The 132,805-nt window shown below is 57.9% G+C and overlaps 8 protein-coding genes across 16 annotated transcripts in view; 5 read left to right on the forward strand and 3 right to left on the reverse strand.

The window, feature by feature from the left end:
* The window catches only part of GCDH (glutaryl-CoA dehydrogenase), an 18,082-nt gene extending 3,493 nt beyond the window's left edge, over positions 1-14,589 (forward strand). Inside the window, exons 1-12 of one of the 3 annotated variants that reach the window (XM_065575586.1) lie at positions 3,889-4,188; positions 4,980-5,094; positions 5,462-5,497; positions 6,025-6,168; positions 6,774-6,836; positions 7,663-7,833; positions 8,905-9,034; positions 9,575-9,791; positions 10,539-10,642; positions 11,440-11,565; positions 12,762-12,922; positions 13,544-14,589. In XM_065575586.1, the coding sequence (XP_065431658.1) occupies positions 4,992-5,094; positions 5,462-5,497; positions 6,025-6,168; positions 6,774-6,836; positions 7,663-7,833; positions 8,905-9,034; positions 9,575-9,791; positions 10,539-10,642; positions 11,440-11,565; positions 12,762-12,922; positions 13,544-13,617 (1,329 nt within the window). In that variant the 5' untranslated portion in view covers positions 3,889-4,188; positions 4,980-4,991 and the 3' untranslated portion in view covers positions 13,618-14,589. Of the gene's footprint in view, positions 1-3,888; positions 4,851-4,979; positions 5,095-5,461; positions 5,498-6,024; positions 6,169-6,773; positions 6,837-7,662; positions 7,834-8,904; positions 9,035-9,574; positions 9,792-10,538; positions 10,643-11,439; positions 11,566-12,761; positions 12,923-13,543 lie in introns of those variants that run through there. The other 2 variants (XM_065575587.1, XM_065575585.1) reach the window with 2 other exon arrangements.
* Positions 14,590-14,729: 140 nt separating this feature from the next.
* On the forward strand, positions 14,730-29,797 carry LOC101935681 (tigger transposable element-derived protein 1-like). Of its 5 annotated transcripts, XR_010594338.1 has the most exons (4): positions 14,730-16,132; positions 16,361-18,507; positions 27,908-27,944; positions 29,300-29,797. XR_010594338.1 is itself a non-coding variant. In XM_065575583.1 (2 exons), the coding sequence occupies exon 2, from the start codon at positions 16,670-16,672 to the stop codon at positions 18,443-18,445; it is 1,776 nt and encodes a 591-aa protein (XP_065431655.1). In that variant the 5' UTR covers positions 14,730-16,132; positions 16,361-16,669; the 3' UTR covers positions 18,446-18,706. The 5 variants fall into 5 exon arrangements, 2 of the variants coding, with proteins under 2 accessions (XP_065431655.1, XP_042700375.2); XR_010594337.1 differs by lacking the exon at positions 27,908-27,944; XR_010594339.1 differs by lacking the exons at positions 27,908-27,944; positions 29,300-29,797 and adding an exon at positions 19,553-22,418.
* SYCE2 (synaptonemal complex central element protein 2) lies at positions 18,666-28,649 on the reverse strand. The gene is made up of 3 exons (XM_024101264.3): positions 26,014-28,649; positions 23,673-23,883; positions 18,666-19,321 (listed from the first exon to the last, which is right to left on the reverse strand). Exons 1-3 carry the CDS (start codon positions 26,166-26,168, stop codon positions 19,127-19,129), a joined length of 561 nt encoding a protein of 186 aa, XP_023957032.1. The 5' UTR covers positions 26,169-28,649; the 3' UTR covers positions 18,666-19,126.
* Positions 29,798-43,081: 13,284 nt separating the features above from the next.
* FARSA (phenylalanyl-tRNA synthetase subunit alpha) lies at positions 43,082-52,579 on the reverse strand. The gene is made up of 13 exons (XM_005281363.5): positions 52,351-52,579; positions 51,113-51,250; positions 50,652-50,750; positions 50,161-50,279; positions 49,407-49,499; positions 48,124-48,252; positions 47,448-47,563; positions 46,963-47,047; positions 45,998-46,097; positions 45,657-45,825; positions 45,099-45,176; positions 43,936-44,050; positions 43,082-43,380 (listed from the first exon to the last, which is right to left on the reverse strand). Exons 1-13 carry the CDS (start codon positions 52,516-52,518, stop codon positions 43,275-43,277), a joined length of 1,515 nt encoding a protein of 504 aa, XP_005281420.3. The 5' UTR covers positions 52,519-52,579; the 3' UTR covers positions 43,082-43,274.
* An 11,262-nt stretch (positions 52,580-63,841) lies between these two features.
* CALR (calreticulin) lies at positions 63,842-74,076 on the forward strand. The gene is given in 10 exon segments (XM_065575593.1): positions 63,842-64,022; positions 68,319-68,365; positions 68,367-68,421; positions 68,980-69,183; positions 69,513-69,607; positions 69,708-69,917; positions 70,144-70,257; positions 71,236-71,379; positions 71,831-71,923; positions 72,742-74,076. Coding segments are annotated over 10 exon segments (1,251 nt in total). The 5' UTR covers positions 63,842-63,934; the 3' UTR covers positions 72,943-74,076.
* Positions 74,077-75,026: 950 nt separating this feature from the next.
* On the forward strand, positions 75,027-92,387 carry RAD23A (RAD23 homolog A, nucleotide excision repair protein). The gene is made up of 9 exons (XM_065575594.1): positions 75,027-75,228; positions 80,117-80,278; positions 80,626-80,828; positions 82,372-82,427; positions 83,471-83,598; positions 84,013-84,088; positions 84,428-84,558; positions 85,026-85,190; positions 89,327-92,387. Exons 1-9 carry the CDS (start codon positions 75,157-75,159, stop codon positions 89,438-89,440), a joined length of 1,107 nt encoding a protein of 368 aa, XP_065431666.1. The 5' UTR covers positions 75,027-75,156; the 3' UTR covers positions 89,441-92,387.
* Positions 92,388-94,053: 1,666 nt separating this feature from the next.
* LOC101937775 (tetratricopeptide repeat protein 39A-like) lies at positions 94,054-113,319 on the forward strand. 3 transcript variants are annotated; one of them, XM_065575591.1, is made up of 18 exons: positions 94,054-94,176; positions 97,830-97,931; positions 98,213-98,344; positions 98,929-98,999; positions 99,427-99,494; positions 99,826-99,890; positions 101,939-102,038; positions 102,859-102,924; positions 103,441-103,549; positions 103,742-103,809; positions 104,179-104,238; positions 105,176-105,337; positions 105,694-105,785; positions 107,099-107,219; positions 107,687-107,798; positions 109,635-109,749; positions 110,261-110,377; positions 111,165-113,319. In XM_065575591.1, the coding sequence occupies exons 1-18, from the start codon at positions 94,151-94,153 to the stop codon at positions 111,280-111,282; spliced, it is 1,704 nt and encodes a 567-aa protein (XP_065431663.1). In that variant the 5' UTR covers positions 94,054-94,150; the 3' UTR covers positions 111,283-113,319. The 3 variants fall into 3 exon arrangements, with proteins under 3 accessions (XP_065431663.1, XP_065431662.1, XP_065431664.1); XM_065575590.1 differs by lacking the exon at positions 94,054-94,176 and adding an exon at positions 94,309-94,367; XM_065575592.1 differs by lacking the exon at positions 94,054-94,176 and adding an exon at positions 97,632-97,740.
* Positions 113,320-117,396: 4,077 nt separating this feature from the next.
* GADD45GIP1 (GADD45G interacting protein 1) lies at positions 117,397-119,224 on the reverse strand. The gene is given in 3 exon segments (XM_005281361.4): positions 117,397-118,359; positions 118,775-118,905; positions 118,907-119,224. Coding segments are annotated over 3 exon segments (669 nt in total). The 5' UTR covers positions 119,120-119,224; the 3' UTR covers positions 117,397-118,034.
* Between the last annotated feature and the right edge of the window lie 13,581 nt (positions 119,225-132,805).

A 132,805-nucleotide genomic window follows, 5' to 3' on the forward strand; every position in this document is an offset into this window, starting at 1 on the left:
GGGCTTTATCGGCCTGCCCCAGCGCGGCCCAGCCGCCTGCCCCAGCTCTGATACCGGGACAAAGCTGGAGATAAACCCCCCGGATCTGCTCCAGCAGCGGGGAACTTTCCAGCTGAGACATGGGGGATCAGTCCCCGGTGGGCAGGGGAGCGAAGGCAGGGCTAGAACGGGGCTGCAGGTCGGGACTGAGGGGCACCAAAGAGCTGGGATGGGGCCCAGGGCTGGAATAACCGAGCGGGGGAGGGATTGGGTCAGCTTCACGTCCCCAAATCCTGGGTCTGAGTCCGGGGGCGCCTTGGCCTCTGGGAGTTTGGCGATGGGTTTTGACCCGCCAGGCGCTGGGGGGGAACAACATACCCGATTCCCACCTCAGTGGGGAGCCCCCCCGGGGGTCCCCTCTGCCTACCCCCAGCCTCACTCTCACCCCTGATCCCAGAAGCCATTGCATCTCTCCCCCTGCCCCACTGGGCACAGAGAAGGGGGCAGATGAGTGTTTCCCTCTCTCCCTCCCAGCCCAGCAGCCATGACCTGACGCCTGCATGAGACGAGCTCGCTAGGCCTCAGCCCAGTCGGTTCTAACCCCCCGCCACGGCGCCTGCAGCCTCCCAAGGGGTCTGGGGGGGATCCCAGCCCCAGGGCAATGGCTGCACAGAGGTGGGGAGCTGGGATCAGGTTCCCCCCCTTAGCTGCTCTGACACCCCCCAGCAGCTCCCCCAGGTCCTGGGGCTGATGGCCGTTAGGGGCTGCTGGGCGCTAATCTGCAGCTCCAGTCGCACCAGGCCATGTGTGAGCCCTGATTAGCACGGGGGGGAGGGGAAGGGGGGCTGTGAGATCAGAGCCCTGCCAGGAGCTCTGAGCGCTCGAGGGGCCGCCAGGGACCTGCCTCACACCCACCCGACCCCGATCCCACGCTGGGGAAAGGGTCGGGATCCTTATCCCCATGATGCAGAGCGGGAAACCGAACCTGAGCTCTCCCAGCAAGTCAGGACAGAGCCAGGAATAGAACCCAGGAGTCCTGACTCCCAGTCCCCTGTTCTGGGCTAGCAGGGGGCTGCATATTGGGACTGAGGGACAGTGGCAGATCTGAGCGGGGGAGCCTGGGGGGGGATAACAGGGGGCTGCGAGTCCAGAGTGAGGGGCACCGGCAGAGCAGGGGGCTGCGGGTCGGGAGTGAGGGGCACCGGCAGAGCTGGGGGCTGCGGGTCGGGAGTGAGGGGCTCCGGCAGGGCTGGGGGCTGCGGGTCGGGAGTGAGGGGCACCGGCAGGGCTGGGGGCTGCGGGTCGGGAGTGAGGGGCACCAGCAGGGCTGTGCCCCCTGCACACACAGGCCCTGCCAGGGGCCAGGCGGGTAGAAAAGGGGAAGTGATTCTTTCCCCAAATCCGGCCGGTTGTGGCTCCTCTGGCCCATGTCCCTGCTGCCGCAACGAGCCATGTGACAGCCGCACCCCCGCCCAGGGCATGACCCCTGCCAAGCACAGACCACGCGGCAGGCGGGAGGTGCCAGGCCCTCGGGGCCGGCACTGCCTCTGGCCTTTTGCCTTTGGGATGCCCCCACCGTGAGGGGTGGTGTGACAGGGAGAGCTCCCCCCCATACAGCCCCCCAACAGATCTCCCCGTGCCTCATAGGGACCCAGCTCCCCTCCGACCTCACCCCCACTCCCAGAGAGATATTGGTGGCAGTAGTGGGGTCCCCCATACTTCCCTATGCAGCCAGGCTGTGTCTGCTTGGGAGACAATCCCTTGCCTCTCCCCTCCTATGCCAAGCAGGGGCCACCAGAGCTGTGGGGCTCAGAGTCAACACCTCACTGAGTTGCCACAGCGCAGTTCCCCCTGCTGAGGCTCAGGGCTTAGGCTCTCATCTGACTCAGGCAGCATCTCTGGGTTCAAGAGCCTTCTCCACTGCATGCAGCTCCCGCCTCCCTGTACCTCTCTGCATTAGAGCTCAGCTGGACCCCCCCTCTCAAAGCCCCCCCTCTCTGAGGGAAGGGGCAACCCTTCGCATGGGCCTCTGAGCAGGCAAACTGGATTCTGCTGGGTTTAGAAATTCTGTGCAAGAAAGAGTTAAAGGGTCTTTTAAAAAGTGGGTGGGAAGATTGGCAGGGTGGCGGCTTGGCCTAGCGGCCAGGCTTCAGCCTAGACTGGGACACCTGGGTTCTATTCCCAGCTCTGCCCCTGATGTGCTTCATGATGCTGAGCCAGTCCCTTCCCCCCAACGGTGCCTCAGTTTCCCCTCCCACCTTCTGTATATTTAGCCTGTGAGCTCTTTGGGGCAAGGACTGTCGCTCATTCTGTGTCTGTGCCCGGCACAAGGGGGCCCCGATCTCAGTCAGGGTCTGTGCAGAGCCTGGTACAATGGGGCTGGTTGCAGATGTGCCCATTTCACAGAGAGTAAATAAACAAGGAGAGAGTTGGGCTGGTTTAGGGCACGACCTGCCCGGGCCGTGACCTCCCAGGCTGGTGGCATCATGTCACGGGGACCTTTTCACCTCCCTTATCAGGCTGTTTGCGTCGTCTGCCCATCCTCCCCGCCCCCCCGCCCCCAGCAATTTGGGGAAGTGGGGCCTGTGCTCTTTCCACATTCCAACCGCAAGGGTTTTTCTGAGAAACGCCCCCTTGCCCCCGTGCTCAGGGGCAGAGACCCAGGGTCGCTCCCCTCCCACTGGGGGCTTCCACTGCCAAATGCCTTCCCTGCGCTCCCAGGAGAGAGATTGGTATCATCTCCCTGGGGAAACTGAGGCACAGAGTGGGCAAGTCACTTGCCCAAGGTCACCCAGTGAGTCAGTGACAAAGGTGGGAACCCAGGAGTCCAGGACACTCAGCCCCCCCCTCCCCGGTGTAATCACTAGACCCCGCTCCCCTCCTCTAACTCCCAGGTCCCTTCCTCAAGGTGCCTTCTCACAGATGTCCGGGGTGGGGGGAGCCCAGGGCTGGGCTGGCAGGGGCTGCGGGTCGGGAGTGAGGGGCACCAGTAGAGCTGGGGGAGAGGGGTTGTCCAGGCTCTCTGTGTGTGTGTGTGTGTGTGTGTGTGTGTGACCCCTGCTCTCCCTGTAGGATGGGGGGGGGCTTTCAGAGCCTGGGGAGGGGGCGAGGGTTAGAAGCATCAATGGGCCCCCACCCGTTGGACGCAGGGTCCCAGTGGTCCAGATGCCCCAGGCTAGACTCTGCAGCTGGTGGGGTGGGGGGGGGTGTCCGCCTCTCCAGCCAATCACAGCCCCCACCTGCTCTGGGGGGCGGAGCTTGGAGAGACATTTACTCTTGATCCCCCCAATACACTTTATCTGCCTGCGGTTCACGTCGGAAGCGGGGGCGGGGCTGTTTCTGCACCACGTGCTCCTCCCCCCCCGCCCCCCACACGTGGCTGTATCATTTTTCGTGTTGCTCAAGCTCCTTCGCACGCCTCCTCTCGGTGGCCAATCACGGAGGGGTAAATCAACCACGCCCCCCCCCGTGAAAGGCGGGGTGCCGCTCCCTCCCTCTTCCCCCCTCCCCTTTGATAATTTCTCCCACTGTTTTTTTAACCCCCAAATCTCCCCACCCCCGGCGCAGCCGCAGAAGGATCCAGTTGTTGCAGGAACAGTTGGCAGCCCGGAGATGCTGCATGCAGATGTTGCAAACAAATGTAGTGTGCATCTTAATGAGGCAAGCGGCCTGTGCAAGCAGGCAGTTACATGCACAACCCCTCTCCCCCGAGTCTGCGTGCAAACGCTGCATGCACCCAGGGGTGCTGCAGGCCGAGGTGGCCATCATGCACCTGTTGCATGCATGCTTTCTCCCCTGTTTGTGTAGGCCAATGCTGCACGTGGGCGTTGCGTGCACCCTGAGGTTGCATGCATGCAGTTTTTGCAGACCAATGTGGCCGGCATGCGCCTGTGGCGGGCGTGCAGATGATTCACCCACGTGTAGCTGCAGGCAGAAGTGGCGCCACACAGGGGTTGCCTGCAGCATGCACCGGAGTGTCCAGTGCGGCACGTGCGAGCTCGCATGATGCGGTCTGTTACAGGCAATATGTGCCCGGCCTGCCGCCCGCTGCGGCCTCGCTGCTGAGCCAGGGGGACACCAAGGGGTTAATCTCGCTCGCTTCCGCCACACTCAAGATGTCGCGTCGCCCCGCCCCCTTCCTGCTGACGTCACGCCAAAGGGTTCCCTGGTTGCCCTTTGGTCAGGTTCAGAACCGCCCCTTCCCCCCAGGTGAGTCGCTCTGTGCTGGGGGGGGGGTCGGTCTCTTTGATCAGCCCCGCCCCCCAGCCCGGGTGCAGGTGGCAGGGGCAGCCTGGGGGGGGGCGCTCTCCGGGGGGGGTTGCTTAGCTCAGCTCCCGGGTCCCATTTGCTGAGGCCTCCGTGGTACCTTGGGCTCGGTCTGGCCCCCCCCCGCCCCCGGCTCCCGCAGCTGGGCGATGCCTGGCCCTCTCCCCTCCCCCCCGGCAGCTAAAGCAAAGGGGCTGGGGGCTGGCAGCCAGGGGGTTAATGCACAGGTTCTGCACCCCCCCCCCCCCCGGGGCTTGTAACCTAACGAAGGCCCCGATCCTGGCGCTGGGTCCATTAGCAGAGCCCCACCCCGAATCCGTGGGGAGCTGTACTGGGAGGAGAGTCAGAGCCAAGAACAGAACCCAGGAGTCCTGGCTTCCAGCCCCCCCGCCCTAACCACTAGACCCCACTCCCCACCCAGAGGTGGGGCTTGGCTCAGAGATCCAGTGTGGATTGTGTGTCTGGGCCGTCCCTGCCCCTTAGCATAGCAACAAGCGGTGCTGTGGGTCCCGTCCACGCACCAGAACCCATGGGAGGGACCCGGCTGCAACACAGCTACCCCGTCCTGCCTTGTCGTGGAGACCGCACCATGTTACAGCGTTCAGGTGATACATCGGGGTACATGCTTACACGATCAGCGGGACCCGTCTACACCCTGCCTCGTGACCGTGATTTATCAGTGTGTCTGGCTGTCACCCCTAAGCAGCCCCTCTCCCGTTTCCCTTCCCGACTAGAAGCAAACCCAGATGGCTCTGAGACTCGTGGCGACCGGGCTGCTGAGATGCCGCAGATGCCGCGTGGCGGGGGTCGGCGCTATCCGGCCCCAGGGCACCATAGCGGCACAGAAGGGTGAGTAGGGGCGGGAGCAGCCTCTGGCAGCACCCCCGAGCCAGACCCCCTACATGCTGATATTTTTTAAAAGAGGTGTGGGGAGGCTGGAGCTATGGGGGAAGTATGTGCCCCCACCACCATGGACCCACTGGTGTCACAAGTCCCCCATCCATGGGGGATCTGAGTCTGTCACAGCCCCACCTCCCCATCCCTGGCTTTTTAGCTCGGCAGGGCTAAGAAGCTGGCACAGGTAATGGGGTGCCCAGAAGGGGCTGCCTCCAGCGTGGCACAGGGTAGAGATTTGATCCAGTGATTTCTGCTTTGCGTCCTCAGCGGAGCAGGGATAAAATAACACACCTGCCCGGCTTCTTGTCTGCTTTTCCAGAAAAAGAAACAAAGGCCCGAGAGAAGCCCGTGAAAGGTAACCGCCCGCCCCCCCAGCTCCTATTGGAAAGGACTTTTTTACCCTGGGACAGCCACCGAAACTGGAGAACAGGGTCCGAGCGCCTCTACGAATCCATCAGTAGCAGAAAGTGAAACAGCCAGAGGGCAGCGCTTGGGTTTTTTGACAGTGCCTGTAAATCAGGGGTTTAAAAGCATTGGTTTGAACTAGGAGTATTATTAATTTGATTCCAGTAAAGGCTGGGCAGGGATCGGCTTTAGTGAATGGCTTCCATCCCATGCCCAACTGCTGATGCCTCTCAATTCTGACCCGCCGCCCTGCTATTCCAGCCCTGGGCTCCCCCGCCCCATAGTCAATACCCGTCACGCTTTACTTTGGGGAATAATGTTCCCATTTGTGATCTGCCTCCAGAGGGAGGGAAGTTGGGTTGAGAAGATGAGGTACCTGGCTTGTCATTTCCCCTCTCCCTGCGTGGGTAGGGGTAGGGGTAGGGGTTGGGGCTGAAGCTGTTAGGTGTGCATCCAGCTCTGACTGTCTTCCTCCAGCCCCGGGAGCCCAGTTTGACTGGCGAGATCCCCTGCAGCTGGAGAGGCAGCTAACCCAGGAGGAGCTCATGATCCGGGATTCCTTCCGCACCTACTGCCAGGAGAAGTTGATGCCACGAATTGTCATGGCCAACCGGAATGAAGGTGCCTGAAGCCAGCGCCGGGGATAGAACCCGTGACCGTTCCAAAAACCCGTGCCTCTGCCCCCGGAAGCTCTTTAGGGTTTAGATGCTGACGGCAACCGCTAGCACCGGGAGCCGTCCGATTGCGTCCGGTCTGTGGCAGCGGTGCCCAGACCCGCCCGGCCCAGAGATCCACGTGCCATGGCACCGTGCCATGGCTGCATGCAAACCAGAGGTGCTTGGGGGTGATTTACAGATCCAGATGCCGCCCGTTGTTCTCCCAACTGTTCTGCTCTTTTAAATTCCGTGGCCCCAGGGGATCCGAGATCAGAATCCGGCCCTGACCCCGTTGTAGACAGGGAGTGACTCCAGATTTACCCAGAGCTCACAGAGATCGGAACATGCCTGTATTTCTGTAGCCTCCTTCAGGGGCCAGTGGATGCCTGAATTAAATGCATTTGAGGGAGGGAACTGCAGATTAACCCCCCTGGTGGGGTTGCAGGGATGGGGAGAGCCAGGTGGGCTGCACGGCTGGAGCTCCCAGTCCCGAGCTGCCGGCGGGAGGGCAGAGGACGGTGACTCTGCCTTTGGCACTCACAGACACACTTCTGTGTCTCCTCTTCCCAGTCTTTCACCGGGACATCGTGTCGGAGCTGGGGGAGCTGGGAGTCCTGGGCTCCACCATCAAAGGTGAGCTGGACCCAGGAGGAGGTCCCCTCCGGCCAGGGCTGGGCGGGTCACTGGCTGGGACCTGGAGTGGATCTCAGTTCGAGGACAGTGTGTGCCATGGAGGGAGAGGTTGGCACGCCACAGGGAGGGATCTCGCCAGCTGACACGGGGCAGAGGAATGGGGGACACACCCCTGCGAGCTCTCCTGAAGCAGGCTGGCTACCCCTAGGGACAGTCCCGAGAGCTGAGCTGACCTGTGCTCACCTGGGACTGTGCAGTGGCCACGTCCCCTCCTTGCCTTCATGTTCACCCCAGTCATGCCCCCTCCTGCCCAGGCCACACCCACCTCTGCCCCACCTGGGATGCCCCCTGTGGCTGAGGGGGGTACAATGCCTCCTGCCCTGTGAGGGGGAGGGGTTGCACCAGTCCCGAGGCCCTTTTGCACCAGCCTGCGTGGCAGGAAGGGACCACATGGCTGTGCTGAATTGGGCCCCCCAGTATCTGGGAGCCGATTCTCCAGCGGCGGCTGTGGCATCTCTAATCCTGTGGCTTTGTGCCCGGGCAATGCAGCCCCCATGGCTCCATTTGGGAGGCAGCAGGTGCCCATGGACTATCCCCAGCGCACACAGTGCCCCCTACTGGCGTGTCTCAGCCCGGAGAGTGGATGTCGGAGCTCAGCCTGCGTGGCCCCCGTCAGCCCTTGGCATACGGGGTAGCAGGTGCTGAGGGGAGCCGTTCCCCAGCTGACCCTCAGGCGGGGAGGGGGTTCCAGTCTTGACTGACCCAGGGCGGGGTTCGGACCAGTGCTGCTGCTGTGTGTCCTGTCCACGTTCTGCGCCCATCTCAGGTTACGGCTGTGCCGGAACCACCTACGTGGCCTACGGGCTGCTGGCTCGGGAGATCGAGCGAGTGGACAGCAGCTACCGTTCGGTCCTGAGCGTCCAGTCGTCCCTGGTGATGCACCCCATCAACGCCTACGGGACGGAGCAGCAGAAGCAGAAATACCTGCCCCGTCTGGGTGAGTGAAAGGCGCAGGTGGGGGCTCTCACTGGCTAGGAGAGGAAGCGTGGATCCACCTGGGAGGCTGTTGGCTCCAGTGCTGGTAGACATCCCCCGTAGCTGGTCCCCTACTGTCTGGCCAGCTGGCAGAGCAGAGAGGATGCTGGGATGGTTCTTTCCTACAATGCTCTCTGCTGGGGTAACGTGGAAGGAGCGGGGGTTGGCGGGAGGGGGAAGGACTTGCCCCCTTCCCCCCCATGGAGGCGGGCTGCTGGGACAGGGGTGGGCACCCAGGAGGCTGGGCCCTCAGCGCACAGGGTGGGGAAGGTCTGCTGGGGTGGGCACACAGGGAGTGGGGTGACAGGGGAGTGGGGGGCACTGGGGGTGAAGGAGCCATGAGGAGAATGTCGGGGGAGGGAGGATGCGGAAGTTGGGGGCAGGGTAGGTGTTGGGGACGGGGGATGTGAGAGCCATAGGGGGAGGGGTGGCAACTGCGGGATTGGGTATCGCCTCGGGGGTGGGAACCATGGGGATGGTGTTGGGGGCAGAATGTGGGAACTGGGGGAAGGAGAGAGGGCTTCAGTGGGGTGGTCAGTGCGAGACCCAGGGGGAGGGTGTTGGGGTGAGTAGGGGCTTGGGAACTGGGGGGAACCTAGGAGAAAAGTGGTTGGGGGCAGTGTCTGGTGGTTGAGGGGCAGTGCAGGAGCTGGGGCAGGTCGTTCGGGGCTGGGATGAGAGGCGGGGTGGGAATTGATGGGGTGGGGGAGGTGGTGCAGGAACCTGGTGGGAGGGAGGCAAGACAGGTGGGAATTGGTGGAGGGAGGGGTTGGTGCAGGGCCTGGGACGGGATGCAGATGGGAATTGGTGGAGGGTGCAGGACCTGGGGTGGGGGAGTGAGAATTGGAGGGGGGGTACAGGACCTGGGTGGGGAGTAGGAGTGGAGTGGTGGTGGGAATTGAGGGGGGGTGCAGGACCTGGGGTGGGAATTGAGGGGAGGGGTGCAGGACTGGGGGGGTGCAGGACCTGGGCTTAGGGTCGGGGCAGAGGGGCCGCGGCTCCAGCCCAAGCCCACTGGCTTCGCTGTCCTCAGCCACAGGGGAGCTGCTGGGCTGCTTCGGGCTGACGGAGCCCAACCACGGCAGCGACCCCGGGGGCATGGAGACCAGGGCTCGCTACCACCCGGCCAGCAAGACCTACACGCTCAACGGCTCCAAGACCTGGTGAGACAGAGCCAGGCCCCGGCAGCCCGGCTGTGAGCCCTGCCCATGGCTCTCAGCAGCCACCCACACTCCAGGCCCTTGGTCTCACTGCCACCCTGCCCTGAGCTGAGCAAGCCCCGCCCCAACTGCTGCACCCCGATAATCTCAGCCCTGCCCTCTTGCTCCCCTGGCTAAGCCAATCCTGGGCCTCTCCAGGGAGAGGGGCTGGGAGCTAGGACTCCTGGGTTCTATCCCCAGCTCTGGGGGAGAGGTGGAGTCCAGTGGTTGGAGCGGGGTGGGGTGGGGCTGGGAGCTAGGACTCCTGGGTTCTATCCCCAGCTCTGGGAGAGAGGTGGGGTCCAGTGGTTGGAGCGGGGTGGGGTGGGGCTGGGAGCTAGGACTCCTGGGTTCCATCCCTGGCTCTGCTACTGAGTTTCTGGGGTGTTTCACATCTCCCCTCCGTGGCTCGTTTTCCCTGTTTGGATGGTACCGTCCTGCTTCCTTTGTGGGGGGGAGCTCTGGGAGTCTCCGAGATGAGCTGGGTCTCACGTCTCCTCCCAGGATCACCAACTCCCCCCTGGCGGATCTCTGCGTGGTGTGGGCCGTGTGCGAGGATGGGAGGATCCGGGGCTTCCTCCTGGAGAGGGGGATGAAGGGCCTGTCGACGCCCAAGATCGAGGGCAAGTTCTCCCTGCGGGCCTCCACCACCGGCATGATCCTGATGGAGGACGTGGAGGTGCCGGAGGAGAACCTGCTGCCGCATGTCTCTGGGCTCGCGGTAAGTCTAACCTCCTCTCCCCCCAGCTGATTCTTCAGTTCCCCATGATCTCACGGCCTAAGCAGGGTTGGCTGGGGACACTGCTTGGAGGAGAGACTCCAGCTGCTGTGGGGAGGGGGGCCAGCAGGGGGTGCTTTCCCCATCGAGCCAATGCTGACTTCAGTGCGGTGCTAGGGGGCACTATGCTGCAAGGGAATGGCCTTTAAACGGGTGTTAATCCAGGTGTCATGGCCTGACCCTCACCTTGGCAGTTGCCTTCAGCTTCCCAAACCATAGGAAGCAATCGACTGCTGGATTCTTCTTCGCGTCCTGTCTTGGGCATGGTTGCTGTGTGGTTGATGAAAACAGCTGCTGTGCCCTGCCCCCACCCCAGAAGCAGCTGCATTTCAGCACAGGGCCAAGTGACCCTTGGATAAGTAGCTGCAGTTGTCTCTGGGGTAGAGAACAACATTTCAGCAGGGGGTGAGTGATCGCAGGTATAAAACAGCCCCCACTGTCAAGGGAGCTTCCGTTGGAGAGATCAGCCGTTCCTGTGGCTTTAACAGGTCAGTTTTGATGGATGTCAATGGGCTTGTGCTTAGAAATGTGGTCCCCAAATCCTTCTGGGCAGAGACAGACAATGCCGCGGAAGCTAGTATCCTATTGCCCTGTTAACGCAGGGGACTGGCAGGAGCAGAGGTCATGTGCTCCTCCTTGGCAGCGTTGCCTGGAGGTTAATGATCAAGGCTCTTTCTCGTGTCCTGCCAGGGTCCGTTTGGCTGTCTGAACAACGCCAGGTACGGCATTGCCTGGGGAGCACTCGGAGCTGCTGAATTCTGCTTTGAGACAGCCAGGCAGTATGCCTTGGACAGGTAATGGCTGTGTGGGGGAGGAGGAGAACTCTTTGTCCCTGGGGTGGGTGGAAGCTCCATGTAGGTTTGGGGGATCCTGCCTGCCTCTTTTAAAGGCACTGATTAATTTAGACCTCACTGCATTCATGGGAGAGTCCTTGCCAGGAGGGGAAACTGAGCGAGAGAGATTAAGTGACTTGACCAAGGTTGCACAGTGGATCAGTAGCAGAGCTGGGAATGGGACCCAGGAGTCCTGACTCCCAGCCCCCTTCCCGAACCCACTGGGGTGAATGCCAGCGGTCAGCTGTGGGAGAGCACAGTGGAGTCCAGCAGTGAAGGGCTTTCATGGGGCTCACTAGCTCTTTCCTGTCCAGTTGTGCCACCAGCCGATTACGTGCAGTATATATGAAGCGTTCTAGCTCTCGGAAGAACTTTCCGCCGTAGAGCGTCCGATGGAACTCTGCTTCGCTGGGCAGAGATCAAGGCAGATGAGAAGCAAGGACAGTGTAGTGCATAAGGCACTGAACTGTGACTTGGGCAGAATCAGGGACAGAACCCAGGTGTCCCACATCCCTTCCCCTCTCCGGGCCCTGGTTTCCCCTCCCACCATGGGAGCTTGTCAGGACAGAGCCCCTCTCTCGCTCTGTCTAGGCAGTGCCCAGCACAATGGGGATTTTGGATGGGGCTTTCAGGCACTACCTAATAGACCTAGTACAATGCTCCGTTCCAATTGAAGGCAGTCACCAGAGGTGGATCTGCCCCAGGAGTTTTAAGTGACTTTTGCTCCTTGGTTTCCTAACTAAGTTGTCCTCCCCTAGGATCCAGTTTGGGGTGCCGCTGGCTAGGAACCAGCTGATTCAGAAGAAGCTGGCTGATATGCTCACCGAGATCACCATTGGCTTACAAGCTTGCCTGCAGCTGGGGAGGCTAAAGGATGAAGACAAGTATGTACCTGCCTTTCTAAACCAAAAAGTTATTCTGGGGGTTAGACTGCAAAGCTAGAAGGGGGTTGGCTGACTCAGGGGTGGAGAATGGGATCCAGGGTCTTACCCTTCCAGGGTACACTGGCTTTGATCCAGCCCCAGGCTCGGGGGGACTGTGGCAGAAGGTGTTGTGGAATGACATAGAATCATAAAACTGGAAGGGACCTCGAGAGGTCATCTAGTCCAGTCCCCTGCACTCAAGGCAGGACTAAGTATTATCCAGACCATCCCTGACAGGTGTTTGTCCAACCTGCTCTTAAAAATCCCCAATGATGGAGATTCCACAACCTCCCTAGGCATTTTATTCCAGTGCTTAACCACCCTGACAGGAAGTTTTTCCTAATGTCCAACCTAAACCGCCCTTGCTGCAATTTAACCCATTGCTTCTTGTCCTATCCTCGGAGATTAAGAAGAACAATTTTTCTCCCTCCTGTTCGTAACAACCGTTTATGTACTTGAAAACTGTGATGTCCCCTCTGTCTTCTCTTCTCCAGACTAAACAAACCCAATTGTTTCAATCTTCCCTCATAGCTCATGTTTTCTAGAACTTTAACCATTTTTTGTTGCTCTTCTCTGGACTTTTTCTCCAATTTGTCCACATCTTTCCTGAAATGTGGTGCCCAGAACTGGATGCAATACTCCAGTTGAGGCCTAATCAGTGCGGAGTAGAGTGGAAGAATTACTTCTTGTGTCTTGCTTACAATACTCCTGCTAATACATCCCAGAACGATGTTTGCTTTTTTTTTTCCTGCAAGAGCATTACACTGTTGACTCATATTTAGCTTGTGATCCACTATGATCCCCAGCTCCCTTTCCGCAGTACTCCTTCCTAGGCATCATTTCCCATTTTGTAGGTGTGACATACAGGGCCTTTTCCTTCTAAGAGGCAATGGCTCCAATCCAGCCCCCAGTTCGGGGACTGCCTGGCTCATGCAGGTGGGGAAAGGGGCCCTATTCCCCTCTAGGAGCGTTGGTTCTGATCCAGCCCACATGGTTAGAGAAAAACAGGCCGTTCCCCTTTGGCCAAGCTGCTAGGTCTCCCCAGTGTGAACCGAGGCTGCTGGGTCTCAGCCTAGTGCCAACGTGACACAAACTCTGGTTCCGCCGGGGAGATTGTCCTTCCACCCCAGTGCCCTTGATCGCTCCTGTCGCTGTAGGGCCGCCCCCGAGATGATCTCCATGCTGAAGCGGAACTCTTGTGGCAAAGCACTGGATATTGCCCGCCAGGCCCGGGACATGCTGGGGGGCAACGGCATTGCCGACGAATACCATGTCATCCGGCATGTCATGAACCTGGAGGCCGTGAATACCTATGAAGGTAAATCTCCCCATACACCTTTGTATCAAATGCCATGAAAGTTCCTGGGATTTCCCAGCTCCTTCGGGACCATGGAGGTAAGGGATACAAAGCAGGATGCTAGGGGGTGCTGTGCTTCAGGGAGCAGGGCAGGCCTCAGTAGGAGGCATTCTCCCCTCCAATCCAATGTCCCTGTGTCACGTTGGGGCTTACAGCTCCAACTGGATATGATGTTCTTCACTTCCTGCCCTGCTTTCTTGTTTGCCATTGCTGTACGCTGCTGAAACAGCTGCCATGTTCCACCCTAGAGGTGGCTGCATTTTAGTGATTTGCTTTGCTCATCGCTAATGCAGCCTTTCTTCACCTTCCGGGGGAAGCAACCCCTGCCACTGTTGGATGGATAATCTTGGATCATGCCCATCCTCTAGCATCTGATGATTTACGCCTGGTCTATACACAGGTTTTACCCCCAGATAATGGTGTTTGTCGCGGGGGGAGGGGTGACTTTCATTTACCAGTATAGTTATATGAGTACAACCACTAGTGTGGACATGACAGAAGGGGAATAAAGGTGCCTTATACTGATATGGCATATTCCCCTTCCCAGTGAGATCTTTGTTCCCATTTCTCTTTGCTTCACAGGCACGCATGATATCCACGCTCTCATCCTTGGCAGAGCAATCACCGGACTTCAGTCTTTCACCGTCGGCAAATAAATCCAGTATGGAGGAGGCCTAAATCACCTTCGCAACAGCCTTAAATTCACTACGGCGGAAGAATGATCGTTTTGTATAAAAAGATTTTTCGTTCTCCAGATAAAAAAGTCACAAGCCAGAGGCTGCTGGTGTGATACAGAATCTGAATGTAGCTCTTCAGGCTGACTCCTTGATTCTTTCTTACTTTACAATACGATTCGCTCCCAAATCAGCTAGTTGGTTTTCAAGCTGCAGAATCTGGGAGAAGGTCTTCTTCCGCTCTGTTTGCAGTAAAGGGTCAAGGAGACAGGCCCGGTAATGGACCGTCTTTGCCAGCATTGCATTTGTATTTTGGGGATATGGGAGAGGGTGAAATTAGCGAAACTTCTGTGAAGTGGATTGTCATGTAACAAAAGTCAGTGGATTTGTGGTGATGGATTGGCTGCTCGATGCATGGAGCTGGCTTGCTTGCTTTCTCCTTGAGTGTAAATTCAGGACCAGTGTGGGAAAGGCTGCCTGTATCAACAGGGTGGAAATGCAGTCTCACTCATCAGTGGTTCATCTCTCCTTCCACTGGATGTCCAAGTTCAGCTAACTTGCTTCTCAGAATTATCTGAATGGCTGCACTATTGCATGCTGGGAGAACTCTCTTCTCTTTACAAAGCTGTGCTGAAGCCATAAAAACCTGAATCTTCATGCACAGCCAGGTCATGGGACATGTCCAACGGGCATCTGCACAATGTAGCTACTGAGCTAAACGTTATCCAAGTTGAAGCAATGCTGTCCACTGCACAGGGCTGGAGCTCAGAACACGGTTAAATTCCTGGCTCTGCCACGGACCCACTGCAGGCAACTCTCTGGGCCTCAGTTTCCCCAGCTGTAAGACACATTTAGCATTCCTGTTACCAAATTTCTCTTTCACAGTAGCCCACAGTTGAACCCAGCTGATCTCGTATCCCTTCTGTTACTTACATGAATAAATTTTAAAATCTACGGTATCTTGCTTTTTCTGTTTGTAGTGGTTAGTTGTTTATGTACCCTACAGCCCGCTGCTGAACTGTGTAAAGTGGGCCATAGACTGTTAACATTCGGTGGCTGGTTTCCCTGGCCATTGCAAAACAGAAGAAAATGATCAGCAAACGGCTGCGTTCAAATTTCACATCCCTTCACTCAAAGGTAACTGTCTTGACTCGGGAAGAGTGTTGTGACCTCTCAGATTGTAGGTCTTGGGAGTGAGCGGTGAAGTCTGAGCAGGTGCAGAGTGGCTGAGCACAGACCAAGATGTTCAGTAACTCACCATAATGCTCCCACAGTCATCAGAACAGAAGGATTGGAAATGTGTCCCTCAGGTTGTGTATATGAGATGTAGTCATGGGAGGTCTGGGTGCCCAACTTGACTCCCGTCGGGGAACATTTTTCCAGACACCAGGGCCAGATTGTTCAAGTGCTTGTACCCCACAATCGGAGCCAGATTTTTGAGAGATGTCAACGCCTGATGCCCTGAGCTCTTCTAGTGTTCTGGGCCCGATGGTGGATGCTGAATTCTCTTGAAACTTCTGGCCCTCGGGCCTGACTGTTTTACCGAGGTGTTAGGCTCAAGTGCTCAGGTATGACAGTGATGGGGTGGTATAAGAACCTACGCAGAATAGCTGCCCTAGCTCTAGTGATGTGCTGGTGGTTGAGTTTTCAGTGCACGCTCCAGCCCTGCACTAGAACCAGTCTGTTCAATACCAGAATTGTACTGTAGTCTATCTGCCAGCTGTGTCCAGCTTGCTGAACGGCTGGAGCCAAACTCAATCCTAACCGAGGCAGGTGGTTGAGCTCTTGATCCCTGGCAAATAGGTTACAAGAAAGCAAAGGTTCATACAGGCAACTGCCATGGCCTATGACTACATGTAGCTCCAGATTTTTTTTCGAAGTGCTCAACACCCAACTCTTGACAATCTGGCCTGTACTGTTCATTATATGAAATAGAAATTGGACCAAGAGTCGGAGATGTGCCTGTATTAAGGGGATTAGACAGCTGAGCCATCCTTGCTCGAAAACTCTTTAACAGCCAGGGGGGTATCTCTGGATTGATCCACCTGCAACGACCCTTCACCACCACACCATTTCAGGTCCCATGACTGTGGCAAAAAGTCCCAGCTCACCTACATGTGCTAAGACAATTGGGGCTGCCCCAGGAGTTATAAAATAGCTGTGTCCAGCATTGGGAAACTGGAACAATATATAAACCGAACTTGCAAGTTTTCTGATATGCTAGCTGTGACTCACGGGGGAAAGTGGCTTCTCAGGACAGAAAGTGCTGTGCTACTACCCATCCCTTCCCCTCCTCCTCTTCCCCCCCCCCCCCATGTCTACACTACCCTCCGGATCGGCGGGTAGCGATCGATCCAGCAGGGGTCGATTTATCGCGTCTAGTCTAGACGTGATAAATCGATCCCCGAGCGCTCTCCTGTCGACTCCTGTACTCCACCTCCGGGAGAAGTTGACCGGGGAGCAGCAGCAGTCGATTCACCACGGTGAAGACACCAGGGTAAGTTGATCTAAGTAAATGTAGTGTAGACCAGGGTGCTTGTAGGTCTGATGGGTAGCAGAACAGGTTCTGTTTTCAGCCCCTGCGTAAGTGGTCTTTTTGTTCTCTCCTTTTGAGAATAATAAGGGTTTATCAGGAACAGCAGCTGAAACTCTGTTCTCCTGTAAAGAAACTGAGGGACAGAATCTTATATTTTTGCTTTAAATCCCATTGTGTTTTTCATATCAGCACAGATAGCGGTTGGAAATAACGAACAGGCAAGTCACTGAAGGAGACGTTTACAGCTACCGACGTTACGCAAGACCTGACTTACGCAAATTCAACCTTATGCAAAAAGTTCCATAAGGCATAAATAAAATGTTCGAGTTGCAGAAAATATTGCGTAACGTACGGGAATGCAAAGTACTGTAGTGCGGTGTGCAGAGGAATACAGCATCTCCTACAAGGGAAGGCTTTGCGCTCTCACAGCCTCTCAGTCTCGTGTTATTTCAGTGATACTGGATTTATGTTATTTCACCCTGTTATTTCATTCAAATCATGCCTGGAAAGCAACCAAGTGATGGCAAGCGTGCAGGACCAGTTCGTAAGAGAAAGAAGATTGATTTAGAGCAGAAAATGAAAATAGTGAAAAAGTATGAAGGCGGACAAAGCCTGTCGTCAATTGCTCGTGAACTCGATTTGGCTACCTCAACAGTGAAAAGTATTTTGAATGATAGTGCACGCATAAAAGAGCACGTGAAAGGCTCAGCTCCTTTAAAATCAACAGTCATAACGAAGCAGCGTTCTGGCGCTATCTATGAAATGGAAAAGTTATTAACAATATGGATGGACGATCAGATTCAAAAATGTGTGCCGCTTAGCCTAATGATTATTCAAGCGAAGGCTAAAAGTATTTTCGAAGACGTAAAGGGAAAATACAGTGACCCTAACGCAAAGTTTGTGGCTAGTCACGGGTGGTTTAATAGATTTAAACAACGTGCAAATTTTCACAATGTAAACGTGAGTGGTGAGGCTGCTAGTGCTGACACAAAAGCAGCTGAAAAGTATCCCGAAGTGTTACGAAAACTTATAGAAGAAGGTGGTTATACAGCACAGCAAATCTTTAACGTCGACGAAACTGGATTATTTTGGAAAAAAATGCCAGACAGAACATACATTTCAAAAGAGGAAAAGACGATGCCAGGGTTTAAGGCTGCGAAAGATAGGCTAACGCTTTTGCTTGGGGCTAATGCAGCTGGAGATTGCAAATTGAAACCGTTGCTTGTTTATCATTCAGAAAATCCCCGTGCGTTTAAAGGCATTAGCAAGGCTACCCTTCCAGTTCATTTCCGTTCAAATGGAAAGGCTTGGATCACAACGGCACTTTTCGAAGACTGGTTTATAAATTTGTTTATCCCCGAAGTGGAAAAATTCTGCAGAGAAAACGACATCCCGTTCAAGATTATGCTTATCGTCGATAATGCTCCTGGACATCCCGCACATTTAGATGACTTTCACCCTAATGTAAAAGTCGTGTTTCTGCCTCCTAACAAGACTTCGATCCTACAGCCCATGGATCAGGGGGTCATTGCTAATTTTAAAGCCTATTATCTACGAAGAACATTTGCACAGGCAGTAGAAGCAACTGACAGAGAGACTGGCAAGACTTTACGTGATTTTTGGAACTCATATAACATTTACCAAGCCATCATAAACATTGCTAAGGCCTGGGCAGAGGTTACCCAGGTTTGTTTGAATGCCGTATGGAAGAAAGCATGCCCACAGTTCGTACGCAGCTTTAAAGGTTTCGAAAAAGACAAAACATATGAGGAGGTGGCAGATGAAATTGTGAAGCTTGCCGAGCAGCTTGAGCTGGAGGTTGATGTTGGCGATGTGGATGAGTTTATCGAATCCCATGGAGCTGAATTATCAAATGAGGATCTCATGGAATTAGAAGCAGCAAAAGTAAAAGAGCAGACTGAAGCGGAGGATGAAGTTGAAGAAGTAGAAGAGCCACGACACTTCAACACTAAGGAGATGGCACTTGCATTTCGTGAGATTGACTCTGCAATGGCAAGGTTTGAGAAGATGGACCCCAACTCCTCACGATTCTTGAAAGTGAACAGAGGCATTGACGAAACGCTGGCCTGTTATAGACAGATATATGAAGAGAAGAAAAAGGCCACTATCCAGTCATCTCTCGATAAGTTTGTAAGGAAGGTTGAAAGGCCTGCAATGTCCACATCTCCACCGCCTTCCACCTCCAAAGCCCCCTCTGACGACCCCGATGATGTAATGCCTGTCTCCTCCTCTCCTTCCTCATCTACAAATTAAGCCCATTGTCATCCGCCACCAAAATGGAGCCTTCAGCGTGCCAGGATAATAATAGGATTAAGGTAAATGTAATATTTTTGTTGTAATTGTTTGGTTTTTTTATGCTTGCACAATATACGTTTCCAACTTATGTAAAATTTGGGTTATGCAAGGCTTTCCGGAACAGAACAATTGCGTAAGTCAGGGAGTGTCTGTATTGATAAACCAACAAAGTGGAATGTAACATTCATGTGATCTTTATAAAATGCCTTTTACAATAAACAGTGCTATGAGACAGTTAGCGACAACAATCTCCCCCTGGCACGCTGGAAGAAAGACATTTCAAAAGCAGCAGGGTGCGGAAGTTTGACAAGAGCCACTGGCCACTGCATAATCCTTTTGTATCTTCCGTAGACTTTAATTACATCTCACCTATTCCCACTTTTATAAAGACTGAATCTTACCAGGCGTGTTTTTTAACCTGTCTGGCTCTCATGCCCTTTAGGATACTATCAGAGCTTGAAAGTTCAGGAGTTTTTAAAATAACTTTAACAATCAAACAAACTGCAACAGGAATAGAAAAAGAGGCCCTTATCTGACCTGTAGTCTTGTTTTTCCTTTTGCATCAGAATAGTAGCTACACAATGGTTTGAGTGGTTCATTTGGGCTTTTGATTCCAGCTGGCCCTTCTTCCTAGTGTTCTCACACCTCTGGCTGCACGCACAAGTCTTTATAAGCTGCCTCCACAGTGTGGCAGACTTGTCTGAGCTCCGTTTGGATCTGGCTGATCCTCTCCATTATCTCGGAGAGCTCTTGGAGCTTATCCTGCATTTGCTTGTTATGGCGATCGTAAATGAGAAACATCATTTCCTCCAGCTTCTCCGCCAAACTCGAAACCTTTTGGAGTGCAAGGAAAGACAGGCCTTAGGAATTAAAATGGACCAGAGGCTGATGGCTTGAATATTAAGGGTTGCATTGTCCCCCTACTCCCAGAGTAACAGGATGCAACTACTGTTGATTTCATGTTGGGATGGGTCTGAGTCTTGCCCTAAGTGTGACTTTTTTTCATGAGTTTTAGACAGAATGGACTAAAACTGATCTCTGCATAAATGTAAATGCTTCTTGCAGGCTTCTTGCACCATCTTCTGAAAGCATGTGGAGTTGGCTGTGTGAGAGCCAGGATACTGACTCAAGGGACTGCTAGCCTGGGCCAGGCTGGCAATTTCCTATGCAGACCCCAGCCCTGCAGCTGGTCCATGCAGCACTTCAATGCAACTCCATGAGGATCTGCCTGCATGGATCTGAATGCAGGAGTGGGATCTTCATGGGACATACAGGAGGATTCTGGCTTACTAGAGGCCATGTGCTCCAGAGACCAGGGCATTGGACCGCAATTCAGGACCCCTGGGTTCTATTCCCAACTTGCCCAGGAGTTAGGTGGCTAGTGTGATTTTTCAAAAGCCCCAAGCTGCATTTTTAGGGCTCCTAAATACTTTTGAAAATCTGGCCCAAAGCTTTAATGGCAGCCTCAGCAATGGTAAGGTGGAAATAACTTCCCAAATGCATGGAATGCGGGACAGTCAGATGTGCTGAGCTGCTGCTGGGAGAGGCCATGATGAAGGTTTTGCGAGTGCCTGTGTGAAATGGGAGGCGTGTTGGTTTCTGCGTCTGTTGGAGATGCAAGTGGAAGCTTTATGGCCTGTTGGAGTGCGTTCGACAACAGCGATCAGAAGGTGGTAAAGAATTCAACTTACTTTCCTCTTAACTTAGCTCCATGCTTTGAAGGCACTGGCATAAAATGAAGCTTTGGTTTGTTATTCCATTTGCATAATAATCCCTAGTTTTTATCAGTAGATCTCAAAGTACTTCACAAAGGAGGTCAGTACCATTATCCCCATGGGGACCTTGAGGCACAAAGAGGTGAAGTCACTTGTCCAAGGTCACCCAGCAGGCCAATTGCAGAGCCACGAATATAACCTTGGTCTCCTGGGTCCTAGTCCAGTAGGGTATCCTATAAGCCACACTACCTCTCTTAATAATAATAATAATTAATAAATATCTCACTCTCATATAGCACTTGAGAAGCCTGGGTTCTATTCCCAGCTCTTCCACAGGCCTGCTGGGTGAGCATGGACAAGTCATGTTGACCTGTGCCTCGGTTTCCCCATTTTACAATGATTCTGACCATTTGTAAGGTGCTTTGAGATCTATGAATGAAAAGTGCTAGATAAGAGCCAGGCGTTCTTATATATATTACACGTTAGTGTCACGGCAAACCCGGTGGCTGAACTTTGTGACTTTGTCCTCACCCACAACTATTTGACATTTGGGAACAATGTATACCTTCAAGTCAGCAGCACTGCTATGGGTACCTGCATGGCCCCACAGTATGCCAACATTTTTATGACTGACTTAGAACAACGCTTCCTCGGCTCTCGTCCCCTAATGCCCCTACTCTACTTGCGGTACATTGATGACATCTTCATCATCTGGACCCATGGAAAAGAAGCCTTTGAGGAATTCCACCATGATTTCAACAATTTCCATCCCACCATCAACCTCAGCCTGGACCAGTCCACACAGGAGATCCACTTCCTGGACACTACAGTGCTAATAAGCGATGGTCACATAAACACCACCCTATACCGGAAACCTACTGACCGCTATATTTACCTGCATGCCTCCAGCTTTCATCCAGACCACATCACATGATCCATTGTCTACAGCCAAGCTCTAAGATACAAGCACATTTGCTCCTATCCCTTGGACAGAGACAAAACACCTACACGATCTCTATCAAGCGTTCTTAAAACTACAGTACCCGCTTGCTGAAGTGAAGAAACCAATTGACAGAGCCAGAAGAATACCCAGAAATCAGCTACTCCAGGACAGGCCCAACAAAGAAAGTAACAGAACGCCACTAGCCGTCACCTTCAGCCCCCAACTAAAACCTCTCCAGCACATCATCAAGGATCTACAACCTATCCTGACGGACGATCCTTCACTCTCACAGATTGTGGGAGACAGGCCAGTCCTCGCTTACAGACGGCCCCCCAACCTGAAGCAAATACTCACCAGCAATCCAAGTGCTATTGGCCTGCTAAACCTAGGGTTGTGAGTTCAATCCTTGAAGGGGCCATTTAGGGGAACTGGGGTAAAAATCTGTCTGGGGATTGGTCCTGCTTTGAGCAGGGGTTTGGACTAGATGACCTCCTGAGGTCCCTTCCAACTCTGGTATTCTATGATTCTATTCTAACCACACACCAAAAACACTAACCCAGGAACCTATCCTTGCAACAAAGCCCGTTGCCAACTCTGTTCACATATCTATTCAAGGGACACCATCATAGGACCTAATCACATCAGCCACACCATCAGAGGCTCGATCACCTGCACATCTACCAATGTGATATATGCCATCATGTGCCAGCAATGCTCCTCTGCCATGTACAGTGGCCAAACCGGACAGTCTCTACGCAAAAGAATAAATGGACACAAATCAGATGTCAAGAATTATAACATTAGAAAAACAGTCGGAGAACACTTCAACCTCCCTGGTCATTCAATTACAGACCTAAAAGTCACAATTCCCCAACAAAAAAACTTCAAAAACAGACTCCAGTGAGAAACTGCAGAACTGGAATTAATGTGCAAACGGGACACCATTAAATTAGCTTGAATAAAGACTGTGAGTGGATGGGTCATTACACAAAGTAAAAACTATTTCCCCATGCTAATTTTCCCCCCACTGTTTTCAACTGTTTGAAATGGGCCATCCTGATTATCACTACAAAAGTTTTTTTTCTTCTGCTGATAATATCCCACCTTAATTGATTAGTCTCGTTATAATTGGAATGGCAACACCCTTTTTTTCATGTTCTCTTTGTATATATCTCTTCCTACTGTAATTTCCACTGCATGCATCCGATGAAGTGGGTTTTAGCCCACGGAAGCTTATGCCCAAATAAATGTGTTAGTCTCTCAGGTGCCACAAGTACTCCTCGTTCTTTTTGCTGATACAGACTAACACGGCTACCACTCTGAAACGTTAGAGTCTCTGTCTGATTTTATAATGGAAAGCTCCCCGCTGTTGCATTACTTTTCTCTACATTTACATAAAATATGCTTCAAAGCATCTGATTTAATGCCTCAGAGACATGGAGGACACTCAGACTGGTGATCTGTGACTGATGCAGTTAGAATAACATGATTAAAATACATGAAATAAACATTCTGTGGATGCACAATCTTGAATGTTGTGTGTGCGGTCAGGGTGGAGAGGAGATTAGCGAGGCGGATGAAACGGGTTGCTGCATTTCGCAGCGATTCAAGTTAGTGTCTCTGAGGCGTGATATTGGGATTTCACTTCTGTTGGCAAGTAAAGTGGTTTTACATTGAAAACAAGCGCTCTACTGATTTGCTGTAACATAGCAGAGAATTAGAGAACATGGAGACTGACAGGGTCCATCTCCTTTCAAGTAGAGTCTAGCTGCTGTTCCCCTCTTTTGTTCTGTCCAATCTACTTTTAAATGCTTTATACAGTGAAACTCCCCCCACTTTCCTTGGGGAAATGATTCCATAACCCAGTATGGGTCCCTGGGAAGAAGACCCATGTGAGAAGAGGACCTTCCTCACACAGCTTTTCCCACTCCCATGAGAATGGAGGGCTCAGCATCCCTCCCCTCGGCCCGGTTGTCCTGGGGGGGTGGGGGGGAAGCATGACTATTGGAGGAGGGGTGGGGGTTGGAGAATGCTGCACCCAGTGAAGTTCAAAAGGAATAGACAACACCGTTCTGGGCTGTATTACCTTCCCACCGCGCTACCACCGTGCTGTGTGATGTATCCCTCTGAGGAGAGGCCCTAGTACACCTCTTGCTTGGGAGGGCCTTCTAGGGAAACTCCAGGGTGTGTGTGAGAGGAGGGATGCAATTGGAAGCACAGGCCTTTCCTGCAGAAGTCTTTGGTCTCAGGCCAATCCCCTGGGATCTATGCTGGGTCCAGTTGCCTGTTCCAGCCCAGGGCAAACCCTACCTCCGTGCTGGAATGACATGGGGTTTATATCATGGAAGGGGGCAATCCATCCCTATGATACCCCCCCATGCACACACACACTCTCTCTCTCTCTCTCTCTCTCTCCTTTGCTCAGCATTAAAGCGCCGCCTCTTTCACCAAACTAGCTAACTTCTCTTCCATCCTTTGGCTTCCACCCTCGAGCCCTTGTATGTAGCCATCTCAATATCCACTTCACCTTCAGCATGAGGCTCTCTCTGAAATTGCTCATGACAGTGTGGTCTTTCTTCCGGTTCTCGTTGATCTTCTCAATCAGCTGCTGCGTTCTTCTCTGCAGATTTTCAATGTTTGAATCCAGGGCTGCGAAATAATTGGATGACTTGCCGTCCAATGCTGCTACGGGCCCATCTGCAGTGGGGCAGAGCAATGATGTGCTGGGCGATTCCTTCCTGCATTTAAATTGAAATAAATGAGCATGTGTTGTATTCCTCTGTACCCCAAGTTACACTCAAAGGCCAAAACTCAGGGGAGTTTGAGGACTCATTGTGAAAGCATCTGCTTTGTTTCCAGATAAGAGTAACTGACATATCTGAAGCAAGGGGGGAAGTTTACCTGCTCTGTGGAAAAAGTAAACTTCCCATCCTTTCCCTTGCTGTCATTCCTAAAGAAAGGGAGCATTTTAAAACCAAACATAGAAGGTCAGATCCTCCCCTGGTGCCTTTGTGCATGTAAAAAGGCTGCAGCTGTACAAAACTACCCTCACAATTCAATACATGAAGAAAAATTACAAAGACTAGAGCCAAAGTTATCCAGCAAAATCAGATGCCAGAGAAAACTGCTGCCAGCTATTTTGTTAATTTCTCTCATGTGGGAATTTTAGTTCTTTACATTTGTTTATTCAATAATGAAAGCAGCTTATTAACCAGAATCCATTCATCATAAACTTGACAGCTCCTGTGTTGGCTAATTCTATTTTATAAAGGAAATACAGAGTCCCTGTTGGCTGACTTGTTTGTGAAACTACTTCTGCAGTGCTAGCAAAATTGACAGTTAATTCCATTTGATGGGGGGGGAAATGACCCACATGATGAGCACCCTCAGGTTCTAAACCAGTACCCTTGCCATGGAAGGCAGTGTGCTTAGGATCGGCCTGCTGGGTACATTATTGCATTAGCACATTACACACTACTGATCAGGATCCCCGCTCAACTCCTGATGCTATTGGCCGGCACTCCTACGTCAGTGTTTCTTAACCTTGCCTTGTGTTGGCATTTGGTCCTGAGGAGGCGTGGAGGAAATGGGTCTAAATAAACCAAGCCATCTGCCAAGGTGAAGCAGCTCATTGATGGAATTAAAAGCCAGAGACACCTGCTGTTGATTAGCTCTGTCCTCTTGTACAGAAGTACCAGTAAACAACCTACATGCCAGGTGGCTTTGTATACACTCCACCTGCGTGCACTGTATGTACGCACCTACTGCAAGAGAGGCGGTGTGGTCCAGTGGATGGGGCACTGCACTGGGAGTCACGAGATCTGGGTTCTAAATAAATACACTAAAAGGGTCAGGGGCTGGGAGCCATTTAAGTCCCATAGAAAGGAATTGAAAGACTAACTGCTCCCATCCAAGGGCTTGTCTACACACAGCTTTTGTATCAGTTTCAAACCAGTACAGGGGGGATGGAACAATTTGTATAGTGGAGGTGCTGTGAGTCATTGAACCAAACTGTAAACCCTGTATAGAGTGGAATCCACTTCAAGCCCGGAGGTGCAGCAGTACAACCCTGTAGTGTGGATACTGTTAGCTTCATGTAGGGCTCGTCTCGGGAAAATTAAACCAATATGGTTATAACTCATCTGACTGTCTTTTTTTTTCAGTGTAGCATGTCATTGCATCCATACACTAGGGGTATCCCAATGTAACTATACTAAACTAATATCTAATCATACCCCTCACTGAAAGCATTCCATTGGTCCAAAGCCTGCGTTTAGAGTAGCCGTAAATGCACTGGCCGTCACCACCTCTTTAAAAGCAGTAGCTGTCCTGGGAACCACTTTATAGGACTTAAAATGAGTGATTCTGCCTGTGCCTAACACAGAGAATGTGGGAGTCATTAATTAGACAGCACTTTGCATCAGGAGATCTCAAAGCACTTTACAAAATTGGTCAGTATCATTACTCTCATTTTACAGATGGGGAAGCTGAGGCACGGGCCTTTACTTGCCCAAAGTCACCCAGCAAACTAGTGGCAGAGCCAGCAATTGAACCTAGGTCTCCTGAGTGCCATTCCAGTGCACTATCCATTGGGAAACACTGCCTCCAAACTAACTTTTTAACTTAAGAATGCAATTAGACACATTGTCCATACCCAATTATATTAATTAGAAAACCTAGGCTGAATACAGGCTGGGAAATTGCTACAATTAACATGAACAACCAGGGCATTCCCAACTATATATTTATTAAGAACACATTTCTCCTTTGGGAAGTTTCTGTTGGCATATTCATGGCACAAGGCACAGCATTTTCTCCCCTTTCTCTGGCTCTCAGCAAATCTTAGAAGTCTGTGCAAAACTCCTCACCTGGACAGGCTCTCACTATGTAATTCACGTCTTTCTACATCATCAAAGAACGGGCTGTCCGGTTTAGCCTGCTCATCTTCTGGCTCTGGACTTTCACATTCCTGATTAGACATCGTAACCTTTAAAAAATAGAGAGATTGTTCAGGAGGCTGCATGGATCAGGCACTGAATTGGGACTTATTCTAGCCCTTGGCTCTGCCACTAATTTGCTGTGTGACCCTTCTGCCTTGTCTATTTAGAGTAGGAGCTCTCCAGGGCAGGGACTGTCTCTTACAAAGTATTTGTACAACACTTAGCAAAATGGGGCCCTGATCTTGGTGCAGCCTCTAGTCTCTAAAGTAACACATATAATTAATAAGAATAACAGGCTCAAAATCACTGACCTGCATGAGCTACTAAAGCAAACTGAGAGTTTTAAACATATTCAGTAGAGCTTGATGGGAACTTTTGATGATGTTTCTTGGGGCGGGGGTGTGGAAAATGCTGATTCTTCCTAACTGAATCTTCCCATGGGACCATGTCAGTTTCGATTAATTTTTTGTTTTGAAAAAGAAAATTTTGAACAATATCAAAAGAGCCGTTTTTGACATGTTCATAATTAAACATTTGGAATTTTCAGTTCAAAACTACTTTTTGTTTAAAAATGTATGTTATTTTATATTTTTAAAATAAAAAAGGTCAAAACTGAAACACGACAGATTGAATTAATGGAAAGGAAATATTTCAGTTTACCCCAAATGATTTTTTTCAGTGTTTCAGTTTATGAAAAATTTTGAGATTTTGGCTGTTCGTCCCTGTTTGGAACCAGGAAAAAAGTCAAACGCTCAAAATTTGTCATAGGATGGGAAATCCATTTCCTGACCAGCTCTAACATTGAGTCTGTTTCTCTTCTACACTAGTTTTACACTGATATAATTTCACTGGAGTTACTCCCAAGACAGCTGGACAAAATACGCTATTTTTATCTATGACTTGATTTCGCTTGGAGAGTTTGAAATAATCTGTATTTTATTAGATGTATTTTAGGACAAAATTTGCTAAACTGATATTTATTGTAAGAAAAACTGTTAAAACACTGAGGATATATATATAAAAATAAAGACACAGCTACTCTAACCTCTGTAGAGGACTATGAAATTACATCCATCTAGAAACATTTTTAGCTTTCTAGCTCTATAAGTCAATTGTATTTACCTAGATTGTAAATTCTGCGGGATAATGAATGTCTTTTTGTTATGGGTGTATGTACAGCATCTAACACTATCCCCAGGCAAGAGGTTCTAGCAATTACTATAATAATAATAATTAATAATAAAGCACCTAGAACCTACACTGGTTAGCTGGATTTGAAAGTGTAACCTTGTCTGACCTCAACCAAGTTCTTCAAAACTCTATAGGAAATTAATTTTGAAAAGGAGAGGTAAGTATACGATTGTTAAATTCACATCATTTACTAAGCTGAAATGTTGCAGGATGCTAGCTGTTGACCAGTCATTACAATTCCGCTCCACACCCTCCCTCCTTTATATAACTAGCTAAGTTTTACTGGGAAAAACCTGACTTCTGGATTCCCTGCTCTGAGGATATTAGCTGTTTTTCTTAAAGCCCCAGCTCCTGGGATCATGTGAGCATCTCAGTTTTCATTAAAAACAAAAAACTGAAAGAAGTCATTCCTAGGTCTTGTGGTTGAGGAAAAATGCTTGAAATCATGACCCCCTAAAGACAGCAAATAATCAGAAACCCACATTTATTTGTCTATTCAGTATTTTTAAACCAATCTCATGATTTTTTTTAGGATTTGGGGTTGGATTTGGGGGGGTTGGCAGTACTGTGACTCTTAATATTTGCTTTTTAAAAAAATAAATTGATCAAAGATTTTCTCATGCTCAAAAAGGTCCTAAAAGAATTCCCACTGAGTCTGAATACTGATGGTAAGCGTTAAGCCGCTGTATATTTATATATATAAAAACCCCTCTAATTTTATTTAATTCTGTAAGGTGGGGTGTTTTGTTTTGTTCCCTCCTATGGGTGAAGGGGCTCCTATACCCCCATAGGAGCATGCGGTGCCCTATAGCAAGGCTGGGGGGATCCCCAATGAACAGGTGTGAGGAGCCCCTAGGGAAGAGGACCCCCACATGGGACAGCTGTAGCCAGGCTCACAGTGGGGGAGACCCCATAGGGGGGTGAGGAGCCCATGGGGAGAGGATCCCCCATAGATGGATGAGGACCCAATATCAGGGCTCACCAGGGGGATTCCATATAGAACTGGGGGGCCTATATTGGGGCTCCCAGGGGGGCCCATATAGAACTGGGGGGCAGTATTGGGGCTCCCATATATATGTGGGCCCCTCTATGATATCAAGCTTCCCAGTAGGGGCCCTGTAGAGGGGCTCCCCCCCAGAGATGGGGCTGGATCGGGGCTCCCAGCGCCCCTCCCCCCTCACCACAGCTTTTCCCGCCACTTCCCCGCCCCTCAACGGCCCAGCTGAGGAGGGGGGGGGGCCGGGGCCGGGGACTGGGCCGGAGAATGCCAGCCCTGCTGGCCAATCAGCGCCCTCCCCGCCCTCAGCTCCTCCAATGAGAGGTCGAGAGGGCATGAAGCAAGGGAGTGAGGGGGTTGGGCTGGGGGGAGTCCAGTCTGGGGGAGGCAGAGGTGGTGGGGTGCAGGCTGGGGGAAGGAATGAGGGGGTCCAGGCTGAAGGGGGGTCCAGGCTGGGGGAGGGGGGCTGAGCTGGGGGGTGGGTCTAGGCTAGGGGAAGGGGGCTGGGGTGGGGTCCAGGCTGGGGGAGGGGGGGCTGAGCTGGGGGGTGGGTCTAGGCTAGGGGAAGGGGGCTGGGGTGGGGTCCAGGCTGGGGGAGGGGGCCTGAGCTGGGGTCTAGTTTGGGGGAAGGGCTGAGGGGGTCCAGGCTGGGGGAGGGGAGGCACATCCAACCACAGCACAGTTTGGCAGAATTAGTTACTCGAAAGACAGCTGGACTAGCAGGGGGCCTGGGTGTAGACAACTGCAGTGTTAGGGGGACTTTCATCCCCCCTAATCTAGAGATTGCACTAATAAAGGAAACACTGAGTTTGGAGCAGAAGCTCCCCCCCCCAAAAAAAAAGCATTGTTTACACCCCTGGTGCGGGTGGGGATTGAGGGGTATCAGTAGCTGGGGTTGAGATTGAAGGACATTAGCAGAGCTGTGGGGGATGGATAGCTCAGGACTGACTAGCTCTAGAAATATGGGTTACTTGTGGTGTGGAAAAGCTCTGCTCATTTCTCCCCGTTTTCTCCATTCAATCCTAGGTGGCCATAGGACAGGAAACCAGTCGGAGAACACTTCAACCTCCCTGGTCACTCAATTACAGACCTCAAAGTCGCAATACTCCAACAAAAAAACTTCAAAAACAGACTCCAACGAGAGACTGCAGAACTGGAATTAATTTGCAAACTTGACACCATTAAATTAGGCTTGAATAAAGACTGGGAGTGGATGGGTCATTACACAAAGTAAAACCTATTCCCCATGCTAATTTCCCCCACACACACTGTTACTCACACCTTCTTGTCAACTGTTGGAAAAGGGCCATCCAGATTATCACTACAAAAGTTTTTCTTCTCTTGCTGATAATAGCCCACCTTAACTGATTACTCTCGTTATAGCTGGTATGGCAACACCCATTTTTTCATGTTCTCTGTGTGTATATATATCTTCCTACTGTATTTTCCACTGCATGCATCCGATGAAGTGGATTTTAGCCCACGAAAGCTTACGCTCAAATAAATGGCTTAGTCTCTAAGGTGCCACAAGTACTCCTCGTTCTTTTTTTAAAGAAATTCTAGATAGCCACAGATTTCTGGCAGGTTTCAGGTGCGTTGGGAGAGCTATTTGGAGAAGCATGAACATCATCTACCCTCACTTGTTGCTTTAGCCCCTAGGAGAGGCTCACCCACAAGAGATTTTGGTCTCTGTGGCTCAGAAGCGCAGCGCATCCCCACATCTTGCTGTGTATGCACCTCCCTGGCGTTCTTCATGCCCATCTGAATGCAACAGGTTCCCACCAGTAAGAAATGAAAATAAACTGGCAGTTGCCAGCGGTGCTGAAAACACGATGATTATAGACAGAGGCACTCTTGGTCTCATGGCGAGAGGGCTCTTTAATACAAATTTGCATGATTGTGTCCAACCAGGGGAGGCAACTTCTACTGAGATGTATTTGTCTGCTACTTTTTAGAGTCCAGTTCTCCCCCTACCCCAATCCAATCTTGTATATGGGAAGTAGCTAGAAACCAGCAAGAGATGGTTAAACCATGCATCCGAAGAAGTGGGCTGTAGTCCACGAAAGCTTATGCTCTAATAAATTTGTTAGTCTCTAAGGTGCCACAAGTACTCCTGTTCATCTTGGCTTTGTTTTTAATGCCTGCTTGTATTAAGGAAGCAAAGCAAAGACCCCACTGCTGTCTGGAACAGCTTAATAAAAATCCGTAGATTTGTTCTACGTAACTTCTCCTATTTATGGCAATTCACATTATTCAATGCTTGCATTTCAAAGGCTAGTTAAAATTACATCAATCCTCTGCTCAGAGGGATCTATGCATTTCTGTTTTAATCTAAAAGTGCTATGCCATTTTAGAGGTGGGGAAACTGAGACACAAGGAACTGGAGTGATGTGCGGCAGAGTCAAAGTTTGAACTTGGGATATGATTCTCAGTTCCCTTGTGAGGATGGGGCCTTTAAGACAATGTGGCTGTCTCCATATTCTGAGGCTGTGCTGGGCCCTGTACATTACAGTGTCTTTGAGGCTGCTCTAGTTTATGCTCCGCTGCCAGTGGCCCCCCCCGATGGCCTGCATTCTGGAGCCATTTCCACCCACCTTAAGCCTCCTTTATGCTACCATTATCCGTGTGACTGAGAATCGAGCCCATTGAATGGCCACGGAGGCATCATGCTATCTACACACACATGGACATCTGAACAAAAGGCTTGTGTCAGTTCTTGGCGCCTCTCTTGTTAAGGATAGTCCATCCTCAGTTCCACATGGGAAGTCCCTGTCCAGGAATAACCATTTCAGATTGATCAAAGATCCAGTATTTAAGACCAGGGGATGCCTCACATGGATGTGTCATTGCCTTCATTTCTATTTGCCTGATGACTTCACTTTGAATAAGAATAATTTAAAAAACAGTCCGTTGAAGAAGGCTGGGACTTCCAAATAGGTGTTTAGACCCCACTGAAATTCAATAGGAGGCTGGTGCCTTGTTCCAATATGGCAACTCAGGCCTGGTCTACACACAAAAATTAGATTGACCTAGTTACATTGCTCAGGGCTGTGAAAAAAATTGCGTCCAAGATGCCATAGTTAGGTCAACCTAACCCCCAGTGTAGACACAATGTAGAATTCTTCCCTTGACCTAGCTACCACCTCTCAGAACGGTGGACTAATTACATTGATGGAGGAAAAAACCCGGTGCCAATGTAATGCTTGTAGTGTAGTCAATAGCCTCCGAAAATCTCCACAAAAGTCCAGCTGTTTTACAGGAAGCAGATATTCTGGCAGCTTTAACAGTCTAGGGAGGAGGGACTCAACAAGAAAAGAAGGCAGCAAGAGGACTAATAACGTTTATTGTCTTTCTGACCATAAAACAGACACTTCCCTCGGCCTTATCTGACAGCTCATCTCACTCCAGGGATCCTTGGACAAGAAAGGAACATTTTGTAAACAAACGTTTTGTGGCAAATATCGAATTTCACAGGTTTGGGATTGAGAAGTTCAGCGTGATCCCTGCTCAGTAAGAACTTGTGAATGGTTCCCATCTGGGATTTGGGTGACATCACAGGCTGGTTCTTCCAGCTGGTGTTATTTTTACACTTGTAATCCATTGGTGCCTGGAATAGCAGCATCTTCCGCCTCACGAAACTGGGGTTGGTGGTTGGTTGCTTTTTCCCCCCTTCCCAGAGAGGATTTAAGATTTGGAAACTGTGCCACTTCAAGAAAGAAAAATCCACTCCGCCTGCATGCACGGGCCAGAAGGAATATGCTGAGCCTGCCCCTGGAGGAGCAGAGCACTAGGAATGCAGCAAACTGAGCGGGGGATGGCAGCATGGTAATCTTGGAGATGGAGGCCAGGGCGGCTGAGCCAAGCGTTGGCGGAGGGGGGAGTCGTGCTCAGAGATGAGCTTCGAGGTGTGGGATTTGGGGGTGTTTGGATCAGGCCTTTCTCCGAGGCATGCCATTTCAAAGTGCTGCTGTGCCTAACTGGGCTCCATGCAAATGGGTTTAGCGACCAAGGCAGGAGTGCTGAGTGAGCGACCAGACGGAGGCCCTGCTTTGCCTCACAGGGCCGTGCAATCGGCTTGCTCGGCAGGACTGGACGGGGAAGTAAGTCGCTGCCAGTTCCGATCCCCCCTGAGGTCATATATTGCAGCAGCGTTAGCCCCTTTCACCCATGGCTCACACCACTTTAGACATCACTTCTGTAGCTGGACGACCGTATACACATCAAGATGGGTCTCGCTCTCTCTGCCCCCTCTGCTCTCCAGCACCTCAACCCTCTTGCTTGCCCAGGCACTCGCCAGGCTCGGCCCAAATCCGAAGGAGAAAGAGTCAAGTTTAGAGGCACCTCCCACCAGCTCCTTTCTTGAACATGCCAAGTTCAGCAGGTGTTTATTTCCCACGTGTCAAGTGTATCAGGCCTAATGCCCTGGGTGTGGGGACCCAGAGCGGAAGCTTCTCTTCTGAGCCTGGCATCTGTGCAGGGAGCAGCAGGGTGATATTTATAGCAGTGGAGGTGCCAGCATCTGATGTCTCAGCTTCTCACCTTGTCACCTAAATACCATTAGCAGCAGGTCGCCCTCAGCACTGCAGAGCCAGGTCGCTTTGAGAAGAAGGCCAGTTCCCTTGCGGTTCAGGCTGCTGGACTCAGATCAGATCAGATCCATCTGCTCAGCGAGTCCATTGCCTTCTGGTCAACCTGAGATTGCTCTCTCTCTCATATCACGTCCCACTCCTTTATCCGCCGGCAATTCTGCCATCACTCTGCAGTGTCCCTGGTGGCAAAGGCTTGGACTACACTTCGAAGTGGTGATAGCGTTGCTGTGTCGGTCAGGGTGGGAAAAAAACATACCCGATGTAGCTTTACCGACAAAGCCGTCAGTATAGATGCAGCTGTGTTGACAGAAGAGGCCTTCTGCCAAGATAGCTAACGGTGTTCAGGCTGGTGGTCCCACACCAATAAAAAAACTTGTATTGGTCTAGCTTGCGTCTACATCAGGGGGCTGGGCCGGCATAGCTATGCCAGTATGGGCTCCGTAGTGTAGACACACCTGAAGAAGAGCCAAGACACAGCTGTGAGGAATACAAAGGGGATTGACTGATTTATTTTCAACTGAGGCTGCTGGACAGAGCTGACCCTGTGGTTCCCTCCGGCTCTTTAGCGTCTCTGTCTCTCTTTCACCTCCATTTCATCAGACCTCCTGCAGTTTCCCTGTTTCCTTCCCTCTCACTTTCTTCAGGACACCGTGGGAATCGCTGTTGGGTGGAATTTGCTGAACCTTGGTAGCCAGAATGCACCCGAGTGAATCGCCAGTGAAAACCCTCCCACAGCCCACTGGGCCCTGCCCTGTTGAATCCCTACATCGGCCAGAGCACCAGGATCAGGCCCCTACTTCATCCTGTGCTGGATCACGTCAGCTCCCACGTCTCCTGCCAGGAGAGCTCCATGCCGCCAGGCCTGCAGAGAGAGGCGCTGACACTGCCTCGTTAACACCCCTCTGCTCTTCGCACTCCCAGCTCATCATCTTCCTGAGCAGCCGGAGGGGGGAAGCAGGAGGATTGGTGAAGTGAGGAAGAACAGCAGGGGCCCATCCTGTGCCCTGGGAGATTGCCATCCTTGCCTTCGCAGCCTCTGTGTCCCCAGTGCAGAGAGGCTCCTTACTGCTCCCACCTGGAAATTGTGCTCTGGAGCTAGTGATCCCAGCTTCACCCTCCAGCCCTTCTTGGGGAAGGGCTGGAGATCAAAACCTGACCACACTGGGTTCTGCCCGTGCAGCGACTCCCAAATTCAGCTCATCGTCGGAAGGCAAGTCTGGAAATTACCCCCCGCACCTGTAGTCTCGTGGTGTGTGTATTACGGTTGTGCCTCAGGCCCCACTCCGAGTCCAGGGCCGTACCGTGCTGGGCGCACACCGTCTCAGTAGACACCGAGTGGGAGGGGAAACTGAGGAACAGAGTTGCTCAAGGTCAGACAGCAGGGCAGGAAATAGAACCCAGGAGTCCTGAGTCCTCGTGCAGTGCCCTAGCCAATAAACCAAGCTGCCTCTTTCTAGACCTACTTATCCCCTGTCCCCTTCACTGGAATGGGGATGGGGGGGGGCTGCACTAGCAGGCTTTGCAGATGTCAGTCTTTCATTATAATAAATAATATGGGTCTTAGGGTTGCAAAGAAAACTCCCAGACCACGACTAGCTGACTCGAATGGCGGCTAGACAGCCAGAAACCACTAGCTAGCTAGATTCTCCGGAACTGCTGTGCAGTTCTGCTGTGCTGTTAAACAGCTGCCACGCTACACCTCAGAAGTGGCTGCATTTCATTGCTGTGTGAGCAGGGCCACCGAGAGTGGGTTCGGGCCCCGGTGAAAAAAAATTTTTGGGCCCCCCAGCAAGGGCGGACCAGCTAAACAGAGCCGACAAGAGGGGGGGAAGCCGGGCCCCGGGCCCCCTTCCGGACCGCCGGGCCCCGGTAATTTGTACCAGCTTCCCCCCCTCTTGTCAGTCCTGTGTGTGAGTGATCCCCTGTATAAACAGCTGCCATGTTCCACCCCAGAGGTGGCCGCATTTCAGTGGTGGGCAAACGATCCCTGTACTTGTTAGCGTTTGAACAGCAGTTTCCGAGCACAAAGCATGCTGCTATCCTTTGGCTGAGTGACGGATCCCATTTCACTAGCATGTATTTTACCTTATAGTTACATCACGCCTTGGGGGGGGACCCGCCTCATTTTCATCACTTCATGTAACGCAGCCGCGGCTCAGGCGGCAGGCGATCGCAGCGGTTTGGAACTGGACGTGTGGAAGGAAGGTTTGGAACAGAAGCTGCCAAGGGCCTATAGGAAAGCAGGATTTCACGATTCCCCAGACTGGGGTCTGTCCTGTGCTCTGACAGAGCCGTTCACTGGACCTTGTATGAACTGGTGATAGAACCCAGGAGTCCTGACCCCCAGCCTTCCGCGCCCCCCTGCTCTAACCACTAGTCTCCGCTCCCCTCCCCAGGCCCAGAATACAAACCAGAGTCCTGACTCCCGGCCCTCCTGCTCTAACCACTAGTCCTCGCTCCCCTCCCCAGGCCCAGAATACAACCCAGGAGTCCTGACTCCCGGCCCTCCTGCTCTAACCACTAGTCCTCGCTCCCCTCCCCAGGCCCGGAATACAACCCAGGAGTCCTGACTCCCGGCCCTCCTGCTCTAACCACTAGTCCTCGCTCCCCTCCCAGAGCTGGAAATAGAACCCAGGTGTCCGGAGCAGAATTTCACACAACCAACCCCACAGCCCAGGTCTCCCCTTTGCAATGCCCCCTATGAACAGTCCCAGGCAGCCAATCACCCACAGCCCTGGTAATGACATAACTGAGTGGGTGGAGCCTCTCCCTTAATGCTCACCTCCAGCTGTCTGCTCTGATCGTTCCAGAGGGTCCGGCCGTGGCTGATCACTCCAGGGACTCCCAGCTCCCCACCTCCCAGGCAGCGCTCCCGGCTGGGCCCGGCCTATCCACCGCCTGGGGGAAGCCACCAAGTGAGAACAGATGCACCATCAAGCCACAGGGCAGACGGAATCCACACAGACCAGGTGAGAAAAGGGAGTGGGGTCTAGTGGTTAGTGCACTGGGAGCCAGGACTCCTGGGTTCTAACCCTGGCTCTGGGAGGGGAGTGGGGTCCAGTGGTTGGCAGGGGGGGAGTCAGGACTCCTGGGTTCTAGCCCTGGCTCTGGGAGGGGAGTGGGGTCTAGTGGTTAGTGCACTGGGAGCCAGGACTCCTGGGTTCTATCCCTGGATCTGGGAAGGGAGTGGGGTCTAGTGGTTGGGGGAGGGGGAGAGCCAGGACTCCTGGGTTCTCTCCCTGGCTCTGGGAGGGGAGTGGGGTCTAGTGGTTAGTGCACTGGGAGCCAGGACTCCTGGGTTTTATCTCTGGTCCCAGGGGTGGGCTCACAGCTGCAAGGGGTTCCTGGGAGTCAGGACTCCTACACCCTGTTCCTGTCCCCGGAGGTGGGGTCGCAGCAGGACAGTTAACAGGGGTTTGACTCGAGAGCTCTCTGGCTGTCCTCGCCCGGCAGCCGCTCTGCTGCCCCTGGCGTTAGCGCCATGCCCTGTGCCACGGGGGAGTTATTTTAAACCTCATAAATCTGTGACTCCTTAATAGGTTCTTTTACTTGGAAAGCTTAGGGCCAGTCTCAGTGTTCGGCAAAGCCCTTGGCTCCTAGCGCAGCCTGTTACGCAAAGGGAATTAGCCTGCTGTGCAGTGGGGAACCCCCCAGCCCCTGGCCCTTCTGGGGGCTCAGCCTAGGAAGGGGGCCAGACAGGGCAGGGAATTGACCCTTGAACTGACCGTCTCCAGGTGGGGCCTGCGGCGTGATCTAGCCTGGGAAGTGACTGGCCTGGTGTAGGACTGGCTGGGAGGGAGCCCTGGGCTGAGCAGGGCAGGCCAGAGGGCACAGTGCTCCCGGCCGGCCTTTCTATCCCGGGCCTGCTCGAACACCCACGGTTCGTTTTCTGGGCTCGGGGGCTTGCTCGCCCCAGCCGAGAGGCGGAAGGGAAAGACCTGGAGTTGACCAAAAAAGTCAGAATAAGGGACACTTCACGACGAGGCCCCAGCCGAAATCCAGGGAGTGGGGTGGGGAGGACCCTCATGGCGCCGGGGGCTGCATGGATCCCCCAGCTGAGATCGGCCCCCCGCCCCCACGGTGCCAGGGGCTGCATGGATCTCCCTGCTGAGAGCGGGGCCCCCCCACGGTGCCAGGGGCTGCATGGATCTCCCTGCTGAGAGCGGGGCCCCCCCATGGTGCCAGGGGCTGCATGGATCTCCCTGCTGAGAGCGGCCCCCCCCATGGCACCGGGGGCTGCATGGATCCCCCAGCTGAGGTCAGGGGCTGCCCATGGGACCGGGGGCTGCATGGATCCCCAGCTGAGATTGCCCCCCCCCCACGGTGCCAGGGGCTGCATGGATCTCCCTGCTGAGAGCGGGGCCCCCCCATGGTGCCTGGGGCTGCACAGACAGATGCACCCCCAGCTGAGGTCAGGGGCCGCCCGTGGTGCTAGGTGCTGCAGACGTGGTGAGAGACAGTCCCTGCCCCGAAGCCAGCTGGGCCTGTTCTCCCTGCTTTGCAGCCGCACTGAGGCCAGAGGCTGCCTCGCCCGCGGGGTGTGTGCAAACGCAGGGCTCAGTCCTGAACCCCGATGAAACCCCTTGGAACAGGAGGGTGCTGGCAGCCAGGTCCAACACTGAACTGACCATGCAGGGCCTGCTCCTGCCTGCGTGGGCCGAGCCCTGAGCCCCCCAGACACTGAACCCAGCTCGGGGTGGGGGGGTCCCACAGCCCCACGTCAGCCCTGGGCGGGCGCCCGCTCTTGTGAGGGTGGTACCGCTGGCAGTAGCTGGCGTTAGGGTCGGGGTATTTGCCGTGGGGCAGAGAGCTGCACAAAGAGGGAGCTGGGAGCTCCCTGCTGTGGAGACAAGCTGGGCGCTGCGACCCCCAAGTGCCCCCGCAGGCAGATAACCAGCCCCCCCCGTGGGGTAGTCGGACGAGCTCAGGCTCGTGATTGGGGGCTCATGATTTTGGAGCCCGGGGGTTGGCACCTGCAGGCGAACCCCTCCTGAGAAGGCCCAAGGGGGCAGCTCCAGAGCGGGCAGAGGCTGGCAGGGCCAGCTGGGTGCACTCAATGGGGGAGGGGTCCTGCCAGGATCGGAGCCACGTTTGGTAGAGGTTTTTTGGGGGGCAGGGCCGGTCTCTCCCTTGGTTCCCCCAGGATGGCTGGTGAGGGGCGGGCGGTTCTGCTGCGTTCTGGGGCCCAGGTGGAGGTGAGACCTGGAGCAGCAAAAGGGAAATTACCTCAGTTCGGGGGAGGAGCTGCTGGTTCTTCCAGCAAGACTGGGCCAGGGCCACATGCAAGCCTGAGACACCAGGGGGGGGGGGGGGGAGGGGTGATGGGGGGGATCGTGATCGTCAATTGCCTGGGTGGGGGTATCGCTGCTTTGACATCACTGGACTTTCCTAGAAAGGGGGGCCTGGGCTGGACCCCCCAGCAGACACGCTCCCCCCCAGGGCCTGGGCCAGGCCCCCCCAGCAGACACACTCCCCCCAGGGCCAGGCCCCCCTAGCAGGTGCCCTCCCCTTAGGGTGCAACATTTTGGGGATCGGGCTGCTTGTAACAGAAGCACTCGAGGAGCAGATCGCTCAGGGGCCCCGTTGTGCCCCTGCCCCAGAGCTTGCTGTCTCCAGGGGGAGGGGAACCCGCAGCCGGGAGGAGGGAGGAGGGGGAAGGGTTTGGCCCCGGGGGCAGAGCCGACAGCAGGACCCAGCTCTGCGCTGCTGACTGGACTGTGCTGCCCTCAGGGAGGACAGTCCCACAGGCGGCCTAGCTGACCCCAGGCAAAGCCGCTCGGTCTCTCTGGGCCTCAGTTTCCCCATCATAAAGTGAGAACTGTTCTGCCTTGGCCGATTAGCTCACGAGCGCTCGCTCTGCATATGGGCAACGCCCGGCCTAATGGGGTCCCCAATCTCAGGGGGGGCTCTCTGTGGCCCCCAGCCCAGTGGGGGCCCTGATCTCAGGGGTGTCTGGCCCCCAGCATCATGGGGACCCCAATCTTGTGATCGGGTCTGTAGGCGGGAGTGTGAGCTTCCCCTGAGCCCCGCCTGCCCTCCGGAGCTCCCAGCCGCTGTCCCCCATTGCTCTGGGGCTAACCAGCAGCTCGTGGGGGATCAGCCAAAGGGGTGACAGGTCAGGCCTGAGCCCGGACCCAAGCACAGCCGGCCGGCACGCCGCAGGGGAGCGCCGGGGGGAACGGTCCTGCCGGGGCTGGGCAGGGCGGAGGGGTCAGTGATTTTCCAGCTCCGCCTGCTAGTGAGACCAAAATCCAGAGCACAAGGAAAATGACACAGGGCCCGGGCCAGCAAGCGCAGGGTTAAACTCTGCCTGCTCCACACCTGCCCAAGCTGCAGCCCCCTCCCTCCGTTCACCTGCCCCCAGGGTGGGGGGAGCAGGTCCAGCGGTTACAGCAAAGCCTATGGAATCCGGATACATGGGCTTGACCACCTTGTCAGAGCAGGGGAGTAGGACTCCTGGGTTTCCCAGCTCCAGCAGGGCAGGGGGGAAATGGACTGGGGGTCAGGACTCCTGGGTTCTTACCCCACCTCTGGGAAGGGAGGGTGGTCTAGCGGTTAGATGTGGAGCATCAGGACTCCGGGGTTCTTAGCCTGGAAGTTGTAGAATGAAGCAGTTAGAGGGAAGGTGAGTCATGACTCCTGGCTCTGGTGCCAGCTTGGGGAGAGGAGTAGGGTCAAGGGGTTAGAAGAGAGGATAGGGAGCCCGGACTCCTGGGTTCCATCCCCAGCTCTGGGAGGGGAGTGGGAGCTAGCGGGGGAGGGCTGGGAGCCCGGATTCCTGGATTCTATACCTGGCTCTGGCAGGGGAGTGATGTCAAGCGGTTAGAGCAGCAGACAAGGTGGCAGGACTCCTGGGTTCTCCTCCCAACTCCTTGAAGGGAGTGTGGTCTAGTGGTTAGAGGTGGGGCCAGGACTGGGTTTTTCTCCCCGAAGCAGGAAGTTGCGCAATGAAGCCGATAAGGAGGGGGTAGGAGGCAGGATTCCGGGGTTTGATTCCCAGCCATCACTGCCTCACAACTTGAGCCAAGCCCCACCCCTTGCCTCAGTTTCCCCATCCATAACAGGGATAACGAGACCTTTGTCCCCATGCTGCAGGCCGTCTCCATCCACCCTGAAGCTCCCGCCCCAGGCGTCCAGGCGCCTCCCCGCCAGGGCATGGAAGCCGTGTCCGCCCTGCAACTCGTGAACCTGACCAGCCTCAACCGCACCGAGCCACTGGGGCTCCTGTCCCAGCACTCGTCCGCCAACGAGCAGCCCCTGTACAGCGAGTACAAGCCGCCCGTCCGCGACCTCATCCCCCTGCCCAAGGCCGTGCTCTACCTCCTCATGGCCGCCCTGGTGGTGGTGGGCGTGGCCTATGCCATCGTGGGGCACCTCATCAAGGACCTGGCCCACGACCTCGTAGGTGAGTCGGGGCGGGAGAGACGGACGGATCCTGCTGGGCCCATCCTCCCTTGCCGCCAGGTCGGAGCACGAGGGCAGCCTCAACTTCCCCTGCCACACTGGCGCTGTGGGGTGTTAAACAGCAGCCATGTGCCACCCCAGCACGAGGGACTCCTGTATGTCATAACCGCTCTGATCTAGCGCTTTTCCTCAGGCACCCCTAAGCCCGGGAAGGGTAGCAGCATTAGCCCCATCTCCCAGAAGGGCAAACCGAGGCCCAGAGCAGGGCAGCGACTTGTCCGAGGTCACATGCAGGCTGTAGTGCTTCTGGTGAAGGGCAGAGAGTTCTCCCCTCGGCGTAATAAACCCACCGCCACAAGCGGCGAGAGCTCTCGCCCGGCCAGAAGCGCCCGTGTGGACAGTGCTGGCAGTGGCACTGACATTGCTGGGGGGGCAGGGGGAGGGATATTCACACCTGGAAAAAACACCAGCCGACTTTCCAAAAGCTGCCGTTAAAACTCAGAGTTTTTAAGAACTTGAAAACCATTGGGGGGAGGGGGAGAATTGAGGCTTTTAGGTTTCAAATGCCCCCCACCCCCCAAAAAAAGTCTTTGCAGGCAGGTGGGCTGATTACAAGCAGCTCGAAGCTAGGGGGTGACTGGGCCACAGACAATGAGCCCCCGCTCCTCCTCCTGGGATCCTCCCCCCATTTCCCCCCCCCCCCCGGGAAGAGAAGAATCCTTCTCCCTGGGACGGGGGCCCAGGCTCCCCCCAAGCAGCTCAGGGCTGTGACCCAGGGGTCCCCCAAAAGGCTGAGAACCGGCCAAGCTGCCCCTGCAGGGGTGGAAGTGGCAGCTATAAAGACACTTGGAGAACTGTGCTCACAGCTCCCCTTCTCTAACCACTCAACCCCACTCCCCTCCCAGAGCTGGGACAGAACCCAGGAGTCCTGGCTCCCAGCCCCCCTGCTCTAACCACTCAACCCCACTCCCCTCCCAGAGCTGGGACAGAACCCAGGAGTCCTGGCTCCCAGCGCCCCTTCTCTAACCACTCGACCCCACTCCCCTCCCAGAGCTGGGACAGAACCCAGGAGTCCTGGCTCCCAGCCCCCCTGCTCTAACCACTCGACCCCACTCCCCTCCCAGAGCCAGGCTAGAACCCAAGAGTCCTAAATAGGAGCAGGATTGCTCGCCTCTGTTCTCAGCTTGGAGTGACCTCACGTAAGTCACTTGTGCCTCAGTTTCCCCACACAGATGTAGCCTGAGAGGCTCAGAGAGCAGGGCTGAGGGGTGGTGACACAGGGTGGAGCTGGGGGACAGGGAGACGTTCCCCCCCCTCACTGCTGTCCCATCTCCCCCCAGACTGGCTGCTGGGGCCACAGCCTGACATGCCCGACAAGGAGAACGACGCGGACGCCGCGCCCCCCTCAGGGTTCTACCATGCGCAGCCCCCCGTGGCCGAGCCCCACAGCCCCGGCGAGGTGCACATCATGCTGCAGGGGGCGGCCCCGCCCACGTAGGGCAGGCCCCGCCCGGCAATGGACAGGAGGGGCTGACCCGGCGGGTGCACCCAGAGCCCAGCGGACTGCACCGCCCCCCAGCCCCACACGCCGCAGAGCCCAGAGCGGCCAGCAGGGGGGACTCAGCCCCGTCTCCTGTCGCTTTGTGTCCTGCACCCGGCGCCAACAACCCAGCTGGGGGAGTTCGGGGGCTAGTGAGCCCCCCCCAGCAGAGCTGCCTCCTGGCTCTGTGGCTGTAACCCCCCAGGAGGGGGTCGGGACACAGGGGGGCGGGTCTGTGCTGGGGGGGGGGGGGAGCAAGTCAAGACCTGGAGAAGGGAAGGGCAGGTGCTGCATAGGGGCCCCTCTGACAGGGGGTCACAATGGGGGCCATTTCCCCCAGCTGGGGGGAGGGCAGGGCTCTGCCCCAGCCACAAGCCCCAGGGACAGGGGGACACTTTGGTCTGGACACATACCCTGCCCCAAGGCACCTGTGGGGGAGGGGGCCCCCCAAGGCTCGGGCAGCACCAGGGATGGAGCGGTTTGTAAAATAAAATATTGACGCTGAAAATTTCCCTTGCTCCGGTCATTGGTTCACGCAGCCCTGAGCCCCACGCACCAGAGGGGGCCCCTGAAACAGCCCCAGGGTCAGCCCCCCTCACTCCCGCCCCACAGCCCCCTGCTAGCCCAGCCCTGTCCCCCCCCAGCTCTGCCGGTGCCCCTCACTCCCGACCCACAGCCCCTGCCAGCCCAGCCTAGCCCTGCCCCCCCCAGCTCTGCCGGTGCCCCTCACTCCCGACCCGCAGCCCCTGCCCCCCCAGCTCTGCCAGTGCCCCTCACTCCCGACCTGCAGCCCCCTGCTCTCCCAGCCCTGGGTCCCCCTCCAGCTCTGCCAGTGCCCCTCACTCCCGCCCCACAGCCTCTGGCTAGCCCAGCTCTGGGGCTGAGGTGGAGATTTCACTCCCCTCCCCCCCCCCCCCCCCCCCAGGCCCTGCAGAGGAAGTGGCCATGGGGCTCCCCCCAGCTCTGTGCTGGCCCCACCCCCTTTGAACAAAGCCCCCAGCACACACCCCAGGCAGGGGGTGGGGGTCAGGAAATCCCCCCCCACACACACACGCTGCCCTGCCCCCATCATGTGGGGTGCAGTCACCCCATGTACAAACAGGGCTGGGAGGGAGAGCGCCCAGGCCTCTGCACTAACCCCTACACCCCACTGCCCGCCCACAGCCAGGGGAGAACCGGGAGTCCTGACTCCCACCCCAACCAGGGCCCCGCGCCAGGAACTGGACCCAGGAGTCCTTCCTCTCCACCCCCTTCCAAACAGAGCCGAGTCGTCAGTCCAGACACCAGCCCTTTATTGGGGCGCAACAGGCTGCAGGCGCCGGCCCGGGCAGCTCTGCCGGGTCCCCCAGAGGGGAGGGCGGAGCAGGGGCCTGGACGGAAGGGGGCACAGCCCCGCCCAGCTGCAGAGGGGGAGGGGCGCCCCCGGAGCGAACACTAATAAATACGGGGCCGGGCAGGCGGCGGGAGCCTACGCGTCCAGGCGGCAGAGGGGGCCGTCGTACACCATCTGCAGGTTCACCTTGTGCCCAACCAGCTCCCGGATGTTGTTGATGCCATATTTGATCATGGTGGGGCTGGAGGAGAAGGCGGGTGTTAGGCGGGTGCAGCCCTGCTGCTGGCCCCCCGTAAGGGACCCTCCGCTGGGCAGCCGAGGGCACAGGCCGAGCATGTCCCCAACCCCAGGAGGAGGGATCCCTCGCCCAAGCTCTGCCGGTGCCCCGCAGCCCCCTGCTAGCCCAGCCCCGGACTCCCGCCCCACAGCTCTGCCAGTGCCCCCATTCCAGATCCAGAGAGCTAGGCTGTTGCTGGCTGGAAGCCCCCTGGGCCCCAGAGCTCCGCCCGGGCTCTGCAGACGCCCCCTCCTGCAGGGGCAGGGTTACACGGGGATTAGTACAAGTCGTTACTATCTACGGGCAGTGCCGGGCGCCAGGTGGGCACAGGGAGAGGAGTTGGAAGCTGCCTTGCAGCCGTGGCACACGCTGGGGTCTCCATCCCCTTCCCAGCATGGCCAGCCCTATGGCCCCCCACATTAGCAGGAGCTGCGAGGGGCCCTGACTGCCCCCACTGGCACCCTCAAAGCCGCCTGTGAGCACACACGTGCCCACCCCCTCCCCCCGTGTCCTCCTCACCGCTCCAGAGAGAGGCCCCAGGCGATGACCGACACGCCCTCCGGCAGCCCCATTGGCAGCAGCATCTCCGGGCGGAAGATCCCCGAATTACCCACCTCCACCCACTTCTGGAGCCCTGTAACGGGAAGGGAGATGGCAGCTCGGTTAGTCCCGGCCGGGCCCTCTGAGCTGGGTGATGGAGCCGGGGGAGAGACACTCCCGGGCCGCTCAGTTAGTCCTGGCCGGGTCCCCCGAGCAGGGCGATGGAGCCGGCGGAGAGACACTCCCGGGCCGCTCGGTTAGTCCCGGCCGGGCCCCCCGAGCAGGGCGATGGAGCCGGCGGAGAGACACTCCCGGGCCGCTCGGTTAGTCCCGGCCGGGCCCCCTGAGCAGGGCGATGGAGCCGGCGGAGAGACACTCCCGGGCCGCTCAGTTAGTCCCGGCCGGGCCCCCCGAGCAGGGCGCGGGAGCCGGGGAAGAGACGTTCCCGGGCCGCTCGGTTAGTCCCGGCCGGGCCCCCCGAGCAGGGCGGTGGAGCCGGGGAAGAGACGTTCCCGGGCCGCTCGGTTAGTCCCGGCCGGGCCCCCCGAGCAGGGCGGTGGAGCCGGGGAAGAGACGCTCCCGGGCCGCTCGGTTAGTCCCGGCCGGGCCCCCCGAGCAGGGCGATGGAGCCGGGGGACAGATGCTCCCGGGCATCTAGAGAAGCGACTGGAGCAGATGGTTCTGTTCTGAGTGGGATCCACGGCCCTGCCATGGGGCCAGGGCTGCCGGCCCAGCCCCCACCTCAAACCCTGACCCCTTTGTGTCTGTGGGATTGGATGTGGGGGGCTGAGCCCGCCTGGGCTGGGCTCAGCAGGTCCCTGGCCTGGCTGCTGGGCCAGGCACGGCTGCCCAGGGTGCGTCTGTAGAGAGCGGGAGCCTCGCAGCGCCAGCCTGCCGGGGGGGAGGGGACCCCCCTGCTGACCCCAGGGCCTGACTTGGGGCCTCTCGCCGCCCAGGGCTGGTTTGTGCGGCTCAGGATCAGGGAACCCCTTGATTCCCGGGGGCGGGAGACGCTGCAGTGAGCACCACGGCTCCTCCTGAATGGGGGGCTCATGCCACCCCAACCTGCAGCTCCCTCCTCCGAGACCCTGGAGCTGCCCCGCCCCCACCCCCGGCACGAGAAGGGGCTGGCGCCCCCTCACCTCGGTGGTAGCTGAACACCTCCATGCTGGGCTCCGTGTAGGGGTTGTAGGCCGGCTTGAAACGTAGCTGGCTGATCCCTGCCGAGAGACGGGCCAGTGAGAGCCTGCGGCCAGCCGGGCCCCCCGCGGCCCCCCACATGCCCTGCCTGGACCCCCACGGCCTTGCTGGGCCCCCCACGGCCACCCACATGCCCTGCCCAGGCCCCCCGCAGCCACCCCACGGCCTCTCCGGGCCCCCTCCTCCCTGCACCCCACGGCCTCACCGGGCCCTCCATCCTGCACCCACCCCACAGCCTGCCAGACCCCATGTCCCCTACTGCATCCCCACCCTGCCTGGCCCCCTGCCAGGACCCTCCTCTGGTGCCTACTGGTGGCAGCCGCTCAGCCCTGGATTGGGCTTTGCCCAGGGCGTTCGCTGGCAGCTGGTACCGCTGAGTGCCCCCAAACGCCAGCACCAGCCCCCCTACCAGGGACCCCCATGCTGCCAGCTCCGCAGGGAGGCCGGCTTTCCCACCTGTCCGCACATGGAGCTCTGCCCCCCCGGCAACGGGCACGTACCCAGTTTGGTGAAGAACTCCCTCAAGGTGCCCATGAGGTCCCCCAGCGTCAGGCCGTAGTCGGCCACCACCCCCTCGATCTGGTGGAACTCGGCCAGGTGGGTGGCGTCCAGTGTCTCGTTCCGGAAGACCCGGTCAATGGAGAAATACTTGGCGGGGGTGAACTTCTCCTGGGGGGGAGAGCAGGAAAGAGAGGTGTCAGTCAGCCCCAGCCCATCCCCTGCCACTGCGGCATGGGATCCCAGCCCCCGGCCCCTTGAGCCCCAGTCACTGGGGGCAGCAGGGGATTGACCCCGCACAGCACGGGCACAGTGGGGGAGGGGGAGCCGTGGCACCTCCCACCTGCTGGGCCAGCCGGTAGAGCATGCGGGCGCTGACGGCCGTGGTGTGCGTCCGCAGAATGTTCTTCCGCGCCTCCTCCAGCTTCCAGTCGTATTTGTACCTGGGGGGGACGAGACCGGGACACGCTGGGCGTGGGCAGGGAGAGCTCCCATGGCACCAGGCTGCGGGGGGCAAATCGCTGAGGGAAGGGGAGGGCAGAACATCCCCCCCTCCACTCTACAGTCCCCCAATGCAGGCGAGCTCCCAGCGGAGTTTGTGCATCCAGGCGCCAAAGGGTTAAGCAGCAATGCGGGAGGGGAGCTGCCCCAGACCACAGGAGCAGCCTAGAGTGGAGAGGCCCCAAATCCCATTCCCTGCGCCCCAGCCAGGCAGCCCCCCCAGCCTGGGCTGGTCAGAGCCAGTGTCCCATAGAGAAGAAAGGCTTCATGTCCCCATCCCCGCCACTCTGAGCCAGCTAGTCCCCCACCCCGGGGGCCGGTTCGGAGCCAGGGCCTCTAGAGGGGAAAGGCCCCATGCCCCCATTCCCCACCCCCCTGAGCCAGCCAGTCCCCCCACCCCGGGGGCCGGTTCGGAGCCAGCCAGTCCCCCCACCCCAGGGACCGGTTCGGAGCCAGCCAGTCCCCCCACCCCGGGGGACCGGTTCGGAGCCAGGGCCTCTAGAGGGGAAAGGCCCCATGCCCCCATTCCCCACCCCCCTGAGCCAGCCAGTCCCCCCACCCCGGGGGACCGGTTCGGAGCCAGCCAGTCCCCCCACCCCGGGGGACCGGTTCGGAGCCAGGGCCTCTAGAGGGGAAAGGCCCCATGCCCCCATTCCCCACCCCCCTGAGCCAGCCAGTCCCTGCAGCCCTGGGGCCAGATCACAGCTAGCGCCCCCAAGTGGGAAAGGCCCCGTGTCCCATTTTCCACCCCGAGATCAGCCTGTTCCTCTGGGCTCCAAGCCCAGCCGGCCAGCGGGGGACGCTCACCCCTGGGAGCCGTAGCCTCCTTGCGAGTGAATCTTCTTCACTCTCTTCAGATAGTCCATGGGGAAGTCCGTGGCTTCGGCGGGATCTGGGGGAATCCAGGAGGTGCAAAGGGGGCTGAGCCACCAGGGAACTGGGGATGCTAGAGGGTCTGGGAGGGGGCCCAAGGGGCAGCAGGGAGCCAGAGGGGCAGCAGAGGTGGCAAGTGGGGCTAATGTGGGTGAAAGATGCTGAACCCCCCCCCCCATTTGGGTGAGCGCCCGGCCCCTCACTGCACCCCAGCCCGAGGGGGGAGGGGGATTGGGACTCCGTGCACTCCCCACAGCGCCTCTGCCAGCGCCACTGAGATGAGAGCCCTGGCCAGGTAGGGACTGGTGGAGACCCTGCAAGCTCGCACAGGAGCCGTTCCCCCACCCTGGGGCGCAGGCGGTGCCCCCTAGAGGGCGGCGGATAGGCCGGCCGGCAGCAGGGGCTGGCGGCTGACTGACCCTGCAGGAAGAAGGTGTCGTGCTGGTCGCGGGCCGGGTGCTGCTGCGGCTGGAAGAGGGCGTCGAAGTTCCAGAAGGAGCTCTCGATGAAGTTATTGGTGGGCATTTCTGTGAAGCTGAGCGAGACACGGGACCAGTGAGCACTCCCCGCTCGAGCACGCAGGGCAGTCCTGGTACTGTGTGGGCACTGCCCCCCACGTGGGCAGGGGCACAAGGCCTCTGGATGGTGAGAGGAGACGTCATAAGAGGAGCCCAGAGCAGCTTCCACGCGCACCCACCCCCTGGGGGACGGCACTGGGCAGCCCCACTGGGCACAGAGAGGGGAGTGACTTGCCCAAAGCTACCCAGGAAAGGAACAGCTGAGCCAGGACTCCTAACTCCCTGCCCCCCCTGCTCTAACCCCTACACCCCCTCCCCTCCCTGAGCCATGGAGAGAACCCAGGAGTCCTGGCTCGCAACACTGGAGATCATGCTGAAGGGAACAGTCCCGGGCCGGACTGATTGGCACCTCTGTCTCCCTGCCCCTCCCAAAGAAGAGGGCTGGCAGCAGCTGTGCAGACCCTGGCCGGTACCACCACTGCAGGACATGCTCTGCATTCTGCACCACTGCCCCCCAGGCAGACGCCCCATGCCAACCGCCAGGGTAGGGACTGAAGGGGCACACGCGGCTACTCACCCCATCTCGAGGAAGATCTGTCTGAACTGGGTGCGGACCTTGAGCAGCGGGTGGAGGTGCCCGCTCTCGGGCATGATCCCCAGCGCCTCGAAGTTGTACGCCTTGAACTTCAGGTCACGCCATGAGCCGCTGTGGACGAAGGGTGGGGAAAGGTCACAGGGGGCGAGCCCTGGGGAACTGACTGATCGAGTAACAGGCCTTGTACAGCACCTTCCACCCAACTATAGTCCATAGTGCCACTGAAATGCAGCCACCTCTGGGGTGGAGGGCAGCAGCCAGCCAGCACATAACAGTGGGGACAAGAGGACCCAGGCCACAGCCAACATCCATGCAGGGTGGGCAAGGCTTGTCTGAAAGCCACATGGGCTTTGTACATCTACCAGTGACGGGGGGGGGGGGGGGGCCAGGGGATTTGAACCGGGTGTCATCAGTTTCACACTCCCACCCCCGCCATGACCAGTCAGCAAGCACAGAGCAACTCCACCTGCTTCCTGAGCCAGGAGCCCCCAGCCCCGCCCCCCTCACCAAGTGGGGAAACGAGCTCTGCCTGAGGCACTGCGAAGATGCTCACACATTCTGTACCCCCCACACCCCATGGCCGCCTAGCCATCGGGACCCCCGCCCCATGGGCCCTGCGGTACTGGCACTCCAAGCTGCTCAGGTGACACCAGCATCCCCTCACCTCCACGCCCCCCGCCCGCCCGCCCAGGAGCGACCCTAGTGTCTAGACACTGGGGAAGGCTGTCAGGAAGTCGAGAGATTTTAGTTCAAAAGTTGTGGTCGTGGCTTGTTAACGTTGCAGTCTTGGTGAGGTCGGTTCCATCAACCCCATGTTCCACCCTCCATCCAAAACCATACAAAAGTGGGGTTTTTTTGAGTGGCGTTGTGACCCCACACGCCAAGACAAAACGCCACTCACATCTGGCCCGAAGGGGAGGCTGGGCCAAACCTGGGTACGTGGATTTGTGACCTGCCGCGCAGGGCCACAGCCACCACTCAAATGTGCGGCAGCCATAACCCCCCCCCCAGTTCCTGCAACTGTATCGCAGCTCCCCATGTTCTTACAGCCTCGTTCATGGCCTTTTAAACAGCGTGCGAGCCCACTGGGGGCGCCCCCGTCTGCCATCACAGAAGCCACAGACCCCTGCCAGGACCGGCCCTGGCCGTTTGCAGAGAGATTCCAAAGAGCTACGTTTACGTGTGCACTGCGGCACTTCCCCACGTGCCCAGCGCAGCGCGGAGAGCAAGGCCGCAGGCTCGGACGGAGGCAGCGTGCGCCTCACCTGGCGAGCATCTCCGGAGTGAGGTCCGTCTCCTGCTTGGTGACCGTGGTGCTGAAGGCGCTGCCTTTCCGGATCCAGTAGGTCTTGATGATCCTGTACCCAAGAAGGGAAGCGGAGAGGTGACCCCCGCGGGAAGCCTAGCGCCGAAGATCATCGCTTGGGACTGGGAGAAGAGCCCAGCAGAGCCAGGCAGCCCATTTGCCTAACGAACCACATCGGGCCCTTGGGACTTCTACTGGCCGCCCAGCTCCTCTAGACGACAAATCCCAGCGTGGCCCATTCCGTCTTCGCTGGGCGCTGTGGCCGAGCAGGCTGCACCCACGCCGGCTGCTACAATCCACGAGCCAGGCCACAGCCGGGCCTCGGCAGGACTGGACGTCCCGGCTGGGGGCCCAGCAGCCAGGCTGGCAAAGGCAAGGGGCTGGCTAAGCTGCACAGCCTGGGGGGAGTGGGGGGCTGTCAGACACGGCAAACTTCCCCACCACTGCAGGAGAGACCAGAAGCAGGGGCCTGGAGAGTGACTGGATTAGGGACGCTGCCCAGATGCAGTGGGAAACAGACCCACCAGCTGCTGCCCTCTAGTGGGGAGAGGGGAATGTGCACCCCAGAGGGACAATCAGACCCATGCCTACTCCCTGAGCACAGGGGAGCCCCAGCACCCCACATTACTGCTGGGGAGAATCCCTGACTCCCGACCGTGCTGCAGCAGCTGAGGGATCCAAGCCAGGGGAGGGGACGGGGGGGCTCAGCTCACACTTCCATCAGGAGTTTCCGCTTCTTCAGTTCGTTCCTGTCTTTCTCCTCCAGGCTCTCAGCCTCTCCCTGCTGCACCAGCTGCAGCTTCTCCCGCACCGAGTCCCGCACGCTCTCCACCTGGGGGACAGGAGGGCAGCAGTGAGCACCCCCCAGAGGCGCGCAGCTGGGTGTGAGGACACCCCTGGGCGTGGGAGCAATCCCCCATCCCCAGCAGGGCAAGGGAAGAGCCTCCACAGGTGCCCAAGGCAGCCTGGCCCAGCGGAAGCCAGTGACTTAGTCGGCTCGAGCTGTGACAGCACCGCGCCGTTCCTAACGGCAGAGGGTGGAAGAACCCTGTACGTTTCTGTAGTGCCTTTCAGCCCAGGGGTCCAACCGCCCGGCCTGCGAGAGCTAAAGGGTCTCTGCTCGGCCCAAGAGAGGAGATTCAAAGGGGGATTCGGGGCCCAGGTGGGCCCGGCTTGGAAATCTCCCTTCTGACGGAACACTCACAGCCCGGAAGATGCGTGGGCCCCCGTCCGCGTTCTTGTCCAGCCGCACCCACTTGTTGGACATGGCCTTGCTGAACCCCACTTTCCCGCTCGGCAGTTTCTGCAACGAGACACAAGGGAGATCTCAGATCCAGGCGGAGCAGAAGAGAAACACCCCCAGAGAAAGGGGGGACAAGCAGGAATTCTGCCCCGCATCCCAGGGCTCAGAGCTGCTTACAGGCACTTGATCAAACATCACAACCACCCTCATGGGGAAGGCCAGAGTCATCCCAATTTTATAATGAGACCCAGGCTTCCCAGCCCCCACCCGCTCCAGTCACTAGCCCCACTCCCCTCCCAGAGCCAGGAAGAGAACCCAGGAGTCCTGACTCCCAGGCTGCAGAACGTAGAAGAACAGCGAAGTTCTGGCAGAAGATGAGACGCTGAAGACGTGAGGCATGGGGGATGGGAAGTCAGCCTCACCATCAGCTCGCTCTGGGGTAGCCCTTCGGCAGGGATGCTGTCAAAGACACGCGCCTCGTGGCTTCCCTCCTGGACGATCTCCTTCCCCTCGGGTGTCAGCTCCCAGCGTTTAGAGGATCGCTGCTCAGCCTCGATGACCTGAGGGGAGCACACAGGGGAGCTGTGAAGTACGGGGTCCGTCACCCTGGATCAGAGCCAAGGCCCATTTAAGCCCAGTATCCTGTCTCTGACAGTGCTCAGTACCAAGGGCTTCAGAGGAAGTCATGAGAGCCACACAGCAGGCAGGGAGGGGTAATTTGCCCCCATGAAGGTCTCCTCCTGTTCCCTCCTAGATTGATTGGGCAGCATGAGGTGTTTTTATCCCTTCTGGGATTCTTATTTTAGCATCAGCAATTGCCCTTCAGTATATTTCTGCTATTCCGCTTTGAACCTGCTGTCCTGAAGGCCACCTCGACGTGGCCCTCCCCTCCCCCTGCCCACCTGTCCGCCCAAGCTCAGCATTGGCCTGCTAAACCCAGGGCTGCGAGTTCAATCCTTGAGGGGGCCACTTAGGGACCTCGGGCAAAAATCAGTACTTGGTCCTGCTAGTGAAGGCAGGGGGCTGGACTCAATGACCTTTCAGAGTCCCTTCCAGTTCTAGGAGATGGGATATCTGCCCCCTGGGAACCCCTCCGCCCCCTGGGACCCCCTTCTCCCCCCACTGCCCCTCCCCCTGGGACCCCCTACCTCTTGGGGACCCCCTCCTCCTCCTGGGGACCCCTCCACTGCCCCCCCTCCCCCTGGGACTCCCTCCTCCGCCTGGGACCCCCTCCCTTCACTGCCTCTGGGAACCCTCCCCTCCCCCTGGGACCCCCTTCTCCCCCCAATGCCCCTCCCCCTGGGACCCCCTCCCTCCACTGCCCTTGGGGACCCCCTCCTCCTCCTGGGGACTCCTCCACTGCCCCCCCTCCCCCTGGGACCCCCTCCTCCGCCTGGGACCCCCTCCCTTCACTGCCTCTGGGGACCCCCCCTCCCCCTGGGACCCCCTCCCTTCACTGCCTCTGGGAACCCTCCCCTCCCCCTGGGACCCCCTCCTCCTCCTCCTCCTGGGGCCCCCTCCCCCTGGGACCCCCTCCCCCTCCTCCTGGGGCCCCCCTCCCCCTGGGACCCCCTCCCCTCCACTGCCCCTCCCCCTGGGAACCCCATCCCTATAGCCCCTCCCACCCCAGCTCCACCCCCCCACGCCCCCCCGGCCCTACCTCCCCCAGCGCCTGCAGGCTCTTCACGGCCCCCACCAGCTGCTGGTGCTCCAGGCCCAGCGCCGCGGCCGCCTCCAGGCTGCCCAGGCCGCCGCCCCCCGCCCGCTCCAGCTGCTGCAGCAGCAGCTCCGCCAGCGCGGGCCCGTCCGTCGCCATGGCGGGGGACATCCCTGCCGGAGGGGGCGGGGCGGGGAAAAACCGGGTGACCTCTCGCCCCGGAAGTGCTGGCGAAAAAACACACCCACTTCCGGGGATATGGCACTTCTCTCATTACCACGCGGTGGCCGCCATTTTCAGTGTGGCACAAAAGGGGCGGCCCAACCCGGGCGCCATCTTGGGCGCGGCACGAATCGATCGACGAGCGGACGGACGCCATGTTGAGTGTGGCAATAAGGTCAACCTCGTGAGGGCCGCTTGGTGGCTGCCATCTTGAGTGTGGCATAAAAGGGCGCCTGCGAAAACCCCGCGGCCACCATCCCTGAACGTGGAAGGCGGGAGTAGCTCGTGTCAGGTGCCATCTTGAGTGTGGCTAAATGGGACGGCGGCAAATCCCAGTCGCCACCTTGCGAGGGGCAGGCAGACAAGGGGCTCAGTGGCCGCCATCTTGAGTGTTGCCCCTGAGCCGCCATCTTGGGTGTGGCAGCGCCCCTCCCATGAGGCCCCATCCCCAGCTGTGGGGTGGGTGTGGGGCCTGGAGGGGGGGAGACAGGGCAGGCTTGCGCAGGTGGGTAGATTCAGGGGGTCACTGGGGCCTCCAGAGACATGACACAATGGTATGGCCTGAGGATGATGTCATGAGGGGCTTGGTTACCACAGCAACAGGCCCATCCCTGCCACCCGAGTGTCTGTGACATAGGTGAGGCATTTGGTTACCATGGTGATGGGCCCATCCCACCCACCTGGGCAGCTGTGACATGGCGTGAGGCTGGCATGAGGCACTTGGTTACCATGACAACATGTGTCTCACACTTTCTGAGGCGCCAGGAGGCCATGCGGTGAGGATGCACTCCATTGCCATGGCGATGGGACTAAGTTATACGCCAAGGCACCTGGTTACCATGGCGATGGGCAGAGGCTAGTCACCTTGGTTGTTGCCTGAGGATATTACAGCACAGCTGCCACGGGTGGATGTTACCATGTATCTGGGCTGAGACTCCTCCCCTTTCTGCTGTGCAACGCGGCCTGGTGCTCTCCAGCCCAGAGGTGGCTGCATTCCAGCAGCACTGTGTGTGCACCAAGCGTGCGAAACAGCCGGTGCTACTGAAACCAGAGGGCTGCTTATTCACGCGTGCCAACAGGGGGAGCGCAGTGCTGTCAACTCCAAGCATCCAAAAATCACGAGTCAGGCCTCGAAAATCATGAGATTGACTTAAAAATCATCTTTTAAAAAAAAAACATTTTGGGTTCTTTTCCTTTTCCTTCTCATGTCTGAGCCTTTCGGCCGCATTCAGGTTACATTTTCAAGCTTTTCTCCACAACTACAAGGTCAAGAAACTCTCTTTCAACGAAAGCTGCAGTTCTCCTGTAATCCCATGGCTCTGGGAGCTGGCGCTTTAAGACAAACCCCAAAGATCATGAGACTTGTGATAAAATCACCTAAAGCGGCAACCCAGACACGAAGATGAACAGCAATTCTTCTCTATGGGCAGCCTTAGAAATTGTCAAGATAATGATGGGTGTTGGATCATGATGGAAACAAAATCTGTTTGTTAAATACCATGCAGGGGGTGTGCCAGACACCCTCCCCGCACCGTGGCAGATGGAAACCACAGCTGGGCAGCGGGCAGCAATTCAATGTAGGCTCCATGGAAGTTTAATCCACCTGGGGCCTCCTGGTAGGTGTAATTACAACTTCCTGCTGGCTAAACACAGCTTGTTTGCTTATGGGCGAAGCTAGCTAATGAGTTCTAGCAATAGAAAGTGAATTCAGGTGCAGCCCAGCCATTGGCAGGGCAAGATTCACTGCCCCCTACCAAGGTGCCGCTCCCCTATCCCAGAGGGAAGAGAGCTCACTCCTGGCTCACTCACTCGCCACGCCCTCTGCCAACACTGCTAAACCGGGAGCTGATTTGTGCTAAATAAACTGCCTTTTTGGGTGTTGCAGGCACCTGTCCCACGACCAATTTGGCTAAGCCCCAGCAAACTCATATCACGTGGTGGGGGCACCAGATGGGAACGGGCTCTGATCGCTCCTGGGCCGGATCTGAAGTGGCAGCGTAGCCGTGAAAGGTTCTGAATCCCTCCCCCCTAAGTCTGGGGTTCTCCAGCGGGGGTCATAACAGGTGCTGTGGTGATGCTGCAACCACCTTGCCCTTCCCATAGTGAGCAGGAGGGGTGTGTGGGAATGGTCCCAATATGGGAAAGGTTGGGAATACCTGACCTAAACTATACAGACCCCTAAAAAACCCTCCAGTCATGTCAGAGCTCTTGATATCTCAACGGAGACATATCTTCAGCGCTGCCAGAGATGAACCCAAACAGTGGGTCCTCTACGGGACCCCGTGGGGGCTGACAGCGGAGACTGCCCCTAAACCCTGCAGTGATGCGTGTGGGGGAAGTCTCCCCAAAGGAAAGGTGGGAACCCCATCACTCAGAGGACACTTAAAGCGAGGAACAGGCAAGAACAGACTGCAAGGGGACAGGAATCTGGGTGCAGGATCTAATGACCCTTTCCATCCCTCGTGAGTGGAGCAGCTGACCCCAGCAGAGGACTCTGGATCTCAAGAGCTCATCGCACGGCCTCCAAACTCATTTCAGATGCCGGCTGCTTATTCTGCCTCCTCCCTAAACGTGCCCCCACTGGGTTTGTGAGTTGGGTGTGAGATGCTCAGGGCTCCCCTTGCCTGATCCCTAATCACTCAGTGGAGACGCAGCCATCACCCCCCTAGGTGGGCCTGGGAAGTCAACTGCGCTTGACAGTTGGTCTGTGATGTTTTGTTCTCCAGGGTCCTGGGGGCAGGAGGGGGGTCGCTGTGGAGGAGCGAGTGGGCAGTTCCCATGGCTCAGTTCTGCCCCTTCCAGCTGATAAAAGGTTTCAAGGACAATTTCAGGAGCAGCCTCCCCCCCGGAAGCTCTGAATGAATGGAAGAGACTGTAAAGGGCCCCCCGGGGAATATTTGAGAAATGAGGCCCTGCCCCCTGGTGGTCAGCACTGGTGCTGCGGCGTTGTCCCAAGGGTCAGGGCGTTAATTGGCACCCTGGTAATTAGGTCCCACCTGCCAAGGAGTCCCCATCCCACACACTTGCAGTTTCATTTGGCTCCAGGAGTTTCCCTCTGGTATTTCCAGATTCTCCGGTAACTGAATTTAAAACAGGGGAGTGCAAGCTCTCTTTTGGGAGAGAGGCTACACATTAGAGCAGGGTTCCTGGGTTCTATCCCTGGCACTGGGGCCTAATGGATTAGAGAAGGGTGGAGCAGGGAGCCAGGACTCCTGGGTTCAATCCATGGCTCTGGGAAGGGAATGGTGTATAGAGGGTTAGAGCAGGGGTACTGGGATCTAGGACTCCTGGATTCTATTCACAGGTTTGGGAGGGGAGTGGGGTCTAGTGATAGGAACAGGGAGTCAGGACTCCTGGGTTCTACCCTGTCTGTGGGAGGGGAGTGGGGTCTAGTGGTTAGAGCAGGGGTGCTGGGCACCAGGAGTGATTGGAACAGGGAGTCAGGACTCCTGGGTCCTGTTCCAAACTCTGTGAGAGGAAGGGTGGTGCAATGGTTAGGGAGGCCTGGGTTCAAATCTCTGCTCTCTCCCAGGCTTGGGTGGGCACGTCTCTCTGGCTCACATCCCCAAAGGTGGCTAGGCTCTTAACGTCCACTGAAATCGGTCTCATGATCCACTGCCCTTCCCCTCCACTCATTCCATTGAGTTTGGTGGAAGTTAGGAGTCTAAATGCCTTAGGATTAATGGGCTAATTATAGCCTGGGAGGTGCTTTTGTTTGGGTTGCCACCAGGGTGTGGCGCTGGGGCAGGTGGTCTGGATTCACGGTAACTTCCTTAGTGCAGCCCTAGTGAGAGGGCTGGACAGTAACACTGGGACAGAGGCTTTGAGCCTTAGGTGGCAAAGCAGGACCAGCCTCTAGCGGGTGTTCTGTTCTTCTGGAGCTACAGACAATGGACAGGTCAGTGGGTGAACGTAGTCTTCTCCCAGGGCTGGGACTAGAGCCAGGAGTCCTCTGTTCCAGACTCCTCTTATCCCCATGGCTCCTTTCAGAGATGGGAGTAGAACCTGACTCCTAGTCCCCTCCTAGAGCTGGGAATTGAACCCAGGAGTCCTGATTCCTCGCTTCTCCCCTCACCCCCACAGCTGGGAATAAAACTGTGTCTCGACTCCCATTTCCCTTCCCCTGCTAGCCCCCACTCCTTCCCAAGGACTAGAGACCTGGAGTTCATCAGGTGAGCGTCTGCTGAGACCACCAGCCACCCCCCTCCCTGGATACTGTCCCCTTCCCCTCCCCTCCCCTCCCCTCCCCTATCATTCCTGTCCTGAGTTTAAACCAAGTATAGGCTGAGTTGGCGTCTCAACGGGAACACCTTACTCTGCCTGTAGAACAGGCTGTTCAGGGCATGTGATCCTGTCCCCTTCTCTCTTTCCGCCTTCACCAGGATATTGGCTTGCACAGTCTGACGCTCACATGTGCCACATTCCTGGCGGCTCGGAGGAGTAGGAAGAAGAGGAAGGTTTGAGGAGCAGCTTTTCACGGGTTGTAACTCTTGCACAGTAAGAGCGATAAACAAAAGGCACACCCTCTTTAAAATCCAGCCTCCGCAGCTGCTGTCCCAGGACGTAAAACTGGCCCGTCTGGCTCCTGGTAGCGGAGTCCAGTAGTTAGAGCAGGGTTGGGGGGGGACTGGGTAGCAGGATTCCTGGGTTCTAGTCTCAGCTCTGGGAGGGGAGAGGGGTCCCATAAGGCACCTGTTCGCTGTATAAGTGCATTCACACCAGGGGTTGCACAGGTAGAACTGTCTCTGTACAAAGTCACAGTTCTAGCAATAATTATACTGCACAAAACCGCTGCGCAGAGCACAGCCCGAGGTGCCTTGGTCAGACTTGTTAAGTCACAATTGGGGAGACCGTGGCTGGAAGTCTGGGGCCAGGACCAGAGCTCACCTTTTAAAACGGATGTTGAAAAATCAGAGAGCCACAAAAAGGACACGCACACACACCCCGGCTGGAGGAAAGGTCTGACTGTGAGGCTGAAAGAGCTGGAGCTGTTGAGCTTAGCAAAACGCTAGCGTGGTGATGAGGTGGCTGTTTCAGCGCCATCACGGGGAGAAAATCCTGGCTCTTTATTCCCGCAGAGACAGGCAGAGCAAACAACAATGACTGGAAGCTGAACCATGAGGCACCGATGTTTAAATCCAGCTGCTTGCCCATGGGACAAATGGCCAGGGGTAGGGACGGAATCAGCAGAATTCGATGGCTCTCCGGCCACGCAGGCGGCCTGTTCTGGAAGCGGCTTTAGGCAAACACGAGTCCCTGGGCTCAGCGCAGGATAACTGGGTGAAGCGTAATGGCCTGCGCTGTTGGGTCAGACTCCGAGTGGTCCCGTCTGTCCTTAATCTCTATGGATAAAGTTATGGTCGGTGCATGGGCAGAGTTAAGGTTGTTTGGGTGCCTTAACTGTGGGTTTCCAGCCTTAACACGCTTGGATGTCACTGTGAAAGTCCTGGTGTACAATATCCCTGTCCTGTTTTTACCCTTCGGTTACTGATCTGGACTCTCAATCTTAATCCCATACTTAATGTAGGTTTCTTTGCCTTGGTACACGTGTATAGGGACCATGTCACATGCCAGAGCACCCTCTGGAGTGGAACACCTCCGCTGGTCAGCGTCCCGCAGCAGTCCTCCTCCGAAGAATCCCCCAAGCACTCCGGAACCAGAGTGATGGGAACGGTGTAAACAGCGAGTGGGTGAAAAGGAGATCACCGCCACTGGGAGAGCTGGTAGGGAAGCGTGGGGGGCGAACTCCCTGTGGTGGGGTGACACCTCCTGGGGGTACCGAGGGTTGCAAGGCCCCTCGCTACCACCTGCCATTAACATGAGGAAGCCGGGTCTGGGCCTGTCAGGGCTCAGCCCCCCGACTCCACCAGCTATAGGTGGGGCTGAGAGCCCCTCTCGGCCGCTGCCCCGTCTGCAGGTGAGCGAAAGGCACGTGCCAGCCCTGAGCCGGCAGCCTAGCTCCTAGGTGAAAGATTAAACCTCATCCCCTCTCCTCTTCTGTTATGCGGCTATGGAATAAGATCCCTTCCCCCAAGAGCCCCCCCCTCCCCTGCCCTTCAGAGACTCCTCTTGGGCTTCTTCTGTCTTTGCAAATCCTCCAGCCCGCCCCTGGCCCAGACAGCAAAGATAGTTTGTGTCTCGGGTGTCCATTGCTTTATATGCTGACTGAGTTAGCCCTGGGACATGCAATATACACGTACCCAGACAGAAAGGGAGGCGTGTCTGTTCCCTCCTGCCTGGGGACCTGCTTTACCATCGCCAATGACCTAGTGCAAAGCCTGGCTCTGCCCCGGGCAGGACGCTGGCATTGCCACCTCCACTCCTGTGAAAAGGGTTGGGGGTCTTTAACAGCCACAAACTGGCAAGACCTGAGATTTGGCCCGGCGATCGCCCCCCCAGCCGCGCTCCCGGCCTCTGAAGTGAGATCAGCGGCGCTGCGTCTGCAGGGGCAGTCCCGTGGGGAAGTTAAGGTCCCACCAGCTCAGAACACGACAACTGCTGCTTATCTCGGATTCTCTCCTGCGAGGCGCTGTGGGTACGGGGAGAGACCAGGCACGGGGATTTGTAATAATGAGAAACTCAATGAGTCCAACCACCTGGCTGGCCCAGCCTTCCAGGTGCTCCAACTACTTCCCTCTTTCTTATCTCTCTGGCACACCCTGCCTCTTCCCTCTGCCATCTTTCTTTGGCCTCGGTGCCAGCTAAGCCGTTTGGATTGCAAAACAATATCCGTTTGTGTGGCATCCCCAACTCCCGGGCCCAGGAGCTTGTGTAACTGACATCTTATGGCACAACCGACCCCAAGGTTGGGTGAGATTGGACAGCCTGTCTGTTATGTAAATGATGCCAGCCAGAGGATGGTAAGAGGGCAAGGACATCTGTGTTCATAGGTGGCCAGGGTGATGGGCACCAGAGCAAATCCACAGATAGATGAGTGTGCATGGGGGTGCATGGAGGGGGTACATATGGGGATGGATGGAGGGATGCATATGTATAGGATGGGGGGAGGGTGTGGATGGATGGATAATGGGGCGTGTAGGGGGATAGAGGGGTGTGTGAGGTTGGGAGGATGAATATGGGGATGGATGGGTACTGGGGTGTGTGAAGGGATGGATGGAGGGTGGGTTTGTGGATGGATGGATAATGGGGCGTGCAGGGGGATAGAAGGGGGTGTGAGGATGGAAGGGTGTATATGGGGATGGATGGGTAATGGGTGTTTGAAGGGATGGATGGATAGAGCATGTATGTGGGGATAGAGAGGGTTTTAATAGAGTAACTACCTCAGAATTACCTAATTGTGGAGTGATGAACTGGCCTGGGGCACAGGCCCCTCCTCACTGGCAGTCTGGGCACAGGTTGGCCAGCTAGGTGCCTCGGTATTTGCTGGGTATGGATAACATCCCAGAACACTTTCTGTTTGGGTTGTGTTTTTTCTCTCAGACATTTTGAACAGTGTTGTTCTGAGCTGTTAAACAGATAGACAGCCCCACCCACGAGGTGGCTGCATCTTTGTGCTGGCTGAGGGATCCCTGTATAAACAGCCCCTGCGCGTCCCGTCCCCACTCCCGCCTCCGTCCAGAGACAGCTGCATTTCAGCATTGGGTGAGGGATCCCTGTATAAACAGCTGCTGTGCCCCACCCCAGAAGATGCTGCATATTAATGGTGGGTGAGGGAGCCTGGAATAAAGAGTTACCTACTGCTAGGGTGGCTGCATTTCAGTGATCTCTGTCCACACAGCTTGCAAAGCCTTTGCGATTCTGTAGGATGAAAGAGACTGTAGAAATGGGGAGGCATTGTTATTAGAACTACGAGCTCCAACGTTAGTATTTTTAGCTCAATGACCATGCACAGAGCGCAGGCATTGGATATTTCTCTTGTTTAGGGTTCTTTGCCAGGCTGTTTAAAAAGGCAAAGAGACAGTCGGAAGCTAGATCCCTGACCCGCACTGACGATAGCACTTTTCGTAGATTCCAAGGCCAGACGGGATCACTGTGATCACCTAGACTGACACAGGCCAGGGATCTTCCCCTAAATAGTTCCTAGGGCAGAGCTTTTAGAATAAAGATCCAATCTTGATTAAAAAATGGCCAGTGATGGAGAATCCACCGCAACCCTTGGTCAGTCGTTCCAATGGTTAATTACCCTCAATGGTAAAAATATATGCTTCATATCTAATCTGAATTTGTCTAGCTTCAGCTCCCAGCCATTGGATTGTGTTAGATCTTTCTCTGCTAAACTAAAGAGCCCATTATTAAATATTCGTTTCCCATGTAGGTACTTATAGACTGTGATCAAGTCACCTCTTAACCTCTGTGTTAGGCTAAATAGATTGAGCTCCTTGAGTCTCTCACTATAAGGCAGGTTTTTTAATCCTTTAATCATTCTTGTGGCTCTTTTCTGATCCCTCTCCAATTTATCAACATCCTTCTTGAATAGGGGACACCAGCACTGGACATAGGCTTCCAGCAGCGGTTTCACTAGTGACAAATACAGAAACTAATCTCTCTATTCCTGCTCTAGAGATGTGCCCAGTTTACCAACCGACTGAGATCGCTCTGTATTACCGACCTGTCCGCTTCATTATTTACTGCTCACACTTTTTGTGTCATCTGTAAACTTTATCAGAGGTGATTTTATGTTTTCTTCAAGGTCATTGATAAAAATGTTTAATGGCATAGGACCAAGAACAGATCTGTGTGGGACTCCACTATAAACATACTTACTTGTTGATGATTCTCCATTTACAGTTAAGTTTTGAGCCAGCTTTTTATCTATTTAATGTGTCCTGTTAATTTTGTATCATTCTCGGTTTTTAATCACAACGTTGTGCAGTACCAAGTCCAGGGCCTTTCAGAAGTCTAATATGTTGCATCAACATTATTACCTTTATCAACCAAACTTGTAATCAAAAAAGAATCATTTAGTTTGACAGGGTCTATTTTCCATTAACTCGTGTTGATTGGCATGAAGTATATTACCCTCCTTTAATTCTTTACTAAGCAAGTCCCATATCAGCCGCTCCATTATCTTGCCTGGGATTGATGTCAGACTGACAAGAATATAATTACCCAGGCCATCCCGTTGACCCTTTTAAAATGTGGGTACAACATTAGCTTTTTTCCCAGTCTTCTGGAACTTCCCCAGTGTTCCAAGATGTAATGAAAATCAATATCAATGGTCCAGTGAGATCTTCAGCCAGCTCTTTTAAAACTCTTTGATGCAAGTTATCTGGACCTGCTGATTTAAAAATGTCTGATGTTAGTAGCTGCTATTTAACATCCTCAAGAGATACTAGTGGAATGGAAAGAGTGTTATTATTATCATCATCATCATCATCATCATCATATGTTGACTACATCATCTGTTTTTTCCCCTATTACAGAAATATTTATTGAACACTTCTGCCTTTTCTTAATTATTATTGACAAGTCTAACATTTCCATCTAGTAGTCGACCATTACCATTGATGGGATTCTTTTTGTTCCTAACATACTTAATAAAACTCCTTCTTATTGTCCTTAATTCTGCTGGCCATAGATTTCTCCTTGTGCCCCTTGGCTTTCCTTATCAGTTTTTGACAATCCCTAGCTTCTGATTTACATTGCTATCCATTTCCCCTTTCTTCTATTTGTTATATAATTGTTTTAGGTGCCTTAATTTCCCCTCTAACCTAGTTCTTTTTTTTTAACCGATATGGCCTTTTTCCTCAATTTTGGGGCATCTTGTTAAATGTTCTTAAACAATTTCCAAGTATCACTCAAAATTTTCTGATTAAATTCTTTTTCTCAGCTGATTTCGCTCATGATTTTTCAGCTTTGTAAAACTGGCCCTTGTAAGCGTGTGTGTGTGTGTGTGTGTCTCAACTGGTTTGGACTTTATTCTGCTTGCACATTATAAATGTGATCAAGCCATGATGACTTATGCCTAAGCTGCTATTAATTTTTAGTTCTATGATCAGTTTCTCTTTATCAGGATTAGGTCTAATATAGAATTCCCCTGGGTTGGTTGGAACACTTTCTAAGTTGGGAAATTGTCACCTGTAATATTTAGAAATTCCAAGGGTGTTTTTGCACTGGCAGTGTGAGATCTCCACTATAAGACCTTTGCCCCTTCTGAGAATCTATAAGCACTTTACAAACATTAGTGAATTCAGTGAGAGGTACAGCTATCCAGTGAGCCACCCTCCACTGCAATGCAGCCACTGCTGGAGGAGAGCATGACAGCTAAGAGTGCACAGCACTTGGAGGTGAAGAAAAAACTTAACACTAGATGAAACTGCTGGAGGCGTTTAGGGAGTCGGAATTAAAAGATCAGAGATGCAGTTGCGTGGGACAGCAAGAACCCCGATTTCTGAGTTGGTACCAGAGTAGCACTCGCAATGCCTGGTGTTTCCATGGCTCCCTGCCTAGTCCCTGTGTGAGCACATTATGCTTTAACAAGTGGTTTATTGTTAGCGCTGGGAGCCAGCGGCACAACACCAAAGGAACAGCAGCGGGTTCCAATTTGCAGAGGATAAAGACTAATCCTCACAAACCCCTGCCTTTCAGCCGAGGACTCAGAGCGTTCCATAATGGTAGGCTGGTATCTTCACAGAGAGGGAAGTGGGGCCTAAGGGAGGTGACCAAAGCCTCAGGAAAAGTCAGTGGCAGAGCTGAGTAAAGAACCCAGGAGTCCAGGCTCCCAGCCCTGCTGTGCTGCCCACTGGACCCCGGGCCGTGCCCAAAGCGAGGCACAGAGCCAGGATCCCAGCCTGGGGCCCCATCCTGCTACGGTCAGCATCTGCTTGTATCATCATGTAACATTATGTCACGGCGCCCTATTGTGTCACAACACGTGGCATCGCCGTGGCGATGTCACCAGGTCCCCTCCTTCCCCCACTTGGGTTATTTTATCACCTTCCCCCCTGGTGGTGGTTATGGGGTGGGGTTACCCTCCGCCCTGAGCCAGGGTGGTGGAGAGGAGAGAGAACTACCCTCAGCACAATAACTATGAGCTGGCCCTTTAAGAGAGGCCGAAAGCTCACGTGACCTGCCAGGCGGCGGTGACACAACCAGCTAGGGGAGGGGGGCGTCTCCCCCCGAACGCGTGGTCGCTCCTGATTGGCCGAGCTCTGCAACCAATCGGAAGCGGCCATCTGGGACGCCAACGTTCGGGGGCGCAGCCTCACTCGTCGGGCAGGGTGCCGGCCAATGGGGCCGCGCGTCGCTAGGGCTCGGGCCAATGGGGCGGCGGCGGGGGCGGGCGCTGGGCCGGGCCGGGTATAAGTGCGGCCGCCGTCGGCTCCGCGCCCGCAGTCAGTGTCTTGGGCGCCGCTGGGTCAGGCTAGGCCGGCACCTCCCGGGGACTAGCGCGAGACCCACCGCGATGAGCCCGATCCTGGCGCTGTGCGGCCTGCTGGGCCTGGTGGCGGCGGGGCCCGCCCAGTACTTCAGGGAGGAGTTCGGGGACGGAGGTGAGGGGGGCGGGGCGGTGAGGGGGGTCCCCTGGGGGCAGGTCTCCATGGGGCCAGGCTCCCCCTGCAGGAGATGGGGGCGGGGGGGGGAATGAAGGGCAGGTGATGGGGGTCTCCATGGGGCCAGGCTCCCCCTGCAGGAGATGGGGGGGTGGGGAATGAAGGGGAGGTGTTGGGGGGTCTCCATGGGGCCAGGCTCCCCCTGCAGGAGATGGGGGTGGGGAATGAAGGGGAGGTGTTGGGGGGTCTCCATGGGGCCAGGCTCCCCCTGCAGGAGATGGGGGCGGGGGGGGGAATGAAGGGCAGGTGATGGGGGTCTCCATGGGGCCAGGCTCCCCCTGCAGGAGATGGGGGGTGGGGAATGAAGGGGAGGTGTTGGGGGGTCTCCATGGGGCCAGGCTCCCCCTGCAGGAGATGGGGGTGGGGAATGAAGGGGAGGTGCTGGGGGTCCCATGGGGTCAGGCTCCCCCTGCAGGAGATGGGGGCGGGGGGGGGGAATGAAGGGGAGGTGATGGGGGTCCCATGGGGTCAGGCTCCCCCTGCAGGAGATGGGGGGTGGGTGGGAATGAAGGGGAGGTGCTGGGGGGTCCCATGGGGTCAGGCTCCCCCTGCAGGAGATGGGGGGTGGGAATGAAGGGGAGGTGCTGGGGGTCCCATGGGGTCAGGCTCCCCCTGCAGGAGATGGGGGGGTGGGGAATGAAGGGGAGGTGTTGGGGGTCCCATGGGGTCAGGCTCCCCCTGCAGGGGATGGGGGGGGGAATGAAGGGCAGGTGTTGGGGGGGGGGTCCCCTGGGGGCAGGTCTCCCCCTGCAGGGGATGGGGGGGTGGGTGGGAATGAAGGGCAGGTGATGGGGGTCCCATGGGGTCAGGCTCCCCCTGCAGGAGATGGGGGGTGGGTGGGAATGAAGGGGAGGTGCTGGGGGTCCCATGGGGTCAGGCTAGCCCTGCAGGAGATGGGGGGTGGGAATGAAGGGGAGGTGCTGGGGGTCCCATGGGGTCAGGCTCCCCCTGCAGGAGATGGGGGTGGGGAATGAAGGGGAGGTGTTGGGGGGTCTCCATGGGGCCAGGCTCCCCCTGCAGGAGATGGGGGGTGGGGAATGAAGGGGAGGTGCTGGGGGTCCCATGGGGTCAGGCTCCCCCTGCAGGAGATGGGGGCGGGGGGGGGGAATGAAGGGGAGGTGATGGGGGTCCCATGGGGTCAGGCTCCCCCTGCAGGAGATGGGGGGTGGGTGGGAATGAAGGGGAGGTGCTGGGGGGTCCCATGGGGTCAGGCTCCCCCTGCAGGAGATGGGGGGTGGGAATGAAGGGAGGTGCTGGGGGTCCCATGGGGTCAGGCTCCCCCTGCAGGAGATGGGGGGGGTGGGAATGAAGGGGAGGTGTTGGGGGTCCCATGGGGTCAGGCTCCCCCTGCAGGGGATGGGGGGGGGAATGAAGGGCAGGTGTTGGGGGGGGGGTCCCCTGGGGGCAGGTCTCCCCCTGCAGGGGATGGGGGGGTGGGTGGGAATGAAGGGCAGGTGATGGGTGGTCCCATGGGGTCAGGCTCCCCCTGCAGGAGATGGGGGGTGGGTGGGAATGAAGGGGAGGTGCTGGGGGTCCCATGGGGTCAGGCTAGCCCTGCAGGAGATGGGGGGTGGGAATGAAGGGGAGGTGATGGGGGGTCCCATGGGATCAGGCTAGCCCTGCAGGAGATGGGGGTGGGGAATGAAGGGGAGTGCTGGGGGTCCCATGGGGTCAGGCTCCCCCTGCAGGAGATGGGGGTGGGGAATGAAGGGGAGGTGCTGGGGGTCTGGCTAACTCTGCAGGAGATGGGGGGTGGGAATGAAGGGGAGGTGCTGGGGGGGTCCCATGGGGTCAGGCTAGCCCTGCAGGAGATGGGGGGTGGGTGGGAATGAAGGGGAGGTGCTGGGGGTCCCATGGGGTCAGGCTAGCCCTGCAGGAGATGGGGGGGGTGGAATGAAGGGCAGGTGATGGGGGGTCTCCATGGGGTCAGGCTAGCCCTGCAGGAGATGGGGCGGGGGTGGGAATGAAGGGAGGTGATGGGGTCCCTTGGGGTCAGGCTAGCCCTGCAGGAGATGGGGGTGGACTGAAGGGAGGTGATGGGGAGTCCCGGGCGCTAGCCCTGCATGTGGAGGGGTTAGTCAGGGTTGACTAGTCTCTGGGCTGGGGGGTGTGTGGGTACAGTGAAGGGCAGGCTCTGAAGAACAGCTGTGATGGGGGGTTCCCCAGAGTGAGTGTGCCTCTGAGAGGGGAGGGGTCAGTGTAGATCTGCTTTGGGGGGGGCATTGGAGTGAAGGACATAACACTTTTCTGTAGTGCTCGCTGTGCTGTCAGGCTCATGGGTGGGTCTGGGCTTGGCAGGGAGGATTAAATAGGGTTCAGATCTCGGGGGTTACAGAGTTGGGGTGTGAACATAGGGGGTGGTATCTAGGAAGATTAATGTGCAGTGCATAAATGGTCCCTGCAGAACCGAAGGAACTCTGTGGGGGAGGGGGGGAAATCATAATAGGATCAATTGAGGCCATATAGAGGTGGCTCATTCCATATGGATGAGCCCACCTCTCTCTGTGAGGAGGCAGGCCACACTCACAGTGGGGCAGAGAATCCTGTTGGGAGGCAGGAATTCTATTTCACCCACAAAACATTTAAATCTTACACCCTAAAATCCTGCTTTGGCTGGTCAGGGCTCTGCAGGATTTGGGATTGTGGGTTGGGAGTACTGAGCTAACCTTCATCTGTCTCTTATTACAGAGAGTTTCGTGTGCCATGGGCTCAAGAAAGCATTAGGATGTCAGTTTAAAGCCTTTTCAAAAGAGGCTTTGAAAATATTTGGGGGGGGGGGGGGGTGAGGGAAATCTGCCTCCCCCTCCCCAAATCAGTACATAGCAGATCAGATTTAAAAACTCACCTGGTAGCAGTTCAGTAGCTGAAACTGTAAGAGCCTCTGAATATACAGCCTCTTACAACACAGCCTGAAACCAGAGGCCTGGTATCTTACCATGCTTCTTGGATAAACTCAACCTGAGAGGGCATATTTGCCTCCTATAGGCAGCAGCTGGTCTCCTGAATTTAAGGGCTTATAGAGGGGAGTTTCCTTCTCTAGAAAGGAGGCAGGGCCTTTGGTGGGTGTGTGTGGCTGGAGGCCTTTTTAGTTTCATAATTGCCTCCCTGTGTAGTCTAGACTGAACGGGCAGTGGGGAATCGATAATTAATTATTGGGCCCTGTGGGGATGAGTGTCTGTTCTATAAGGACTAGGGGTCAAACCATTTTGGGGGCCTATCTAAGCACATGCCGACTGTACAGCCCTACGGGGGTTGGGCACCATGTGCAGGTCTGAAAGCAAAAATCCGCCCTAGCGGATGGCTGGTGCAAAGTTATCTGGCTCCGTAGATCTCCGAGCAGAGCGCTTCCTGGCCTCAGCTCAGTCCCGCTGTGCCCGGGTGAGAAACGGTATAGATGCAGTGTGCATCTGGGGCGTGCAGCTGTGACCGAGCCAATGAGTTCGGAAGCAGGTGTTGTAACTTGTTTGGGAAGCTGGTGACTCCTGCCTGAAGGACTTAGGTGAACCTATGGCTCTAAAGGCTGTGACTGGACCCCTTCAGACAAGGCCTCTGCTTCTGGTCCATGATGCAGCTTGCAGTACTAAGGGATGAGAAGTGGCTGGCCAGCGCTCTAGATGGATGTCGGGGCATGCTGATCAAAGCACTAACAAGCATTATAAGCTGCCAATGCAGGATTGACTGTTAAACAGCTGCCATGTTCCACCCCAGAGGAGCGTGCATTTCAGCAGCGGGGTGACAGTCCTTGTGTGTTGCCTGTCCTCTTCATGAAGCGCTGGGGCTCATGGGGGAAGAGAAATGCAAGATCCTGTTCCACACTTAATCCTCTGCCACACACTTACATGGTCAACTTTCACTCTGCCTGCTGGATGAAGCAGGCCCATCATTGCATATGGGGTGGGGGAGTGTGGTCTAGTGGCCTGGCTGGAACAGAGGCACTGGGAGTCAGAACTCTTGGGGGGGGCGGGGGGAGAGAACAGGCTCAATAGGACCTTGGGCAATCCGCTTCCTTTCCACCTGCTGAAAATGAGGCCCTTGCCCTGGCTCCACGGGTGACTGAACACTAGCCAGTGATGGGCTTCGAGAGCTCTTCTCTGGCCTGCGGTGTCCTAGCGAGGTGGGGCCTTCCTCACTCAGTGACCAAGGGTGGGCTGGGTCTGTAGCCCACATGCCTCTCCTGAGTGTGTGGTGATAGCGAGGCGGCTGTTAAAACTTCATGCCTGTGTCTTTTCCCCACAGATGCCTGGACAAGCCGCTGGGTGGAGTCGAAGCACAAGTCGGACTATGAGGAAGTTCAAACTGACGGCGGGCAAGTTCTACGGGGATGCGGAGAAGGATAAAGGTGGGAAATCGTGTTCCTGCTGCATTGTTGTGACCCCCAGGATGCACTAGGGAGATCGGGGGCCTTTGCTCTTTGCCAGAGGAGCCAATGGGCAGGATGGTTGAGTTACTACTTGCCTATAGATCACCCAGCACTTCTATAAATACCCTAGTGTCAGCTCAGCCCAGTAATTCCTTCCCATCCCATTCTGGCTGTAATGGGTTAGTCGCCTGGATTGTGTGCGCTTTGGGACAGGGCTGCCTCTTAACTGTCTGCACAGGTCCATGACACTACCAGGGTCCAGATAACAGCGCATGGCTGGTGAAGCTGGCAAAACCCCCATAATGCACCTGTGTACATGGCTGGGGGGATAATCCCTTGCTGGTTGCCACCTCGTGCCCTGAAGCATTAGCTGTAAGATGACCAGCATGGTGCCTGCCTACAATCTCCCCTGCTGGGGAGCTGAGAGCAAACAGGCCTGTTGCCCGGATGTGCTGAGCTGTGAGGCTAGCTACTGAGGGATCACGCTCCCCCTCCCTGCTGGCTCTTGACTATGTGTTTTTCCCCTCCCCTTGCCAGGCCTCCAGACGAGCCAGGACGCCCGTTTCTACGCCCTGTCTGCCCGCTTTGACTCCTTCAGCAACAAGGACAAGACCTTGGTGGTGCAGTTCACAGTGAAACACGAGCAGAACATCGACTGCGGTGGTGGTTACGTCAAGCTCTTCCCCTCGGGCCTGAGCCAGGAGGACATGCACGGGGACTCGGAGTACAACATCATGTTTGGTGAGTGCCTGCGGGGTGGGCTCTGCTAGCCATGGGCCCAGACTGTGGTAGGGTCTCATGTGCAGCAGGGTGGGGCTTGCACAGTGTCTGGAGGGGAGCAGCAGGGGGAAGAGTCCAGTCTGAGCCCCATTCAGCCCATGTTCTCTCAGCTGAGCCTGCCAACAAGACCAGTGTACGCCCCAGTGTGGGGATGTGCTTGTGGTGAGCTAGTCGCTGGTCCTCCTGGGGGCTGAATTTGCTAGCTCTCCATGCTGGAATAAGGTGACTTTCAGCCCCTCCTGATGCAGGCTGGGTTTGCTCCTCTGAACTGTAGCTTGTTTCCAATCCAGGCCCTGACATCTGTGGCCCAGGGACCAAAAAAGTGCACGTGATCTTCAACTACAAAGGGAAGAACGTCCTGATCAACAAAGACATCCGCTGCAAGGTGAGTCTCCTGGCTGCCCTGTGACATGGGCCTGGAGTGAGATCTCCTTGGCCCTGAGATGAGAGCCTTCATCTAATCCCCGGCTCCTTCCCTTGTCCAGGACGACGAGTTTACCCACCTTTACACCCTCATTGTGCGGCCTGACAACACCTACGAGGTGAAGATCGACAACAACAAGGTGGAGTCAGGCAGCCTGGAGGAAGACTGGGACTTCCTGCCTCCCAAGAAGATCAAGGACCCTGAGGCCAAGAAACCAGAGGACTGGGACGATAGGGCCAAGATAGACGACCCCGAGGACACTAAGCCAGAGGTGAGTTGGGAGCTGCAGATCTCGGGATGGGCAGAGACTGGCACCATAATGCTAATCATTTCTCCCCGCCCATGTGGCAGGTGGTGGGGGATAGCAGCTGCAGCTCTCGCTGTGTGTGGCTGGCTGGTGTGGACGGGGTAGTGGAGGGCAGGATATCCATCAGAGCGAGGAGTTGGTGGAGAATCAATTCCTGACATCTGCCTGGTTCTCTTCCTCTGCCCCTCAGGATTGGGATAAGCCGGAGCACATTCCCGACCCTGATGCCAAGAAGCCAGAGGACTGGGATGAGGAGATGGATGGGGAGTGGGAGCCTCCGGTGATCCAGAACCCAGAGTACAAGGTAAGGCTGGCCCACGGGCTGGGTCTGCAGCGGGGGTCTAGAGTGCCTGATTGTAAACTTGCATGAACGTCGTGGCCTTCTGTTGGTTGAGGAGCCGCAGCCCTGCTGCAGTCAGTGCTGAGTATCTGTGTACCCAGGGGATGAGGCCTGACACTCACCAGTTACTGCCTTGGAGTGACAAATGCACCCGTTAAGGTTTCCTGCCCTAGAGAAAGGCATGAACCCCCATAACACCTCTGTGCAGTGCCAAGGAGCATTCCCTTATTGGTGCCACCTCCAGCCCTCTGCAAGGGGATGGGCTTATGCCCTGAAGGGGGGAGATCAAGACTCTGGTAACTCCAAACTATTGTGGCAACACTGCACCAGTCTAATCCTCTTCACGCTGAGCTAGTCCTGGGTAAGGAGGGACTCTGGGACCTACAAGGGCGGGCTGGGGAGCAGAGATTGAACAGACACGTTCCCTGGTTGGCACGTGGCTGCTCAGTCCTAGATACCAAGGCCAGAGGGGACCATTGCGATCCTCTAGTCACGTCTGACCTCCTGCCTAACGCAGGCCAGTGAACTGGCCTGCAGTAATTCCTAGGTCAGAGCTTCCGGGGAAAATCCCCAGTCTTGATTTTAAAAACGGCCAGTGATGGAGAATCCACCATGGCCCTTGGTTCAGGGTTCCAGCACGGCGTGGGAAGAATCCATGGCATGCTAGCACTGGGCTCCCTCGATGGCAGCCTCAGCCCAGCCCAGCTGTAGGTGAGAGCCCTTGTGTTCCAACTCCCCCTAATAAAGTCTGGGCCTGTGATCCTCAGGGTGCCGTGTGCACCGAGGGAGGCAGCCTGTCCCACTCCTACAGCCGCAATAGCTTCTGGCAGAGCTGGTGTCCCGAGGCCAGGCCCGTTCCCTGAACTTTCTCCCCCTGTAAGACCAGCTGCAATCCCTCTCCCCACTCGCTGGTTTCTCACCTGCTGTTCTCCTGCTCCCCAGGGGGAGTGGAAACCCCGCCAGATCGACAACCCTGACTACAAAGGGAAGTGGGTGCACCCTGAGATCGACAACCCGGACTACACCCCCGACTCCAGCCTGTACTCCTACGACAGCTTCGGCGTCATCGGCTTGGATCTGTGGCAGGTGCGCTCCTCCCGAGAGGGCTGGCTGGGAGCAGGACTCACCAAGCTCTCTATCACATAGACCATGCCACCTTGCGCTGGGGTGGGAACTCGCCTTTAACTGGGGTCTGCTTCAGACCGAGCCCCAGCTGCATTAAAGTGCTGGGGTATCCAGTCTGAGACGGGGGGGCCTTGTGCCTGGCTGTGCTGCCCCCTGTTGGCAGATACCGTAACTCTCCCTCAGGGACTCCTGGCTCCTGTAAGTCTGAACGTGCTTCCCAAGCCAAAACAGATGCTTCTCTTGCCCAATCGGCCTCTGACTCTGAGCAGCATTAAGTTCTCTTCTGGGCAGGACTTGACTCTTAACCCTTGTCTTGCTGGCCGACAGCCCCCTCCCCTTCGCTTGGGGGGACATGGGCGAAGGGCGACCGGCTGCTCCCTGCTGCGCACTCACTGGCTCGCTGTCCTTTCAGGTGAAATCTGGCACCATCTTCGACAACTTCCTGATCACGGACGACGAGAAGTTCGCAGAGGAGTTTGGCAATGAGACCTGGGGAGCCACCAAGGTAATGACTGTCCCGGGGAGCGCTCCTGCTCCTCCAGAAGTGATTTCCCCTGCCAGGACAAGTCCTCCTCCCTTTGGGTCAGCATGGGGGGCACCACCGCTCTGAGCCAGAGCCCATGACTGAGTCACCCCCTGAGCCGGAGGAAGGACCCGCAGCTGTTCAAGGGGCTCCACTGGGAATCCTAGTGCAGGGAAAGGCAAGCTGAGACCAGGGGCTTTGCAGCATCTCTTGGGCTGGGAGGGTGATGGGGCTGTTCCGTTCTAATGGGGCAGAGAAACACCTCAAACAATCTGCTGTGGAGGGGGAGAGGCTGGACAGTCCAACAAATGTTCTGAAACCTAAACCCTCTAATCTAATGGCCGCCCATCCCCTCCGAGTGGAAAGGGGCTGTCAGGATGGGTCTATGGCTGAAGCAGGACTTCTGGCCTCTTCCACTGAGGTGCTGGGCACATCCCAACCGCTCCTGGCCTGAGTTTCCCTATCTGAGTGAGGCAAATCATCTTGCCAAGGCGTGAAGGTTTAAGGTGGTCTGAAGCTGTTCAGAGCATTGAGTAGAGTCCAGCCTCCTGGCCTACTCCGTTCCTTGCAGCTTCTCTCCTTCCTCCAGGTACTTATCTGAGCTCCTGGCCCAACCCAGCCCAATGGCAGTATCCTCCCCCCTCGTGCTGATGGGGAAACTGAGGCACGGGCTTGCCAAAGGTTACCCAGGGAGTCTGGTAGAGCAGGGAATTAGAACCTGGGGCCCAGGCTAGCGCCCAAACCGCTCGCGCCATCTTCCTGCTCCCTTTTGGCTAACTCGTGTCGTCATCAATCTCCAGGATGCTGAGAAGAAAATGAAGGAGCAGCAGGACGAGGAGCAGAGGAAGAAACAGGAGGAGGAGGACAAGAAGCGGAAAGAGGAAGAAGGGGACGAGGAGCCCGAAGGGGACGATAATGAGGAAGAGGAGGACGATGACGATGATGAGCCGGAGAAGGAGGAAGAGGAGGAAACGGAGGGACCGCTGAAGGACGAGCTGTAAAAAGCCGTTCCCACAGCACCGCTCCTCCGCTGAGCCTCACCTTTGGCCCACACCATGGGGCTCGCTTGGTTAAACCCAAATAAGGAGAGGGGGAGGGGATACAGTAATGTCTCTATGAGACTTGAACTTTTTTTATTGGTGTTTTGTTTGTGGTTTGTTTTTTATTTCACATGCCCCCAATGCCATCAAGGATCCAGTCATGTGAGTCCAGGTCTGGGCCCTGCAGTGTATGAATGTATGCTAAGGTTAACTGTAGAAACGTAACCCTTGGCTCAGACAGGAACAGCAGCAGCAACTACTCTTAATGGTGGCTGGCTTCTCTCCTGGCTCCTGTCCTCCAGATGCTCTGCAAAGGGATATGTAGGAAGCAGCGAACCACTTGCCCTCCTTCCCCAGTCACCTGCCCTGCCCCATCCCTTCTCACACGAAGCAGATTCCAACCCCTGCTCCCATGTCAGTGACCTGAGTGGGCGGGATGGTAGGGTTGGCTTTTCCTCCATCCTAGCACAGCTTTGGTGAACCAAGGGGTTGGAATCTACTAGACTGCAGTATTATGCCTCATTTTCAGCAGTCTGTTCTCCCAGGGAACTGTCCAGCTGTGGGGGGAGCTCCTGCTTAAAATGAGTGGATGGATCCATGTCCCACTATGTTGCTGCTGCATTGTTTGACAATTGAAGCGGCTGTCCAAACTAGATCCACAGTTGAACAGAAAGTGCTTTTAACAGCTCAGACTAAGTGGGATGTGTAACTAAGCAATTTCCTCCCCTTTCTTTGGACTCTAAAGCAAACATCTGTAGTTCCTTGATCTTCTGTAACATGCCTGACACCTCGGGAATCCCCTTGGAAACTGCATAGAGCTATTGTGGAGGGGAAATGGGGCACGGGCTAGAATGACGAGAATGTTCTTTTGGTGAGGGAGGTCACAGAATGCTGGGGTGGGGGGAGCCTGGTGGACAGAATGGGGGTTGGTAGAGGGTAAGGGAGCAGGATATGGAGTCCAAGCTTCTAACTACTCTGAACTGTATTGTGGGTGGGAGTGAAGGGCAGCGGTAGGGGTTCAGAGACTTCTCATGTTCACACTTGAATGTATGAATGATTGAAGAAAATTTCTATTAAATTAAATTTCATGTCTAACCTCTGGCCTGGTTTCCATAGGGTCTCTTATCTGAGTGGTGTGCAGTCACTTCCGCTGGGGGGAACCAGAGTAGTAGCTAAACCAATCACTTAATATACTCCAGCAAGGCTTTTTAGCTATCTAGCAGCGGTATAGCAATTGTAAAAAGAGAGCAATGGTCTCGGGTGCAGGCCCCCCCCCCCCCCCCCCCCCCCCCCCGAGATACACCATCCACATTTCAAGTGGGAAGACACAGCCCCCCTCTGGTTTAGCCCCTCTGCCCTCTAGGGCTGGAAGGACTAAAGTGAGTGGCCGTGTGACCCTGCCCTGTGCACCAGCTCACAAAACTGCTTTGCGGGCAGGAGCTTGATGGCTTTTGGGGGCCCAAGGGGGCCAGTCGGTTGGGAGATGGGCAATAGGCTGCCACGGAGCCAGGTGCTGGCTAAGGAAGGAGCCAGGCCCCCGCCCCTCGGTCCTGCTGTATAGTGGAGGATCAGTGCGGCTTAGCCCGCGGAGTCTCAGGGGTGGCTGTGGGGGCCACCGCTCTGCTGAGACTTCATGACCAACTTAAAAGAGTTGACAGGTACAGCCCAGGCAGGGTGACCAGACAGCAAGTGTGGGGTGTGTGTGTGTGTGGGGGGGGGGGGGGGGGGGGGATAGGAGCCTAGATAAGAAAAGCCCCCAACCTGGGGCCTGGCCCTAGGGCAGCCGGTCCCCATCTGGCCTAGCCCCCGCGCTGCATGGGGGGCGCAGGGCCGGGCCTGGAGCGGGGCGGGCGGGGGAGTCACGGGCCGCGCTGCCCGCTGGGAGCGGCGGGGCTCCCGGGCCAAGCGCTCAGCCATGTTAGCCCGCCGGGGCGGCCATTTTGTGTCCCCCCCGTCACGTGATCGCCCCAGTTCCCCTCACGCGGGTGCCTCGCGCCCCCCCCCCCCCGTCACGTGATGCAGGCCCGCGCTTGCCCCTGTCACGTGCCGGGCCCGCGCCCTGGCCGGGGCCGGAAGCGGCGGGGCGCTAAGATGGCGGCGGCGTGAGTTGCATGTTGTGGGGCTGCCGAGTCCGTTGGGAAGAAGCGTCCGCCCGGCGCGCCCCGCCCGCCCGCCATGGCGGTGACCGTCACCCTCAAGACGCTGCAGCAGCAAACCTTCAAGATCCGCATGGAGCCCGAGGAGACGGTGAGGGGGGCGCGAGCCCAGCCCTGCTCAGCCCCCACGTGGGGGGCAGCCCCCCGGCCCCGCCCCGCCCCCCCTCAGGTAGCGCCCCCCGCTCAGGTAGGGCCGCCCCTCCCCCTTCAGGTAGCCCCCCCGGCCCCGCCCCTCCCCCCGCAGGTAGCCCCCCCCCCCCGCACAATCCCAGCTCCCTTTTCCCATGTGGGGCCAGACCCCCCCCCCCCCACATGGTCCTGGCCCAAATCTCCCTCCTTCCCCCCCCCCCCCTTCCACATGGTCCTGCACCAATTCCACCCCCTCTCCCCATGTGGGGCAGCCGCCCCCCCCCCCCCCCCGTATGATCCCAGCTCCTTCTTCCCTTGTGGGCCAGCCGTCCCCTCCACATGGTCCTGGCCCAATTCTCTTCTCCCCCCCCCCCCCCATGTGGGGTCAGACCCCACCCCCCTCCACATGGGCCTGAACCAATTGCCCCACCACCCTGGCAGCTCCACGTGGGACAGTCCCAACTCCTCCCTGCCATGTGGGGCAGCCTCCCTATCATTCCCCCCAAAGTGTAACCCCCCCCCCCCCAGCCCACTCATGGGATGGGCCCTAGTCTGCGTGGGGCACTTTTCCCTTCCCGGGAATGAGACGCACACAGTAAGAGTATCAGCTTTGAGGGGTATGGGCAGGGGCGTGGGGGGAGGGGATGAGATATGGGGTGAGAGTGCCAGAAGGGCAGGGGATGGGGCATGGGAGGAGGGGTGGATGGCTCCATGTGGGTGGGGGTGGGAGCCTCAGAAAGGAGAGGGGTGGGGGAGCCAAGTTGCCTGTGTGCCCCCATGCTGGGGTAGTAGCAGATGGTACATCTGAGACTCTTTCAGCAAGTCCCTATTAGCTCCTGTTGAGAAATGTTCCAGGGCAGGCAAAGCTGGGTCTGGTGTGTGTCCCTGGGGCCTGGGCGGTCACTGCTGGGCATCGCCTACCTGGCCTGGAGCAATTGGGGGTGGGGGGGGGAACAGGAAGACAAGCTGATCCCAGCTGGTGTGTCTCCCCCCTGGTTCCGATGGAGTGGAGGGGCGGGGGGGAGGAGATTTCACAGTGGGGTCTGTGCTGCTCCTGTTCCCATTGGCCTTTCTGCCTGCTTTCCCCACTGGGGTGCAAGCCCCCTGTGTCTCTCTCCCTGACCCTCCTGAGTCAAGCAACAGAGGGTCCTGTGGCACCTTTGAGACTAACAGAAGTATTGGGAGCATAAGCTTTTGTGGGTAAGAACCTCACTTCTTTAGATGCAAGAAGTGAGGTTCTTACCCACGAAAGCTTATGCTCCCAATACTTCTGTTAGTCTCAAAGGTGCCACAGGACCCTCTGTTGCTTTTTACAGATTCAGACTAACACGGCTACCCCTCTGATACTTGCCTCCTGAGTCAGACACCCTTGAGATGTTAGAGGTGAGACCTTAACCCCTTCAGGATCCATGTTCATGTGACTCATGTCAAAGCTGACTGGAGTCCCCCGGAGGAACCGAACCCACTATCTTGTGGGGCTAATACAACCTAGTGGTTAGAGCATTGGACTGGGACTCGGGACACCTGGGTTCAGTTCCCAGCTCTGCCACTGGTTTGGAGGGTGACTTGGTACAAGTAATTTCTCCTTCCGAGCCTCAATTTTCCCGTCTGTAACATGGGGAGAATCATACTGACCTCCTTTGTAAAGCCCTTGGCGACCAATAGATGAAAAGCGCCTTATGAGAGCTAGGGATTATTATGAGAGCTGGTGGCTGGGAGACAGGACTCCTGGGTCCCGTTCCAAGCGGTTAGTGCGTAGAGTGTGCTGTCAATCGGATCTTCTCCCTCCAAACATAACGCTGAGTTCAGACTGAGGCTTTAGCGGGGAGTGGAGTCCTGCACTCAGACCTGTTTTCTTTGTGCTTTAGGCATCACTGATTTTAAGGGGCCCTTTGGGGGGGGGTGTATGATGCATATAAAAATAAACCCTAGCAATCCAAATCTTACTATCATTTTTTTTTAGTACCATTTGAAATATCCCCTGTCACTTTTGCAGCTGAGAAACTTCACAGGAGGGCAAAGAGATTTCAAATGTTTTTCACAGCATGGATCATGTTTTAAGACAGAAACTGTTTGCTGGACAGCTCCCCTCTTGTTTCTAGCCAGTAAAGTCCCTGTGGTGGGACTGAAGAGCTGGGGTTAGTTCCCAACTCTGCCACAGACTGCCTGGCTGATCTTGAGCACGTCCCTTCATTGTTCCGTGCCTCGGTTTCCCCTCCTGTGTAATGGGAGGGGCTTCCCATGTCTTGTCTGCTCAGCCTGTGAGCTCTCACTCCGTGTCTGTGCAGCGCCTGGCACTGGGCGGCCCCAGTCTCTGTTGGGCCTTCCCGAGATTATGAATCACATGCTTAGGATTGTTGGTGTCTTTAATGCAAACTAGCCCCTGGCAATAAGCAGGCCCATGCCGCCGCCAAGGAAAGCGCTGGCTGAGGAGCCGGGCCCATGAAGCTGAGTGAAACTGATTAACACCAAGGTGAAACTGCTGCACCTGTCCGCACAGGGCAAGCTGAAAGGCAAGAGGATTGGGTGACCTGCACTAGGCCGGCCTTAATGCTCTCAGGCGGCGAAGGTCAGAGGCTGGGTTTTTAACTGACTTGAAGGCTCCCTGTCTGATTGTAACTTCCCAGCTCGGGCTGTGTCTGCGCCCCTGAGCCCCTTGTAGATGCAGCGCAGACCTTATCTGCTGCCTCCCCGGCGAGTTAGCTCTACCAATAGCTGCAGCTACGCTGGGCCTCGTGCCGGCACGGCTCTGGCAGCTGCACCCTCAAATTTCCTGGCTCTGGGCTTGGCCGTTACAATTCCCTTGCTGGCTTTGTAAGTGGTAACTCCTGCTCTGCGCGCTCTCCTCTCCCTCAGTCCTGGGACACTGGATTCACTTCCGTGTCTGTATAAACAGCCCACCCGGGAGGTGGCTGCATCTCCGCACAGGGCGAGGGACCTCGGTATAAACAGCTGCCGTGCTCCACCACAGAGGCAGCCGCACTTGGGTAGTGGGTGATACGGTTTTGTCGCCTCGCTGATCCAGACGGTCGTGCCCATGGGAGGAGACGGGTGAGGCAATGGTTCCTTTTTTAAATAGCTGGAGTCCCACATGCTTTTCACGGGGCGTCAGGCTTCGTTTTGGCTCAACCCAGCAGCCGAAAATATCTCTTGGCTCCTACTCCCTTGTCTCACAGGGCTCTGCAGCTGTTCCGACGGGTCCCCGCTGGGACACCATTGTCCTCCGGGGCGCAGGAGAGCGTCTGGTGCGAAGGCTCCACGGCTTGGCCGTGTGGGGGGTCCCGGAGGGGTGGGGGGCTGGGGTACATGCTTGCAGAAGCAGTTGCTCAGGAATTCTCCCAGAGGGCCTTGCAAACCGGAATGGGTTGAGCCTCATGACTCTGCCCCCTGCCTGCAAGGACCAGGGAATAGTTCCCTGTCTTACCAATGGGGAAACCGAGGCAGAGAAGGCATGAGTGGTTTAGTCAGCCAGAGACCAATGCAGACGCATCCAGGACTAGTGGGACTTTCCCAGTGGCTGACTGTGATTCCCAGGGGACAGCCAGGCCCTGTTTACGCTGGGGGAAATGGGTGTGTTCAACGTGTGAAAATCTTGGTGTAGATGAGGTGTCTGTGCTGCCCGTGTTGTGGCACTAGGGGGCGCTGTGCTGCAGGGAGCAAGGGGGGAGGGGCTCAGCAGGGGGCACTTTGCGGGCAGTGCTGCCCCGGTGCAGCAGTAGGGGGCGCTGTACTGCAGGGAGTAGCTCTGGGGGTGCCGTAGGCCCTCCCGGTGAGTGCTGGCCACAGTGTGGTGTTGGCTGGCTAGGGCGAACCCTAGTTCTAGGGTGTAGAAATACAGCTCGGATCCTAGTGACGAGACGTCCTCAGTCCCCAAGTGTCCCACGGGGATCCCCCTGAGCCCCAGCTGCCCCCAGGAGCCTCCGGCTTGTGTTAGCTGCAGTGGCAGCTGTACCGGTTCCCCAGCCCCTCCTTTAACCCAGGGCCTCAGCCTCCCCTTCTGAGAGCTGCTGCTGGCCTGTGTAATCCGGCCTGGCCCTGCCCTGTGGGGAAGCTGCCTCCATCACGAGCACAGCATGTGTCCCAGAAACGCCCCGCGCTGGGTAGAGGGGTGCCGGGGAGGCCCGCGTCTGCACGTGCCCCTCCCTGGTCTCGGTTGGCCCCATTCAGCTGTAACTGGCGCGCTGGGCGATCCTGGCAGCCGGGGGAGAGTCGCAGCTGCAGCTTGGCCGGGGGGAACGGGCAGACGTGAGCCCAAGACATCCCATGACCTGCCCCAGGGAGCGCATCCGGTGTCTTTCATGTATATTACTTAGTTGGATTACAGTGGTGGCCAGGAGCCCTGGTCGTAGCCCAGGACCGCACTGTGCTAGGCGCTGTACAAACGCCCAACAGAGACGGTCCCAGCCCCAAACAGCTTCCAGTCTATGCAGCTGTGAGGTTACCCAGTGGTTATAGAGGCTTCAGCCAAGATCAAGCCCCAACAGGCCGGGTGCTGCCCACATGCAGTGAGAGGCTGTCACCATCACAGCGAGCCCAGATGCACGGTGGGACTCAGGGGCAGCATCTGGGCAGCAGGTTGGCAGCTCAGTCACCCAGGGAGTCGGCGGCAGATCCAGATTTCCCGAGTCCCAGGTCAGGGCCTTTCCCGCAAGACCAGACTAGGGTGTATGTAGAGAACCAGGGTGGGAACAAACCAACCTGACCCGACACCTCCTTAATCCTCCCGCCTCATATCGGCCCTGGAGCCTGGCTGGGGGCGGGAGCGGGGTGGGGAAGGAGAGGGGTCCCCCTCCCAGCCGTGCAGGGATCTGCATACCCAGCTGATGGGGCCGTCTCCTCCCGCCCGGCAGGTGCGGGTCCTCAAGGAGAAGATTGAGGCCGAGAAAGGCAAGGAGGCCTTCCCCGTGTCAGGCCAGAAGCTGATCTACGCCGGCAAGATCCTGAGCGACGACGTCGCCATCAAGGAGTACAAGATCGACGAGAAGAACTTCGTGGTGGTCATGGTGACCAAGGTACGGCCGGGCCCTGCTCCCGCTCCCGGCTAGGCTGCCGGGTCAGGGGTAGGAGCTGCCCCTGGCTGGGATGTCGCGGAAAGAAGGCAGCTTTTCACACCCGTTCAGTAGGAGGCGCTCTCCCCTCGTCGTCGGTGCTGACCCCAGAGTGGCACTAGGGGGCGCTCTCCTCTCACAGTTAGTGCTGATTGTATAACATGCAGTCAGCCAGGGCCGAAGGGCAGTTCCTTCCCGCCCCCCTTCACCGCAGCTGCTTCCCCAGGGGTTGGGAGCTGATCTCGCATGTGGTTGGGGAGTGGGGGGGCAGAGACCCCAGCTGCACCCTTCAGCGTTCCTTGTTTCCTCAGACCAAATCCAACTCGGGCGTCCCGGCCCCCTCATCTGGTGATGCTGGGCCGGCCAGTGCCCCGGAGCCAACCCCATCGGTGGGGCAGACGCCGGCGCCTGCAGCCGGTGCTGATGCTGTCCTGCCCCCAGCCCCCGCGGCGCCAAGCGAGGAGAAGCCTCCGGAGGAGCCGGCAGCCATCACGCTGCCCGAATCCACTGCCGGGTAAGCACAGAGAGTGTGTGCCCCCTCCCCGCGCCTGCCTGTCTATGTTCATAGCTCAGTCACTCCAGGTACCCCGATGTCATGCCCCAGAGAATGGGGGGAGGGGCATAACCTTCCTTTGTGGGAACTTGGAACATCTTCCACTTGGAGGAGTGGGGTATAGTGGTTAGAGCAAAGGGGCTGGGAGTCAGGACTCCTGGGTCCTAGTCCCAGCCCTTCCGCAGATTCACTTTGACTGGCTCAGTCGCCTTGCAGCTCTGTGCCTCAGTTTCCCCATCAGTGCAGTCCTGCCTTCTTCCCTGTGGTGTTTTTTTTAAGGGTAACGTTGCCATGTGGCTGTTAAGCAACCGCCACCTCTCATCCCAGAGGTGGTTACACTGCAGTGATCCCATATATGCAGACTGCAGCGGGTGAATGGCCAGCTCTGTACACACACTGCATCCCCTGGGGTGTGGGGACAGAAAGGGGCTGCGGGGGGCACCGAGCTTGCCTGTTAAGCACAGAATCAGCCAGGCTGCTGGCCGAGAGCTCGTCCCCACGAGCAGCAGGGCTGGTTTGATTTCAGGGCAGATCGAAAAGCCGTTTAGTTTCAGCTAGTGACCTGGTGCCCCTTGAGATGTGGCGAAGACCCCGCATGTCTCCTGGGCAGAAAAGACGAGCGTGTGTTAGAAATACCGTTGGCGAGAAGACACCCCTGCTCTCAGAGATCGGCAGGTGCAAACTTATGGGCTTGGGTCACGCCAGGCATAGCCCCAAGAAAGTTAACATGGCAGTGGGGTGGTGGGTCCTTCCAATGGGGACGGCAGCGAGGCGAGGGAGAGCCGGCCTGTGGCAGGATCAGGCAGGCTTCCACAAACTCGGCTGTGAGGTCACCAATGTTCAGACATTGTTACCCCAGGTTGGACCCTGATTCCGCTGTCAGGGCTGGGCCTGGTGGGTTAGCTTCAGCCCGTTGGGAACAGCGTCACCCGAGCTGAAACAATAATTCCTCAGTAGATCTAAAGCACTTGGTCAGGAGCATTATCCCCATTTTACAGATGGGGAAACTGAGGCACGAGGCGTGACTTGCCCGTGGTCACCCAGAAGGGCATAAAGGCCTCCACCCTGGGGTCTGCACCGGCTGAAAACAAAAAATCCAGCTGAACTTGAAACCAGAGGGATTTTCTGCCGTAGACACCATCTGAGCCCTCGAATCCTGAGAGTGGCTATTAGTGGTATTACGGTAGTGCCAAGACCCCGCTGTGCCAGGCGCTGCACGAACACAGAGAAAGGGAGAGCGGGGACCCGCTCGCAAACTCCAGAGACGCCAAACGCGCGGGCCGTGGGATTTGGAACACGTGCGGTGACGTTCAGAACCACGCTGCTTTCCTAGCGCAGGCAGGGCTGGGGTCAGATCCCAGGGAGACGGGACCTGCGGTTCCTCCCGGCGCAGGGAGCCCGGCCCGGCCCGGCCGCCCCGGCACAGTGTTGGCCCCTGGCAGTTTGCTTGTTGCCCGGCTGTTTGGAAGGAGCCAGCTACTATTCCTCTCTTTTAAATTTGCAGCTCTGTTCCCTCTTCAGGTAGCGTGGGGCGCCCAGACGACGCGGCTTCCACCCTGGGTAGGTGAAATCCCCTCGCTGGGGCTGGGGCAGGCGGCCGGGGTCCCTGGGCGGCAGCAGAGAGCGCCTGCCAGCACCCCGGGCCGGCTGCTCCATGGCGCCTGCAGCATGAGCTCATGGGGTGGGGGCGCCCTCTGGTGGCCGTCGCTGGATAAAACAACCCCCTCTTCCCGTTGCGGGTGTACGGAGGCCGGGAGCAGGACCCCGCTTTGCAGCGTTGCCCCTCCGTCTGCGGGGGTTAGGGGTGATGGCTCGGCTGGGGAGGGGGGAGCTGCCTCCCTCATCGCGATCTCAGGTTTCAGTGCAGGGTGGGTTCCAAGCCCCGGGTTGTTCGGTGCCCTGTGTGATGAGTTGGTTGGGTCTCCGCTGCCGGCGGTCTGGGGCAGCCTGGGCTGTGTGTTCCAAGGATAAAAGGCGACCGTCTTGTCGTTCGTTAGCAGAGGGGCCGCGTTAGGGAAAGAAAGCCGGGGAGGCTGGTAGCCAGTACTCCTGGGTTCTCTTCCCAGCTCTGCATGGAGAGTGGGGTCTAGTGGTTAGAGCCGGGGGGGGGGGGGGACAGCGCTGGGAGCCAGTACTCCTGGGTTCCCTTTGCAGCTCTGCGAGAGGAGTGGGCTCTAGTGGTTAGAGCTGAGGGGACAGGGCTGGGAGCTAGGACTCCTGGGCCACCTTTTCCCAGCACTTGTGGGCTGGATTCCATCTCAGGCTAAGGTGGACGTGAGGGGTGGGTGGGTGTTGTTTAGCTGTATTACGGTAGTGGCCAGGAGCACTAGTCATGGACAGGGTGGGGTGTGGAGCAGGGAGCCAGGACTCCTGGGTTCTAGTCCCAGCTCTGCCCCTGACTCAGGGTGACTTTGAGTCACTTCCCCTGCGGGGATGGGGGGGGGGGGGGCGATCCCGTGCTGGGAGATGTTGGCGGAGGGGGAAGGGCTGTGTTCATAGCCAGCACCCGCTCCTGCCCCCCTTTCCCTTGGCGAGCATGTGCTGGGCACCCCAAGACTGCTGGCTCTCCCTCAGCCCGGGCTGTTGTCCCCTTCCGCCCGCAGTGACCGGCTCGGAGTACGAGACGATGCTGACCGAGATCATGTCCATGGGATACGAGCGGGAGCGGGTAGTGGCCGCGCTCCGGGCCAGCTACAACAACCCCCACCGAGCCGTGGAGTACCTGCTGACGGTAAGGGAGCACCAGGGCTTGGAACAGGTCGAGCGAGGGGGGCAGGACTCCTGGATTCGATCCCCAGCGCGGGGAGGGGAGCGGGGTCTAGGGGGTTCAACTGGGGGGGCCAGGACTCCTGGGTTTCATTACCATTGACTCGCTCTGTGACTTTGGGCAAATGATTTTTTTTTCCATCCACATCTGGATGGCTTACGGGAGTGGGACCCGTAAGGACACCGGTTCTGATCGAGCCCGGGGTGCCTGCATTGCCTGAGGCTAGCTCGCCCCCTCGTTGGCAGGACATGGGGTGCCGGGCAAACCCCAGAGACTGAGTTCCTTTCGGGCCCCTTGCGGGATGAGCCCCGTGGGGCAAGGGCTGCTGTGGGGGGAGGGACTCTAGACAGCACTAACGATGCCCCTTTGACTTCACAGGGTATCCCGGGCACCTCCGAGCCGGAGAGAGCCCCAATCCAGGAGAGCCAACCCACAGAGCAGCCAGCACCAGAAGGTTAGTGACGGTCCTCCCGCTCCTATGTGAGATGTAGGGACCGTGGTGGGAGGGGGAGACCTGGAGCGGCCGGGCCGGGGGCTGGAGCTGCGTGGGAGAAGGCTCTCGCGCTTGTGGAGCGGGGGCTATGGAAGGCCGCTGAGAGCCTGCAGCCGGGGGAGGCAGATGGTGACCCGAACTGGTCCCTCGGGGAGGAGGGGGTGGTTCCAGGCCCTCTCCCCCTGGCTAGATACCCCCCTTTATCCTGTGATCACCAGTGCCCCACCTGTGTAGGGCATGGCTCGGGTGGGCCCTGCCCCTTCAAGGCCTGGCCTCACCCCGCCCACTCCTGCCCCACAGGCGAGAACCCGCTGGAGTTCCTGAGAGACCAGCCCCAGTTCCAGAACATGCGACAGGTGATCCAGCAGAACCCAGCCCTGCTCCCGGCCCTGCTCCAGCAGCTGGGCCAGGAGAACCCCCAGCTACTGCAGGTAAAGGGGGGCAGGGGCTGAAAGAGGCCACGGAGGAGGAGCCGGAAGTAGCACTGGGGGAGCAGGACTCCTGGGTTCTGTGCCTGGCTCTGGGAGGGGAGTGAGGTCTGATGGGTTAGAGCAGGGGGTGGGAGGGGGAGCCAGGACTCCTGGGTTCTGTGCCTGGCTCTGGGAGGGGAGTGAGGTCTGATGGGTTAGAGCAGGGGGTGGGAGGGGGAGCCAGGACTCCTGGGTTCTGTGTCTGGCTCTGGGAGGGGAGTGAGGTCTGATGGGTTAGAGCAGGGGGTGGGAGGGGGAGCCAGGACTCCTGGGTTCTAACCCTGGCGCTACCAGTGGGTTGCTTTGTGACCTTGAACAAGCCCCTGCCTCTCTCTTTCCCGCTGGGAAAAGGGGCTGTGGAGGCCCTGCTCTTGGAGGGGAGGGGCGTCGCTCCCTAACCTGACCCCCTCCCCCCCTGCCCTCCCCAGCAAATCAGCCAGCACCAAGAGCAGTTCATCCAGATGCTGAACGAGCCACTGGGCGAGATGGCCGACATCTCTGACATCGAGGGGGAGATCGGGGCCATCGGAGAGGAAGCTCCCCAGATGAACTACATCCAGGTCACGCCTCAGGAAAAAGAAGCCATAGAAAGGGTAAGGGGGGGGCTGGCTGTGCCAGGAGCCACCCTGCCTGCTGGGGTGCCCCGGGGTCCCTGCGCTGGAGAGCCCCAACAAGGGTGCAGTGGGGTCTAGAGGCTGGGAGCCAGGACTCCTGGGTTCTATCCCCAGCTCTGTGCCAGGGGTTGGAGCGGGAAGGGGGCGAGCTGGAGGCCAGGACTCCTGGAGTCTGTTTCTGTCCGTCCTTGACTGCTCCAAAAGCCTGATCCGGTCTGATGCTGAGCCCCTTGAGCTGGGAGTTGCCCAAGAACTGAGTTTGGTTATTAACATAAAGGCCGGGTTGTAGCCTTGACCACACTGGGGGGGGGGTGGAGACGGGACAGAGGCGCCGAGGGGGGAGTAGACAGCTCTGACTTTGCAAGCAATGGAGCATAACTAATTTGGTCCTTCCCCCAAATGGGCGTGGTCCTCCCTGATGGGGAAGGGCAGCGCTGCCAAGCTCCGCCCCCAATATCCCAGCGGAGCTGGATACCTCTGCTGAAATGTGCGTCAAAGTGGCATCATTAGTCTTCAGAGTGAACAGGGGAGTCTTCCAAGTCTTTCCCACCTGGTCAGATCCAGAAAGGGCCATTGCTGGGTTCATGGCGACCTCCAGAGACTCATGGACCTTAAGGCCAGAAGGGTCTGTCCTGATCACCTAGTCTGACCTGCACATCTCAGGCCACAGAACCTCACCCAACCCCTCCAGGAACACACCCATAGCAGCTGGCTGAGTTACTGAAGGCCTCAAATCTTGCCGTAAAGACTTTAAGTCACAGAGAATCCACCATTTGCTCTAGTTCAAACCTGCAAGTGACCCAGGTGCCACACTGCAGAGGGAAAAACCCCCAGGGTCTCTGCCCGGTTTGACCTGGGGGAAAATCCTTCCCAACCTCAAACCTGGTGATGGGTTAGACCCTGAGCACGTGGGTGAGACCCACCAGCCAGACACCTGGAAAGAATTCTCTGTGGTAACTCAGAGCCCTCCCCTTGGGAGATTGTTCCAGAACTTCCCTCCTCTGATGGTTAGAAACCTTCATCTAATTTCAAGCCTAAACTTCCTGATGGCCAGTTTCTAGCCATTTGGGCTTGTGCCAACGTACAAGAGTGATCAGATCTCCCCTCAGCCTTCGTGTGGTTAGGCTGAACGAGTCGGTTCTCCAGTCCTCGGATCATCCTAGTCACCATTTCTAATCTGAATTTGTCTTTCTTACACATGGGAGCCCAGAAATGCACCCAGTGTTCCAGATGAGGTCGCACCACTGCCTTGTATAATGGCACTAACGCTTCCCTGTCTCTACTGGGAATACCTCGCCTGATGCATCCTAGGACTGCATTCGCCTTTTTCACAGCTGCATCACGTTAAAATGTTCGATAACATTGGTCCCTGACTGACTCCTCTAGTAACCTCCCTCCAGCCTGCATTCACCTTTCAGCATGACCTGATGTAGTCTTCCCTTTAACCAGTTCCTTTACCCGCCTTTTGATTCTCCTATTGATCCTGTAGAACTAATTTCTCACGTGGGAACTATCAAATGCTTTACTGAAATCCGGGTTGGCTAGACCTGCTGCACTTCCTTTGTCTAGCAAATCAGAGATCTTCTCAGAAACAGAGATCAGGTTGGTCTGTCAAGATCTACCTTTTGTAAATCCATGTTGTCTTTATTCCCAATTACCATTTACCCCTGTCCTTAATTACTCTCAAAATTTGTTCTAAGACTTCGCATGCAATTGAGGTCACACTGAAGGGCCTTTAGTTTCCTGGATCACTTTGTCATCCCCCACCCCCTTAAATACAAGTATTGTGTTGGCAATTCCCCAGTCGCAGGGTACGACCCCCGAGTTTACGGTTCATTACAAATCCTTGCTATTGGCCTTGCAATTTCACGTGCCAGTTCCTTGAATATTCCTGGATGGAGATTATCCGGGCCCCCCGACGTGCTCCTATTCAACTGAGTTTGGTGTCCACCTTGGATGTGGTCATTTCAACCTCTGTATCCTCGTTCCCATCAGCCACCCTGCCACTGTCCCCAGTTAAAAACTCATCACCGTTATGAAAAATTGAGAGACAGCCTTCGCTTAGGTGTTGGGCCAGGCCTAGATTATCTTTAATCTCCTGCCCATCCGCAGTGCAGAGCGTTCCACTTCTTTCCTTGTTTTCTTTTTTTTTTTTTCCCCTATGGCTAAAGAACCGTTTCCTGGTGGGTTTAATTTCCTTGGCAAGTTCCAGCTCTGCCTGGCTTTTGGCAGTTCTCCCCTACACTTCCTGACCTCCAAGAGGTCGTGTTCTTCGCTGATCCATCCCACCTTCCGTTCCTTGTAGGTTTTCTGCTCTCTGTCCCCTGGTTGAGATGCTTGAGGTGCAGCCCTTCCCTGTGATTCCCCCGCTGGCTTCAAGCCATTTCTGCACCTTTGGCTTAAAATAATTCCAAGCCTCCTCTGCATTCAGATCCTTGAGTTCTCCAGGCCAGTCCACTTCCCAAACTGCTTCCCTTCACTTTTTTAAAGTTGCCCTTTTGAAAGCCAGGACTCTCGATTCAGACCTGACCTACTTTAGTTATCCTTCCATTTTCGGTGAATATTAGCTCACAAGCACTCAACCCAACCTGCTCTTCTGTGAGGCCTTCGCTGCTTACCAACGCGAAATCTAAAACACCATCGGCTCTTGATGGTTCGGTGACGGTGAGGAAATCTGTCGGCTGTCCCATCAAGGAACACCTGGGCCCTACCATTTATGAGATACCGTTTGTCCTCCAATCAGTCTGGGAGATTAAAGGCTCCCGTAATCGCAATTCCCAGGCGTGTTGAGTTCATTAGAGGTCTCTCCAGATCCTGAGGGTCCATAGCAGACCCCAAGCACCATCCCAGCAGAGCCTTTCTGAGCGTTCTTCCCCAAAGTGGTTGTGACCCAGATAGGTTCCGTTTTATCCATTCCGTCACTTCTCATTTCTCTCCGCTCTCCCTCGTCATTAACATCCAGTGCTGCACCTCTTCCCTGCGCGGCACGTTCCCTTCAGTCCCTCCCCGTCTCTGCTTTCGCTTCCTGTCCCTCCATGTTGTTCCCCAGGCGCCTCGCGGCGCTGGAGAGACGTCTTCGTTGTCTGCTCAGCTTCAGCCACGTTCCTCACCCGATTAGGGACAGTCATTCTACTGAAGTGTCCCCTTCCCGACTGTTGCTGTCAGTGGCGGTGGGACCTTGTCGTCCTTTCTCCCTTGCCATATCCTCTTGTACTTGACTTTCCTCCTGCTAGTCAGGGGTGGAGATTACGCCTGCCCTGAGTCCCTAGTTTAAAGCTGTTCTAATCAATTGTGCCAACCTCCATCCCAGACGTCGGTTGCCCTCCCTGCTCAGGTGGCATCTGTCCCCAGAGAACAGTCCTCTGCCCGTGACTGCCTCCCAGTGGTAGCACCACTGCCTGAGCCACATATTGATCATCGTCTTATATTGCCTTCAGTCTCCTCTTCTAGGGCCGGGTAGAATCCCACTGAAGATCACCTGAGCCTCCCGTTCTTTAAGTGCCTTCCCCAGCCTGGCGTCGTCTCCCTGGCTGCGTCCCTGCGAGAATCTAGCAGTGCCATTTGTTCCCGTGGATTCTTTCCTCTTCCTGTAGGTTCAGGCTCAGGTCCACATCCCCTGTCTTAGCTCCTGGCAGCCAGCACACTCTTCCGTGCTCCAGAACAACTCCGCTCCGGCTCTGCTCTGCCAGGCACCACTTCACCCCTGCCCTGCGGCGGGTTACAGCTCCCGGCGCGGGACTGCGGGTGAGGTGGTCAGGCCTCCAGGAGCTAGCACGGACCTGGCGGGCTGGGGGCCAGGGGGAGAGCTGGTTTTAAGATAACAGCCCTGTCGAAGTCACAGGCCTGCTGGGGTGCAGTGCAGTGCTTCTGCCCCTGCACGTGGGGGTCCTCAAAGCCAGCATGGCCGTCCTCCACAGTGCCTGTACTGGGGGGAATTCTCCTCCAGCCCCCCAAACCTGAGGGGTTTACAGCCCCTCTTTCACCCCCGCATTCAAGTGTCCCAAGTGGGCTCAGGCACTCTGCTCCGGCGGGACTCGGTTCCTGAGGGCGGCTGGGACATACAGAGCGGCAGAGAGGCAGGGTCCTTTGACGCGTCTCCCTTTGTGTCCCCTCAGTTAAAGGCCTTAGGATTCCCGGAAAGCCTGGTCATCCAGGCTTACTTTGCTTGTGAGAAGAATGAAAACCTGGCTGCCAATTTCCTGCTGAGTCAGAACTTCGATGACGAGTGATGCAAGGAAAAAGGAAGAAAAAAATTTTATATATAAAAAAAATTCTCTCTATCTATTCCTGTCTATTTAAGGGGTATGTGGGAGAGACCCCAAATCCCCCCCCAACCCGCCCCCCATCCAGATTGAACCAGCCCGGCCTTCTGGCTCGAGGAAATGCTCTTTTCCCTCCTCCCCATGGAACTGGACAGCTGGGGATTGAGCAGCAGAACCAGCCCCTCATCTCAGCCCTCCTCCCCCCAGCGCCCGTGCCGTGGGTGAGTTCAGCTGCGCCCCTCTCCTGCACGGTGCTCGCTCTGGGGCAGGGAGAAGGGATTTGGGGCTGGTAGAGGGGGGCTGTGGGCTCCTCGCCCAGCCCAGCCCAAAACTTGTGTGCAGACAGATTGCTTTGTTGTGGAGATGACCAGCCCCTGTGGACAGGCTGAGGTACTCCACTTCCATCCATCACCCAGTCTCCTTTAATGTCCCTTCCCCAGCCCCAGTTTCTGCCACTGTCCAGCCAACAGCCAGTGTTAGACCCTGTCTATCCCCCTTCAGACCTCACAGATCACAGCGGGCCCACCCCGCTCCCCAGCCTGTTGTGTTGGGGTTGGTTTTGCCTGCATAGACGAGGCTAAACCATGTCGCTAGTCTGGATCCGTGCTGAGCAGAGCACGGACCCCTGCTCCTAGCCTAGGCCATGTTTAAACCAACCGCCCTCCGCTAGCAGTTCCCTCCAGCTCCCTTTTAATCTCTTGGGTACGGCTTGACGATCAGGGAGGTTTGAGAACTGGCTTCCTGGGAGCCCAACCTATTTTTAAGAACCCAGCTGCCCTGGCATCGTCCCGCCCTCCCTGCGAGGCGTGCATCGAAACTCTGCGCTGGCTCTCAGCCGCGCGGCGGAAGGCGAGGGGTGGGTGCTGCCTGCGAACAGTCCGTGCTGAGCCGGGCCAGGGCTGCCATGAAAAGACAGCGCTGAAGCAATGCTGCCAGCGAGAGCAGGGTTGCGGTGTTTCGCCCTCAGACGTCGGCGCCTGGGCTGTGCCGAGGGAGATGGAAAGCCATTAAACCCCTGCCTGCCCTTAAAGAATCTTTTTTAAATTACCCCTGCAGATCAACCCCTTCCTCCACTTGTTTTAAGCCCTGTTTCCAATTCGATTGTAGTTTTAAGGGAACCAAAAAACAGGGTGTCTTTAACCTTGATTTTCTCCTCCTTGTGGGATTTAAAAAATACAGATTTATTAGATCAAAATCTATTTATTTGAAACAGGGCAACTTTTACCCCCTTCACCCTGGTAATTTAAAAATCCGATTCCACTCCCCTTGAAATGCAGATGTGCTCTGACCCACCTCCCAAAAGATCAGATTAAAATCCACCATCATCCCACCTCCTCCCTGCTATTTTAATGCCAACGAGATGGTGTTTAATTAAACGCCTGAAATGCCCAATTTACTCTTGGATCTAAACATCCCTGCAGCTCTAGTGTATTCTGGCTTATCTGATTTTTCTAGATCATCATACCCGTTTCTGCGTCTCTATTTCCTTTTCTGTCTCATGCCCCAAAAACCTTAACGCCCCTTTGAAGTAACTCCTGATTTTTCTGAGCCATTCTGTTGCATACGAATCTTGGCTTGGGCTCGCTTTCCCCAGCGTGCAGTTGCAAAGAGAACAGAGTATTTGCCTCTAAAGTAAATCCTGAAGCCATAAATAACTTCTAAGTTCCATGATATTGCAGAGTAGCTGTGACTTTAAGGGGGTGGGAACATGGGTTCCAAAGTGGGTGGGGACAAGCGTTTGATAGGCCCACATTCTTAGCTACGCCTCAAGTGAATAGCGTCCATTGGTTAGATCCAGGCCTTGCCTTGTGGCCACAATTCCATCTTAAAGGAGCAGTGTCCTAGCATTTGCAGTTTATTTTGAGGTTGGTTTGTTTTCTTGGTTGTACTTATAAATGTTCCTAAGCAGCCGCGGGGTCTGTGCCTGCTAACCAGGGGCTCGATCAAACTCTGGGGGTGGAGATGGCAGAGGGGATAGATTTGATGGCGCAGTAGGTAAAAAGGGGAGGAGTGGGGGTTGGGATGGAAGGATTACATGCAAATTTAAAACCAAAAGAGGGTGGTTCTTACCCACCCACTGCGTGGGGTGGGGAAAGCGGGGCTGGGGTGGGTTCTGGAATTTGGCCTCCCCACCACACCCCAGCCTCGTCAGTCAGACCTGCCGTTTCGGGTGGCACCGCTCCCCCCTTGCCTGGCACCGCTCCTGCGGCAGCTTTGTTGCGCCTGTTAATTTAGCAGCAGGTTTCGAGGCCCCAGGGGAGCCGCGGGAGGTTGGCCTCGAACGCTGGGGCGGGGCTGGAGTCTCAGGCTCCGTCTATGCTGAAAACGCTGCTCGAGCTCTTCAGAATAGACTCTCGCTCCAGTGCTGGGAGTTAATCCACTTCCCGGAGAGGCGGCAGCTCAGCCCGGGGCAGGATTCGTCCACAGGTCGAGACCCCGGCTCAACTCTGGCTCCCGGGGGCGTGGGTTTTTCAGTCCCCTGCGAGATGTAGGTGTGGCCATGTAAATTGTCAGCATAGACCAGCCCTCAAGGCCCCCATGCTGCTGATTTAACAGAATGGTGGGGGGGGGGTCCCCTAAATTTCCCAGCAGCCTTAGGGGAAGGTGCTTCGGCTGGCTGGTCAAGCTCGAGGGTCCGGCCTGATTTGTTTCAATCTTGAGCTGGTCAGCTGTAGCCTGAACTGAGCGGGGTGATGGGTAACCAGGCAGGGTCTGGGGAATGAAGCAGGCCTGGCCCCTGGGTGTAGATTTCCCCCCCTAGCTTTCAGTCCCGCCAGGCGGCCGGCCTCCCTCTCCCTGTCGAGGCTGAAACCGCTGTTTCACACCCACTGTTTTTGGGGTGCTATGAATGGAATGTGAAATAAACGAGCTGCCCCCGCCACTCGCTGACGAGGACGGGTCGAACCTCCCGAAAGCTACCGTCTCCGGCCTGTTCTTTCTAACCCGCGCCTGGGGGAAGCTGCGGGCGGCCGGGGGAGGGGAGAGCTCGTTTAATGCGCAGAATAATTGAGTGTGGATGATTAAACATGCCTGTGCTGGGAGGGGATGGGTTGGCCCCAGGAGCATGGATCTCTTCCCCAGGGCCAGCTAGTCCGGTAGCGCCCGTGTGCCTCGCTTCACCCTGTGTGTGTGTGTCCCTGGGTTGTGTTTGTGGTTGCCAGGCGCGGGAGGAGCTTGGAGACCGTTACCACAGGAACGAGGCCTAGCTCCTGGGGCTGGAGCCGTGGGACAGGGTAATAGGGTTTTCTCTAGGGTTGTTCACCCCTCAACGCCTCTTACAGCAGCCTGGCTGGATGGCTTCGCTGGCTGCTGGAACGCAGCTGCCTCGGGCTGGGGTGCAGGGAGCCCTCGCCCAGGGCTGAAATGCAGCCACCTCTGGGTTGGGCCTGGGGGCTGAGTCATTTCATGCACCCTGGAGGCAGCTGACGTGAGCCGAGGGCCCTGGCTAACCTACGAGGGCCTAGCCCAAGCCCAGCTGGTTCCGCGCCCGCCAGGCCCCACCAGTGGGGCCCGCTCAGCAGGGGCCGGGCTTGCAGGGCCGGGCGGGCCCAGAAAGCAGGTTTGGCCACATTTGTGCAAAGCAGCTGGGGTCGGCGCAAGGCCACATGAGGGCAGCCGTGTCCCTCTGCGGCCGGCAGGAGCTGCTGTCGGCTCCAGGACCGGGGCGCTGGCGCCCTTTCCAGCAGTTCCCGTTCCTGGGCAGATCTGCAATGTATTAGTTACACCCCCCTAGCACTAAGGAGCCCCACAAAAATTGGGGGCTCCCCCATTGTGCCATATGCACAGACTCCGACCGGGATTGGGGCCCCCATGGGCTGGGCGCTGCCCAGACCCTGAGTTGGGCCGGACGCTGCACTGACACCCCGTGAGAACTGTCCCTGCCCCATAAACCTCTCAGTCTCAATAGATAAAGGGGGGCGGGGGAAACTGAGGCACAGAGCTGGGGTGGGACTGGCCCAGGGTCATGCAGGGAGTCTGTGGAGGCGCTGGGACTCAAAGTGAGATCTCCAGAGTCCCTGCCCAGGCCCCACTCACACAACGCGCTGCCAAAGCGCTAGGCTGGAAGCGTCTGTCACCCCAGCAAGGGGCAGATTGGTGTAAAGGCGGATGGGCTCTGCCCCCCCCCCCCCCCCCCGAGCTCAGGCTGGGGGATGACAGGTGAGTCCCGGCCCCCCAGGGCCAGATCCCTGCCTGGGGGGGCCCGGCCAGGTGAGTCCCGGTACCCGAGGCCGGATCCCTGCCTGGGGGGGCCCGGCCAGGTGAATCCCAAGGCCGGATCCCTGCCTGGGGGGGCCCGGCCAGGTGAGTCCCGAGGCCGGATCCCTGCTGGGGGGGCCCGGCCAGGTGAGTCCCGAGGCCGGATCCCTGCTGGGGGGGGCCCGGCCAGGTGAGTCCCGAGGCCGGATCCCTGCTGGGGGGGCCCGGCCAGGTGAGTCCCGAGGCCGGATCCCTGCTGGGGGGGGCCCGGCCAGGTGAGTCTCGAGGCCGGATCCCTGCCTGGGGGGGGGGGGCCGGCCAGGTGAGTCCTGGTACCCGTGGCCGGATCCCTGCCTGGGGGGCCCGGCCAGGTGAGTCCTGGCACCTGCAGGGCGGAGCCGCCTCCTTCCCCGCCCCCGCCGGGCCCCGGCCGCACATTCCTCCAGAGCCGCTTCCTGCTCCCGGCTGGACCGGACCGTCATGGCCCTGGAGGCCGCTGCGGGCAGGTGAGAGACCCCGGGGGGGGGCGGGTCGCTCTGTCCGGGGCTGGTGCCCCCCCCCGCTCCCCTCCCTCGCTACAGGGCGCCCCCCCCCCAAAGACCCCCGCTGGGTCTTTCCGCTGCGCCCCCCCCCCCCGGAGAAACGCATCTGCAATGCGCCCCCCCCCGTGCCTGCTCCCCGGGGGGGTCCAGGGCAGGTAGGTGCACCCAGCCTCCTTCCCTCACTGGGTCAGTCCGGGGGGGTCCTCCCCCCCCCCCCCGGCCAGACAGGATCTGGGGGGTCCCTGCTGGGTGACAGGTGCTGGGCCGAGTCGGGGGGGGGGGTCGCAGAGAGCAAAGGGGGCTGGGTCAGAGCTACGGGAGGGGAGGTTGGGTTTGGGGGGAGTACAGAAGATGGGGGGTGTGGGGGGAGGGGAACAGGCTGCTGTGGGGGGCATTGGGGGGAAGGTTTACAGGGGGGCTGGGCCCCTCCCCCCAGACCGTTGTTCCTCGCTCAGGACAAGCCCAATCGGGCCCCCGGCCGCAGGTGCCTCGGCCCCACCTCCCCCAGGGCACTGCGGGAATATGCAGGTTTCCTGGGGTGCAGCCGTGCGTTCTGGGGGACCCCGGGGGGCAAAGCCCGGGAGCCCCGTGTTTGCCAGGAGCTGAGCGTGGCGCCAGGCTGGCGACCAGGGCTGTCTCCAGCTGGGGTGGGGGGATGCCGGATCCCATGGGGGGGGGGCTGTACAGGAGGCTGGGGAGGTGGGAGGGGGCGGAAGGTCCCTGCCCGCGAGGCTGTTTGCCAGCTGAGCCCAGCCCAGCCTGGCACCTGCTGGCCACAGCCTTCCCTGCCCTGGTGGAGCCGCGGTGGGGGAGGGGGCCCGGCCCAGCCTCCGGGCCCGGCCCTGTTTGGTGAAGGTGGGGTGGATGCGCTGGCAGGGCCTTGCCAAGCCTGTGTTTGCTCAATACTCCCGGGCACCGGTTCAGTTGAGCGCCGCTGGCTGCGGCCTTCGGCAAACACAGCGCGAGGCTGGCCACGGGGAGAGGGGGCCTCGGCCCGGGGGCCACTGGGGGCTGGCAGCTGGGGGAGGGGGAAGTCAGTCCATGTTCATAGTGTGTGTGTGTGTGGTGGGGGGGGGTTGGTTGGTGCTGGCCCTAAGGGAGAGAAAAGTGTTGAGCAACCCACAGCCCTGCCGGTGCCCCTCACTCCCAACCCGCAGCCCCCTGCCAGCCCAGCCCTGGCCCCCCGAGCCCTGCCGGTGCCCCTCACTCCCGACCCGCAGCCCCCTGCCAGCCCAGCCCTGCCCCCCCCGAGCCCTGCCAGTGCCCCTCACTCCTGACCCGCAGCCCCCTGCCAGCCCAGCCCTGCCCCCCCCGAGCCCTGCCGGTGCCCCTCACTCCCACAGCCCCCTGCTGGCCCAGCCTTGGGCTCCCCCCCCCCAGCTCTGCTGGTGCCCCTCACTCCCGACCCACAGTCCCCTGCGGGCCCAGCCCTGGACTCCCCCATCTTTGCAACTCACCGGCCCCTTAACTGCTTCGATGCTACGTACAACTTCTTCCTGCAACAGACCCTGCGGCCCTTGCTAATAAATAAATGTCTGTTCTGTGTTTGGGAAAAAAGCCAGAACACGTCCTTGATGATGATGAAATATTATCTAGTCCAACGATAACTCAGCTGGATGCTAAAGAATAGCTGCGAAAGTCAAACCGTTTCAAATCACCGGGGCAGGTCACTTGCATCCTAGAGTTTGAAAAGAGTTGGCCGAGGAGTTAAGCCTTGTAACAAGGGGACATTCCCAAGGACTGGAAGAAAGCTAATATTGTGCCAGCCTTTAAACACGATGACCTGGGTTATTAGAGTCCTGACAGCCCCAGGCAAGATACTGGCGAGAGGGACGCTGTTAATAAAGGATTAAAGGCGGGTAATGTAATGATCGAGATGGGGTTTATGGAAAATAGATCCTGTCAAAGTAATGGGATAGTTTTGAATGAGGTTACAAATTTGGTTGATAGAGGCGACAGGGTGAGATCATCTACGTAGGTTTCCGTGACTTGACGTTCCAATTGCAAAAACTAGAACGGTCCCAATTCAGTGTGGTCCAAGTGAAGCGGATTATAAACCGGGTCCTGAGAGGGATCGACTGTAACTGCAAATGGAGAATCAGCGTTGGGCGGGTGTGTTTCTAGTGGGGTCCCGCAGGGACTGGGTCTTGGCCGTACGATTTCCGACATTTTTATCAACAGCCTGGGAGAAAACATCAAATCACCCACGGACAGAGCGTGCGGACGGCTCAAAGAATGGGAGAATGAAGAGGGCAGGTCACTGATACGGAGCGACCTGGATCGCTCGGCAAACCGGGCACAAGCAAACAATCTGCATGTTAATTCGGCCATTGTAAACAGCTAGGAATGAGGACTAGGTCGTACTTAGCGGCTGGGGGGGGCTCGTCCTGGGGGGCCGTGACTCTGACAAAGATTTGGGGGGCGTGGCGGAGCTCCCAGTGCAATGCTGGGGCCAAAAGGGCCGGTGCGAACCAGGGGACTTAAACAGGGGAATCTGGAGTAGGAGCAGAGAGGTGCTGTTACCTTCTGTGTCTGGCCCTGGAGTCACAATGTCACTCTATAAAGCCACGGTATGGCCACACCCCGAATGCTGCCTGCAGTTCTGGTCGCCCCAGCCCAAAAGGGGTGTATTAGAATTGGAAAAGGTTCAGAAAAGGGCAACAAAAATGATTCGGGGTGTGGAACCGCTTCCGTACGAGGCGAGATTAATAAGGCTGGGACTGGTCAGCTTGGAAAAGAAACGTCTAAGGGGGATATGATCGAGGTCTATAAAATCTTTACTGGTGTGAAGAAAGTGAAGAAAGACGTGTTATTTACTCCTTCTCCTAACACAGGAACTAGGGGTCACCCAATGAAATTAACAGGCAGCAGGTTTAAAACAAATACAAAGAAGTATTTCTTCTCGCAACGCACAGTCAACCTGTGGAACTCCTTGCCAGAGGATGTTGTGAAGGCCAAGACCATAACAGTGTTTAAAAAAGAACTAGATAAATTCATGGAGGATAGGTCCATCAATGGCTATTAGCCAGGCTGAGCAGGGATGGTGTCCCTAACCTCTGTTTGCCAGAAGCTGGAATGGGCGACAGGGGATGGATCACTGAATGATTCCCTGCTCTGTTCACCTGGCACGGCCACTGTCAGAAGACAGGACGCTGGGCCGAATGGACCCTTGATCTGACCCGGTCTGGCCGCTCTTATGACCGCTGCTGGACTCGTGTCCACAGTTCAGGAAGGACGTTGGTAAATCGGGCGGGGTCAGAAAGGAGCCACGCAGAGGATTAAAGGGTCGGAAAACCTGACTTAGAGCCAAAGGGAAGGCGAAGGGAACCAGCAGGTAACAGCAGGCTCTGGGGCGCAGGAGATGGAAGCTGAAGTTGCGAAGGTCCAGAGTTTAACCGGGAGGGCGATTAACCCCTGGACCCATCGCCCCAGGGCTGTGGTGGATTCGCCACCGCAAGGGATTTTCACCCCGGGATGGGAGGTTTTCCGAGATCGGTGCGACTTCCAGCCGGCTGTAACTCAGGGCAGGTCTCTGGGGGTCAGACTAGGGGGTCCCCCTGGTCCCTTCGGTTGGAATCTGACTCTCTAACCAGCCCCTCTTTGCTCCCCGCCCACAGCCCCCCGCCTGGCCTGGCAGCCGCCCTAGACGAGTGCATGGAGGCCATGAACGCCTTCCTCTGCAACCAGTTCAGCGAGAGCCTGGAGAAGCTGCAGCCCAGGTGGGTGGAGGAGCTGCCCATGGTCCCTGGCCCTGATCCCTGGCCCCGATCCTCGGTGGTCCGAGGGCTCCCGGCATCTGCAGGGTGCATGTCAGGAGAGCTCACCCTGGCCTGGGGGAGCGAGGGGGTCCTTCGATCCTCCCCACCCCCAATGCTGCATCCCAATGGGCATCAGGGGCCACGCCCCCCCCCACCCTGGGCATGGTGGGGCTCCTTGGGACGGGCGTGGCTGGGGGGCTGGGAGGGTCTCTCTCCTGTCACCTGCCCCCTGCTCCCGGCAGGACCAAGGAGAGCATGTACCACGCCCTGGTCTACGCCACCATCCTGGAGATGCAGGCCATGATGACCTTCGAGCACGAGGACATTGTGCAGGCCGGGCAGACCATGAAGGAGGCGCAGGAGATTTGCCAGAGGTGGGTGCGGGGGGTGTGCGGGAGGTGGGGGTGGGGCAGCCAGGGAAGGGGAGATGGGGGATGGGACTCTGGCATCAGGGTGGGGGTCACAGGGACTGGGGAAGGCCCGGGGAGGGGGGGCGATCTGGGGCCCAGGAGCTGGTGAGCCGCACAGGGGCTGGCGGTTGGATGGGGAGTGACAGGGCGTGGGCGGGAGTCTGGCCTGGCAATGGGACCCCCAGGCCGGCCCCATGGAGGTCTCTGGGCTGGGAGTGGGAGGGGACAGGGGGCACCACTCTGCATCAGTCCCACTGCTGGGTGGAACAGACCGACCCGTCATGTGTCATAGCCCCACTGCCAAGCACAGGGGGAGTTTCCCAGGGCTCGGGGGAGCCAGAGCCGAACCCCGCAGGGGAGCTGGGGCCTGGGAGGCCATGGGCCGAAGATGGGGGAGCCCCTCCAGTTACAGCCTCCTCGCTGCGGAAAATCCCTCCCCCCTTGGCAGTTACTGACCTGTGTGGGTTGGGCGGGGCTGGGGAGGCCTGTAGGGGGAGATGAGGGGGGGTGTAGCTTCCCCACCCCAGCCACCTTCCTCCCACCCCCAGGTTTCGGAGGAAATCCAGTGTGACTGGCTCCCTCTCCGGCCTGGTCAGCAAGGCGGATTCGTTCACCGAGGGTAAGAGACGCAGGGCATGACCACAGGGCGTCAGGGGTGGGGGGTGAGAGCAGCGGGCCGGGAGCCAGGATTCCTGGGTTCTACCCCTGGCTCTGGGGAGGGGAGTGGGGTCTAGTGGTCAGAGCAGGGGGCTGGGAGCCAGGACGCCTGGGTTCTACCCCTGACTCTGGGGAGGGGAGTGGGGTCTAGTGGTTAGGGCAGGGGGCCGGGAGCCAGGACTCCTGGGTTCTACCCCTGGCTCTGGGGAGGGGAGTGGGGTCTAGTGGTCAGAGCAGGGGGCTGGGAGCCAGGACTCCTGGGTTCTATCCCCAGTTGGTGGGGGGAGAGGTGGTTCAACTCCGGGGAGGGGGCTGCGGTGTTGCTGGAAGGGGGCGGGGCTTGGGGATGAGCAGGTCCCGCCCCCAATCCCTGTCGCTCTCCCTCACAGTGGAGCTGCACGCCGAGGTCTGCTACGCGGAGTGTCTACTGCAGCGGGCGGCCCTGACCTTCCTGCAGGTACCGGATCCCCCTCCATGCGGCTGGCACGGGGCCAGGGGGCCAGGACTCCTGGGTTCCGAGCTAAATCCCAGGTGCTGCGGGGAGCGGGGTGGGGGCTCAGCAGGGGGCGCTCTCCCCTCGCAGTCAGTGCTGGCCCCAGTGTGCCACTCGGGGGCGCTGCAGGTCACTCCCCAGGGCACTTCCTAGGATTCGCCTTTGTTTCCTGTCTCCGTGTTAGACAAAGTTGCTATGTGGCTCCCTGCGCCCCACCCCAGAGGTGGCTGCATCTCAGCGCTGGGCGAGGGGCCCTTCCCTGGGGGTTTGTTCATTTCCCCCCTTCTCCCTGCAGGACGAGAACATGGTGAATTTCATCAAGGGGGGGATCAAGGTACGGAGCAGCTACCTGATCTACAGGTGAGTGATGTCACCGTGGTGGTGCCGGGGGAGGGGACCCCTGTTCAGGCTGCTGCCTCGGGGCCATCTGGGGAGAGGGGGGGTCCCAGATGGGGCCCTCAGCCCCAGAAGGGCTTTTGTATTGTGAAGGTGGGAAATGTGATGGTTTTCCTGGGGCATTCAATGTGGTGTACTGGTGAGAGCAGGGGGCTGGGCGCCAGGACTCCTGGGTTCTATCCCCAGCTCAGGGAGAGGAGTGGGGGCTAGTGGTGAGAGCAGGGGGGTTGGGAGCCAGGACTCCTGGGTTCTATCCCGGCTCGGGGAGGGGAGTGGGGGCTAGTGGTGAGAGCAGGGGGGTTGGGAGCCAGGACTCCTGGGTTCTATCCCAGCTCGGGGAGGGGAGTGGGGGCTAGTGGTGAGAGCAGGGGGGTTGGGAGCCAGGACTCCTGGGTTCTATCCCAGCTCGGGGAGGGGAGTGGGGGCTAGTGGTGAGAGCAGGGGGGTTGGGAGCCAGGACTCCTGGGTTCTATCCCGGCTCAGGGAGGGGAGTGGGGGCTAGTGGTTAGAGCAGGGGGGCTGGGAGCCAGGACTCCTGGGTTCTAGCCCCAGCTCGGGGAGGGGAGTGGGGGCTAGTGGTTAGCACAGGGGGGTTGGGAGCCAGGACTCCTGGGTTCTATCCCGGCTCGGGGAGGGGAGTGGGGGCTAGTGATTAGCGCAGGAGGGTTGGGAGCCAGGACTCCTGGGTTCTAGCCCCAGCTCGGGGAGGGGAGTGGGGGCTAGTGGTGAGAGCAGGGGGGTTGGGAGCCAGGACTCCTGGGTTCTAGCCCCAGCTCGGGGAGGGGAGTGGGGGCTAGTGGTGAGAGCAGGGGGGTTGGGAGCCAGGACTCCTGGGTTCTAGCCCCAGCTCGGGGAGGGGAGTGGGGGCTAGTGGTGAGAGCAGGGGGGTTGGGAGCCAGGACTCCTGGGTTCTATCCCCAGCTCGGGGAGAGGAGTGGGGGCTAGTGGTTAGAGCAGGGGGGCTGGGAGCCAGGACTCCTGGGTTCTAGCCCCAGCTCGGGGAGGGGAGTGGGGGCTAGTGGTTAGCACAGGGGGGTTGGGAGCCAGGACTCCTGGGTTCTATCCCGGCTCGGGGAGGGGAGTGGGGGCTAGTGATTAGCGCAGGAGGGTTGGGAGCCAGGACTCCTGGGTTCTAGCCCCAGCTCAGGGAGAGGAGTGGGGGCTAGTGGTGAGAGCAGGGGGGTTGGGAGCCAGGACTCCTGGGTTCTAGCCCCAGCTCGGGGAGGGGAGTGGGGGCTAGTGGTTAGAGCAGGGGGGTTGGGAGCCAGGACTCCTGGGTTCTATCCCCAGCTCGGGGAGAGGAGTGGGGGCTAGTGGTGAGAGCAGGGGGGTTGGGAGCCAGGACTCCTGGGTTCTATCCCAGCTCGGGGAGGGGAGTGGGGGCTAGTGGTGAGAGCAGGGGGGTTGGGAGCCAGGACTCCTGGGTTCTATCCCAGCTCGGGGAGGGGAGTGGGGGCTAGTGGTGAGAGCAGGGGGGTTGGGAGCCAGGACTCCTGGGTTCTATCCCCAGCTCGGGGAGAGGAGTGGGGGCTAGTGGTGAGAGCAGGGGGGTTGGGAGCCAGGACTCCTGGGTTCTATCCCGGCTCGGGGAGGGGAGTGGGGGCTAGTGGTGAGAGCAGGGGGGTTGGGAGCCAGGACTCCTGGGTTCTATCCCGGCTCGGGGAGGGGAGTGGGGGCTAGTGGTTAGAGCAGGGGGGTTGGGAGCCAGGACTCCTGGGTTCTATCCCCAGCTCGGGGAGAGGAGTGGGGGCTAGTGGTTAGAGCAGGGGGGTTGGGAGCCAGGACTCCTGGGTTCTAGCCCCAGCTCAGGGAGAGGAGTGGGGGCTAGTGGTGAGAGCAGGGGGGTTGGGAGCCAGGACTCCTGGGTTCTAGCCCCAGCTTGGGGAGGGGAGTGGGGGCTAGTGGTGAGAGCAGGGGGGTTGGGAGCCAGGACTCCTGAGTTCTATCCCGGCTCGGGGAGGGGAGTGGGGGCTAGTGGTTAGCACTCTCTGACTCTCCTGTTTCTTTTCCAGGGAACTGAGCAGTTTCATCCAGTCCAGTCACTGCACAGCAGGTGCTGCCCACGTACACTTAGAGGGAGGGGTGGCGCTGGGCATCGGCGCCTTTAATCTGGTGAGTTACTACTGAAGGGGGTGGGGAACGGGGCATGGGGCCTTTCCCCTCTAGGGGGCGCTGGCTCGTCCCTGGCCCCGGGGCGGGGGACTGGCTGACGGGAACGGGACACGGGGCCTTTCCCCTCTAGGGGGCGCCGGCTCGTCCCTGGCCCCGGGGCGGGGGACTGGCTGACGGGAACGGGACACGGGGCCTTTCCCCTCTAGGGGGCGCCGGCTCCTCCCTGGCCCCGGGGCGGGGGACTGGCTGACGGGAACGGGACACGGGGCCTTTCCCCTCTAGGGGGCGCCGGCTCCTCCCTGGCCCCGGGGCGGGGGACTGGCTGACGGGAACGGGACACGGGGCCTTTCCCCTCTAGGGGGCGCCGGCTCCTCCCTGGCCCCGGGGCGGGGGACTGGCTGACGGGAACTGGACACGGGGCCTTTCCCCTCTAGGGGGCGCCGGCTCCTCCCTGGCCCCGGGGTGGGGGATTGGCTGACGGGAACGGGACACGGGGTCTTTCCCTTCTAGGGGGCGCCGGCTCCGATCTGCCCCAAGGGTGGGGGACTGGCTGACGGGACACGGGGCCTTTCCTCTCTAGGGGGCGCCGGCTCCGATCTGCCCCGAGGGTGGGGGACTGGCTGACGGGAACGGGACACGGGGCCTTTCCCCCCTAGGGGGCGCCGGCGCCGGCTCCGATCTGCCCCGAGGGTGGGGGACTGGCTAACGGGACACGGGGCCTTTCCCCTCTAGGAGGCGCCGGCTCCGATCTGCCCCGAGGGTGGGGACTGGCTGACGGGAACGGGACACAGGGCTTTTCATTCCTCTCTTCCCTCCCCAGACGCTCTCTCTCTTCCCTCCGCGGATCCTGAAGCTGCTGGAATTCGCTGGGTTTTCGGGGGACAAGGTAACCCCCTGCCTGGGGTTCCCGTCATCCCTTGCAAGGAGGGGCTGCCCCGCTCAGTCTGCAGGTCCCCACGATGGGGGTTCCCCTGGTCACTGCTGAGAAGGGGGGCTCTGTGGGGGTTCCTGCCAGGGGAGAGGGTCTGGGGGGCTAGCTGCGGTGTGTCTGGGGGGCAGGAATTGGGGTATGGGCCTTCCCTCCGTCCCCACCCCCATTGCAGCCAGAGCCCCACAGACTGAGGCTGTGCAGTGCCCCTCAGCCAGAGGGAGACGCTGACCCCCACGCCCCCAGCTCTCGGGGCTGTGTTTGGGGGGGCAGGCAGTGAGCATCTGCCGCTCCCCCCAGCTCTTGCTGGCCTGGTGGACTGCAGCTGCCCCCAGAGGGCGCCTCGCCCTGCCGTTGTGGGTGGCAGTGGCAGGCTGCGCCGCCCCAGAGGTGGCCGCATCAGGCGGCGCGTTGGGACTCTGTAAGGGCGAGGGCCCCAATGGCCCCCCCACTCTGCTGTGTCTCTCTGCCCAGGAGTACGGGCTGCAGCAGCTGCACGAGGGAGCGACCACGTTGAACCTGCGGGCCCTGCTCTGCACCATGCTGCTCCTCTGTTACTACACCTTCCTCACCTTCATCCTGGGTAGGCCTGCGGCTCGCCGGGGCGGGCGGGGCGGGACTGGCTGGCTCGGGGGGGCAGGGGACGGGGCCTTTCCCCCCCAGGGGGCGCCAGCTCTGATCCGGCCCCCCGTTCCCATTCAGGGGGTCCCCGATCTCTCTCAGACCCGGGAGCGGGGGCTTCGCCCCAGGCTCACCCCTCCTTGCACCCTCGCAGGGATCGGGGAGGACGATTTCACGGAAGCCGAGAGCCTGCTGAGACCCTACCTCCTTCGCTACCCCAAGGTACGGGGCCGGGCGGCGGGGCCCTTCCCCCTGCGGGGTGGGAGGGCCGGGAGGGGTCTGTCCTCACTGGGGAGAATTGGGGCTGCCCCAGGTGCCCACGCTCTGGCCTCCTGACGGGTTTTGCTGCCCCGGCTAAAACTAGGGAGTGGAAAGAACTGGGCTCCCCTCACCCCAACCGGTGCCCCTCACTCCCGACTCGCAGCCCCCCGTATCGCGATTGCTGTATGGAGGTGTGTGGGACCCCCCCCGATCACTGGGCTGAGACCCCCCCCCAACTCGCTTCCTGAGTGATACCAGCATCCCCCATGCTTTGCCCCTCTTCAGGGACCCTGCCCCCCACCCATCGGCTCCCTTCTCTCCCCTCTGCAGAGCGCCATCTTCCTCTTCTTCGCCGGCAGGATAGAGGAGATCAAAGGGAACATCAGTGAGGTAAGAGACCCCTCGCCTGGGGGACCCCCTCACAGAGCCAGGCTATGGGACAGGAGGTATCCTGAGCCAGCCAGTCCCCTGCCCTGGGGCCGGATGGGAGCTGGAGCCCCCTAGAGGGGCAAGGCCCCATGTCCCATTCCCTACACTCCCCAGCCAGCCAGTGCCCCACTGTGGGACTGGATCAGAGCCAGCGCCCCCTAGAAGGGAAAGGCCCCATGTCCCATTTCCCACACCCTGAGCCAGCCAGTCCCCTGCCCCAGGGCCGGATGGGAGCCGGAGCCGCCTAGAGGGGAAAGGCCCCATGTCCCATTCCCTACACCCCCCCAGCCAGCCAGTGCCCCACCGTGGGACTGGATCAGAGCCGGCGCCCCCTAGTGGGAAAAGTCCCCATGACACATTCCACATTCCCTGGAGCCAGCCAGTGCCCCACTGTGGGACTGGATCAGAGCCAGCGCCCCCTAGAAGGGAAAGGCCCCATGTCCCATTTCCCACACCCTGAGCCAGCCAGTCCCCTGCCCCGGGGCCGGATGGGAGCCGGCGCCCCCTAGAGGGGACAGGCCCCATGTCCCATTCCCCACCCCCTGAGCCAGCCAATCCCCTGCCCCGGGGCCGGATGGGAGCCGGCGCCCCCTAGAGGGGACAGGCCCCATGTCCCATTCCCCATCCAAGCCAGCCAATCCCCTGCCCCCGGGGCCGGATGGGAGCCAGCGCCCCCTAGAGGGGACAGGCCCCATGTCCCATTCCCCACCCAAGCCAGCCAATCCGCTGCCCCCGGGGCCGGATGGGAGCCAGCGCCCCCTAGAGGGGACAGGCCCCATGTCCCATTCCCCACCCCCTGAGCCAGCCAATCCCCTGCCCTGGGGCCGGATGGGAGCCAGCGCCCCCTAGAGGGGACAGGCCCCATGTCCCATTCATGACACGCTCGGCCTCGGCACAGGCTATCTGCAGGTTCGAGGCGGGCTGCTCGGCCCAGCAGGCCTGGAAGCAGTTCCACCACATGTGCTACTGGGAGCTGATGTGGTGCTATGCCTACAAGGGCATGTGGAAGATGGCCTATTTCTACGCCGACCTGCTGAGCAAGGAGAACCGCTGGTCCAAGGTGAGGGGGTGGGGTCGTGCCCTCTCCAGGGACTACAGGGCTTAGTGGGGAGGGTCTGTCAGTGCTCCGCACAGCGCCCCCTAGTGCCGCCCTGGGGCATAGGGGCCAGCACTGACTGCGGGGGAGAGCGCCCCCTGCTGAGTCCCCACCCCTCTCCCGCTCGCGGCAGCAGTGGGAGGTTTTCTATAGGGTCTCCCATACGTGTCCAGAGCTGGACATCTAACAAGGCCGGATGGCCTGGCTGTCTGCTCTGTGGCTGCTAGTTCTGGGCCCGTCCCTGTCCCGTTGGGGGGCTGAGCCCCATGCCCCCAGGCGTGCGGGTGGGGCTAATGGGTCAGGCCGGTGTCTCTCTGCAGGCCATGTACGTGTATATGAAAGCCGCCTTCCTCAGCATGCTGCCCCCCGAGGAGCCCCGGCCCTTCGGGGAGAGCGAGGTGGAGCTGTTCAGGTAGGGGCCGTGGGCGGTGCTGGTACGGGGGGAGGGGGTGGGGCAGGAGGGACACCTGGAGATCTGGGTTCAGGCCTTGCAGCACAAGGAACATGATTTTCTTTCTGGGGGTGGGTGGGCTGCGGGTCGGGAGTGAGGGGCACCGGCAGGGGTGGGGGGAGAGCAGGGGGCTGCGGGTCGGGAGTGAGGGGCACCGGCAGGGGTGGGGGGAGAGCAGGGGGCTGCGGGTCGGGAGTGAGGGGCACCGGCAGGGGTGGGGGGAGAGCAGGGGGCTGCGGGTCGGGAGTGAGGGGCACCGGCAGGGGTGGGGGGAGAGCAGGGGGCTGCGGGTCGGGAGTGAGGGGCACTGGCAGGGGTGGGGGGAGAGCAGGGGGCTGCGGGTCGGGAGTGAGGGGCACCGGCAGGGCTGTGTGTGTCCCAACCCCCAGTCACTTGCCCAATAACACTGACCCCAAATGGGAAGCTGCATGTCCCCCTTTCTGCTCCTCAACCTAACATACTGCACTGGTCATTCCCTTTCTACCTGCCTGCTCGGCTCTCTCCCACATCCAGCCCTGGCGATTGGCTGGCTCAGGGCCCCCAAATCTTACCACTTCCTCTCCCCTCCTATCCCAGCTGCAAAGTGTGTAGGGGAGTGGCAGGGGCTACCTACAGAGACAAGACGGACGTGGGCGTAGGACAGGACTCCTGGGTTCTCTCCCCAGCTCTGGGAGGGGAGTGGGGTCTAGTGGTTAGAGTGGAGGGCTGGCAGCCAGGACTCCTGGGTTCTCTCCCCACTCTGGGAGGGGGGGGTCTAGTGGTTAGGGGGGGCTAGGAGCCAGGACTCCTGGGTTCTCTCCCCGCTCTGGGAGGGTTCATGTTCTGTGGAGGTAAATTTTGCAGTCTCAGCTGGAAATGTGGTGCTGGCTTCCGGCAGATCTAAACACTGGGGTCGTGTTAAATTAAATTAGATCATTCACAGCATGAGAGCTGGATCTGCCCGGGTCATCTGTGTCAATACCAGCTGGACCTGGTTTTTACTCTCATCATAGTTTGAGCTGCCGCACATTTGTATTGCCAATACCTATGTGCAGGCATTAGGTTCCAGAGTTAACAGGCTGGGAGCTGAACCAGGCACTCTCCAAGCCATCGTTTCAGGCTGCCTGCAGACTCAGGCACGTGTTGCTGGGCTGTTTTTTGGCAAACGGGTCGGCTAGAACTTGGGATCTTCGCTTTCGATGCCTGTGGAGATTCTGGAACCCAATCCTGGGTCCAGGGGACCCCCAGTGCGCCCCCCCCGCAGATCGCAGCCCAGCTGTCTCTCTTCCCCTCAGGCAGGTGTCATCTTTTAAGCAGAAGATCGCGGGCAAGTCTCCCCCCACGGAGAAGTTTGCCATCCGGAAAGCCCGGCGTTATAAGGGCAGCCGCCCGGTCCCTTTGCCGGTGCCAGCCCTGGTGAGGGGGAAGGGAGTGTGGGGGAGAGGGTTCGAGGGGGGACGTTGTGCTGGATGCTGCTTGGAAAAGCCGTGACTCAACTGGTGCCATCACCCGGGATCTGCCGTGCTGGGGAATGGGAGGGGCTGGGAGTCGGGACGCCTGGGTTCTCTCCCTGGCTCGGAGAGGGGAGTGGGGTCTGGTGGTTAGAGCCAGGGGGCTGGGAGTCAGGAATGCTGGGTCCCATTTCCCGTCTTTGCCACGTGAACTTGGATGGGTCGTGCCCCTCTCTGTGCCTCAGTTTCTCCCACTTCCCATTGGCTCTGAGTGCAAGCGGCTAGAACCTGCTCAGGGCGAGGGGGGCTGGGGGCACTGGGAGGGAATCGAGGACAGGTTAGGTACTGTCCAGCGGGGGATGTGGGGGCTGTCCTGCGGGTCCAGATCCTCCTCTGCGGGGTGAGCAGCCTGACCCCCCCGTCCCTCCCCAGGAGATGATGTACATGTGGAACGGCTTCACCGTGCTGGGCAAGCAGCGGGAGCTGCTGGAGGGGACGCTGGAGACACTGACGCAGGCCGAGAAGAAGCTGCAGGAGTCGCCAGGTAACAGGATGTGAGGCCTGTCCCCGCTAGGGGGCGCCAGCTCCCATCCGGCCCCAGGGTGGGGACTGGCTGGCTTGGGGCGGGAATGGGGCACGGGGCCTGTCCCCGCTAGGGGGCGCCAGCTCCCATCCGGCCCCAGGGTGGGGCACTGGCTGGCTGGGGGTGGGAATGGGGCACGGGGCCTGTCCCCTCTAGGGGGCGCCAGCTCCCATCCGGCCCCAGGGTGGGGACTGGCTGGCAGGGGGTGGGAATGGGACACGGGGCCTGTCCCCGCTAGGGGGCGCCAGCTCCCATCCGGCCCCAGGGTGGGGCAGTGGCTGGCAGGGGGTGGGAATGGGACACGGGGCCTGTCCCCGCTAGGGGGCGCCAGCTCCCATCCGGCCCTAGGGTGGGGCACTGGCTGGCAGGGGGTGGGAATGGGACACGGGGCCTGTCCCCGCTAGGGGGCGCCAGCTCCCATCTGGCAGGAGGGTGGGGACTGGCTGGCCCGGGGGGCGGGAATGGGGCATGGGGCCTGTCCCGTCTAGGGGGCGCCAGCTCCCATCCGGCCCCAGGGTGGGAACGAAGAACACGCATGTGGCTGCATCGTGTTTGCTGGGTCTCAGCCCCAGTGGAGGGACTGGGCCCCCCATCTCTGCCCAGAGCCAGTGGGAGGTAGAAGGCACAGCTGGGGGGCTGTGGGGGGGTTGTAGGGCCGTGGGGGGGGGTGACACACCGGGGTGAGGGGGTGATGGGGTGGGCTGTGAGGGGGTGACACACTGGGGTGGGGGGGGGCTGTGTGGTGGTTGGAGGGCTGTGGGGGGGTGACACACTGGGGTGGGATGGCTGTGGGGGGGTTGGAGGGCTGTGGGGGGGGTGACACACTGGGGTGGGGGGGCTGTGTGGTGGCTGGAGGGCTGTGGGGGGGGGTGACACACCGGGGTGGGATGGCTGTGGGGGGGCTGGAGGGCTGTGGGGGGGGTGACACACCGGGGTGGGAGGGCTGTGGGGGGGCTGGAGGGCTGTGGGGGGGGTGACACACTGGGGTGGGGGGGGCTGGAGGGCTGTGGGGGGGTGACATACCGGGGTGGGATGGCTGTGGGGGGGCTGGAGGGCTGTGGGGGGGGGGGTGACACACCGGGGTGGGATGGCTGTGGGGGGGCTGGAGGGCTGTGGGGGGGGTGACACACTGGGGTGGGGGGGCTGGAGGGCTGTGGGGGGGTGACACACCGGGGTCGGAGGGCTGTGGGGGGGGTTGGAGGGCTGTGGGGGGGGTGACACACTGGGGGGGGGGCTGTGTGGTGGCTGGAGGGCTGTGGGGGGGGTGACACACCGGGGTGGGATGGCTGTGGGGGGGCTGGAGGGCTGTGGGGGGGGTGACACACCGGGGTGGGATGGCTGTGGGGGGGCTGGAGGGCTGTGGGGGGGGTGACACACCGGGGTGGGGGGGCTGTGGGGGAGGTTGGAGGGCTGTGGGGGGGGTGACACACCGGGGTGGGATGGCTGTGGGGGGGCTGGAGGGCTGTGGGGGGGTGACACACCGGGGGGGCCTTTCCCTGCCCCAGCTCCCCTGCGGCGACGCCCAGAGGCGCTGGGCCCCGGGTCCCCCTGCGGCGACGCCCAGAGGCGCTGGGCCCCGGGTCCCCCTGCGGCGACGCCCAGAGGCGCTGGGCCCCGGGTCCCCCTGCGGCGACGCCCAGAGGCGCTGGGCCCCGGGCCCCCTGCGGCGACGCCCAGAGGCGCTGGGCCCCGGTCCCCCTGCGGCGACGCCCAGAGGCGCTGGGCCCCGGGCCCCCTGCGGCGACGCCCAGAGGCGCTGGGCCCCAGGCCCCCCTGACGCCCCGACTCCGCCCGCAGCCAGCGAGTACCAGACGGACGACCGGTGCCTCCTGCTGCTGCTCAGGGGGCTTTGCATGAAGCACCTGCAGAGCCCGGCCGAGGCGGAGGCCTGCTTCAGCGCCGTGCAGGGCAGGTGAGCGCCCCCTGCTGGGAGACTCCCCTGACGCCCACCCCCCAGCTCAGACCGGGGGAGTCCCCATCCTGGGGGGAGGGGGGGGGACTCTGGTTCCTGACCCCTGCGGACGTGGCGGAGGGAGGGTCCTGCTGGCTCTTGGCCACCCCCCCCCCCCCGGTTTGCTGTCCTCGGGGTTACCCCTCCGATGGGCTTTCACAATGGGATAACGCCCCCGCCAGCACATGGGCACTGCCTGGGCATGGAACTGCATTCTGGGGGTCACAAGGGGTGCCATGCTCCATGGGGGGGTTCCCCCCTCTAGGGAACAGGGTGTCCTGGGTCTGTGGGGGGTCGTTCCCCCCTCTAGGGATCGGGGGGTCCGGGGTCTGTGGGGGGGTCGTTCCCCTGCTAGGGGTCTGGGGGTGTCTGGAGGGTGCCGTGCTCTCGCAGGTCTGTCTGGGGTGCCCCCAGGGAAGCCCCTCCCCCGTGAATGACCGTCTGTCTGTCTGTCTGTCCCGCCCACTGGCAGTGAGAAGCGGCTCCGCTATGATCACTACCTGGTTCCCAACGCGCTGCTGGAGCTCGGCCTGCTGCACCTGGCGCAGGGCCGGAGTGAGGCGGCCGTCCCGCTGCTGCGCCGAGCCAGGTGGGGCCGGCTACACGAGGCGGGAGGGTGCTGCAAAACGGTGGGAACGTTCCCAGAAGCTCCAGCGGGTGTATCCCAGAATGCACTGTGGTGCTGAGGTGCCCTGGGGGGCCAGAGGGGCTGGAGCCGTCTGCCCCTTTGCCCCCCAGGCAGGGCCCTGCCCTGCCCTGCCTGTGCCGGGGGGAGGGGAGGCACGGTGGTGGGACCAGGCAACGCTTTGGGCTCCTCTGCCCCCGTCCCCCACCTGGCTTCTCCCTGCTGGGGTCCGAATTTCCCATAATCCCGCAGGAAGAGGAGATGGGTGGGGGACTGTCCAGCTCCGCTCTGACCCCGGCTGGGTGGTTCTCTGGGGCCTCGATGGATCTCTGCACCCGACCCTGACCTGTGGGGGTCACTCCCCCCTCCATGGCAAGGTGGGGGGTTCTGTGTCTATGGGGTTCGCTCCTCCTCTAGGGTCCTGGGTCTACAGGAGGGTTGCTCCCCACTCCAGGGCACTGGGGGAGGGGCTGCGTCTATGAACTGTTGGATGGCGGGATGGACGGCTGGCTGTGGGGCTGAGTTGGGGGACAGGGCTCGGGACACCCCCCACTCGGATGGTTCTGGTTCACCTTGTCCCAGGACTGGCCAGCACACCGGGAAGCTCACTGGGGGGGGCGCTGAGGGGGAGGGGGGATGCGTATGATGCGTATGATGAAGAGACTCTGGCCCTGGCAGGGTGGGGGCGGGCAGGGTGTATTTGTGGCTGTTTCCACCCAGTGATTAACCCCTTCTCCCCCCCTCAATTTAGGAACAACTACAAGAACTATTCCATGGAGTCCCGGACGCTCTTCCGGATCCACGCGGTTCTGTCCCGGCTCAGGGCTGACCAGGAGGAGAACGGCATGGAAGGACCTAGCTCCTCCTAAAGAACTGCCCCCCCCAGGCAAGAAGGGGGGGGGCCGCGGGACTCTGGGGGGTGGCATCACCTGTCCAGCCCCTACCGAAGGGAACCTGCACTTTCAATGAAGCCAAATTGACTTAACCCTTCCTGCGCCGCTCTGCTCCCCAGAGCGACGTCTTTGTCAGCAAAGGCGGAGTCTGGAGGGGGGGGGCATCTGTGGGCGTGTGCCCACAGCACCAGGGGGTACCACTGTGATAAATAAGGGGCGGGGAGGCAGAGCTGGACCCTGAGGGAGAGTGCCGCAGGATGAGCCGGCCCTTTAAAGCTGAACCCAAATACCCTTAAAGGGCCAGCTCACCCTGCGATGCCCACCCAATTCCTAGTTTCCTAGGATAAGGGCTAACCACGCCCCCCTCTGCCCCCCCAACACTTTCATTAAACTAAGTTGCGACTAGTCGCTTGTGGAGGTGCCGATCGCTGTACGGAGCACGGTAAGTGCTGTGCTGTTTGTTCCCTTGCTGGTTTCCCTGGTCCAGCTGCAACCTCCGTAGCCACAGGTCCCTCGGCCCTCCACGGTCCCCCCCCACCCGGTTCTGGTCCCCCGGGACCAGCTGGCTCCATCCCCCCGTGTAGGAATTGGAGACACGGGGGAAAGATCCCTCCAGCTCCGCCCTGACCCAGTGCCTTGCCAAGAGCTGGACGGGGGGTCTCTTGCCGTCATCGCTGAGATCCTGTTTGGGGACGATCCTGGGGACCCGGGACCTGTCGCTGCCTCCAGCGCTGGCAGGCGATTTTTTTAAACGCAGCGGTGGCCTTGTTTTTATATTTCCGCCTCTTCTCTTTTGGTCCGGAAATTCAGGTCTCCCGCGAAGGCCGTGGGCTCAGGAGTCTTGTAGTTAAAAGGGCCGAATCCTACGGCCGGTTCTTAGTGTGTTTTTAATAAGGTGGGCAGCCTCTGATCCACGTCCCCCTTTGACAAATGGGGAAACTGAGGCAACATGGCCTGCAACTTTGAACCAAGGACGCCAAAGGGGGAAACTGGGACTCCAACGCAGATCTCTTGCGGCCGGGTGCTTTTAGGTAGAAAATCCTCTGTCACCATTTCGCTCAGTCCACTCTGGCCTTGTCTAGATTAAAGTCCCACCGGCTACACTTTGATCTGAGCTACCGAAATCAGCGCGAGAGACTCCGGTTTAAGCTGGGTTTCTTTGGGTTTCGTTGAGCGGCTTGTCTAAACACAGAAGTTGGGCAACTTTAACCGACATTGGTTTAGTACAACCGGTGCATCTTTGTGTGTAGATGCTCTGGGATGGAATAAAGGGGGATCCCCACAATGCACAGCAGCTGCCCCACAAGCCATGTGGCCGCGGGAGGATGCTGGGATGCGTACCCATGATGCACTGGGCTGTTTGCCAAGAGAGCTCTGCTGGGCGGGCGAGGCGCTGGCAGAAAGGTGTGAGGTTGAATGCACTCGAGTGGGGAGGTGCCCGTCCAGGAGCTTGTGCTGGTTTCACGACAGATCTGAAATGCACGTCGTTATCCCGGTGCAGTTTTCAGCGCAGACAGACCCTCAGTGAAACAGATGCAACTGTCCATGTAATCGGGCCTGAGTTCATTAGGGACAGATTTAAGCTAAACCAAAATAAGCGTCCACAGGGGCTTGCGTTGGTTGAATTGAATCAGTTGCTTTTAAACCCAGTCACAGCTACAAGGGTGCACGTTCGAATAGACAGGCCCTGGTAGGGACAGTGCTGCTACTGGGGCCAGAGCAAGGAGTGCACGATTTCCCCGTGACAAGGAGACAGCTGGTTTTACCCCCACTCCACGTGTGAATGTCTAACCCCAGAACAGAGCTAGCGGGAGAAGAAACACCCATCGCGAGGTGGCTGTAGTGAAGGGGTGATGGGACTTTCTTTACATGAACAATTGGTTAAGTGATGGACGTTTGGGATCTGTGCGGAGGAATCTTCTTTTAAAATCGAATTGGGCTCCGGCGAGAATTTGAATACATTTTAATTCTGGAGGCGATGTTAAAAAAAAAAATAAAGATGTTTAATTTGTATTCCAGGGTGTTGGATATTTTTTAATCCTGCTGCAAAAATGTTTGGGGCACCCTTCAATATATGGAACTCTGCCCCCTGTTGGTTTTATTTAGGATGCGGCTTTGCCCAGGGGCCTGATATTAGGGTGCTGTGTGTGTTGATCTCCACTGATTCAGCTGAATTCAGGCCCATAGGAAATGCCAGGTCAGCACCACCTGCTGTGGAGGCGGGTGCAGGACACCTCCCAGTAGGTAATGATGGGCTATCCAGCCCATGGGGCAATTTCTCCCTAACCCAGCCAATAAGAGGGTCAACTTATGCCTTGAATCTATAACCCTAATGTTTTTGTATCTTGTCTAATGTAACTGCAACTGTTCTTATCCTCTGCATAATGATCACCTTTTTTGCATACTGATAAAATCTTGGGCCCAATATCATGTGGCGGTGGGTTCCGCAGGCCAAAGGCACCTTATGTACAAATAAGTATTGCTGGGGGGGGGGGATTTAGATGTGCTGAGCCGGGAGGCAGTGTGGCCTAGTGGGAAGAGCAATGCTGTGTCCTGAGAGAACTGGCTTCTATTCCCCAGCTCTGCCACTGGCCTCCTGGGTGACTTTAGGCAAGTCACAGTCACTGGTCTGTGCCTCAGTTTCCCCACTCTGTAAAATAGGGCTAGTGCTACTGACCACCTTTGGAAAGTGCTTTGAGACCTACTGATGAAGCACTAGGGATTATCATACCATGATAGGGTATGATATCTTTATTCCGTTCATTATTTTGTATCCATCTACGGTGCCCCCTTAGGCTCGGGCTTTCGAAAGCACTTTTACTTGGCAAATGTCATAGAGGTTTTTCAGTGGGACTGTGCTCCGACCGCAGACCTGCTTTATACACAGACTGGGTACTGGTATCACCTTTTATTTAAACAGGTATTGCTACTCCTGTCCAACCTCTAGCAGAACTGCGATGACAGGCTTCCTCCACTTCCCACGTGGGAACAGCGATGCTGCTAGAAACACCTTTACAGAACGGCAGCTGGACTACGGAGGGTTGTACCACTTAAACTATGGTGTGGTATTTAAAGTGGCACAACTTTCTAGTGCATTCAGTTTCCATCCCTCGTAAGTCCTTCTCACTAGCAATTCCGAGGGCTTGGCTACACGTGGAATCGTGTCATAAGCCCAGATCTTCAAGGGTACTTAGGGGCCCAATGCCACTGATGTCAGGGAGCACCTGGGCTGTGATTCAGAGCTCTTCTCGTCTGACCTCCCGTATAGCCCCAGCCCTGGATGAATTCCTGTTTGAACCAGAGCAGCTCGATTTAAAGCTTACCCCAGCTGGAGAATTCCCCGCACTCCGGGGCAAGTCATTCCAATAGTTAATTACCCTCCCTGTTAAAACCGTGCCCCTGAATGTGTCTAGCTTCAACTTCCTTCCGGCTGCGGGCTCTGGTGAGAGAGCGGGAAGAGCCCCTTAGCTGTACGAGGGTGATTGAAATAATTATTATTCCAGGATTGTTTCCCAGGTGGCCACTTGTCGGGCGGGTGGGCAGCAAGACTATGGCAGAACAGAGAAGGTGGTAAGCGGTATCAGAAGTGGAGCCCATGGACCTATGAAAAGGCGGGGGGGGGGGGGGGGAGGCAGGCAACTGCCCCCCTTACTCCATAGGGAATGACACCCCTGACTCTCCTTGGTAAACATCCAACCCAACGGGGGCTAAGCCCTGAGCATTGTTTCTGGGGTGAATCAACTGGGGATTGCCACACACATTCCCCTATAAGCAAACAAAACCTCCCTCCAGTGAGGTTATAACTGGGCTTTGAGTCACTCACGCTGCTGCCGCCTCCTAGCGGTCCCCATGGGAAGTGCACCCTTGCCAGCTGCAAAGCTGCCATTCTGAGCGTGATTCCTTGCTCTGCAGCTGGGCCCTGGCTCGCCCAGCTGCTACCCGCGAGGGAGGATTTTGTTTTTCAACCGTGCGAACACCTGCTCTGCGTGAAGAGGGGTCTCCCAAGCCGGCAGCCCAGCTGCCGGAGTTGCGAGGAAACCAATTTTGCTGTTTGATCAGGAGAGCTGTCCCAGCTGTGTGAAACAGCTCCGGAAATATGCCAAAGGGATGGGGGCGGGGGGGGGGAGTGAAGTGTCTAAACAGCTCAGAGCGTGGGGAGGAAAACCTCTGTCCTCGGAGCTGTGAAACGCTTTCGAAACAGTCACCAATTTCTGTTCCCAGCTACCCCCCTGAGGCAGCGAGAGGGGAAGTAACTTGTCAAGGCTATGCAGTGACTCAGGAGGGAAGAGGAACTGGCTCGGCAATTAGGGTACGAACTCAGCACAGGAGAGGTCCCTGCTCTGCCTCAGACTGCCTGTGTGACATGGGCAACTCACTTAACCATGCTGTGCCTCAGTTTCCCCATCCCTAAAACAGGGATCCTAGCACTGCCCTGCCTCACAGGGCCATGTGTTAGGATAAATACATTAAAAATTGTGAGGGGCTCAAATCATAGAATCTCAGGGTTGGAAGGGACCTCAGGAGGTCATCTAGTCCAACCCCCTGCTCAAAGCAGGACCAATTCCCAGACAGATTTTTACCCCAGTTCCCTAAATGGCCCCCTCAAGGATTGAACTCACAACCCTGGGTTTAGCAGGCCACTGCTCAAACCAAAATATCTCAGGGATGGGGCCCTGTAAGTACCTAATATAGGTAGAACCCAGGAGTCCTGGCTCCCAGTCTTCCCTACTCTTACAATATGAGGAAAGGTTTAAAAAAAAGGGGGGGGGGAGCAGGTTTAGTCTCAAGGAAAGAAGACTGAGGGGGACCTGACAGTCTTCAAAGCTGTTCTAGAGGGGAGAAGTTGTTCATGTTTACTGAGGGTAGGACAAGAAGTAACAGGTTTAATCCGCAGCAAGGGAGATTTAGGTTAGATACCAGGAAAAATGTCCTGCCTCTTGAGTTAGTTACGCTCTGGACTAGGCTTCCAAGGGAGGAATCCAGTCTTTGGGGGCTTTTAGGAATGGATTGGCCAAACACCTGTCAGGGCCAGTCTCAGTTTACTTGGGCCTACCTGAGCAGGGAGGGTGGGGGGAGGGGCTGTCCAGCTCTACGCTTCTGGGATCACATTTTCTCCTCTGAAGCAGAGAAAGCAGCAAACACTCAGCAGGATTCTTTGAGTGTACGGTGGTGGTCGGAGCAGGGGGGATTGGGGAGTGGGATCTAGTGGCAGGAACAGGACCAGAAATCAGGACTTTGGGTTCTATTGCCAGCTCTGGGAGGGGGGGATCTAGTGGTTAGAGGAGGGAGCGCAGGAAGTCACCGCCCAGGCTCTATTCCCACTTTAACGTGCTTGCCCTCTCTGCGCCCCATTTCACTTGCCCGTATTTACTCAGGAGTAACAGTGCTACCCCAAGCTGGCGATCGGGGAGCAGGACTGCAGGGGACGCTCTAGGGAAGGGCAAGCATCCGGTTACACCCTTGCCATGTATGAGTCAGTCTCCAAATTTGGAAGAAAGTGCAGCTAGGTGCAGAGAGTGCAGGGAACTGGCCATGGACAGGTATTTTACCTGTGAAAGATCAGTGAATCTCACCTCTTCCTAACAAAATTGTGCTGCCCCTTGAGGTAGGGAACGGAGGCTAGTGGATAGAGCACAGGCCTGGGTGTCATGAGACCTGGATTCTAGTCCCTGACCTGCTGCGTGACTTTGGGCAAGTCCCTTCTCCTCCAATGCCTCGGTTTTCCCCATTTGTAAAACGGGGGTAGAGATACTGACCTCCTTTGGAAAGCTATTGGAGACCTACCGATGAAAAGCCCTAGCTAAGAGCGATTTTACACACACACACACGTCACTTGCCCACTGCTGAAATGCAGCCACCACTGGGCTGGAACGTGACTGCTGTATAACAACCCATAGCAACAGCTCAAGACAAAGTTAAAAGGGCATCCTAGTGAACTAACCCCACGGGGGGACAGATTTGGGGGAGGGGAAAAGCAAGACATCTCTTAGAAGCACCAGTGGTCTCTAAGGCACGTTTGTGGTCAGGAGAGACATTAGAACCTTCTGGGATCAGAAGTGGCTGATAAAGAAAAGTCCCAAGTAGCCAAGGCCCTGCTCAGAGCCTTTAATTTCAACATACAAAGTACAGGGATCTCAGGTTGCCGGCTTGGTAGGGACAGAACTGGCTGAGAAAGGAGCCTAGTGGTTACATTGCTAACACAGTCACCATGCGGTCGTCACCCTCTCTCCGATAGCAGCATTCACTCGGGAGCCCCGGGGCTCTGCAAGGTAATGCCACAACGTATCATTCCCAATCTGAAGCGGGGGGAGGGGAGCCTAGGGCTTGCGAGCAGGACCTTCCAATGACCTCCCTCTGCCCTACTCAAACTCCACGAGGTGGCCCGTGCACAGATCTGAGTCCAGCTGGGGGTGTTTGAAGAACCCAGGCCGAGCTGGCTGGTTGTACACGCAGGGAGGGAGGCTGCCCGCACCCCCTGCCACACTCCAGGGGACAGCTCCTACACTGGGGCTGACCTTGCAGTGCAGTGCCCATGGACCCAGCGCTTCACCCTCGCCCCCTAATTAGAGTAACTGGTGGTGTTGACTTGCTGCTCTGAGAAGCATGATTGGCGTTCCAGCATGAGCCAGCTCCCTGCTCAGCCCCCGTCTAGCACGCACTGGGAACAGAATTTAGCTCAGTGACAACCAGCAGTGACCCAATCGGAGGCTCCTAGATCACGTGCCCCCCTAGGCTGGTTCAGCCGCCTCAGCTGAGACAGGAACAGGTTCTGGGTCAGCGGCGGCGGCAGCTATCTTCTTTGCCTCCTCCTTGAGCTGTTTCTTCTTCAGTTTGAGCTCCTTGCGCTGTTTCTTCTCCATCTCCTGCACCAGCTCCTGGAACTTGGCACTGCGGTGGTCCACCTTGTGGCCAAAACGCTCCTGGGCCTCGGCCAGCAGCTTCGCCCGGCGGGCCTTGTCCTCCCGCTCCTTCTCTTTGCGTGCCGCCTTCTCCCGCCGCCAGTCCTCGATCATCTGCGGCATCTTGGCCATGTTGGCGGCAATCAGCTTCTCTCTGCCAGGAGGGCAAACAACAAGCCAGCCGTGAAACACCCACCACCGCAGGGGGGAGACTCTTTGCATCTCTACTGCCACTGCTGCCCCCAAGACTTGCACTGTAATTTGGGTGGGTGACAGAGGTCACCATTCCCTTTGCCTGAGGGCGGGTCTTGGGCCTGGAGACCTTGCTCATAGGAGTGGGGCTGGAGCAATGTGTTTGGGGATCACACCCCAAAGAGGGGGGTCATCATCCCAGGACTAGGGTTAGGTTCCAGCATTTCCCCCACCTCTGGAGTAGAGTCCTCCCTCCCCAGGAACTGGGTCAGGTTTGGGGGTCCCTCCTTCTCTCCAGGAATGAATCACGTTTCAGAGCCCCTCCCACGGCAGTCAGGACCCAGACCTCCGCCCCCCAGGTCTGGCCCCCTCCGCACCTCTCCACCCGCTGCCTCTCCTCCTCCTGCTCCTTCTTGTCCAGCGCCGCCTCCATCTCCCTCAGCCCGGGGAACCACTCCCTCTCCTCGGCCTCCAGCTCCTGCAGCTTCTCGGGGCCGGGCCAGAGCCGGGCCGGGTCCCACGCCGGAGGCCGAGCCGTGGCGCCCGTACAGCTTGGCCTCATAGGCGGGCTGCAGCTGCCACACGGGCGTGAGGGGATCGTCCGGGTCCGGCCGGTACACGCCGCCCGGCTTGCGCCGCGGGGGCGGGGCGTGATAGGAGCGGGCGGCCGGGACCGCGGCCCGGAGCAGCCCCTGCCACGCCCGCCGCATGGGCGCCGCCATCTTAGACTGTCACGTGACCTCGCCGGGCGGGTCCTGCTAGCAGTAGCTAGGGCTGCCCAGAGAAGCGCCTGACACCCCGCCCCGCTGACCGGAAGTGGGGAGATGGCGGCGGAAGTTGGTTTGGGGGCAGGCTCAGAAAGACCGGAAGTGGGCATTGGGGACCGGAAGAGGGGTATTTGGGAGGCAGTGAGGGCCGGAAGTGGGGCATTTTGGGGCAGTGGGGACCGGAAGAGGGGTCTTTGGGAGGCAGTGAGGGCCGGAAGTGGGGCATTTTGGGGTATTGGGGACCGGAAGAGGGGTCTTTGGGAGGCAGTGAGGGCCGGAAGTGGGGCATTTTGGGGCAGTGGGGACCGGAAGTGGGGCTGAGGGATTCAAGGGGCCACATGGGGGGATTTACCCCCAAACTGAGGTGTCTCCTCACCATGCCCTGGAACCAGCGCGCCGTCGCCTAGTAACGTGGTGCTGAGTTGAGACAAAGGGCCACGAGTCAAACCCGGCGCCGAGTCAGTGTCACGTCCAGGCGACGTGTCGTCAGGTCACCCACACGTAGGGCGGCCACCTCTGAGCAACAAAAAACCCAGGCAGCCAGGCTGGGCCTGAGCCCACAGAACCGGCCAGCCGGCAGCGTGTGCTCTGCGGCCTCACAGACCTCGCCGACCAGCCACCGCCACAAAGGGGCGACCCGGAGAAAACCTGGACAGGTGGCAACCCCTCCCCCCAGAATGGGTTACATTTACATTAGAACATGGCATGACCTCAGCCCAGGGCACTGGGTCAGAAAGTGGCCTTGGAATGACAGGCAAGCACCCAGACAATGGGATGGCGCCAGGTGCTGTCTGAATGTGGCACCAAGATGAAACACCATCACCTCGTGGCACAATGAAACAGCATTGGAGGGACACTTTGCAACCTTACGGCCTCATGCCACGCCCTGGCTTCGATACACGGTGTCCAGATGAAATACCAGCTCGCTGGTGTCTAGTTGAGTGGTCGATGCTCCACAACAGTGCCTCACGAGACAAAGTGACAATGGCACGTTGCAATGTTGTTGTTATCTGACACCCTGCGATGCAAGCTGACAGTGTAGTGCCAAAGTATGCCACATCAAGAACCAGCATTTCAGGGTCTGAGATACTGGGGTGTTGGAGTATCCCAACCTCAAGGAGAAATGTGAAGGACTTTAACCTTTATGACCTCACAAAATGTCACTGTGTCATATCTTGTAACCTGATGGATACGCTTGTTTCCCACCCGGGATTGCAGTTCCTGCCATGACCAGCTCCTAGGTGCCACCTCAGCCAGGAAGAAACAAACCCCCACGCTCAGCACAGCTGGTACCAGCTTGTCTAAGGAAGTTTACCGGTAAGGCTCCGATTCAGGGAACCCCAGAAAAGTTTTGTGTTGCATTTCTTCTGCCATAACACACAGGACAGATGCACATGTCCCCCCCCCCCACACATACACACCCACACCTGCCCACACACCCACCCACACAGTTGGGCCTTTGCAAATGGGTCATCAACTCCACTCTAGCACCCTGTGTATAGCATCATTGGAGCTTCATCCAATGCCGTTCTAAGGGAAAGTGATGTCACAGTGGCAGCACAAATCCAGTGTGAACTGTCAGGGCGCATCTACACTGGGAAATTTACCGGCATAACTATACAGATATAATTATACTGTTATAGATCTACCCATATAACGCCTGCTTCCAAAGCGACATAGCTAAACTGGGAAAAAATACCCTCTTATTTAGGAATAAGAGTGCCTGCACCGGGAATTATATGGGGAGAGCTATAGCGGTATAAATATAAATTAATAGATTATAAAGCCAGATTGGGCCTCTATGATCGTCTTGTCTGATGATCCTGTATAACCCAGGCCATAGAATTGCCCTGAATTAATTCCTTGTTGATTTTAGAGCATCTCTTTTAGAAAAACATCCAATTTGATTTTAAAATGTACAGCACTGGAGAATCCACCACAAGGCTTGGTAAATTGTTCCAATGATTAATAACCCTCACTGTTAAAAATTAGTGTCTTATTTCCAGTCTGAATTTGTCTAGTTTTTCAACTTCCAGCCTTTGCTAGACCTTTGACTTCTAGATTGAAGAGCCCAATATCAAAGTTTTGTTCCCCAGGCAGGTTAGGGTGCCCAGATGTCCTGATTTTATAGGGACAGTCCTGATTTTGGGGTCTCTTTCTTATATAGGCTCCTATTACCCCACACCCCATCCCGATTTTTCACATTTGCTGTCTACCTAAGGCAGGTAATTATAAACTTAAACGCCGGTAAATTTCCCCAGGTAGACGCGCCCTTAGTGTGTTGATTTCCCTTCCTAGATATTTTGTCCTTCGCTCTTCCACTTACTTCCTTTAAGGTTTTCTTCCTTCTACCTATTATGAAACTAACAATGGAACAATGGCTTTCCCCTCCTCCTCCCCACACCTTATTTTGAGCAGCCTCTGGAAAGCTAGGTCGAGTTTTATGAGTGAGTTTTATATACATATTGGGCTGTGGGAACAATTATTTCTCCCCATAAAACCCAGACTGACATGCCGTGGTTTGTTTGCTTTGAGCCTGATGACTTTTAATGAGACACCAGAACCACTGTGCTGGAAAAACTGCGCCTTTCTATCGGAGATCCCTGTGCTAAACTGATCCAAACTCAGCCTCCCCCATCCCCCCGCAGGTCTATAATTAGGATCTGATCGCCACACAGCCCCCTCCAATTCAGTGTTAACTCATGTCAGGAATTTTCTCGCTCTCCGTTTACTTGTATTGGTTTTAAGTGCTGGATTAGTTGGGAGGCGGGTGAGCACCCGTGGTCGTTAAAGATCCCAGGGCACTTTTCCCAGAAGTCAAGGTGTTAACCCTGGTGTCCTGGCCGGTATCCAGCTTTGGTAATTAAATTCTGCCTCCCTAAATTCCCCCACTGTGGTTTCAGTTGCAAATGGTACACCACTACCTCGATATAACGCGACCCGATAAAGCAGTGCTCCGGGGGGTGGGGGGGTGCGCACTCCGGTGGATCAAAGCAAGTTCAGTATAATGCGGTTTCACCTAGAACATGGTAAGATTTGTTGGCTCCCGAGGACAGCGTTATATCGAGGTAGAGGTGTATTGCTATCTGAAGGTGTTGCGCGGGGTTGCCGTGTGCAGCTATGTGCTGTCTCCACCAGAAGTGGCTGCATTTCAGCAGCTGGTGAATGAGCCCTGCATACGCAGCTTGGCACCTTCAGGTGAAAGATGCTTCAGAATGATACCGTGACAAAAATTGGTGGTTTCCTGGGGCTTTTGGAGCTGTGGCTAAGCCGCACATTGGGATACCATCAGGAATTCATAGCTTGTAAGGCCAGAAGGGACCATTGTGATCATCTACTCTGCTCTCCTGCGGAACACAGACCAGAGAGCTTCCCTGAATTAATTCCTCTTTTCAATTAGAGCATCTCCGGTAGAAAAACATCCAATCTTGTTTTAAAAATTGCCAGTGAGGAATCCATCACAACCCTAGGTAAGTTGTTCCAATGCGCTAGTGCTTGGATCCTCCTGGTTCCCAAAGCGCCGATAGCCTGAGCAAAAGAAGTCACTTCATTATCCATAACAGTACAGGGCATATGACACACGGCAGAACAGTTCTGATTCCATCCAACAGAGGGCAAGAGGCTCAGAGAACTATCCCTGTTGCCCCCTATCCACAGAGATGGGATCTTATTAGTGACTGGAAAATGGATAATAATCCCTAGCTTTTCTATAGTGCTTTTCAGCAGTGGAGATCTCAAAAGCGCTTCACACTCGTTAAGGTATTTATCCTCACAACCCATCCGTGACGTAGGGAAATATTATTATTCCTGTTGTAGAGGCGGGCAACAGAGGAGAGGCTACATGACATGCCCAAGAAGTCTGTGACAGAGCAGGGAACTGAACCTGGCTTGCCAAAGTCCTGGGCCACTGCCCTAACCCCTGGACCATCCTACCCAACAGCTAGCGGGGAGGACAAAGGCAAACCTGTCACGGTTGTCCCTTCATCTCGCTCAGCCTCCAGCCCCTAACCTGACACAACCGGAGCAGTTGCCGATGGTGCCATTCCGAGGCCACAGCATCTTTTGTTTGCTTCTCTTTCCCCTGCTCTTTATACCCTTCAGCCGTCAGCCTCTGGCAGAGCTTTCCCGCCAGCCGTGATCCGGCACCGGCTCCCCAAATAGCGTTTGCCAACTTTAAACTGCCTTTTACTTAATTGTTTCACTGGCATCCCCTTCCCCTTTCCCCCCAGAGAGGGAGCGAGCCAGGGAAGCTTAAGAGCCCCGCTAATGACATAATGTTCCCTGCCGAATTGCACGTGGCGGAAGAGAAGGGAGGACAAATTGCTTTCTTCACTTCTCCCTGGTTCCCCTGCTTTCCCCGGCCTCCCCTGCCCCGGCCCCCTCGAGCCGGGCCGAGCCAGAACACTTGAAGTGAAACTCAACTTCCCTTTTTTCAAGCTAATTAAACGCCTTGGTTCAGATGAGTGGATTTGTCAGCGGCAGGAGCGTGGCCGGCTGGGGCTCTCTTCTCCCTTCCTCCCCCCCCCAGTCCCTCCTTCGCTCGCTCTTGCTCTCTTTAAGCCTATTTGTTTCCTGTCAGTGCCTGTCTTCAGAGACCCCCCTTCTCCGAAACAAGACGACATTTTAATGGCTTCTGGCACCGGCAGACAAATAACAAAACTCACGTCAACTCTTCGCAGACTGCTCCCCCCATCTCCCGCGCTTGACGGACGTCCCCCGTGGACCTTTCTACTGGCTGTGCTCCGGCCTGCGTCACCTCCTTTCGGCCCGAGTGAGGAGCAGCAGGGCCAAGAGAGACAGATAAAAGCCATACGGGTTGGGGCAAGGAGGGCCAGCTTGGCATGGGCTTTGGTCCTTTGTACCTGGGCCCGCCCGCCTGCAGCCTTCGCCTTGGATCCTCTCTCTGAATCTTTCATCAGCCCCACGGCCCCGCGAGATGAAATATTTACGAGGCCTGCGGGTTGATCTGCGGCCAAGCGGCCCCCAGTGACAGTGATGGGAACGTAGCGAGGCTGGCTTCTTTCCCCCTAATTATGGAGTGGGCTGCGTTTCCCAGAACAGGGACTATTTTGGGGGGAGGGGGTCTGCGTAACTGCAGGTACTTGGGGTCAGACTCTAGCTTTCGTTTTGTGTGTATGTGTGTGGGGGGGGTCTGAGTCCCCTATCCCAGGTCTCCCCGCAACCGGAAAATCCTGCAGATGGCCCCGAGTTCAGTTGTGGGGTCACACACGTCAAATTATAGAACGATAGGGACCTCCCCTCCCCAGGCTGAAGCAGAACCAAGCAAAGCTATTCTAGACCATCCCGGACAGATCTTTGTCTAACCTGATTCCCCACGAAAATGCAGCTGAACAGAAAATAGGAGTGGATGGAGGCCATCAGCACATCCCGCTCCCTGCTGCAGGTACTGCTCTGGCTCTCTGTAAATGGGGAGCTCGTGGAAGGGGACATGGAGCCCCCTGGCACTCACTAAAAGGGGAAGTGGTGGATTCTCCATCTCTTGATGTCATTGAATGAAGACGAGATGCCTTTCTGGAATGTGTGTGCCCAAAAAGGAACTATTGTACTATACAGGAAGCCTATGATACGCAGGGGGTTAGATGAGATGCTCTAAAGGTCTCTTCTGGCCATAAAGTCTATTAATTTTGGAAACACTGAGTGTAGCGTTGGGAGCAGCCTCTGCTGTTTTACTGTCGAGCCGGCTTGCTTCCTAGAATGAAGACGCATTGAGTGGGGTGATCCACAGAGAGTAGCTCAAACCTTCAAAGTGTCAGGCCAGCAGCAGGACATTAGCACTTCAGGGGATGGGTGGGTGGGTGTGGCAGTGACATCACAAAGGCCTTTTGCAGGACCTCAGCCTATTGGTCAAAGGTGTTAGGGAGGTGGTGACCTCACAGAGAGATGCTGACATCAGCCAGGCAGGACAGAGGCGCAGGGCCTGGGAAACCTCAGAGACCCCTGTGGCTTTGCTTCAGCAAGTCTCCTTCTCGAGGTCTCTCTTCGAGGACTGAGAGAGTATTAGGGTTCACGTATGTGAGTGCGAGCAGGAGCCTCTTTCGAGCTTTCTCCTTTCCTTTTACTGATTTTACTAGAAAACAGACGTTCCTGTTTAGAAGGTAAGAGCCTCCAAGAGGTTTTGGAACCTGCTCAGTCTGATCCATCTGGTTTTCCATGCCTAGAAACTGGGCTCTGGGGGCCCTTTATAAAGGGGAGCTGTTGTCACATGGCTAAGGTCAAGCCTGTGACCTCCAGGGAGCCATTCATAAGGCTAGTCTATTGAAGAGAGCTAGGGTCAGGAAGGGGGGCTTTGTAGGAGCCAGCGGCGGCTCCAGGCACCAGCATACCAAGCGGGTGCCAGGGGTGACAAGCCGCAGGGGGTTCCCTGCCGGTCCCTGCGAGGGCGGCAGTCAGGCTGCCTTCAACGGCATGCCTGCGGGAGGTCCGCCGGTCCCGTGGATTCAGCAGCAATTCAGCAGCGGGTACGCTGAAGCCGCGGGACTGGCAGACCTCCCGCCGAAGGCAGGCTGACTGCCATGCTTGGGGCGGCAAAAAAGCTCGAGCTGCCCCTGGTAGGAGCTAGGGAGGCCTGCCCTAGATTCTGAACCTACCCTGGGGAAAAGGAATCTGGACTTTGGCTTGAGCCTTCGGACTTTTTTTGGATTGCTCCCGTGGCTGGACCTGCCCCCAGGCGCCCAAGGAGGAGTAGGGAGGGGAGGGTGGGTGGGTGTATCAGGCCGGCGCGGATGATGGCGCATGATGACTGAGCCCCGCCATTATCCGACTTCCCTTTGCACTGGGGTAAATTATTCCTCTGATTCCAGTGAAACGGACTTGCTGTTAATTCCCATCCCCAGTGTGTGCACTCAGAACGGCAGAGCGTACAGGCCTCAGCTGTACGTTGGCAGCAGAAAAGGAGCAGAGGATGATGGGAAAAGATGTCTGTCTGGTTATGGGGTCTGGGAGGCAGGCTCTGATCTGGGGAGGGGGCAGAGGAACAGGTTGTAGAAATGTAAATTCTGGGTCTCCTTGGTTATTGTAATGCAGCGGAGAATTGGCGCAAGGATCAATCCTAGACTGGCTGAGCTCTTGGGGCCCCTCTCTGATTCTTACTGATTCAGGTGCCATCTCTTGGAAGTGCTTGAGGTGACAGGCAGCACGGTTCAGTGGTTAGAGCAGTAGCTTGGGCATCGAGGACACCTGAGTTCTGTTCCTGACTCCGAGCGACTTTGGGCAAATCGCGGCCGCTCTCCTGGGCCTCAGTTTCCCCCTCAATAAAACGAGGGTAACGACCCTTCCCTCCGCTTGGGGATGAGAACCCTCTGGGGTGTGAACTGAAATAAGCGCGGCCATTGTTATTTTATTTACGGACTGACACACCTGGCAGTCCCTTCCTTTCGCCAGTGGCTGGGATGCAGCCTCCTCTGGGGTGAGCCACACCGGGGCGGGAATGCTGGATCCAGCCGAAACGGAGCAGGAGGCGTGTAGGGAGACGGGGACTGAATATGGCAACAGCCCTGACTCTTGCCAAAAGTGCCAGGGGATTTTTACTAGTCCTGGGTGCTCAGGGCATGAGCTAACTGGTTACTTGGCAATCGGGGGGGGGGGGGGGGTGTTGGCATTAAAAGCTCCTTCCCTAGCCCATGAGCAGCAGCCCTGCTGGGAAAGCGGGGTCCCCGCTAGGGGGGTCTCCTCCTTCTGTGTTCCTGCATGTGCTGGAATGGGGGGCCCCGAGTAGCTTTCGTGGGGATTGGACATGGCAGGCAGCCACAGCGCTGGGCAGGGAGCAGGCCGGGGGAGGCAGATGGTCGGCTTTGGCATGGTAGCCAGGACATTTGGTAACGTTGCAGACTGCACTTTGCATCCCCCCTCCCCTTCCCCTTCATCCTCCAAACAGGCGGCAGCTCCCAGGCTTTGTAGCCGGGAGCCAGGCTCAGCCTTCTGGTGCCCCGAGAGAGACCGGATCCCAGCACCTCCTGTGGAGCTCCCTGGTGAGCCAGCCTGCCCATGCTCCGAACCCCAGCTTCCAGTGCCCTGGGCTGCCTTCTGCAGGCGAGGCTGGGGCGGGGCGAGAGACTCGGAGGAGCTGGAATTTCCTCATTCCCTTTGCGGGATGGGAGCGTGGCCGCTTCGGGGCGCGCCAGAGCTAGTAGTGCTCTCAGCCAGGCACGCTTCTCCTCCCCACACAGTGTGTCAGCCCTGGGGGCGGGGGGTCCGTCTCCGTGGCCCTCACAGTTCAGCCGGACCAGTGTAAGCATCACCAGGCCCTGATCTGACTGAACTCTGCTGTAGTACAGGAGCGCTTAGAGGGCCCGACTGAGATCAGGGCCCCCATTATGCTGGGGTTTGCATAGACCCTGACCCAGATCAGGCCCCCCTTGTGCCAGGCGGGGCGCAGACCCCTAAGGCGATAGGACCCCCCTTGTGCCAGGCGGGGCGCAGACCCCAAAGGAGATCGGGGCCCCCTTGTGCCAGGTGGGGCGCAGACCCCTGGCCGAGCTCAGGGCTGGGCTGTGCTGGAGCTGGAATGGGTCGTGTCCATTTGATAGGGGGCTGAAAGACCCCAGGGCCACTGGGTCTGTCCAGGTCGTTACAACCCCTTCATAAACACATTATGTTTCCCACGCGCTTCGGTCAGGCCTTGTTCTGAGCAGCCCGGTTACAAATCACTCCTCGGCTGGAAGTGACGTCACCCTCCTAGATCCTGTGTGGCCCCCTCGCCAGTGGCGTGGGCTCCGAGCCCATGGCCCCATGCCCATGGCTGAGCGTGTTTACTCCCCTTCCTGCCAAGCCATCCAGGCAGGTGTCAAGAGGCCGCTGAACAGAGATGGCCGCAGGACAAGGGGGCGCCGGGCAGTGCATGGGAATTGGGGAGCAAACAGGATCACAGGGAGTGTGCGGGGGGGATGGTTTCATGGAGTCCTGCACGCACATATAAAGGCCCAGCTGGGGGAGGGCGGTCCGGACGGCATCGGTCCCATTGTCTTGGCAGATGTGTTGTGTGGGCCTGTCCCAGCCCCAATGCTTGTTGTGCTCGGTGTCCTGCTGCTGGGATGACAAGCTAGAGCAGGGGATGAGGTGAGGGCCTGTGTGTCCCAGAGGCGGTGGGGGTTGGGGCATTCATTTATAATGAGACACAGGGTGATGGGGGCGGCAGAGTCAGGCCAAGGACAGCAAAGTGCAGGGTGAGCTTCTCAGTGCAGCCCTGCTAGTGCGTCCTGATCCTGACCCACAGCCCACCCCCACCCCCCGCTATCCCAGCCCTGAGCCCCACACACCGCCCTGCCAGTGCCCCTCACTCGCGACCCGCAGCCCCCGCTATCCCAGCCCTGGGCTCCCCCATACACAACGCCCTGCCAGTGCCCCTCACTCCGACCCGCACCCCCGGCTATCCCAGCCCTGAGCTCCACACACAGCTCTGCCAGTGCCCCTCACTCCCGACCCGCAGCCCCCATTGTCCCAGCCCTGAGCCCCACACACAGCTCTGCCAGTGCCCCTCACTCCCGACCCGCAGCCCCCATTGTCCCAGCCCTGAGCCCCACACACAGCTCTGTCAGTGCCCCTCACTCCCGACCCGCAGCCCCCATTGTCCCAGCCCTGAGCCCCACACACAGCTCTGCCAGTGCCCCTCACTCCCGACCCGCAGCCCCCACTATCCCAGCCCTGAGCCCCACACTCAGCTCTGCCGGTGCCCCTCACTCCCGACCCGCAGCCCCCACTGTCCCAGCCCTGAGCCCCACACACAGCTCTGCCAGTGCCCCTCACTCCGACCCACAGCCCCCACTATCCCAGCCCTGGGCTCCCCCATACACAACGCCCTGCCAGTGCCCCTCACTCCGACCCGCACCCCCGGCTATCCCAGCCCTGAGCCCCACACACAGCTCTGCCGGTGCCCCTCACTCCCGACCCGCAGCCCCCATTGTCCCAGCCCTGAGCCCCACACACAGCTCTGTCAGTGCCCCTCACTCCCGACCCGCAGCCCCCATTGTCCCAGCCCTGAGCCCCACACACAGCTCTGCCAGTGCCCCTCACTCCCGACCCGCAGCCCCCACTATCCCAGCCCTGAGCCCCACACTCAGCTCTGCCGGTGCCCCTCACTCCCGACCCGCAGCCCCCACTGTCCCAGCCCTGAGCCCCACACACAGCTCTGCCAGTGCCCCTCACTCCGACCCACAGCCCCCACTATCCCAGCCCTGGGCTCCCCCATACACAACGCCCTGCCAGTGCCCCTCACTCCGACCCGCACCCCCGGCTATCCCAGCCCTGAGCCCCACACACAGCTCTGCCAGTGCCCCTCACTCCCGACCCGCAGCCCCCATTGTCCCAGCCCTGAGCCCCACACTCAGCTCTGCCAGTGCCCCTCACTCCCGACCCGCAGCCCCCATTGTCCCAGCCCTGAGCCCCACACTCAGCTCTGCCGGTGCCCCTCACTCCCGACCCGCAGCCCCCACTGTCCCAGCCCTGAGCCCCACACACAGCTCTGCTGGTGCCCCTCACTCCCGACCCGCAGCCCCCACTGTCCCAGCCCTGGGGAGTTTGGAACCAAGATGGCGATGGCAGGGGGCTGCTGGCAGAGAAGCTGCAGCGGAGAAGGCAGGGATAACAAGGCAAAGGCCACAGGGAATTGAGGCTTTTCGAGGCTTTTCAGGGGGCTGGGAGGATGGGCCCGGTGGGTGGCCTGGGCGTGTGCAGATTCATGGTGTCGCCCGGCCGCAGCACCCTTTGCTCTTAAGTGCAGCAGATGCCGCAGCCTTGACTGCTGAGAGGGGAGTTTTCCTAGCGCCCATTGTTTATTCCCAGGCCCCGGCGAGCTGGGGGTGGGCCTGGGTTAATGCTGCTCCTGGCACACAGCTCCGGAGTGGGGGCTGCCCGCCTGCCCCACGGGGATGGGGGAGTTTGGGGGCCAGCCCCACCCCAATCCTTTCCCTTAGCTTCACCCTGTAGGCAGGGAGCAGGGCCCAGGGAAGGCCTGTGTTACACCGGTGACGTTGGGGCTTTTCCTCCCCCTTTCTCCTCTGCACAGCTCCTCTTCACCCTCATCCTCATCGTCAGCGCTAAGCGCTGTCCTGCTGAGCCTGTTCCGGCAGCGGCTGGACCCAGGCCCGCTTCTCCCCAGGGCGGAGGGAACTGCACGCACGGCCCCCCTCGGAATCCAGTCCGAGCCCTGTGAACAGATGGGTGGAGTCCGCTCGGTGGCTGGCTCCGCGGCAGATGGCATTAGCTGGCACTCTGTCACCTGGGCGCCTCCATCCTGCTGCGGATTCTTCTCCGAGCCAGGCCCGGCTGCAGCAGGACTCCATTCTTGCTGGGGGGTGGGGAGAGGGGCAGGCCAGCCAAGCTGCCTGGCGGCCCCCCACCACCAGGGGAGAGGGAACTCCAGGCCTGGCACGCCACTCTTGAAGGATCCATGTCTAGAGGGCTCCTGTACCGGGTGGGGGATGCGTCCATGTGGCTTGGGGACTGGTGTAGCTTCTCCGAGCTGTTCTTTTACCCCCGGTCATTGTTTTGATTGGGTGAGCCAGAGATGGGCCCGATCCCTGCACCCACAGGCTTCGATAGAGCGCAGACTCTGAAGTAGTGGGGGAAGCGCGCTCCTGCCCCATCTGACTTGGTCCTGCCATGTTTGGGCCCCACCCCACAAAGCGGGGTTCAGACCCCTCAACCTGTGAAATCACCTCCTGCTCCCAGATGTCCCCTCTCCAAGAGCTGTCTGGGTCACAGGACGTGACCCCCAGCTCAGATTGTGCACCAAGAACACAGGCGCTAGCTCGTGGTGCCGCAGGACGCCTGGGTTCTCCCCACCACCTCCAGGGGCTGTGAGCCACCCCTGTGATTAATGGAACTGGCCACTGGATGTCACTTTGTGTGTGTGTGTGGGGGGGAGGGGGATAAGGGGAAGAGGAGAGGATCCGAGTCTTGGGATCTGGGAGTCTCTCACTGCTTCTCTCTCTCTGGGAGAGTGGGGCATGAACCTTGGGCCCAGGGATGAAATGGCTGCATGAGGAGCAATAAGGGACAGTCAGAACATGGGGTAGCCTGGCCCCTGTTTTATAGATGGGGAAACTGAGGCACAGAGACGGGCAGTACCTTGCCCAATGCCACACTGCCAAACAGAGTTAGGACTAAAACCGAGGAATATTGACTCTAATCCACTAGACCCCACTCCCCTGCCAGAGCTGGCAAAAGAACCCAGGAGTCCTGACTCCCAGCCTGCACCCTGCTCTAACCACTAGATCCCACTCCCCTCCCAGAGCTGGAAATACACTCCCAGCCTCCTGCTCTAAGCATTGGACCATACACCCTTCCTGAAGTGGCAACAGACCTCTGGATTCCTGATGGCCCATCCTGCGCTCTGAGCACTAGGTCCCGGTGGGAACAGAACCCAGCCGTCCTGAGGCCTGCTCCTGTCAGTACTCTGGGATGTAGGCAGGTCCTTCTCAGAATGCTTCTCCTCTCCCCCCAGCGCCGGCCGCACTGAATCTCGGCAGAGCTGGCCCGGGGACTGTTCCATATTCGCAGACAATCTGTTTGCGCCCATCTGGTGAAGTTGTAGCCCGTCTTTCTCCCTCTCAGCTCTCCCCTCCCGACAGAAATAGTCTCAGGTGTCTAAGTATCCCAAGCCATCTGACTGGCAATAACCAGCCAACAACCACTTGCTCCTGAGACCTGGCTCCTGGCCTTCTAACAGCTTCCAGACAGGTCAACAAAACCTTCCCCTAACTGTATGGGCTTCTACAGGCCACTTGGTCGTCTCTTGCCCACTCCCCATCTCCTTTTAGGGGTCATGGGTCACCAGGTGCAGCCAGTTCCCTCTAGTCCCCTCACGTCTGCTTGGCGATGTCTGTCTTCACCCTGAAATCCGCCTGTGTATCTTGGGACAGCTGGGGGCCTCCAGCTCCAAACAGAGATGTGGGTGCTCCGAAAACTTGGCGAGTGGGTGGGGGCGGGGTGTATCTCAGCTCGATTCCCCCAAAACGGAAGCACCCAAGCTCAAAGACCGCTTTTGGAAAACACTGGCCCTGGTTAAGCCAAACCTCTTGGTTGGCTTTGCCAGTGGAGTGATATGAGAAATAGTCCCCGGAGCATATGTCAGGAAAATCCCAAAACGGTTTAAAAAGAAGTTTTCTTGCATATCAAGTGTTGTGGACAGACTGCCTCATGGGAGGGGACAAAGTGTTCATTGACGTGGGTTTGGGGTGGACTGAGTGTTTCATTTGCTGCTTTGCCACTTGAGTGATGTGAACATTGCATTATCTATCTATCTATCTATCTATCTATCTATCTATCTATCTATCTATCTATCTATCTATCTATCTATCTATCTCCATTTACACCCATCTCTCTCTCCACACTTCTCTCTGATCTATCTTTCTATCTGTCCACACACACATATCGAAGTAACAACCAATCTTTCCCCTGTATAATGGACTTTGAATCAGTTACTCCATACACAGGCCGCACAAACCGACCCATGTAGCAACACGCCGAGTGCTTAGATATAGGGAGAACGCTCTGCGAGTGGTGGGTCTGACTCTGAAGCTGGGCACGGGGCTGAGTGGCTCAGAACAGGCCCTAAGCCCGGCTCTGTTAACATGCCTGGCCTCGTATCCCCAGCGCCAACCGCTCGGGACAGCGGCTGATGCG

The sequence above is a fragment of the Chrysemys picta genome, chromosome 22 (assembly GCF_011386835.1).
Source record: "Chrysemys picta bellii isolate R12L10 chromosome 22, ASM1138683v2, whole genome shotgun sequence".
NCBI lineage: Eukaryota > Metazoa > Chordata > Testudines > Emydidae > Chrysemys > Chrysemys picta.

Coding starts and splice junctions, on each gene's coding strand:
- LOC101935681 (XM_065575583.1), top strand. CDS start 16,670: ATGCCTGGAAAGCAACCAAGTGATGGCAAGCGTGCAGGACCAGTTCGT.
- SYCE2 (XM_024101264.3), bottom strand. CDS start 26,168: ATGCAGCCTCCTGAACAATCTCTCTATTTTTTAAAGGTTACGATGTCT. Junction 23,884..26,013: donor CATAGTGAGAGCCTGTCCAG/GTGAGGAGTTTT, acceptor ATTTAAATGCAG/GAAGGAATCGCCCAGCACAT. Junction 19,322..23,672: donor GAGAGAGCCTCATGCTGAAG/GTGAAGTGGATA, acceptor GCACTCCAAAAG/GTTTCGAGTTTGGCGGAGAA.
- FARSA (XM_005281363.5), bottom strand. CDS start 52,518: ATGTCCCCCGCCATGGCGACGGACGGGCCCGCGCTGGCGGAGCTGCTG. Junction 47,048..47,447: donor CGACACCTTCTTCCTGCAGG/GTCAGTCAGCCG, acceptor GGATTCCCCCAG/ATCCCGCCGAAGCCACGGAC. Junction 45,826..45,997: donor TCTACCGGCTGGCCCAGCAG/GTGGGAGGTGCC, acceptor TCTCCCCCCCAG/GAGAAGTTCACCCCCGCCAA.
- RAD23A (XM_065575594.1), top strand. CDS start 75,157: ATGGCGGTGACCGTCACCCTCAAGACGCTGCAGCAGCAAACCTTCAAG. Junction 80,829..82,371: donor CTGCCCGAATCCACTGCCGG/GTAAGCACAGAG, acceptor TTAAATTTGCAG/CTCTGTTCCCTCTTCAGGTA. Junction 85,191..89,326: donor AAAAAGAAGCCATAGAAAGG/GTAAGGGGGGGG, acceptor GTGTCCCCTCAG/TTAAAGGCCTTAGGATTCCC.
- LOC101937775 (XM_065575590.1), top strand. CDS start 94,324: ATGCGCCCCCCCCCGTGCCTGCTCCCCGGGGGGGTCCAGGGCAG. Junction 98,345..98,928: donor GCGCAGGAGATTTGCCAGAG/GTGGGTGCGGGG, acceptor TCCCACCCCCAG/GTTTCGGAGGAAATCCAGTG. Junction 99,495..99,825: donor CGGCCCTGACCTTCCTGCAG/GTACCGGATCCC, acceptor TTCTCCCTGCAG/GACGAGAACATGGTGAATTT.